The sequence below is a fragment of the Homo sapiens genome, chromosome 3 (assembly GCF_000001405.40).
Source record: "Homo sapiens chromosome 3, GRCh38.p14 Primary Assembly".
NCBI lineage: Eukaryota > Metazoa > Chordata > Mammalia > Primates > Hominidae > Homo > Homo sapiens.
The window spans coordinates 186024770-186146890 of record NC_000003.12 but is presented as its reverse complement, the minus strand read 5'-3'; the positions used below and the strand labels follow the sequence as shown (position 1 = coordinate 186146890).

The window sequence follows — 122121 nt, the reverse complement described above, 5'->3', positions numbered from 1 at the left end:
TATATATTATGTAAATTACATATTTGTGAGTAATCATGATAAATATAGAGACCCACTAATCACTTTTTTACACATACTCAGTGACAGATTAGGAAGTTACTTTGCCAGAGAGTCTTAAAACTTACTCTCTTCTGCTGCTTTGGTTCCAACTCCTGCCAAAAATAATTGCATCAACTTTTCCCATCTCTAGCCCCCTCTTCTCTTGGCCAAAACTCTCAGTTACCTCCTGTCCCAGCTAGTCTGTGCCTTCCGTGCAACACTACCACAATTGGGATCCATAAAAATAGAATCATGGGGATGGGAAGGATCTAGATGCTCAGATCCCCTATATGTCAGGCCTACACCTCAACACTCCCAGGCAGGTGCATGTCTAATGCTAATATTAAAAGAGCGGGAGTTGGGGGAAGGAGGAAGAGTCTACCAACCTTCCAAGGAAGGAAACTTCACAGTCTTCCTTGGCCGCCAGCTCCGGGCTCTAACAGTAATCAATCAGGAAATTATTTCAAATGTCCAGTCTGAGTCCCCACAGCATATCTGAAACCATAATTTCCTAAAATGTGTCTCCCAAAACACTAGCATCCATCAAATGTTCCGTGAAAAAAGAGTTCTGTGGTCAAGTGCTAAATCTCTTCTGGGAAGTACATAGAGAGTCTCTGAGAACTCCTAGTAAAGAACCATAGAGTCCTTTATTTGTCAACATCTATAGATTAGAAAACACTGCCTTAAGACCACCATTTATTTTGTTGTTCTCAGTGGAGGTGGAAACACACAAGTGACCATCCTCCACAATAATATCTCAAAAAGTGCTTTTTCTAAGACAAGAAGTCTCCATTCTTTTTTTTTTTTTTTTTTTTTTTTTTTTTTTTGGCCAGGGGCTGGGGACAGAGTTTTGCTGTTGTTGTCCAGGCTGGAGTGCAATGGCACAGTCTCGGTTAACTGCAAGCTCTGCCTCCTAGGTTCAAGCGATTCTCCTGCCTCTCCTGAGTAGCTTGGATTACAGGCATGCGCCACTGTGCCCAGCTAATTTTTGTATTTTTAGTAGAGACGGGGTTTCACCACCTTGGCCAGGCTGGTCTCGAATTCCTGACCTCAGGTGACCCACCTGCCTCAGCTTCCCAAAGTGCTGGGATTACAGGCATGAGCCACCACGCCCGGCCAAGTCTCCATTCTTAAGACCCTTTTTCTTGTTTCTTTATGAGATTGTTTGCCTATTTTTATTGTTCCCCTCTACACATCTTCAAGCAAGAATCAATGATCTAGGCCCTTTGTTTCCTGAGTTGGGAAGGGACTGGAAAGGGGATTAAAGAGAAGAAAAAATGAAAGGGTAGGCATGATAGCAGGTAGAGATCAGACTTCATCTGTGTAACTCCAGAGACCAGAATCAGGTCTGAAAAACACAGTTGTAGACAGGTTAACTTCTATTCAATTTAATAACTACTCCTGGAGCTGCTCTAATATGGAAAGGGCTGCCATGTATGGGAATGAACATGCACCTGCTCTTATAGGAAAAAGCTTTGACCTGGTTGGATGGGAAACAAACAGTAACTAATCTACCTTGCCCCAAAAGCTATTTAAACTGTTTTCATAGGCATTAACGTTAAATCAGTAAATCTATTAATTCCCTTTGAACAGCATTTCTTGGTGTGTCCCTTATTTTCTGAAAGAATGAAAAATGACTCCAAGAGCAATTTCTGGATTGGGAGTACTGACCATTTAGACCAGTCTTGGACATGGCAGGATTGACCTGACTCACTGGCACCCTCAAGGGTCGCTGATGGTGGTTGTGATTGCTCCTTGGTAGCCCTGAGAACTTAAAAAATGGATTGTAGTATTAAAGTCAAACAGATTTTGCCTTTCTACCGAGATCCATATTAACAGTTTGGAACTTCTAATCATAAATATCAGACCTGTATCAGACTTGCAATAGCAAGGAAAAAGAAACTATCCTACATCTCAAATTCCAACAAGTTTTAAATATAACAGGAGAGCAGAATTGTACAAACTTTCATATGGAGCCATTGATTTTAGCTCAACTTGATGTTCTACCATATTAGAGTGCATGTTTCAACTTTCTGCTATAAAGAGAGAACAGGAAAGGGAGATAAGAAAGGAAACTCCCAGCTGGGCACGGTGGCTCACGCTTGTAATCCCAGCACTTTGGGAGGCCGAGGCAGGCAGGTCACGAGGTCAGGAGTTCGAGACCAGCCTGACCAACATGGTGAAACCCCGTCTCTACTAAAAATACAAAAATTAGCTGGGCTTGGTGGTGCATGCCTGTAATCTCAGCTACTCAGGAGGCTGAGGCAGGAGAATCGCCTGGACTCGGGAGTGAGAGATTGCAGTGAGCCGAGATCATGCCACTGCACTCCAACCTGGGTGTCAGAGCGAGACTCTGTCTCAAAAAAAAAAAAAAGAAAGGAAATTCCCATTCATTGCTTACTAGTGCCAGGCACAGTGTCAAGGTCTTTTCATGTGCTTTCCCTTTTGATCTTCAGAACAGCCTAAGATATTGGCATTGTACTTTTTACAGATATAGAAATTCATACATAGAAAGGTGAAGTACTTTGTCCAACAGACAGCAAGTGATAGAACTAGGACTTGACACGGGTCTGTCTCATATGAAAATCTATGCTCAGCCAGGCGCGGTGGTTCACGCCTTCAATCCCAGCACTTTGGGAGGTCGAGGTGGGTGGATCACCTCAGTTCAGGAGTTCAAGACCAGCCTGGCCAACATGGTGAAACCCCGTCTCTACCAAAAATACAAAATTTGCCAGGTGTGGTGGTGCACGCCTGTAATCCCAGCTACTTGGGAGGCTGAGGCAGGAAAATCACTTGAACCTGGGAGGCAGAGGTTTGCAGTGAGCCAAGATCATGCCACTACACTCCAGCCTGGGTGACAGAATGAAACTCTCATCTCAAAAAAAAAAAAGAAAAGAGAAAGAAAATCTATGCTTTTTCCACTACATTTTAGTGCCTTTAACATTCTATTCTAATAGTTTCCAACCATACTAGTATGCTACTTGAAATAATATGGCATTGACAAATTGATATCCCATCTGTTCAACCTCTGTATAGCCATCTAATCATGTTCCTACTGAAGAACTTCCAGTGCTTGTTCATATTTAAACTCAACAGCCTCCACGGACAGCTGGATCCCAAAACCCTGGCAATCGAATCAGTAGCCATCCCTTCCTTAATCCTCAATGTCTTCATGTTCTAGCTGAATGCAACTCATTTCCCAGGACCTACACCTAATAGGTTTTTTTGTTCAGCTCTGTGAGTGGGAGAGCAGCAAACAGCCTTCTCAGATTTAAATGCCATGGTCAACAGTGACTGGCCAGCAAAGGGAAGGAGCACTGGGGTTGCTGAAGGGAGCCTCCAGCAAGGAGGCTCTGTATGCAATCCTCATTAGTGATAGGCGTGGGCTGGGCCATCTGTGTTCCACAGGAGAACAGAATGGCAAGCTGCCTTTCAGATGCCAAGAGATGCTATCTAATGGGAAGATCCAGAGAGCTCAAAAAGCAGAGAAGCATCTTTCCTCATAGGCATCTCTGTGGGAAACCAGGGACACAGAAAACCAAGGGGTTTTGGAAATTAGCTACTTAACTTGCTAGGTGTTCTACCCTTGCTGCCACTTCATTCTTCATGTCCAAGGTGCAGGACGACAAGCAGAGCCTTGCAACCTCATCTGCGAACTAAACTCCCCTAGATAGAGCTGTGGTGAACCTTTGTAAGTCTGAAATCTGTGCATGGAATAGCAGGTACATTATAGCAAGACATCAGAGTTTACGATTAAGCCTCCAAGTCTCCCAGGGGTCAGGAAACCCTGCAGGTAGAAGAGACGGTTTAATTGGATGCTCAATGCTGATTCCAGAGAAATCATCAGAAAACCTGGAGGACTACTCTAAATGGGTCAGATTAAGAAAATGCAATTTGGAACAAAGAGGGTAACATCTAACCCAGTATCAAGCATGCAGTAGGTAATGAGTAAACATTTGTCAAGTGAATAAATGAATGAATAGCTAAAGTGGGTATCTGTACTTCTACTCTGGAATGGGTGGGGGGCAGGGGGATGAAAGCTTTTTAACTAACAACTCAGGAACTTGAAACCACAGGATGTAGAGGGAGCTCATGGGGGCCTTTAACTACCCAGACATCTGTTGAGTGATGGATACAGCTAAATATGGATCATCAAAGGGCTTTCTAGGTCACATGGAGGGCAGCTACATGATTCAGAAAATATGAAATTCAACTTGGACAGAAAGACAGAAATATTTGCAATTCACTTCTTAGAGATAAGGTCAGAATTGACAAAGAATAAAAGGGCAGCACAGAAGTAGAGTTACAACACAGTAAGAGATCAGCATAATAAGATACAGATTCACAAGATGAAAAGAGATAGAGAACTGGATTTTTTGGCAGATTGATTTGGGCAAGGGAGGTGGGCATGAACACTACAGTCCAAAAATAGAAGGAAGAACTGAGAAATCCTCAAAAAATATTTTTTAAGCCTAAAGTCGAGTAAATGATAAAATAGAAATCCCCAGGTATTAATGACGTTGTTATTAAATAAAAGCTATCATTTATTATCTAGTCCAAAGCTTACTATTTTTATGACCACTTTTGAACTTCACAAAAACCTGTATGGTTCTCTCTTTGACAAGTGAGGAAAACTGAGAAACAGAGCAAATCTCACAGTGACAGATCCAGGATTCAGATCTGTCAGTATCTGCCTTCAAAGTCCAAGTTTCTGCCTGCAGGGCCATTAACAATTCCTCTGAGCCTCAGGAATGGACAGGGATTTACTACCCCGAAACTAATCCCCTATGTGGGACTTACTCCCTTCTCAAACTGGAAACCCAAGTCCCTCTCCTCCCTTTTCAACAGAGCTGGAGTGGAAATAGCATTCACATGTCTAGAAGTGGGGGCACACTGAGGTGGGGCAGCAGCCCTGAGCAGCAGGAGGTCCATGTCAACCTCCTCCTACCTTCCCAGGTCCTTGTTCCCAGGCACCAGCTGGGATATATCCTAAGGCACTACTTGAGCAGGATGGACAACGGTGGATACCTAGTGAAGAACTCAGCCAGATCACAGTATTCACATAGTATTAAAGATCATACTAAAAGATATGCAGAGACCATAGTAAAGATCAGGGGCAAAAGAAATAAGGTCAGGTAGTCAAATATCAGAATTTAGTAACATCTCTAAAGGTGGAGTGGAGATTTGGAGTGGCCTTTTAAAAACATTTCGGGTGAATCATAATTTGGGATAAAAATTACTGCCTAGAGTAATGCAAAAAAATTGAGCATTTTAAGACTCAAAAAGCAAAATTCTTTTAAAAATGAAATCTTAAGAGGAATTACAAGGTGAGGAATAATAAAAATAATAGGCCGGGCGCGGTGGCTCATGCCTGTAATCCCAGCACTTTGGGAGGCCGAGATGGGCGGATCATGAGGTCAGGAGATCGAGACCATCCTGGCTAACATGGTGAAACCCCATTTCCACTAAAAATACAAAAAATTAGCCGGGTGTGGTGGTGGGCGCCTGTAGTCCCAGCTACTTGGGAGGCTGAGGCCAGAGAATGGCGTGAATCCAGGAGGCAGAGCTTGCAGTGAGCCAAGATTGTGCCACTGCACTCCAGCCTGGGCAACACGGCAAGACTCTGTCTCAAAATAATAATAATAATAATAATAATAATAATAATAATGTATTTGTACCCTAGAATATAGAAAATGAAATGAATTTTAAAACCCCACAATATACCTGGCAATCCGGAAGAAGATTCCAGAAAGTTTGCATTTTCTGTTGAGGGACTAAACAACAGTACTTTCAAAGTAATTAATGAACTTCTTTTGTCTTTTTTATTTTTTTAAGAAAACTGGTACCAATTGGTTACCAGAAAATGGCATGATCTTCAAGAAAAAAAAGTTTTCCTGGTGAACATTTCCTCTCTCCCCAACATCCTTGAGGTAAAGGGATTGAGAACTAGATCTTTTAACTCAGAGAACCATACTTGCATGGAAGGTGTTAATAACAGAGGGTGTCACGGAATCGCTGTTTGGGGTTTGCTATTGTTGTACTCTGCTACTACCAGACATTAAGGTAATGATAATAGACCTAGGAGAACTAAGCAATTCCTGCCTCCCGTCTGCTCCCTGTCAGCCTCCTGAAGCCCCCACAGGTTAAATATGCCTCCTGAAATTAGAACATCTGGGAATAAATTCTTTTTAGGATGAAAATGCTCAAACATACAAAAAAGTGCAGCCATGAGTATAGTGAGCAACCGTGTACCCATCACTTCGATTTAACAGTTGTTAACATTTTGCCCTGTTTCATCTTTTTCTGACTGAATTTTTTTTCTTTTTTTTTTTTTTTTTTTGAGATGGAGTGTTGCTCTGTCGCCCAGGCTGGAGTGCAGTAGAGCGATCTGGGAATCACTGCAAGCTCCGCCTCCCAGGTTTACGCCATTCTCCTGCCTCAGCCTCCCGAGTAGCTGGGACTACAGGCACCCACCACCACGCCCAGCTAATTTTTTGTATTTTTAGTAGAGACGGGGTTTCACCGTGTAAGCCAGGATGATCTCGATCTCCTGACCTCGTGATCTGCCCGCCTCAGCCTCCCAAAGTGCTGGGATTACAGGCATGAGCCACTGTGCCTGGCCTGAATTTTTAATAAGTAAGTTATAGGTATCATGACATCTCACACCAAAATACTTGAGCATACATCATCACGGAGGATTCTCTCTGAAGTGTTGAAGGTTGTGTGTATCGTCCGCATTGCTGAAGGAAGGCTTCAAGGTGTTGTGCATATGAGCTCTGTCATTTCTCAACTGACTGAGTCCAGTTGTTTCCAAGCAGAAATTCATCAGGACATTACCATCACTCATGAGGAGAAAGTGTTGGGTGGAACCAAAGACGGTCTTAGCTGTATTTGAAACATTTCTGATTCTTCTGGAAACAGGAAAGCAAACAGCCCATGAACTAAATTCTCAAAAGACACTAAATCGGAAAGTGTTATAAGCACTAATGATGCCAGACAGAAAAATGCAAAACAGTTGGAGGAGTCAGAAATTCACCTGAAAGTCCGGGAGCGGTGGCTCACGCCTGTAATCCCAGCACTTTGGGAGGCCAAGGCAGGCAGATCACTTGAGGTCAGGAGTTCGAGACCAACCTGGCCCAATATGGTGAAACCCCATCTCTACTGAAAAAACACAAAAAAATTAGCCGGGCGTGGTGGTGCGTGCCTGTAATCCCAGCTACTCAGGAGGCTGAGGCCGGAGAATCCCTTGAACCCGGGAGGCGGAGGTTGCAGTGAGCCGAGATCGTGCCACTGCACTCCAGCCTGAGAGTAAAACTCCGTCTCAAAAAAAAAAAAGAAAGAAAGAAGAAGAAATTCACCTGAAAAATGCAAGTTCTTAATTCTGAAATAAAAAGCTGTTTAAAGCATTAGTAGTTACAGAGTGGTTGGGCACAATATTATTTTGAACAGGTAAAACAATAGAACACCATGTCTGCAGATTTATTTATTCAGCTAAAAAACAGTTTTAGTTATTGTGCCATCACGTGAAGAATAGGAAGCTAGACTCAGGGAGTGGATAGGCTGCTGTGATGTACAGATACTCCCCTCCACTAGGGCAGGACTGATCTGGAAGTGTGTCAACCCCCGAGAGAACATCTGGGAAGCCTGGTTGAAAAGCTTTGGCTCATTTATGCAGGGTAAGAGAGAATTTTTCAATAGGCAAAATGTATGGAAAGCAGGTATCATTCCACTTGCTCTGTGCGTAGCTGCTGGGATCAGGATGGGCTGACTGCACATGTTCCGGACAAGATGGTGGGCAAGGTGGGTGGTGCAAAGGTCTACCAGCTCAGTGATTCCGCCAAACCAAAGAAAAGCAGGCAAAAATGAGTGATAGCAGGTGCCAGAATATTCAGCCTGTCTCAGTCAATGAACGAAACGTGTTTCCCATTTTAAGCACAGCCTAAGGGAGAAGTAACAACTAGAAACCAAGGCCTGATAGATTCCCAGCCTGTGCACGGTGGAGCTACACGGGCACCTACCTGACTTCCTACACATCGAGAGGAAAGCTTTCTTATCCATACCCCAAGTGCGCATCTGCCCGCCTTTGAATCATTAAACACCACCCCTCCCTTCGCCACCCCTTTCCTCACACCATGGAGTTCATAACACCAAGCATCACCTTCTCTTCTCCTGACACTGACACCAGAAGAAAAGGAAGTCTATGTTGACGGCACAGAGATGAAAATTGCCTCCATCATTCTGAGTGTAGGAACATGTTTTCTTCCCAGATCGCCCCCTCTTTGGAAGAACACAATCTCTTCTAAGCTCCCTCCTCCAGCCTAACCCCTGGCCCTGAAGCCCAGGATCTGCTGATCAAACACATGAGCTCACTGCAGCTTATATAAGAGCTCTTGGCAGGCCTTCCCAGAGATGGATGCTGGGCTAGGTCTCTGCACACTTGTGCTTGCCTCGCCTAGGCAACATGACTTTTTGTTTCTCTATCTCCTCAGAACAGAGAGGCCTATTTGTACTACTGTTCATCAGTCGTTTTGTAGTAGGAAAGAGGAAGCACAAAGTTTCTTCCTATTTCCCAGTGATTAAAAGTGGCCCAACTTCCTAAGGGGGAAAATAAGAATTCCAAAGACAAAGCTCACTTGAATGTGCTGAGCCCCCTTCACTCGGCTGTTTTCTGTGATGGGGCCACACCGCTGTGGGTTACCACAGGGGAGCAAGGATAGAAACAGAGTGGGAGCTGGGGGCCACGCCTGTGTGACATTTCGGAGGACTCCAGCTCGAAGGTCCTTTCTGAGATGTTTGTGAGCAGGGACTAGGGCAGAGGGAAAGACAAAATATTAGGTTGGAGCAAAAGTAATTGCTGTTTTGCTTATACTCTTAATGGCAAAAACTGTAATTACCTTTGCACCAACCTAATCGATGAGAATTCCCATCTTCCCCCAAAGGGGAAATAAAAGGACATTTAGGGAAATCTGTCAGATAGTCTCAAAGGTAGGTCATCTGCAAGAAATCCATCCTGCCTCCGACTGACTTGGTGAGAAGTCCCATCCATTCCCAGACTCCATTTTCTTAAAGGAGAAGAGAAACTTTTGGAAACCACACTCAGGAACTCAGAGAAACGAGGAAAGAGAAAAAGCAAGGAAAAGCCATTCATGAACCCAACTTTCAAATTCAGTGGATATTTTGCATGGCTCCCAAGAGGAGAAGGGACGGTTGTATGACAGGATTTGTTTCTCCTACTGCCACTGACGAAAGGAAAGGAAACGCATGAGGCCCTTTGCCGTGCCCGGCTCCCTTCTGCCGCGTCAGTCACTCCAGGCCTGGGGCTCTGAGGCAGGGCCAGGGAAGGAAGACGCAGGCCTTAGCTGTGGCCATTCTCATTCTCTTTCCTGAGCTTCGAAGCCACATCCTGAGGGCACTTCCTACCCACACATCCTCGTCCAGGGAAATGTGCTCATCTCCCTCCACTCAGCACTGGACTTCTCTCGCAAGGCCAATTCTGGTGCTCCCTTCATACCAACTGGCAATAGGGATGTGGGCAAGTCATATTACGGCTCACTTTCCCTACATGTAAAATGGGGCTGGATAGGGTGATTCACACACTTACTAATGGATTCATCAGTGAATATTTTGTTTTTAAAGAATGTCTGTCTGGGCTGGGCATGGTGGCTCATGCCTGTAATCTTAGCACTTTGGGAGGCCGAGGCGAGAGGATCACCTGAGGTCAAGTGTTCAAGACCAGCCTGGCCAATGTGGTGAAACCCTATCTCTACTAAAAATGCAAAAATTAGGTGGGTGTGGTGACGCGCGCCTGTAGCCTGTAATCTCAGCTACTGGGGAGGCTGAGGCAAGGAGAATGGCGTGAACCTGGGAGGTGGAGCTTGCAGTGAGCCGAGATTGCACCGCTGCACTCCAGCCTGGGCAACAAAGCGAGACTCCGTCTCAAGAAAAAAAAAAAAAAAAAAAAAAAAAGAATGTCTATCTGGGCTGGGCACAGTGGCTCACACCTGTAATCCTAGCACTTTGGGAGGCCGAGGCGGGAGGATTACCTGAGGTCAGGAGTTCAAGACCAGCCTGGCCAACATAGTGAAACACCATCTCTACTAAAAATAAAAAAATTAGCTGGGCGTAGTGACTCACACCTGTAATCCCAGCTACTCAGGAGGCTGAGGCAGGAGAATCGTCTGAGCCCAAGAGGCAGAGGTTGCAGTGAGCTGAGATCTCGCCACTACACTCAAGCCTGGGCAACAGAAAGAGACTCTGTCTCAAAAAAAAAAAAAAAAAAAAAGAATGTCAATCTGTCAGGCACTGCACCCTAATCTCTTAATATGTCGCAATGCAGTTCTATTACTTTTTCTCCATCTTTTCCCATCACATTCTGCTTTTCTCAACCTCTACCCACACCCAGAGTCTGCTTCTTCAGCTTTTTTCTTTTATTTTCATATTTTTCTTCACTCTCTGCACCCTCCCCCACCCCAGCATGGTTCTATTTTTAGAATGTTCATACATAAAATCAGAGGATTAGAAAAGGGTTTTAAGGGGCCATCTGCCCACTTTGTTACCTCCAGGCAAACCTGTGCTTAAAAGGCCCAGGAAAGATCAGAGGGCATACTCCAAGCCCAATTTCAGGATGCACTCCAGCATCTCACAACTTCTTCCATTAAAAAATGGCCTCAACGTCTAACTTAAACCCCTCTGTTCAATACTACTCTCCTTTTTCTCTTTACCTCTTGAGTCACATCACAGACATAAAGCACCTTTGTGAGAGAGAACTGTGGGGAAGTTTAACCCATAGTGACATAGTGGAACATCCCAGGCCATAACAACCACAGTTTCAATGTAAAACCAGATCCAGGAACACAGAATGGACTAGAGGCTATGGCAGTTAGCTGGATTGGGCTTCTGTAAAATTAACAAAGACAGAACAAATAGCAAAAAACCAACAAGCACGACCCTACTGGACTCACAGTTTCTAACAAACTATCTCAATTAACATGAACAGTCCACGAGCAAGGAGTTCTAAAATCATAGCCCCCTTAGGTTGGAAAGGCCCTTCCTTAGATGTTATCAAGTCCAACCTTTTATGCAGAGTTGGCAGCCAGCATAGCACAAAGTCTGTCTCTGCTGATTACAGCTGAATAACAGATGGCGGTCATTCAGTACTGGTTCTTCCATCAGCATATAAAAAATTCCTTCAAAGCAACTCTCCCAGGACCCTGGATAGGAGGCAAGGCAGGTGTTCACCTGGACAGGGCCTGATGCCCTTTTTGGTCTGTGCTAACCTGCTGAGGTAGTCTACGGTCTTAATAGAGACAGTGTGGTCTAGTGTGTGGGTCGCTTGACAAGGAGGCAGATTTCAAAACGTGCCACATTTTCTTTCTGCCTTCTTCAGATGGCAAGAGGCAGACAACTCAACTAAAGAGAAGAGGATTTACAGCAAGTTGCTGACCCAGCTTACAGCACAGCTGTCCTCTTCCATAGAATGGGAAGAAGTTTTATGCCTTTATGCTTCTCTGTACCATCAACCTCAAAGTTCGGTGGGTATCTCAGAGAAAGTGTTATTATTAGCAAACAGTCATAATTCCAAGAAACCACTTGCTAAGGGGTTCCTGATGGATGATTTTCTCTCTCTGTAGAAAACAAGTAAGAACCTTCTATCTTGGGGAAGTCTGGCAAATGCTCCATAGAGGCTGCTGTGGAAGGGAATCATTCCACATCCCATGTTAGGATAAGGCCCGAAACCCTGCCTGGGAAAACAAGAGCAGCACACGGAGTGGGCTTCAGTCCTGTCTCATTTACAGGGTCTTGAACACGCCCTATAGGCTTCTGGGACCTGTTTTTCTGTATCTGTCAAACAAGGGGGTGCTCTAACGACCTTCCTGCTGTAGCGATCTTGCTTCACTTTGGGTAAATGCCACAGCCATAGGAGAGGAGGTAGGGTCTTTGTCCTCATGGGTCTCCCACCAGGCCCAAGGTTTCTCCAAGCCCTGCTGACCCAGGAGGGCCACTCCTAGCCCCTCTGCCAAGAATCTACTTTCCTTCCCTCATTGACTGATCATGCTCAGAAATCAGCTAATTTGGGGGTGGGGGGCATCCAACATGAAAGAAACACTACAAAGAAACTCTTAGGTAAGCTCTCTACCTCTACACACACCCATACACATACACTGACACAGACACATACAGGAACCCTGAAATATAAGTATTTTCCCTTCCATGTATCAAACCTCTTTTGCCCTCTTGAATTGCCAGTGTGCTGGGAGAGAATTCAGTCCCACAGTGGAGAAGCACTGCTTCCACTTACGGAACTCAGCTAAACCTCAGTGTTTAGGGATGACCCTGGGCACAGGTTGAAGCTAAAGGTCCTAACACACCTCCATTGCAGTGCAGAAATGCAGACTTTACCAGCCATGATTGGGGCAGTAGCTAACTAAAAGCACAGGACCAGGATCCAGATCCTTCCTTTCTTGCTCTTCCACTTCCACTGCCTCCCCCACCCTAGATGTGTTATTCTGTAACAGTGGTCGCCTGCTCGAGACTGCTCATCTGCCTGCATAGAGTGCCGTGGACTTGCTCTGTAATGCACTGTATATGTGTATGTCCTGACTCTGTGGTTTACTGCAAATAAAAATGACAGCAGGTGGCTGACCTCTGACCTCCTGGTCATTTCATGCCATTGCTTGTGAAATCAGGATTGGCCATTCATGCTCTGGGGATGTACGTGCTCCTCCAGACACTTCTGTGACCATTCCACAGGTGCACGCTGCTAGAGAGGCACCACTGATGTGTCAGGTTTAGGAGGGGTTGAAATTCTCTGTTGCCAATTTCCTGGTGTTGAAGGAGGGGGAGAGAGAGCCAAAAGCCCTATTTAATAAGCTCCAGAGAGTTGAACAATGAGAACACGTGGACACAGGGAGGGGAATATCACACATTGGGGCCTGTTGAGTGGTGGGGGGCAAGGAGAGGGAGAGCATTAGGAAAAATACCCCTGCCTGTGGGGCTTAAAACCTAGATGACGGGTTGATAGGTGCAGCTAACCATCATGACACATGTATACCTATGTAACAAACCCGCACATTCTGCACATGTATCCCAGAACTTAAAGTAAAATAAAATTTTTTAAAAGCCCCAGCTAAACACTTTATATACATCTTCACACCGACGTCTCCCCTGAGACGTGGTCAGCATTTTATAGATAATGAAACAGGAGGCTCAAAAATGGTGATTAACTTGCTCAACACATAACACAATAAGTAACCCAGTTCTGTCTCTCTCAGACCCCAAAATTCATGTTCTTTCCTCTAATGTTTCTCTAAGTGTGGGACTGCTTGCATCAGAAACACCTGGGCTCCAGATTTCCAGGGCCCACCCAGCTCTCCCTCATCATGATGTCTGAGAATGGGCCTCTGACATCTGGTATTTTAAAAGCTGGGGCTGTCTCATGCCCACAGAAGTTTGAGAACCATTGCATCACTCCATGCAGGGACAGCAGGACTACTTTGGAAGGACAGAGACAAGTCAGCATTTTAAAATGACTCGGTAAGAAGTCCCTTCCATTCCCAGACTCCATTTTCCCAGACTTCTATAAGCTCAGAAACCAGAGCTTATAGAAGAGAACCCCTAGACATAAGAGACTGGTGAGGAAGCAGGTCTGGAATAAAAGAATGAGTGGGGGCTGGGCAAGGTGGCTCGCGCCTATAATCCCAGCATTTTGGGAGGCCGAGGCGGGTGGATCGCCTGAGGTCAGGAGCTTGACACCAGCCTGGCAAACGTGATGAAACTCTATCTCTACTAAAAACACAAAAAATAGCCAGGCATGGTGGTGGGTGCCTGTAATCCCAGCTACTCAGGAGGCTGAGGCAAGAGAATCACTTGAACCCTGGAGGCGGAGGTTGCAGTGAGCCGAGATCGTGCCACTGCACTCCAGCCTGGGCAACAGAGCAAGACTCTGTCTCAAAAAAAAAAAGAATGAGTGGGGAGTAAGGCTGTGGGCTGGGCTTCAATCAGAGTTGGCTGGTCCCTCTCTCCAGAATGTAGATCCAAGAGCAAATCCACCTGCTGGTCTCCAGGCTGAAGCTGTCCTGAGCCCAGGGTTCAAGGGCACACCAAGGTGGAGCTAAGGCAACAGGATGTGGGTTCAACACAGCAGCCTCAGAGACTGGGTCTGCAATAGGGCAGCAGTCTCACAGGATGACTATGGACGCTGCAGCTCCTACAGATTGCTGCTGCCTCTTCAGCACCCCACCACCCTGCCCAGCCTGGCCCAACTGGCCAGTCCCCCAGATCTGAAGAACCATTACTGTTGTCTCTCTAGGCTCTTCCTGCCACAGTGGACCAACAAGGCTCCCAAAGCATTGGAACTCACGCCCTGATCCACAGTTTTCTCCATGTCTCTGCTGTCATCCTCGGGACTGGGCGAGGACTCTGACCTCAGGGAATCTGACCAAAATGTTACTCATTCCTACCCATTCCCTCCTCCTTCCACCTGGATCTGCTGAGTTCTATTTTGTGCCTTCGAGTCTAGGTGGAGGTTTCTGAAATAATGGTTGGGATGTCTGAGGTGGAGCACTGTGAGACAGATGCATAATTGCTACTTGGGGGCAGAACAAAATCCTGGAAATAGCTCAGCTGCCCACTCAACTGCAGAGATTCAGCTAGCCTCTTACTCTCCCAGCTGCAACACTAACTATGCGTGAAAAATATTTTCCTCAAGAAAATGGCTTTTCTGAAGTCGAGAAATCATGAAAACACCTCCTGTACAGAATTTGATATAACCAAATCAGCAAAGCACTTACATTATGAGTCTGGAAAGCAGTTTATGATCTAGAATTCTTATAGTGAGAATTTTCTTGAATCTCTGTAGCTAACAAAAGAATTGTATAAACAAGGAAAATGCTGGTCCATTCAAGAACAAAGGTCTTTAGCAGTTGTGTTTGCATTTTAAACAATAGCTAAGAATAAGAGATGCCTATTCGTTTGCTGTAGTATTTACAAGACTCCCTAACACACACCACCATGTTTCTGCTTCTACCCCCACTTAACAGGTTACTGTGTGTCCATCAAAGTAACAACACTGCCTTTGTTCTTAAATGTTCCTCCTTCCTACTTTCCGTTACACTGGACTATCAATGATTACAGAAATATTTCTGAATCTAAAACCTTAAAGCATTCTCAGAAGGAGCAGACAGTCAACAAAGGCATCAAAAACGGTGAAGGAAGCAGATCAGCAAGAAAGATCAGAGAGAGCAGAAGCAGACAATCGTGGTCTCAGAATTGGCGGGATTACAGAGAACACTTGGTTCAACCTCTCAGCCAGAGCAGGACTTCTCTTCACAGCACCCTGTCCCCAGAAACAGCCCCCTTTGCTTGAAGACTTCCACTTATGGACAGTTCACCACTTTCCCAGGAAGTCCATCTGGGAACAACTGTCTGAGTTTTAGATAGGCTCCAATGGCATCCAAATCTGCCTCCTATTAACTCCCATCATTGGGCCCTGGCTTGGCCACTAGCAACACAGAATGAATCTTTCCTCTCTTCTGCAGGACAACTTGCAGATATTTGGAAAGAGCTACCTCATTCTAGCTAAGTCTTTATTTTTTTTTTCCTCCAGACTAAACATCCTCCAAATCCTTAAATCATCCCTTATATGTCATAACTCTCAAACCCTAAGCTATTCTTGCGATTTTCTCTGGAACAACAACAGTTTGCCAAAGTTCCTTTTAAAAGGCAATTCCCGGAACTGAACACAGCATAATGCCCCAGAAATGGATGGTCAAGTGGAGAGTCGCATCCCTTGCTGTCGATACCACATTAGCTTTCTTTGGCAACCATATCACTCTGCTATTTCATCCTGCTCTCATAGCCAACAACATCTCCAAGCCTCGTAGGAATGATAATAACCACCACTGGTATGACGTCTCAGAGATGACAAAACCATTTCAGAAACATGCTCCTATTTGCCGCTCGCAACAACCCGGTGAAGTTGACTGAAGAGGAGGAAACTATGGTTTTCCAAGGCCTCATGGCCAGCCCTCAAGCCCTGAGCCTGTGATTCCAAATCCATGCTCCTCCAAACACACCCAGGCTGCCTTTTCACCTGAACCATGGTCATTTATGTATTTATTGAGACTTTTGCTCTTGTTGCCCAGGCTGGAGTGCAATGACATGCTCTCAGCTCACTGAAACGTCCACCTCGCGGGTTCAAGCGATTCTCCTGCTTCAGCCTCCCTAGTAGCTTGTATTACAGGCACAGGCCTCCACGCCCGGCTAATTTTTTGTATTTTTAGTAGAGATGGGGTTTCTCCGTGTTGGCCAGGCTGGTCTCGAACTCCTGACTCCAGGTTATCCACCCACCTCAGCCTCCCAAAGTGCTGGGATTACAGGCGTGAGCCACCACGCCCAGCCCTGAACCATTATTAAGGCCCACGAAAATCTCCCTGGCTTCATTTGTTCATGTCTATTCAAAATCAGAGTCTTTTTTCTGTTCCATTTTGTCATGTTAACTTCTGCCTATCCTTTAACTTGCCTATGTCTTTTTTTTTTTTTTTTGAGATGGAGTCTTGCTCTGTCGCCAGGCTGGAGTGCAGTGGTGCGATTTTGGCTCACTGCAACCTCCAACTCCCTGGTTCAAGCTATTCTCTTGCCTTAGCCTCCCAAGTAGCTGGGACTACAGGCACATGCCACCATGCCCAGCTAATTTTTGTTTTTTTAGTAGAGACGGGTTTCACCATGGCCAGGATGGTCTTGATCTCCTGACCTCATGATTCGCCTGCCTCGGCCTCCCAAAGTGCTGGATTACAGTCGTGAGCCACTGTGCCCGGCGCCTATCTCTTTTTGACACCTGTTTCTGTTGTCTGTTGTATTAAAGAAAAGACACCGGGTCAGAGAGAGAGAAGGCAGCAGAAGAGGATGGGGCACAAAACAGGAGGAGACTTTGGGCGAGAGGAGCAGAAAAGGGAGCATCTTAGAAAAGAATGGGCAGGGCGGAATGACGGCTGCATGTGGAAGTGGGGGATGGAAAGACTGGGTTCCAGTCGCTGAGAACCTTGGTTGGCTCTGTTACCCTAGGCAAGCCCCTTAGCCTCTGTGAGCTTCACTTTCTGAGAAGGAGGGTCAGAAGTGGGACTAGTCAATTCCCAAGACCCTTCCCAGTTCTATGAATCTAATGGGCAGATAAGGCCTTATCATTAACCCAATGTGCCTTGTCTTTTTCAATCCAATGAAGATACTGAAAATCAGACTCTCCTGAAATATTTAACATGACTTCCTTTTGCTAAAATAAAGAAAAGCAAAGATACCTAGGGGCCATGGCAACAAGCAACATTTATTTCATCTGTCAGCCATGGGTTTTTCGGGGGGCATGGGGAGATGGGTTACGACAGCTACTTCTCAAGATATAGGACCCAAAGGAATCCTCGAGGGGGCTGAACAAGCTCTGCAGCCATGTCACCTGATACCTTCTCCACAGTACCAGAGGACTGAGGGTTCCACAATAAACAACAGCCTCTTAAACCATGTGTGGAGGGAAAGAAGCTCCTACTTGCTAAGCATCTCTTGTGTGCCTTCCTGGGGAGGTCACAGGATAAATGTTCTTTGGTTGTTGCATTAAGATAGGAAATGTCTGCATGCTTTTATTCTTCCACAGCAGCGCTGTCCCTTAGAAATACAATGTGAGCCACATATGTAAGTTTAAATTTGTTTTTTTGTTGTGTTTTTTTTTTTGTTTTTTTTTTGTTTTTTTTTTTTTTTTGAGATGGTGTCTCGCTCTGTTGCTCAGGCTGGAGGGCAGTGGTGTGATCTCGGCTCATTGCAACCTCCACCTCCCATGTTCAAGCGATTCTCCTGCCTCAGCCTCCTCAGTATCTGGGACTACAGGCATGCGCTACCACGCCTGGCTAATTTGTTTGTATTTTTAGTAGAGACAGAGTTTTTCCATGTTGGTCAGGCTGGTCTCAAACTCCAGACCTCAAATGATCCACCCGCCTTAGCCTCCCAAAGTGCTGAGATTATAGGCATGAGCCACCGTGCCTGGCCTAAGTTTAAATTTTCTAATAACCACATACAAGGAATAAAAAGGAACAGGTGAAATTAATTTGAATGAAGTAGTTTTAAACTCAACATATCCCATAAATAATCATTTCAACATGTAATCAATATAAGACATTATTAATGAAGAGCTTAACATTATTTTTTTGCACTAAGTCTTCAAAATCCTGCAGGCATTTTACACTGATAGCACTGGGCTGTGGTTAGTAGCATTTTATTGGACAGAGAGCACCTGAGGCTTCCCATCATAGCACTTCTCAAACTACATTGTACTTGCCTATTTCATTGTCTGAATTATTCATCCGGCTGGAAGCCTTGGATGGGCAAGGACTGTGAAGTTACCTGGTATGTTCCCAGACCCCAGCAGAGTGCTTGACACGGATATAATAGGCCTCAATTAACACTTCACAAGGGAGCAAGGAAGGAAAGAATGCAAGGTCACGCACCTAACCAGCACGGAGGAGAACTTGGGTTTAAACCTATTCCTATGCAACGATAAAACCCACCATCAGCCGGGCACAGTGGCTCACACCTGTAATCCCAGCACTTTGGGAGGACAAGGCGGGTGGACTGCCTGAGGGCGAGAGTTTGAGACCAGCCTGACCAACAGGGAGAAACCCTGTGTCTACTAAAAATACAAAATTAGCTGGGTGTGGTGGCCCATGCCTGTTAATTATAGCTATTCAGGAGGCTGAGGCACGAGAATTGCTTGAACCTGGGAGGCGGAGATTGCAGTGAGCTGAGATGGTGCCATTGCACTCCAGCCTGGGCAACAAGAGCAAAACTCCGTCTCAAAAAAAAAAAAAAAAAAGAAAAAAGAAGAAAACCACCATCATTTAGCCAAACCATGCTGCCTCATAAACTTCAGGAAGCATTATGAAAAAAACATGGTCTTTGGTGCCAAAAAGACTTGGGTTCAAATTTCAGTTAGACAATCAGTGATGAGGAACTCACGGAAAAGCTTGAGTGGTTTTGTGCTAGTGACTTTACCTCTCTCAGCCCTAATTTCCCCATTTGTCAAATGGGGACGATACCAGAAAACCTTTACCTCACAGGTAACCACGAAAATGACCTGAGACAACATGACTAGTATCTTGCAATCTTTAGACTTTCTGTGTTTCCAGTCCCTGTCTAGTAAAATGGAAATAAATCATTCTTATCTGGCCAACACTTAATCATGAGGCAGCTTTGACCCTATCCAGTAAGGGGAGAGTAACAAAAAGCAAACCAAAATTTGGGGAAGAAAGCCAACCCCTGACATCTGCCTCCTTATTCGTTTGTTGCTGTTGTTGTTTTCTTTTTTGAGACGGAGTCTCGCTGTTATCGCCCAGGCTGGGGTGCAGTGGCATGATCTTGGCTCACTGCAACCTCCGCCTCCCGGGTTCAAGCAATTCCCCTGCCTCCGCCTTCCGAGTAGCTGGGATTACAGGTATGCGCCACCACGCCCAGCTAATTTTTGTATTTTTAGTAGAGACGGGGTTTTACCACATAGGCCAGACTGGTCTCAAACTCCTGAACTCGGGTGATCCATCCCGCCTTGGCCTCCCAAAGTGCTGGGATTACAGGCGTGAGCCACCGTGCCTGGCCCCTTGTTCGTTGTTTAAACAGCTCCACACAGCCCAGATCTAGCCAGGGCAGCCATGCATTGTGAGAGAGCTGGAGATCCCCTGCCCGGCCGCACTGCCCTTTCTTCTAACATTTGCCTCAGGGATTCTCACATTTAGACCTCCTCTGCCCCAAGTCCAGTAGAACCCACCTTTGCTATTCCGCGAGCTCAGGAGGCTGGAAACTCTAAGAACTGTTCTGGGTGCGGCAGCCCAGGTAGAGAAGGAGCCCAGTAAACGCTCAGAGATTCACCCACAGGGCCCTTCCCAGAGTGGAGGCCCCAGCGCTAGGGAGCTTCGGCCTGCGGAGAAGAACACAGTGATTCTAACCCAAAATCCTCACATGAGCTTAGGAAGAGGAACAGCTGCAAAACTGTCATTGTCTTGATTAGAGAGTATGGGTCAACATTAAAAATGCCTTCCTAGCTCACCTCCCACCACTCACCTCCCCTTACATACCCTCTGGAGTTGTCTCATCTCCATGCCTTCTCTGGCTCAGCCCTCAGCCTGCCCCATCACTACCACACACACATTCACCACCACCACTCACCACACACACACACCCCACACCACACACACACACACACCCCCCACACCACACAAACACCACCATCACCACTACACACACACACCCCGCACCACACAAACACCATCACCACTATACACACATTCACCACCACCACTCACCACGCACACACACCCCACACCACACAAACACCCCCCACACCACACAAACACCACCATCACCACTACACACACACACCCCACACCACACAAACACCCCCCACACCACACAAACACCACCATCACCACTACACACATTCACCACCACCCCACCACTCACCACACACACACACCCCACACCACACACACACCACACAAACATACCACCATCACCACTACACACACATATTCACCACCACCACTCACCACACACACACCCCCCACACCACACATACCATCACCACTACACACACACATTCACCACCACTCCACACACACACACACCACACCACACAAACATACCATCACCACTACACACACATTCACCACCACCCCACCACTCACCACACACACACACCCCACACCACACACACACCACACAAACATACCACCATCACCACTACACACACATATTCACCACCACCACTCACCACACACACACACACCCCCACACCACACATACCATCACCACTACACACACACATTCACCACCACTCCACACACACACACACCACACCACACAAACATACCATCACCACTACACACACATTTACCACCACCTCACCACACACACACACACACACACCACACAACCATCACCACTCACCCCACACCACACATACCGTCACCACTACACACACACATTCACCACCACTCACCACACACACACACACACACCACACAACCACCATCACCACTCACCCCACACCACACATACCGTCACCACTACACACACACATTCACCACCACTCACCACACACACACACCACACACACCAAACATACACCACCACCACTCACCCCCCACACACACCCCCCACACCACACATACCATCACCACTACACACACATTCACCACCACTCACCACACACACACACCCCCCACACCACACAAACACCACCATCACCACTACACACACACACCCCACACCACACAAACACCACCATCACCACTACACACATTCACCACCATCACTCACTACATACACACTCTCATACACACACTCTCTCCACCACACACACCCCCCCACACCACACACCACCATCACCACTATACACACACATCCCTATACCTACACACAATTCTCACAGGACATGCACTAAACACCACCTAGTACCATCACTACCATACCCACACACATATTCACCACTGTCACCACAGACACATACACACTCCCATACACAAACACACTCCCCACACCACACACACCACATACACATAACCTACACACACAGAGGCCCATGCACACCATATCCACACCACCCCACACGCCTCACCCTTGCCCACACACCCCGCAACACACAGACAGAATAATGACCTACCTCAAACACTTTGTCTCCTGGGTTCTGAAGCCTTATCTTTGTCACCTTGATTTGATTCATTAATATACAGACATTGCTTCTCTCCCCTACTTGATTAGGAGCCCCTTGAGGACAGAATGTGTTTCTCTCTTTATTTCTGTAACCAGCATAGTGTTTGGTACATTGTTGAGGCTCGACAAATATTCCTGAATCAATAAATGACTCAACTAATCAGCCCATATGTGTCTATAGGGCCTAAATGAGGTGAGTGTGGAGAAGCAATTATGTGGAACCAATTGTGCAGGCGCTGAGCAGGCCCAGCATGGGGCCTGGGGGGCCGTCTTTGGTGGCTGGTCCTGCCTGGTCCTGCTCCACTGCCTCGGTCTCATTCCAAGGGAAATATTTGTTCTGTGAGCAAATAAAATGTGAATATGTTCTAATCTGTTGCAAGGATACACAGAGCTGCCTTCAGCCTGGTGCTTAGATCTCTGAGGGCACTTCAAAGAACTGCAAAAATAAAATGTCCTCTGTGGAGCGGGAAAAATGGAGCTCTTTCCTGCCCAGAGAGAAGGGCAAATGAAGACTGGATGACAAGTTTCCCGCTTGAAGATAACGTAAATCAAATCTGCTCTGGGCCCATCAGGACCCCAGACATGAGAGGTGATTACAGACTTCTCTTCCTATCATGCTATGTACTTAGAAGTGCTGAACCTGCCGTTTGAAAACACACAGACACACACACCAGAAATCTTTACTTCATGCCCATGTTTAACTAATGAAGGAGAAGTCCCAGCTCCCAGCAATGCGTGTGTTGAACCACGTCTTGTCTGCCTCGCTGGCCAGCTGAACTAGCCTTTTGCCCACTCAAGTACCACACACCGTGGACCCTGTGTGCCTACATTTTAACAAACATGCAGAATGGATGGGAGAAGTGAGGAAGAGAAAAACAAAAATTCCCAGTCGCAGAAAATTAGGAGGATATCTTTGTATTTTGTTTGTCTCCTACTAAGGAATTCTTAGAAGTTCAGAACCTTCCATAATAAGCTGTCATCGGATACACTTGTTTCCGCATAGGGCCTCGGGTTTGATTGCAGGGTTTTTAAGCTTCTGGCAGAGGAATGCAATGTTTCAACGTTGCCTTAGCCCAACCCCGTCCCTTTTCACAGGCTGGGGCAAAAAAAAAAAAAAAAAAAAAATAGTGTTGAACTGTCCAGTGTGCAAATTAAATCATTTATTAAAGGCTGAAGAGAGAGGGTTTAAGATCCCCACAGTGGATTCTGAAACTATAACCCAGGATTCCCTCTTTACATCCATGTTCTGTACGTGCAAGTCTCTTGTGTTGCGCTGTCCTGAGGTCAGGCAGGCCTATTTTGAATTCTGGGTTAAGAACAAGCCTCAGCCATCCCTTAGGGCACAGCCTTAGCTGCCATTTACTGATCCTCCCTTGGTGTTTAAATCCTCTCAACAACAAACTGCAGGTGAGAAATATTAGTGTCATTATCAGCCTCATTTTGTTAGTGGGGAATCTGAGGCTCAGAGACATCAAGCAACCTGCCCAATATGGCCCAGCTGGTATTAGAATTCTGCTTTGCCAACTCCAACACTCGTCCTGTCACCCCGGTGAACTCACCAAGGAAGTCAGCCTGCCTGGAACTTCACGAATACTATTCCTACTAGTTTATCATTCAAAGTAACCTCTATTCTCTATTTCATTAGATCGCCCATTTTTAACATGTGTAATTTAATTTAAAAATCACACAATACTAGCCCAGTCCATTCAAAAGGCTTTTTGAAAACCTCTGTTTCCTTTGAAAATGGATTGTTATCTATGGCCATACCACCCTGAACAAACCCGACCTCATGTGAAAATGGATTGTAGTTTAGGTTCCTCCATTTCAAAGTGGAATTGCAAGACCTCCCTAACGTGTTTACAACATTCCTGTGCTGAGTGTTATCCCTTCTCCCAGGAGCCAGATTGACAGTCTCTAGCGCAGCCCTCTCTTTGGCTGACAGCTGTCATTCATAATGGCAAGGGGGCAGTCCTATCCCCATCTAAAATAGGCAACAGAATGTAGCCAGATCGCCTACTGTCATACCTATACTAAAACACACACAAACACACACACACACACACACACACACACACAAAGATATTCACGGTAGTGTTTTTTTTAACCTCAAAAAATTGGAAACAGCCTAATACTCAATCAACATTAGGGAAACAAGCAAATCATATTATAGCTATAAGAAGACATACTAAGCAAACTTTAAAAATTGAGTTTTTGAAGAATGTTTAATAACCTAGAGCCACTCCTATGACATAATACTAGGAAAAAATACAAAGCTTTTTATCTTTTAAAATCTCCATTATGTAAAACAGCAAGAAAAAAAGACAGGGAGGAAATATGCTTAAATGTTAACAGTATTCATTTCTAGAATGATGGATGTTTAGTTTATTTGTAATTATTTTTTATATTTCCCTAACTGTATACAATGGATATAGAATGATTTTACAATTTAAAATGTCTTTGTAACTCCCAATTAGGGTGAATGGAGAAGATTGATTTTAAAACTTAACAAAAACAAATGCTTTTGGAGAAACTGTAACAAATGAGATTATTAAATATCTGAAACCTCTCTGATTGGAATTAGGCCATAAGTTTAATTTTTTTTAAGTATCATGACAGATAGGCATGCCTGCCAGCTGAAAGAACTATTTTACTTCCCACGGCACTCCCTTACAAATAATGTACCAAGTCTTTTTAAAACAACAAATGTAACAGCCTACAGGATTCTGTTACTTGTTTACCCTGGACCTGGGCTCAAAATGGCTTGAATCTATCTCCACCATTCAAGATCAGCCCTGATGAACAAATCCCTGGTGTGCCTAGAAGGAGGGAGGGTGGGGAAGAAGTCAGGGGAGGAGCAAATATGAGCCTCCCCACCCCCCCACTCACACCTGGTGTGGAGCTTTGTCAATTACTCACTGAAGGAATGTAAAACTCTGTTCTTCCTACCGGATCCAAGCTAGCAGAGGCAGAAAGCAGCAGCAGCAGGACATGCTGGGTTGATTCCAAGACACTGAAGAGTGTTGATAGCCCAGACAGCTTCCCTGTTCTTCCTTGTGAACCCAGTCCTGTTCCTCTGAGCTTTGGGGTGTTCTGAGCCGGGACAAGAAGGCATCTGAAGAATGCTTTTTCTGATCCCCCATCTCTTCAGCCAGGTCTGTGCTCTCTTTCTCTCACCTCTCTGCTATGATGCACTTCAACCTACCCTTCACCCTCATCAGGTTTGTCGTTCCCAAATTTCCCCCTTCCATTTGTCACTCCTTTACTCTACAACTTACCATGGCTTGAAGAATCAGACCCAAATTCCTCAGATCCCCAATACACAGCCCCTACCCAACTTCCTCCAAACTCACCTCCCTCACCCCCACCCCATCCCACCTACTCCCACCCTAACCCCAGCACCCAACCCAGCTCTCCCTGCAGACTGAACTTCAGTGGCACTCCGAAGTTGGAAAGAAATGTTCCTTCACTAAAATAGAATAGTGGAAGCTTGTCCAAATTATGCTCAAAGATACAATTTTCTCAATGTTAAGTTTTTCCCATCAATTTTTGTTAAACCTTTGGCACTCACAGCTCTGCCTATCTCTAGTGAGAGCCCACAGATGGCAAGGCGAAGGAACAAGTCCCGTGTGAATAATCATGGAAAAGCCTCAGGAGCAGCCCATCACGTGTCCTTCAACAGCTTGTTTATTTCACAGACACGTGCTCATGGTTGTGATTTTATATGCACACATAAAATAAATTCCCATTTTCTACTAATAAAATTGTTTTGGTTCATACGATAGAAGTATATACCACATGCTTTTCTGGTAGTCTTTTTTATTTTTTTTTAGAAAAAAAAACTCAGGCTGGGCGAGGTGGCTCACACATGTAATCCCAGCACTTTGGGAGGCCAAGGCGGGTGGATCACGAGGTCAGGAGATCGAGACCATCCTGGCTAACACGGTGAAACCCCGTCTCTACTTAAAAAAAAAAAAATACAAAAAAATTAGCCGGGCGTGGTGGCAGGCACCTGTAGTCCCAGCTACTCGAGAGGCTGAGGCAGGAGAATGGCGTGAACCTGGGAGGCGGAGCTTGCAGTGAGCCAAGATTGCGCCACTGCACTCCAGCCTGGGCAACAGTGCGAGACTGAGGCTCAAAAAAAAAAAAAAAAAAAAAAGTCATAATGTTCTACTAAGAAAATTGTGGTTGCTAAGAGCCGGGACATCTCAGTGACTTTACAAAGTATTGCCTCAGACACACTCTTCTTCTTCCAACATATCAGACTCATACACACTTATGCCTTCATCATACCGTTCTTCTTATGATCTCCATGACCCCTTTTCTGCCAAAGAATACTTGGGCATTCTGCAAGGTCCCATCCTCCATGAAGGCTTTCTGAACTCTGTCCTGAGATCCAACAGAATCCCTTTCGTTTCTTTGGAAATCAGTGAGGAAGAGAGAAACACTAGACATCAGAGAAAAGTAGTAAAGAAGAAAACACTAAGTGAAATCTACAAAGGAGGAAATATCACATTGAGAAGGAAGATGTGGGAACTATTGCATTTACCCCAGAGAACAGCTTTGTGGATCTTACTGAAAAGGTCACTGATGGTCATGAAAGGTGAGCTCCTAGCGACAAGATTCATACAGAAAAATTGGGAGAGAGCACAATGTATTACATTTCTACTCTATTCCAGATACTCTGCTAGATGCTTTTCAAAATATTCTATTTATTCCTTTTGGAAACTTTAAGGTTTGCATTATTATCCCTGTTTTACAAATGATAAAACTGAGGCTCAGAGAGATGAAATTATTGGCTCAAATTCATCCACTTTGCAAGATGGAAACCCATTTCCACTGCCCACATCTACCTGGCACTGGACATCCTCACATACTTTATCTCATTGAACAGTCAAACAGCCCTATAAGACAGGAGTTATTATTCCCATTTTTCAGATAGGAGACTGATATGCGGAGAAATGAAACAGCCTGAGCCAACAGTCCCCTAGTCAGTGATGACAGAGTTGAGATAGGATGTGGGGCTTTGGCTCCAAGTTCATGCTCTTTTCACCATATCCCAGCTGCCACAAGGAAGCACAGGTATAATTTAGTAGCTTTGAGAGAAAACATTACATCTGGGAAGCAGGGGGAGGTGGTTTAAGCCACTGAAGATCTTTGGATAAATAAAGAGCCTCTTTCAGACAAGAGTCTATAGAGCCATTACCATATTACCATATGGATTACCTAGTTACCATTTACATTTACAAGGTGTACACATAGTTGTAAATGAATGCTACTCGCATTCCAGTCAGGAATGTGTGGGCTGGAATGGGTAAAACATGGATCCTGTAATGAAAAATTGCATCTTGTCATCGAAAGCAGTTTAACTAATAGGGAGGAAGGGGAAGTCCATATTTAGCTGGTACATTCCCCTGTGATGGAGACAGACCCTGTTGGAGCAGGCCCTAAGGTCAGCTCACAGGTTCGAGACGAACATTCCTAGGTGGGAAGATCTAGATGAAACCCAGATAAATATACAAAGCAATTAGGTTATGGAGCAAGGGGCAAGAAGAGTGAGGAAAGATTTCAAAGGCAGTTCAAGTCAAAGGTATACAAAATTCTCCCAACCAGGATGCTACTTGATGAAGAAAATTCCTTGATGGTCAGGCAGAAAGGAAAGCCTTGGAATGTTGATTTTTCTTGGCTGCCTAAAGACCCTCCAGATGCATGGGATTGTATCCCAGGGAAACTGGCAACAATGGTGAGGACCAGGAACACCAGGGGTAAGTGAGACACTGTTTTTTAGGGGGGACCCTGAAGCCTCCCAATCTTCCCAGACCAGAGGAGAAGTGGAAAGTGGTTCTTCCAACCTGATCACTATTGCCCAGCCCCAGGGACACCTGTCGGGAAGGGAAAGGGACCTAGGTGGAATGAGTCAATGAGGAGGTAGAAGTCCTCCTTCTGAACAAGACTTAAATAAGGACATGCAAATGGGAGACTTGGGAATTTGGGTGCAATATGAACTCCTTCTGGGTTGCTAAATGCTAAGATGAGGCCCTAGGGTCCCACTGAGCTTCATGCCATTCCTAATCTGACCAAAATGAAATTCGGTGTCCCAGGGTCCAGGTACTGCTGCTAAGGAAATGCGGTGCTTCCCTCCACACACACTGAGCTATTGCAGAGGCCAGGTTACCAGTTCCTCATTCTTCTCCCACCATGTGAGCAAGGCAGAAGCTGCGCACCTGTAAAACTTAAGTCCACAAAGAGAAGGTAACCCAGCCGCCCCTTTCTCAGGCACAGTGTTTTGCTGTGCGGTAGAAATCACATGTTCATTCACATTTTCAGTCATCCTTTAGTGACCACCTCCTAAGTGCCAGGTGCTGTGGTTGGGGCTGAAGGATTCAGACAAGAGTCTGAGAGGTTCCCTGTAAGAGGAATTTGTGTCACAGGAAATACAGATGCATAAATAATGTGATCTGTGCTTTAATTGAAGACATCACAAACGCTGTGACGTTTGAAGAGGTTTTTATCTTTTGGTTGATTGAGTTTTTGTTTGTTTGGTTGGTTGGGTATTTGTTTGTTTGTTTTTTGAGTCAGGGTCTTGCTCTGTCGTCCAGGGTGGAGTGCAGTGGTGCACAATCTCAGCTCACTGCAGCCACCACTTCCTTAGATCAAGTGATCCTCCCACCTCAGCCCCGCTAAGTAGCTGGGACTACAGGCACGCACCACCATACCTAGCTAATTTTTGCATTCTTTTTTTGTAGAGATGAGGTGTCGCCATGTTGCTCAGGCTGGTCTTGAACTCCTGGGCTCAAGGTCTTCCAGAGTGCTGGGATTACAGGTGTGAGCCACCACGCTCAGCCTGGTTGATTGTTTTTAAGTACCTAAGAGATGTATTCAATGATTCCAAAATGTGAAGTGTCACCCCTCTAATGATTTTCTAAGACCCTTGATGTCCTGTCCCTAAAATACCCATTCTAGCCCTTTCCCAGTCATATCTCCCCCAGACCTAACATTCTACAGTTTAGACACACATGAGGAATCAACAGTCCCTAGATGTGCCAGCTATTGCCAAGCCCCCATATGTTTGTGTGTGCTGTTCCCTCTGCCTGGAAAGCTACTTGCTCTGCAAAGCAAAGTTGAGTAATTAATCATTCAAGGGCTGTCCCAAATGTCAACCCTCTCTAAAGCCTTCCTTGACCCTCACAGGAAGTACTCACTGCTCCTTCATTTGTACTCTCAGAACCCATTTACAGGGCTCTATTAAGACACCTGTAAATATTGTACAATAGCTATTTGTTCCTGTGCCCTTCTTCCACCTCCCACTAGACTGTGACCTTTTCTCAGACAAGTCCTAAGCTGAGGACACCAGCAACTCAACAAATGCTTCTAGAAGTGAAAATGAAATTTACTGCTGTGCAAACTCCTATGTGTCTTACCTTAAGAACCCATTAAAGGTGATTGCCCAGGCCAGGCACGGTGGCTCATGCCTGTAATCCTAGCACTTTGGGAGGCCAAGGCAGGTGGATCACCTTAGGTCAGGAGTTCAAGACCAGCCTGGCCAACATTGTGAAACCCTGTCTCCACTAAAGATACAAAAACGAGCACGGTGTGGTGGCGGGCACCTGTAATCCCAGCTACTCGGGAGGCTGAGGCAGGAGAATTGCTTGAATCCCGGAGACAGAGGTTGCAGTGAGCCATGATCGCACCATTGCACCCCAGCCCAGATGACAATGTGAGACTCCATCTCAAAAAAAAAAAAAAGTGATTGCCCAGCCTTATCTGATAGAAGGAAGGACCAGTCACTTTCCATGGTCAGATACGCTCACCCACTTATTGCTGGGACTCTATAGTGTTACGGGCTGGGGTGGAGGGGACCTAAGGTTAGAAATACAGTATAATAAAATTTATATTTTTAAAAGGCTGTAACACATAGATATAGTTGTTTGGGCAATAGAAAACAGAATGATACGCAAGAAACTGTTAATCATGCATGAAAATGGATACAGGCTAGGAGGTTATATACAGGCTTTGATTTTTCATTCTACACCTTTCTGTGCTGTTGAAATTTTTGTCATAGATCTCTGTCACTTTTCGAAGAAATAAGAGATTAAAACAATTCCTATGACTGCATCTTAAGTGAACCAACTAAAATTAGGTTGATGTTTACCAAAAGATGTGCTAGAGTCTCACTACAATGTTCATAGCAGCATCATTAAAAATAGCTAAAACTGGAAACTGCCCAAATGTTCACTAACAGTAACATGGGTAAATGAGTTGTAATATACTCATACAGTGGAATACTATACAGCAATGAGAATGAATGAAATATAACTACATACTACAAATGAATGAATATCCCAAACAAATGTTGAAGAAAAGAAGCCAGATACCACATTATACATGGTATGATTCCATGTATATTAAGTACAAAAACAGGCAAAACTGAACAGTGATGTCAGAAGCCAAGATGGTGGCTACCCTCGTGGGGAAGGGGATTTAACAACTGGTAAGGGCTATGAAGGCGGCTTTTGGTGGGATGAGGAAGGGAGCCGGGAGTGTTCTGTTTCTTAATATTGGTATTGAATGCACAGAGGTGCTTACTTTGTGAAAACTCATAGAGTTATATATTTATGATTTGTGTATTTTCTTGTATGTATGTTATACTTCAATTAAAAAGTAAACAAACATGCAAAACAGGCCCAAATTGAGGCGCCTGAACATTCCCTTACATCAAGCTGATAATCCCTCTTGAGAGTTGGATGCCGAACTTCCAGCCTCCTAGAAATAAATACAGGTCAACGTGGAGATGGGAGTGAAACTGTGCCCCCTGATCATTTCATGAGCGCTAGTGTCTTGTACCCAAGTAGAGCCTTAGGGCAGGAAGGAACAGACAGAGAACCTGGATGCCTTCAGGGCTCTCCTGGGATGGGATGCTGTTCTCATATTTTAAATCTTTAGGCATATAGCTTGGCCTCTTGATAGGAGAGAAGGCAGAGAAGGGAGAGGAGCGGGGATGAGAAGAGGTTTTCAGATGGGTCTGGTTTAAATTGAGGCTGCCTCCTGCCCCAGAGCCAACAGGCAGGCAAGATAGACTATTAGCAAGAAACATGATGGGGAGAGGAGGGAAGAGGATGTGTACTTCTTTTTAAACACTCACTGTGGTTATTTGGTTTGACATGGCCATGAGTGGGAAGATGCCTCAGGCTAAAAGGGCAGACTGGACCCCGCATTTGAAGCCAAGCGATCAAATCCACTGACAGGACATTTGTTCTGGGGGCTCAATTGTCAGTTGGCCATGGTTGATCTTCCCTTTGTCCAACTCAAAATAAATACAGCCCACTCCACAGGCCCAGCAGAGCCTCAGCGGAGGTGGGCGTCTACAGACCAAGCCAAGAGCTGAAAGAACCGCCCGCCTTACCACCCGCTCTCCAGCTGCCACATTGAAGCAGGCCTATGAAGAAGCCCCGCTCCAGCCCTGCCAGCCCCTTAGTCTCTTCCAGTGGAGCTGCGGGAGAGGCTGAAGCAAGGCCTTTCGTAGCTCGAGACGGGCAAGTTCTGAGTCAGCCTGCTCCTGCTGTAGGAGCTGAAGTCCAAGGAGGGCACAGAAGGGGTTAACCCCTGGTCACATAAAACTCACCACCATGGGCATAAAAGGAAGCAAAAAGAGGACTCTGAGCGGTCAAAATAGATTTTGCCAAGTCTACACATCCAAGTTTGTCCACTTCCTCATTGGAGGGGATGCTTTTGCTGCTACTCAGAACCTCTGGGCTCTTTCTCTATGCCCATTGCAAACACACTTGGTTTGCTGGTTTCCACGCCTATGGCAGATCAGAGTCAGAAAATTACAACAGATGTGAGGGGCTAGAGAAGCATGTGCTGAATGCATCGTGATGTTCTGATTAACAACCTGACATTGAAAAGGGGGCAGGAAAACTCGGAAGATCCAACACAGGATCCACCAAAAGTCCAGTAGCCCGAGGCTCTTTCATGGGAGACAGGCAGTCCCCCAGATTTCTCAGGGGTAGGGAAGGATGCAGGCGTGTGTCTGGCTCTAGGAGCTCTTCCCTGCATGGTGAGATGAAAGGACTCAGGAGGCTTGGGAGAGATTGCAGGGTCGCATGGCTGCTGTGCAGATTCTGCTGCAGAGCTGGACTCAGTTTTGAAGTCAAGGAGAAGCCATGGGAAGTTTCCTAAGATTTCCATCTTCTTTCTTTTTTTTTTTTTTTTTTGAGATGGAGTCTCGATCTGTCTCCCAGGCTGGAGTGCAGTGGTGTGATCTCGGCTCACTGCAACCTCCGCCTCCCAGGTTCAAGTGATTCTCCTGCCTCAGCCTCCTGAGTAGCTGGGATTACAGGCACACGCCATCATGTCTGGCCAATTTTTGTATTTTTAGTAGAGATGGGGTTTCACCATGTTGGCCAGGCTGGTCTCAAACTCCTGACCTCAAGTGATCGGCCTGCCTCAGCCTTCCAAAGTGCTGGGATTACAGGCGTGAGCCAACACGCCGGGCTAGTTGTTTCTTTTTAAAGTTGTGGGCTTAAGAAATAAACCTGTCAGCCATCAGAAATCTAAATAGGACATGCTCTTCCAGGTTTTCTTGATAGTGGCTGTTTCATAAGAATTGAAAGTCAGCAGGAGACAGGAGAAAGGATGTCTTCGAGCTCAGTCAAGAACCAGGAGAGGAATAAGGTCCCCCAGACTGGCTGGATCAGAGGCTCAAGAACATGCATTCTGTGTTCTGTCAGAGATCTGACTTGCTCCTTTCTAACTGAGGAAACTCAGACATGGTTTTAAACCTCTCACTTTGAAACTCAGTTTTCATATCAGCAAATTGGGTATTATTACCACTTCTAAAGAGAGATTGGGCGTATTAAATGAAACACTGTAGTATGTAAAGTGTCTAGCACAGAGCCTGGCATATTGGAGATGCTCAGTAAACATCATTTCCCTTCTTTTTCTAAAGTGGCTTTCATGAAGACAAATCCTTGCCAGCCCAGGACAATAATTCAGAAGTCTGGCTGGAGTTGCTGAAGCAGGTTCCTAAGGAAGCACAGCAGCTCTCACTGGCATGGCAAGCAAGCAGCCAAAGCCCTGAGAACAAGGTGAGGGGCAAGATGACAAAGTGAGAGACTGCAGGAACTAAGACGACAGAGCAGAGTGAATAAGAGCAAGGACTCTGTTCAAGATCTACATTAGGTGCCTGACTCCAACTCTTACTAGCTGTGTGACCTTGGGCAAGTTACCTAACCTCTCTGTCTCACTTTCCTCATCTATAAAACGGGGAGAATAATGATATCTGTATCACAGGGTTATTAGGATGATCAAGTGGGTTAATATAAGCAAAGCCCCTAAACAGAGTCTAGCACAGGGAAGTGTTCTTGCAGTGCTGGCCGCTGTCATTAAGCACACACAGCTTCCACAGGGCAGCAGAGTGGCTCCTGGGCAGATCCTAGGGGAGCAGGCTCTGTTGCTTGGGCACACTCCCTTTTTTACTATGTGCTAGCTATGTGGCCTGGAGCAATAGATTGAACCTTTCTGTACCTAAGCTTTCTCATCTATGAAAAGTGGAGATAATGATAATAGTACCTCCCTCAGAGGGCTGTTGTTGGGACTAACTGTGCCAAGTCATGTGGAGTGTTTAGCAAAGTGTCTGGCTCATATTAAGTACTCAGTAAATGTCAGCTTTTACTATTCCCCGGCTGGAAGGAACCCTAAAAACAATATGCCCCCTATTTTTTAAAGAGACATTGAAGCTAACAGATGTTCTTTTCTCCCTTAAGTTTTTAGGGCCTTTATTTCTGAATTTTAGAAAGGAAGATAGGATTCTTTATCTCTCCCTTAAATAAAAACACATTTCAGTACCTTTTTTTTTTTTTTTTGAAACGAAATCTCACTCTGTCTCCCAGGCTGGAGTGCAGTGGCATGACCTCAGCTCACTGCGACCTCCATCTCCCAAGTTCAAGCGATTCTTCTGCCTCAGTCTTCCAAGTAGCTGGGATTACAGATATGCACCACCACGCCCAGCCAATTTTTGTATTTTTAGTAGAGACGGGGGTTTCACCATGTTGGCCAGGCTGGTCTTGAAATCCTGACCTCAGGTGATCCACCTACTTGGGCCTCCCAAAGTGCTGGGATTACAGGTGTGAGTCACCACGCGTGGCCAACATTTCAGTACCTTTTTTACCCTTTCCTCAAATCCCTTCCTTCCCCCCATACAAGAATAGGAAAGGACTCCAGGAGCACTGTAGCCCACATCCCAAACCCTAGGCAGGTCTACACTCACCCCGGCATTTCTAACAGAGAAAGAGGAGGGATTTTCCCAGTATGAGAAACCAGGATCATGATGCTTCCATATTTCCCACGATCATTTTGGTGATCAGCTCAAGACAGGGTTGCCTGCCTTATACGGTAACTTGCTTTTGGCATTTTAGGGGAAAATTCTAAAAGCAGTTCTCTAAAGGGTAACAGTTCTCAGGCTTGGGGCAAGGTACTTTCTTTTCTATTCTTCTACACTGTTCCCCTCTAGACACACTGCAAATTGAGTTTAAAGAACAAGGGTCTAGTTATCGTGCTGTGATTGAGTTTTGCTACTGCCAGAGGACAAAGGCTAGATTGACATTAGATGAATGTGCCAGAGGACTGGTCTCTCTTTTTGTTTTCTTTTCCAATCCTGTTTCTCTCCTGGAGGAGAGGGAATGATAATTAGAACACATGCTTGTTCGACAAAACCTCCCATGTAAGTAATGTTCCTAGGAGGGAAGCCTCAACGTAATAGACAAAGAACTTCTAAATACTACCTTTAACTCTTATAAAGGCAAAGATAACAAAAGAAGAGGAGCCGGGGAGGTAAATCATAAAGAGAAGAAGGAAGAAGAGTGGAGAGAAGATATCAGTAAATATTTAAAAATGAGGAGCCCACCCTGGGCCCAGGAGCTGGCTCAGGTCATCGCAGGCTGTACTCTGACTTTTAATGCTGCAGCCAAGATGGCTGTGCCAAGAGCTGTACCCCTTGTCCAGCACAAACCTCCAAATTCCCAGAATCAGAGACTCTGAGAGATGGAACAATCCTCAGAGTTCTTCTATCCTGGAAAATGCATTAGTCCCTCTACCCTATCCCTAAATCTTTCTGCATAAATGCCTCCTGTGATGGAAGACTCAGGGCCAGATACAATCTTCCTTTGCTGGACCACTCCAAACATCCCAGAGTCCTTCCTAACCCTATTTGGAGCTAAAATCTGCCTCCTTTGACTTTGGCCAGCTCTGTCCTTTACCACTCTGGGTTGAAATGATGTTTCCCGGTAGTCGCTGAACAAGAGAGGCAGATGCTAGGTCTCCCATATATGGGCTCTGGGATGTGACCACCTTGGCTCCTATCCAAGTTCAGCAACTGACTTTCAAGCTCTGTGACCATTGGCAAACTACTTAATCTCTGTGTCTCAGTTTCTCAACTATATATTATAGAATGGAGACATTAATAGCCTGACCACTTTGGTACTATTATTATGAGGATTAAATGAGATAATCTGTGAAGAATTATATATGGCATGAACAAGTCATATATAAAGTGCTGAGTAAACTTCAGATACTGAAGTTACACAGCAGACTGTGGGCTCCTCCAACGCAAAGACTGGGTCTTATTCATCTCTGCAACTTTTTTGCCTAGCACGAAGTCTGGCTGAATATTTGGTACAAAATACATGTTTACTGGATAACTAAATAATCGCAATAATTAATTGGCAATTATTCTGGTGTAATCCCCTGCACATGATCGCGTGTTCAAGACAAGCATTTTTGAAAAAAAATCTATCGCCCAATCCTCCCCTGCCCCCACCTGAGCCACTATTTGTTACTACTCAACCCAGAACTATCCTACTTCTCTTTTCAAAGTGGAATGGAGAGACTTGGCTTGAGGCAAAGGTCACAAGAGCCAAACTCCAGGCATCAGGTCCAACCCTGTGAGGAAGTTGCTGTGAAGCGTGCGGCACTGTTTTCCTGTAGCCAAAGTTATAAAGTGTGATTGATGTGTTACGGTTTAGATGGTGAGGATATGTGGCTCTGTGGGCTGTAAGCCTTCCGGAGGGCTGGGGCCTGAGAGACTTAAGGGAAGAGGAGTAAGAAAGCTCCTTTGGAAAAATGAGTTTAGAGAGCAGGATGTCATGGGATGGGATGGGGAGGAGCGGGAGTGGGGGTAGACAAAATTGGGGAGGAGGAGGATCTGGGAGCTTACCTGGGCCCTTCATCTAGCTAGGGAGATAGAGCTCTCAGGAATGTCAGCAATAAGCTCAGAGCACAACTGTACTAGTGTAAGATCTCCAGCCACCAAACAGAAACGGTACCACCTGGAGAAAGAAAAAGGGCACTAAGGGAAAACTGGAGTCGGAAGCAAAATGTTCTACCAGGAAACTAGATCTCAAGGAACTGCTTGTTACATGTTCAGAGTACTTTCCATCCATCAACTCATGCCCATTTCAGTCTTCCAAAGTCAACAGCTCCAGCGTGCCTGGTCAGTGCTGAGCCCAGGACTCAACACGGGTGCTGCAGGTTGCTTAGGGGCACGCCAACATTTCAAGGGCTATAAACGACAGACCAAGTGTCCGCTCTGTTTAAGAGACACAAGTGGAGATAGGAAAGAACCTTTGACTTAAGTGTGGGGGTGGCAGGGGCAGGAACTGCCCCAGAGTTGGCCACCGTGGGACCCCCATTGCTAGGGGCTCTCTCCTGTCACTTAGCATCTTTCCTCCCCACCGCTGGCACGCGGCGTGAATGGCAGGGCACTCCAGCAGGACGAGAACAGAGCTCCGTCACAGGCCCCCAGCATCCCCGGAGAGAAGATAGAGCCGCCCCACGGCCTTCACAGGAGGGGGTAAGGGGGCGGAGAGGGGAGAGGATTGTTTGTTTATTTGTTTCCTGGAACACCCTGTTAAGAATCTCAGCAATTGCAGTTAGTGCCCTATCGTTTGGCAAGCAGAGCCGCTTCTCGTCGTTCCCAGCTGCACGGGATCTAATTCGCAAATACACCATCTTGCATTCAATACTTAAATGGAAAACAAGCAGCCCGGGGAGGGAGGCAAAAAGTCTGAGTCTGCATGCCCGTTTCGGAGGGATTTAGGTTTCCAGGTCGGTGGACTGGCTGCTGCTGTCCCCGGAGAGGATTTCTTTGAGCCCGAACCCTGTCTCACCTCGACTACAGAACCCACTCTGGCGGAGGTTACGAGCCGCAGTTAAAGAGAAAACGGGATTTGGTTGGGTCTTAGGCCTTGCCAGTACAAAATAGTAACAAAAATCTGTTTGAGAGCTGAGATTTTAAAAGGAGATGCTGCTTATTCTTCCCACTGGAAACCTGGTTAAAAGAAATTAAGGCCTCTCTTAAAGGTAACTAAGATTAGAGGGCTCGGTTTCCGTTTTCTGTGTTTCTGTGGGCTAAACGCCCAGGTCGGTCAGCGAGTTTGTGTGGAATGACGAATTCCTCTCCCCTGAATTCTAAAATGATAACTTTGCTTGGTGCTGCAGCTGCGAACGTCTGGCGCCAAGAGACCCAATTCTGGTCGGGGCTTTGCTGGATGGAGAAGTGGGGGTGAGTGGGTAAGGGGGAAGAGTCGTGCCTCGGTGAAAAGTCGGGAGAGCGGCGAGAAGGGAAGTAACGGCGGCTCCTCCTGGCCTCGGCCCCTTTAAGTGCTTCACTGACTCAGCTAAGCTTCCCCCTCAGGTCGCGTTTTTTATGAATGAAAAACGTCCTTACATTCATTATATAAACAAGCCTGTGCTGATTGGCCAATGGCCCCCGGTGCATAAATTATGTAAAACAGACCCCTGAGGGGGTGGAGAGAGATGCACCGCTGGCCAATGGGGGCCGGAGTTGATGGGGCGGCTTGGTTGGATTTGCCCGCAGACAGGGTAAACAAGAGGTGATGGACAGCCGCGGGAACGGCCTCTGGCCAATGGGAACAAGGCTGGGCTAGGGCCGCGGGCCAATGGCGGCGGGCGGAGCAGCGAGCCGCGGGGGGCCGGGCCAGCGCTCCAGCCTGGTTGGCAGCTGCGGCGCAGAGTCCAGCCGCTGGTGCGCGGAGCGGTTCACCGTCTTCGGAGCGGTTCGGCCCAGCCTTTCGCCCAGGCGCCCAGGCCCGCTGCGCGCGTGCGTGAGCGCGCCTGCGCCGCCGGGGCCGCTGCAAGGGGAGGAGAGAGGCCGCCTCAGGTGAGGGGGCTTTGCGGGGGCAGGGGGGAGATCGGAAGGGGCGTCCGGCCACTGGTCCGACAGGCCCAGCCGGCTAGAGTTCACGGGCTGATTCAGAATCTTCAAAGTCGGGGTGCAGTAGCTGGGGTGACCCCCCCCGGGTTGACCGCCCCCTCCCCCCGCGGCCCGGTCCGGTTTGGTTCCTGGGAGGCGTCGGGCGGGTGCGGCTAACGGTTCCGGAGCGCGGGGAGAGCGGCTTTCCACACGTCGTGGGGGAGGCGCCCCGGAGCGCGAGTGCGGGGGCTCCCGAGTGGATGGGGGATCGCGGAGTTGCGAGGCTTTCACAGTCTCTGGAGATTCGAGAGCCCCGAGGGGACTTGGAGGCTCGCGAGAAGAGACGCTTGGCGGAGCTCCGCAGTTGGGAGGAGGGGGCGGGAAGCAGTTTGAGGGGAATGTCTGAGAGGCGCTGCCCCCCAGAGCACCGGGAGGGGGTAAATGACACAGGCAAGTGCAGCCTGCGGGGGCGGGGGTCGACCAGGAACTTACGCAGGCCTTGCAAGTTTCAGGTGGTGGAAAGTGGACATCCAGTCGCCCTGCTCCCACCCAGCAGGCTGAGGGCGTCCGGCTGTGCGGCGACTCGAGAAAATCGGGGCGCACCGGAACAGCGGCCTGGGGATGGTGGGGATAACACGGGTGTGGAGGGGACAGCACCGAAAGATGCTGCAGCCTCGCAGCGGATTAGGGTTCCGGCCGCATTTTCAGAGGGTGGAGAAAACTCGGGGGGGAACCGAACTCCTGGTCGACGAGGGGGTGCCAGGGAGAGATGTTGGGGGTGGGGGGATTGGAAGCGGTTGGTAGCGCCGGGCGCCGCACCTCGTTTTTATGAATGTGGGTGACTTTATGAATGAAGCGGGTTTCTTTCGTTGGCTCGCTGCTCCCTGCGGCTTTTTTTTTTTTCTTCCCTTTTTGTGAATGAAGCATTGAGCTTTCTTCCTAAAACGCTGGGGTGAGGGGCCTGCGTCGGAGGCTGGGCGTGCGTTGGAAATGGGGGCGGGGGCGCAGCTGAAGGAGTTTTCATGAATGGGGAAGGCTGAGAATTGGGTGGAAGTGTGTCTTGTTTTGTGAATGGGGCCCAGCGCTAGAGATCCAGTTACAGCCTCTACCTGATGTGGCGGCCGCGGCTCGCTCTCCCATTCATAAAACCGGGCCCGCTGCGCGCCACAGGGGAGGGGCCTGGATCGCGCCGCTGCGCTGTGCTAAAGTTTTCCTGGGGGCGCCCGGGGCGCGGGTGGTGGGGGGGCAAAGGAAGTGGTTTAAACTCCTGGATGAACTCGAGCCTTTCCTTCAGGCTTTTAAAAAAATTATACTTGGAATACAATTTTTCTAACCCTGGAATGCCTCTTTTCCGTTCGTTTATGGCAGTTTATTTCTTTTAATTTTTTAGAATTTTTTTTGCTCTTCCGGGTGAAGTATTTCATCATGAGACTGAAAAATATCTCCCCCTCCCGTCTTCTACTGGTTGTCCCCTTCCTCCTAACACATTCACAAAATGTCTTAGGCCATGATTTAATCTGACAGATTTTCCTAAGCGACAGAGCACTCTCTCTTTCATGCCCCTCAACTCACTGCTGAGGTTTCTCAGATTTTGTATACGGTTTGGTGGCATTTGAGAGAGGCGTTATTCTGAACATTTCTTGTGGTGTTTGGACGGGGCACGCAGGCAGGCTGGCGCGAGTGTTTTTCTAGGAAGTTATGAACTGTGTGCTATTTTGCTCCTCTCTTTCCTTTGACTTTGAAAATATCTGATTCCTTGGGCCAAAGTGCTGCGGAGGATGCTGGCTGTGAAGGGTGTCCTTGTATCCTGCCCACTTATGAAAAATTTGATATGCTACACACAGTGTGAAAAACAAATTGGATGGAATTGCTCACCGGGGGAAAAGTTTCCTGTTTAAAATTGTGTATATGTCAAACAAAAGAAGTTGACCTTTAAGCATTTTGAATTGCTTAGAGCTGGAGTGAGTGAAATTAATGTTTTTCCACCTTTTGTTGACTTAACGGTGTTTTTATTTGAAGAATAAAAGTGTTTAGGAAGATGGTACCTCCCTGAAATTGTTACTTTATTCCACTCACGTTAGGAGAAGTTTTCTCCCTTCTAACCCCACCCTTTTTCCCCAGACTCACACACTTACCCGTCCTGAAATGAGTTTCATTTGGGGGTGGGGGGGTATGTCTAGAAAAAAATGATTCCGCTATATGAAACAGCCTAAGTTTTAAAAGACCTTTGGTAGAGATGCATTGTACCACATGCAATGGAATTAGTTTTTTTAATCCATTACTTTTCATAGACATTTTACTCTTTTAGAAGTTGGAGATGTCACAAATATCTCTGTAAGTAACCAGGGAGATATTTGTGACATTACAGATGCTATATCTGTTTAGTCCTCTTTTAAATAAAGAGTTGTGTGTGAAGATAAGTATACCTCTGATCAATTTATTCCAGGAACTATATATAGTGTTTTAACAGTGACCTACAAAATGCTTTTGGAAACACCATGTATGTCAGATCTTTAATTGCCAATAATTTGGAATACTTAAACCCAGTTTCTCTGCTTCCTGACACTGTACTGTCAAAAATTAAATTATCTCTTTTTTAAAAACCCTACTACAAATGCCCTGGAGTATATGAGAGAATCTTGAAATCACCCTTTTATTTTATTTTATTTATTTATTTTTGTTTTGGTAGAGAACAGACAGTAGCAAATCTGTAATTTTAATGATTTAAATAAGAAAGAAAAAATGATGACTGGGTAAATGGATTTGGCACGGAGTACATCCTGTACCTCTGATACCATTAATCAAGCCCGGCATTGGTGTGTAAAGCTTGCACCTTGAGTAGGTTTTAAGTACTTCACAGAAGGGTAATAATTTTGCACAGGCCCTAAAAAAAAGGCAGTCTAAAATTGTTTCATTTCTTTTTTTCCCCCCTCTTAGTTAAAATCTCCCAAATTCATATTACAGGAGGATCCCTTTTCCCCCAGAAATTACTCAATGCTGAAACCTCTCAAAGTGGTATTAGAGACGCTGAAAGCACCATGGACGGGTTTTATGATCAGCAAGTCCCTTTTATGGTCCCAGGGGTAAGTTTATGTGGCTTTTGGTTTGTTTTGTCCTCCCTCTCCAATATGAGTCTTCCCCCTGTGGACCTCTTTACTACACTTGAGCCTTCACTTTCTGTTGGCCTCTTTCAGAAATCTCGATCTGAGGAATGCAGAGGGCGGCCTGTGATTGACAGAAAGAGGAAGTTTTTGGACACAGATCTGGCTCACGATTCTGAAGGTAGTAAAGCTTTCCCTGATTATGTTGTGGCTTCCCTGCTCCCAGTGACAGTAGCGTGTAGATTCTTCCCTGTCTTCTCCCTAGCGAAAGAAATATCCTCATTCTGGGGTCTTCTTTTTCAATTTCAGAGCTATTTCAGGATCTCAGTCAACTTCAAGAGGCTTGGTTAGCTGAAGGCAAGTTTCATGGATGTCCTATTTTCCATATAAAACATTTTACTGTGCTTTTTAATAAAACTTAAAGGTCTAAAATAAAAATCTATTTTCCAGCACAAGTTCCTGATGATGAACAGTTTGTCCCAGATTTTCAGTCTGATAACCGTAAGTACCTTTCTGGTGATGGCACATTTGTTCTGAAATTGTTTGGTCTTAGATCATCCATGTCTAGAATATGCTTTTTTCAGCTATGGCCAGATTTAGACAGTAGTATGCATTTAGTTTCTTCTAATAATTCAGAATTAACCCTGAAAACTTTTATTTCATAATAAAATTATTTCTAAAGTATTTCTACTGTATTGCAGGTAAGATTTACTGAACATAATTTTATCCTAAATTTCTTTTTACCTTAAGAATATTGTAAAGCTGACTGGGCACAGTGGCTCACACCTATAATCCCAGGGCTTTGGGAGGCTGAGGCAGGTGGATCACTTGAGGTCAGGCATTCAAGACCAGCCTGGCCAATATGGTGAAACCCCGTCTCTACTAAAAATACAAAAATTAGCCAGGTGTGGTGGTGGGCGCCTGTAATCCAAGCTACTCAGGAGGCTGAGGCAGGAGAATCACTTAAATCCAGAAGGCGGAGGTTGCAGTGAGCTGAGATCGCATCACTGCACTCCAGCCTGGGCAACAGAGCAAGACTCCATCTCAAAAAAAAAAAAAAAAAGAATATTGCAAAGCTTTAAGCTCAAAATTATAAATTAACTGACAAAATATATTTGGTGTTAGGCCAAGCATCTATTAATCACACATTGTTTTATGGCTTTTTTGGGGTTTGTTTTATAAATTAAGTCCTTGATGTGAATCATGAACCTGATATTTCTCTTTTTCTTAAAGGTGCAGAAAATAGTTAATGGAAAACTCCAGTTAACTTTGGCTTCATCCAACATGTTGTCAATTTTGTCTCTACCCCTAAGCTGACAAGGGGTGGTCACAGAGTGGCCTGATTTACTCTTACTTTTCGTGTAGTTGCTGTGGCTTTTCTCTTCAGAGAAGAGAAACTTTTTCTTAAAATGGCCACTAAGTGCTCATTACTAGAGAGAAAATGCAGTGGGAAGCTCAAAAGATGGCTTTCAACACTGGCAGGGGCATGGTTACTTTGCACTGATCTTTTGGGGCTGTCCTCAACAGGTTTGGGAGCTTTTATGGTCTAGGCAGAGTTATGAAGGACAAAGCCGGCTGATGAAATTTGAGCAGCACAGGGCTGCTCTAGAGAGCATTAGTCACTGGCGAATGAGCAGGTTTAAGAGAGGCCTGGAGAAAATGCTGCCTCTCTTGAGAGTTGCATCATAGAGAAATTCATGTCTCTTAGTCATAGTTTATAATAGCAAGCACCTGAGCCATGCAAGGACTCAATTTCTCATTTTGGACCAACAGATTCTTCCCAGCTTTGTTTTATCTCTGGGTAGGTGGGTGTATGTGTGTAAAAATGCCACTGGAGAGAGAGTATCTTAGGTCTCTCTCTAAGTAAAAAGTTGGGTATTCCAAATCTTTTAAATGTAAGAGCAGAGGTAACAGCTAAACATTCCTTAATGATAGGCCTCATGTCCAAGGCACAATGCCATGAAACTGTAAAAGGGAATAAACTGGAACACACACATGCATGGTTACCTTAGCTTTGTCACAGCTTGCTGTGGATGTGTTCTATGGGAGAGTAAATGCATGTTAATTATTGCCCTTTGATTGCTTTCGAGTGATTGGGAAGCTTGCCACTGAAAGACTAAATAAAGATAATCCAAGTGTGTGTGTGTGTGTGTGTGTGTGTGTGTGTGTGTGTGTGTGTGTGTGTTTGCAAGATGAAAGACAGGGTTTGTAATCCAACTTTGTTCTGTGTTGACAATTTGGCCCAGCCTTTCCAGTTCTTGCTCAGAGCAGCATAAACTGCAGTCTGTTTGGGAGGTGGCTTTCTTGGCAGAGGTTCTTTGAAATGCTTTTATGACACTTTTGTTTGTTTCTCTGTAACCCAAAAGAGTTAAAAGGGAGATGAGATGGCTGCATTCAAATTGATTGCATGTGCTGAAGCAAGGGTATGTTCTTTGTCAGCAAGCAGGATTTATATTTGGAGAGATATTTATCTGTGGGAATAGGCTAAAGTGAAGAAATCAATAAATGTGTTTTGGCTCTTTAGAAATAATTTCTGCTCAGCAAATAGAATGTGCTAAGTTCTTTAATTAAAATTCCATACCTCAAGTGGAGGTAATTTGGGAGATGTTTCTGCTTACCAAGTATGATGTTTTTTTTACTTTGCTTACTTTTTGTTTTAACTGCCTAAGGTTGAGCCTTTCTGTCTTTTAAGGATAAAAGAGATGGTTGACTAGCCTAGAAAAGGTCTTCTAATGATTCTTTCCCTCTGACTTTATTTCTTGAGGTAGAGCTTCAAGAAGGGATAGATTCAAATAGAATAACTTGCTTAAGAAGCAAGGCAAGAACACAAATGTGGGTGGTGCATCTTTGAGCCATTCATTCTTGCAAAAGCAAGTTTGTTTGCCTGCAGTTCAGACCAACAGCCAGAAGCATGAGGAGGAGCTGGCAGAGCCCACAGCCGGCTGCATGCACTTACTTTTCCATGAGCGCTTTCCACAGCCTCGAGTTCAGGACCAGCTTCACTCCAGTCATTTTCTGGAAGAGCTCGTGATTTTTTTCAGGGGAGGGAAGAAAACTCATTCAAATTTAATGAAACCTTATGAGTTGGTTTGACTCACTTAACCAATGAATATAAGCCAAACTTAGATTTGCCAGGGGAAAGCAAACCTTTTTTTTTTTTTTTTTTTTTGGAGAGAGAGTTTTGCTCGTCACCCAGGCCAGAGTGCAATGGCGCAATCTCGGCCCACTTACTGGGATGTCCACGTCCCAGGTTCGAGCAATTCTCCTGCCTAAGCCTCCCGAGTAGCTGGGATTACAGGCACCTGCCACCATGCCTGGCTAATTTTTGTATTTTTAGTAGAGACGGGGCTTCACCATGTTTGCCAGGCTGGTCTTGAACTCCTGACCTCAGGTGATCCGCCCACCTTAGCCTCCCAGAGTGCTGGAATTACAGGCGTGAGCCACTGTGCCCGGCCTGTAACAAATATTCTTACCAGTGGCCACTGGTAATACACTTTCCTATTAATAATGATTTGATAATTTTCCATTGTATATGTGTAAATTTATTGTATACATGAAAGAAAGAGAAATACTAAGAAATGTAGGTAATATTTTTATTTTGGAATGTCAGTTTTAAAGATTATGGCTTTTTTTTTTCTCTAAACACTAAAAGTTCAACTTCTAAAGAGATTATATTTTGTAAGTTTCTTAGAATTGGGTTTCCTGCCCATAGGGATACATCCTTAAGTCTGATTTGAGTGAATGAAACCATTGCTTTTATATCTTATAGAAATGCCCAGCTTACTTCTAGCTGTACAGATTTCACCTCTACCTCACACATATAGATATCAGTAAAGCATGGAGACTCTGAAAGGTCAAATTCAAGGGAATAGAAATCTATAGATCATAGGGATTCTACCAGTGGACCTCATTGTCCCTTGGTCCTAAGAAGTAACTCTGAAGATCTCAGATTGCTTGAGTTGGATGTCCTTTGTAGAGACAAGCTTGCCCAGCCCCCTCCTTTCACAGCTATTCCCAAATAGCTGAAGAGACTGACCAGTAGTGGGGGCAGATGGGAAGGTTTAGGTGAAGTAAGAGGAAGATGTATAAAATAATATTCTTAAAGAAGCTCTCACAAAGCTGCAGAGCCAGGGAGTAGTGGCATATTCAAGTGTATTCAGGGTCTCCATTATTTCAGATACCTGGAGATGGTGTTCAGGAAAGCATCTGGGAGGCCTCTGGCTGTCCAATTCAGCACTCACTTCTCTTCCTTCTATGATCCTGAGAAAGTTACTCAATACCTTCATGCTTTGAGTTTTTCCATCTAGGATTTGGAAGACAGAGAGTAATTATAAAAGAAAAAAATTATAAAAAACTGACATATTTAGGCTCACACCTGTAACCTCAGTGCTTTAGGAGGCCAAGTCGGGAGGATCTCTTGAGCCTAGGAGTTCGAGGTTACAGTTGAAGCGAGTAGTGATCACACCACTGTACCCCAGCCTAGGTACCAGAGCAAGACCCTATCTCTAAAAAACGAAAACAAAAGAAAACTGCCATGTTTCCTAGAAGACACCTTTCGTGTGTATACAGATAAAACTGTGTACATATTTCCTATATATGAAAAAGTGTTTGTGCATGTGTATATATCTATGTAACTGTGTATGTAGCTAAATGTGTACCTTAACACATAGAGCGGCTAAACCAGGGAATCTGGGTCAGTGCATAGATGTATGTACATATTTACTACACATTTTCATAGAACTAACTATGCCATGGATAAGATTGGAACTCAAGAGTGTTTCAAAGTCGGGGTAAGGTGATGTGTTCCATTCATTTTTCTGAACTGACTGGGTACTTAAAGAGTGTGTTACTAGATTTTAGCATATATAAATAGCAGTTTTTTAAATATACATTTTGGGTCTGATTTTTAATCTCACTTATTAATTTCAGTTATGATATTATAAATATATACCTGTTAGCATCTTGAATAACTAAGATATTTTATGCTGAGTAGAGAGCATGATAAAAATCTTATTTCAAAGTCATGGCCTCCATACCAAATACAGCCTAGAGAATTGTTTTAAGATCCAAATGACCCCATTTTCCCCTTGAAGTGTTCTTTTTAGATCTGTGTTTCAAAGAGAATGGAACAACTGGAGGAAGTACAAGTAATTTCCTAAGGACCAGCTAATTAACTGATAAAATCGACTTTTCATAAATACATTGCAATAGACGGCTGGGGAAATAGGATTAACTGTTATGACAGCCCTTGAGCCTAAAACACATTGATCTTAATCCTGTTTCACGATGAGATTATTCAGCTGGATTTCTTTATTAATGTGTGAGTTTAGTACAGTAGAGGCAGTGCCTTTCCTTTGGAGAGGGTACATCATTTTGGTCTTTGGTCCTAGGTGTGGTGTAGCAAAACACCACGTTTTCTTGCTTGGGCCACCTCTATTCAAAAGGATCATCCTAAAGTCTTTTTGTTTGGCAAGGTAAGAAAGAAAACAGTGGGCACTTTAAAAATAAGAGGTTTGAGGGAAAACAAGGCCATTGGTTTATACTTTTCAGGAATCAGTAGTTCTGAAGGTAGAAAAGAATGCTGATGAAAGCGTGAGGAAAACATGGAGGAGAGATTCTTTGACTCCAGGTTTTACAGTGTTACTTTCAAAGTGTTTGTTAGTTAGCCCAGTACCTTACTGCTGGGAGGGTGCTAAATGATTTGAAATCCTTCCTGTTTTGATAGCCTCAAAGATTCTTAGACTCAGTATTCTGAAGGACCCAAGACCTACAGTACGCATTTACTTAAAGGAGCCATCTGTTTTACAAAATCTGCTTTCGTCTACCTTTAATTCAGTTAGGCTTATTTAAAACTGAATTTTTCTCTTACCCTTCTGTGTCTCTGCGCTGTTAGTCATCTAACAAAACCCAGTAGGCTTACCAGTCCTTTGTATTTGGTGAGAAAGATTTGGGACGGGGAGTTACATCTGTGTCAAGATCACTTGTGTAGGTGCCAGAAGTAACAAAATCCTGGCATCCATGAAGAAATTACCATTTATCCCCTCCTCTTTCAGCATTCTTCAGTTTTACAGGAGTAAGGCATGGGTAGCATAATGAAGCCGAAAATGTGTACTGTCTCCCATTTCTACCATCTAGTAGTATCATTGTTTTAATTTCAGCCCTAGAAAAAAATGTTTCTTGGTGGTGGGGTGGGGTGTGTGATTCTCTGCCGAGAAACTGTTCCCTCCACACATTTCTTGGGTTTTAGTGGTGGTAAAGTACATCCAGCCTCAGAGGCTGACAGCCCCCTCTCGGGCATACGGCTGCCCTTGAGGCAGCTTGGGCCCCATCTGTGCCCTGGCACACAGTGCTTCTCCACTTGGAATCCAAGGAGCTCAGAGGCTTGTCATGTTGCAGCTCCCAGCTCTTGGACAAGTGCCAGGCATGCTGATGCCATTACCGGATTAGGTTGCTTTTTTAAAAATTCATTTTGTGAACTCATCAAGCTCATTTAACAGAGGCTTTGGTCGTCAGTTTCTATCATTGTCCTATCCCTCTAGGCTTGGCTTAAAGGAGTGGCAAGATACCAGGCCCCTAGTATGTGCCGGCACTAGTTAGAGTGTGTATGTATAAATTATAACCATAATGTAAGTACACCTTTGGGCCTGGCAGGCAAATGACAGTGGGTTAGCAACTCAGATGTTAAAGGGAAAAGAATTCCCCGTAAGAGGACTCTGCATAGAAAATAAAGGGGGCTCCCTTGTTTAAAAAGAAAGAAGCATCTAGGGGAAAATTGAAGCAGAGAGTGCAAGATTCCAGGGAGCAGGATAAGATCTAGTTATTAAAAGGCCAGGAGTTTGAGGCTGATCTGAACAGCCGAGGCATGGAATGGGGATTCTGTGGTCAGAAGGACTTCAGAGAAATGCTTCCAGTGGCACTGAGTTCGCTGGAGGGGACATGAGGGCAGGCAGTGAGAAGAAGCATACATAAGACATTTGAAAATAGCCAAATATGTGATGAAAAAAAGGAAACAACCATGAGCTAAAATTTATCTCCTGGATTTGCTTTTCATAAAGAAGTATGCTTTTCCTTGAAATAAAGTCTGGTTGTCAGACGGGCTCCATCCGCTTTCCCTCAGGGTGATTATTGAAGGTTTGGAAAAAATATCTAAGAAGCAAAGCCAGTTTTTTTTGCCTTGTACTTTGCAAAGTCTCGGCGTAGATTTCACCCTCCAACCTTAGATCTCCACATTCTTCCCTTTTGATGTCTCATGAGCATTCAGGAGGGTATTCTGAACTCTTCAGGCTGGATCCAAAGCCAAAAAAGGAACTGTGAAATTGTCTTAATAGGTAGCTTGTCCCCTCCTCTGCAGCCAGAAAATCTGGTAGTGTCTCCAGAGCCCTCCTCCCCTGGGGAGGAAGCCAGGTGGCTCCCGATGTAGCTACCAGCAGTGAATGGGAAGGAAGGTCTGGAGAGGCAGGCTTCCAGAGAGAGTTGTGCCCTAATGCAAACCAGCTCACCCTGGGGCAGGAGAAATACCACTGAAGTCTGTTTCTCTCCGCTGGTAGCTACAGCCAGATTCTGAACCGAGGGGCACATGATAGTTTTTCTTTTGCCTTTCCCGTTTTGCCAGAGGGCACTTTCTGACCTTACTTCTAGCGGACTTTTGCACAGCCTTGCAGATTTCCACAAGGGTCTTGGCCATTTGAATCCTAGGAAGGGTGCACAGCAGGCAAGATCCCCTGCCGTGTCTGAATTTCTTACGTAAACACAGCGTACTGAGCGAGCAAGCGTCCCTGCGGCGACAGCTGGGCGCTGAGCACTATTAGGTCTGCCCCAGCTAGCAGAGCTGCAGATTCCCCCTCTTGCCTGAATGGAGCATTCCAAATTGGTTGTGAATGGAGGGCGGGGCTCACTTGCAGACTTTTTCAATGAATAACCAGACCCCATTGTGCAGCCCGTGGAAAAACAACCAACTCAAACAACACTGGGACTGTTAGAAATATGCTTGTGATTGGCAGCTTGGAGAGCCTCCAAAATTAGTTTCCTTTGGCTTCCCTGCTGCTCCCTGTTCTCCAAGCCTGGGCTTAATGGGGTTTGAGTTTTCTTTTAAGTGCTCACTTTAACCCTTAAACTGCCGGGCTGATGGCCTGGGATTCTGGGGAAGAGCTGCCGCTGACCCACAAAGCCAGTGAAGCCCATTCCCCTTTCTTTGTCTCTCATTTTAGACTGTAGCTGTCTAAAGGGCGTGATAATAAGAGGAGAGGGTGGTTTAGCTTCCCCTGGAGAGGGAGGTGTTGAGACTTGATCTGAGGCTGTTAAACCCTTTTATCTCCTTCCCGTGGGGTTGTGGCTTTAGCTCCCCATTGAGGATTCCTGCCTGCTCTTCTCTGACCTCCCCTCTACTCCAGGCCTGAATAGCCCAGGTGTTTACCTGCCACGACACAGACACTTCTTGCTTAGGCTTACAATTTTAACACAGGGGGAGACAAAGTTGTAGTTTTTCTACTCCTTTGCCTTCACTCCTGTTTAATTTTCCACTGTGGTCAGATAAGTATTTTTTAAACGACCGTACTCAAACTTCTGGTACTGAGCAATGGGGGAACCTCACTATGGCTGTAAACCCTTCCACTGGACACTAATCAAATGCATTGCCTCCCAAAATGAACATCCTTGGAAGTACCAGAAAAACCCAGCCTCTGAGCAACCCCCAAACCAAAGTAGCCTCATCATGCCAAAACTAGGCCAGGTTTTAAGGGTGCACGTGCCTCAAAATAGCATCCAGCCTTGATTGATTGATTGATTAATTGGCCAAGCGGGTGTGCTGGGGGTGGTCTTGCTGTGTTGCCCAGGCTGGTCTGAAACTCATGGCCTCAAGCAGTCCTCCCACATAGCTGGCATTACAGGTTCGAGCCACCACACCTAGCTGCTTCCACACTTAAACATCCTCCAACATCTTACCTGGTAGCTCACCGGCAGCTCACAGACACACGTCCAGTGTTCTCTGTGGGATAGCCCAGGGATGTATGATGAGCATAAAAAGGACAATCAGTTAAAAGGCAAAACAAAACTTAATAGTAATGATCCAGAGCAACTTCCTCAGGATTTTAAAGAGCTCTTCTTAGTTCCTACTCTTCATCCTCACAAACTTAATAAGGCAGTTTGCACTTGTGTTTTGCCTCAAGGATTTTTTTTTCCCTTGCTGTAAGTTGGCCTTGCAAGCATGCCTTCCCTTCCCTATTAAAAAAAGAACAGGCCTGGGCAGATTGTCCTTTTGTGAGAGAGTTTGAAACCTCTCAGGAGGTAACCCTAGATATCAGCTGTGTAGGAGGTTGCTGATATCTGTGTTTCTCCAGAGGGGCTGAAAAGGACTTCGCTTACATAAACACTTTCAGCTGAGTGCCTGGAAATGCTTTGTAATGGCCTGCAAGAGCACTTAATGAGGGTCTTTTATACTTTTCCCATAGAAAAGGTAGAATAGAAGAGGGGGGGATGTCTCTTTCACATGGTCACCCACAGTAAAGGCCGGATCCTGGAGCCTACCCCTAGTTTCCTCATCTGAATTTTAATAGAGAATAATTGAGGGGGGATAACTTTGCTGTGCTGAGGGATATCTCGACTCAGAAAATTTCTGCTTCTCCTCAACTCCCTCTTCATTTTTTTTCTTCCCCAGCAGCCATGGAATTTTATTTCTTGCGGAAGAAGGTGGAAACAGCATAGGGTTTTGGGAGGTATTTAGTATTTTGACAACTAATAATCATAGTCCCTGCTTCCCCATTTTTATGCCTATTGAAACAGGAAACAAATCACATTTCTTAGGCTCCAAGTGTCTGCAGAAGCAGAGGAGCCCTGTCACGTGTTTATGTCCCGCCTCGGCCACAGCGCCTGCTCTGCGCACTGTGGACACCTGGTGCATACAGCCCGCACACCACCGCATTCCCTACCACATGCCCTTCCCATCCCAGCTGCCCCAGCCTCCAGCTGGTGGGGAAGTAACACTGTAAAGGGTCTCAAACCCAGAGTTCTGAGTCCTTGGGATGACCTTCTAGATAAAGAGAACAAAAGCTAGTTAGGGCTATTTCTCATTTTCTGTTTCCTCTTTTAAACACATACACTAGCCAAGTGTTGCTAGGCTGCATTTAGACTTTGAGCAGCTAATGCTATGTTTCCCAGTAAGACTGCATGTGCTAGAGAGCAAGTCACAGTTTAGGCACCCTTGACGTACTTGCTGAGTTTCTGCTTTTAGGAGAAGTGGGGCTATAGATAGAAGGGAATGGTTCTGGGGGAAGAAACTCATTTCCCTAGGGTTTGGATTTTCTCCTGTCAGATTTTAAGGATGAATTTTCAATCTGAAATTAAAGATAAGATTTTCCACAGTGCTTAAATCCTATTTCAAGTACTGTTAACATTTCACTTTAGTGCCAGTGTGGATGAGAATTATGTAAGTTGGGAGTAAATTATAGAAGGGTTGTTAAAGCTTAAGGTTTAGTTTTGCAATTTTTTTTCCTTTCAGGAAAAATGTCCTGTTTCCCCTTATCCTGATTGCGTGATCCAGTGTGAGCAGCCCTTCATGATAAAATCCACTGTGGTTGATGTAAGGTCACAGTAGAGGAAGCCGCCCTGTCATCTCTAATGAGTTGGGAGAACAAGGGTTTCCTTAGACCTCTTTCTCAATCTTGAAAATAAAACCAATAGTTGTCTATCATATTTCTACAGGTTGAGTATTAAAATTCTTTGAAGAGCTAAGCTGCCCAAGGAAAGTAGTAAAACACTGATTCAAATAATGCTCAGAATCCTCCTTTGGTGTAATCCTGCCAGTCCCTCACATTTGTATGCTGCTGGTCTCTTAAGCATGAAAGTAACCAACATGCCAGCTCTGTGGCTGTAGGTCTAAAAGAAGCCTATGGTAGTCGAAAGGGGGCGGTGCATTAGAAGTCAGAAGAACCTCTTGTTTTTATCTTGACTCTCCTGGAGTCAGTTCCGTACTCACAAGCATGTTACTTGACTGTTAAATGCTTTGGTTTCTCCACATCCCACAAGTTCTGAGATGCGACACTCTTATGCAATTAGAAATATTCATCCTGTATAAAATATTTTTAATGGAAGAGCCCCGTATGTGCTAATACTTGAGCCCTACTTCAATCGAAGTTGGTCTAATTCTTTTCTCGTCTCCTGACCTTTAATTTCTAACGCTGAAATTCAAGGCATCTAGGTTTCCATTTTTGGCGTTCTAAAGTAACAATCCTAAATTGTTAGGCTAAATGAGTCCTTTGAAGAAAGGGAACTGTACAAATCCAAGCTGTTTCAAGAAAAATGCTGAAGTGTAGAAAGAATATGAACTTAAAGGAAGTAAATCTGAAACTAGTTCATCTGGGTCAAAAAAAATCACTCTACTACCATTGGCATTCAGTTTTCTTCCTTATTTGATAACAGAGGTTTTCTGTTTGGAAATTACTGTCTGCAAGAGGCAATTTTGTCCCGAGAATAAGATGCAGCTATTCAGTGATAGATAATCGTTCTTACCCACAGGTCACCATCTATGAATCAGGACATTGCTGATTTAGTACTTTACACCCGTGGACGGAAGGCTCTCCTCCCATCCGTGACCACTTCTTTTGGGAGGAGGAGCAGTGACGAAGCATTAATACAAAGAATTTCTTTCCTTGTATTTTAGCCAGAGTTAGAATAGAAATCTTTACAAATCACCCATATCATTCGCTGATAGAAGTGAAGAAAGGACAAGACCAGTATCCCAAAAGCCAGCCCTCCTAGTTGATGACCAAAGGCATGCCTTGCCAACTTCTCTACCCTTGCAAACTTGCTAGTGCCCCATAGGTCACCTTTGATGACTCTTTTACTCCAAAGGCCCGCAACAGGTCCATTGCCTTGAGCTCTTCCCTGGGCCTTCTCAGCCTTTGGAGAGTGGGAGCAGCTTTCAGCCTCATGCAGCAGAAAAGGTAGACAGTGTTCAGGACCACATTTGCTCTTCCTAGCCAAAGCTATTGCCCCACCCCATCTTTCCCCCTGTCTGTCCTTGAGGACCTGGGTATCATCTTAGACTTGATCACATTTCTTCTCTCTGGAAGGAGTAAAGAGGTAGGGCAAGTCTTGAGCTCCCCCCGGAGTTTGGAGTGCCCCCCACACTTGGGCCGGTCAACCTGAGTTGTACTGTCCAACCTGTGGGTTACAATTACATGTTAGACAGTAACCTCCCAAGCCGACTTCCATGGGCAGAATTTAGTTTTTGTCTTCTAACCAATTGTATTTCATCTGGGTATTTGATTGCCAGATACCCTGTGCTGGTTCTGCTCTCTGGCTGCTACCATTGCTGTAAGCGGCCATGTGAAATGGGGGATGGGAAGGAGGCAATTGTTTGCTGAATGTTGCAATCCTTGAGCCATGCTTAGCAGAAGGAAACCTTTAAACCACCTCCCCTTCCCCAGGTTATATGAAGCCACTAGATAATATAAACCTTATAGTTCAAATAATGAGATTTTTAACAGTGTGAGAATGCTCCCAACTAAGGCCCTTTTCTGTAAAGTGTAACCTCCTTGTCTAGTCATTCCCCCTTCCCACAAAGAAATTAAAATTCCTTTGTAAGTATAAAATCACCATTTTCATCTTTCCCTGCTTTTACCCCTAGCCAGACGGGCTTTGTTCTGGGGTCTGCTAGAAGCTACAACCTGGGGGTCCCCTAAGCTGGAATTGCTGATATGCTGGATTTCTCCATTGTTGAATCTATCCTGTATCTCATATAGCCCACATTCCAGGGAGCAGTAAGGGCATAAAATATCATAACACTGGTCTTATACAAACACTTGACTCTCCAGAACTCTGCAAGGTCTTGTCTTCAAAGCACCAGTTCTATATACAGCCAGCATTTCCCCCAGAGAAAGCAATGTTCTACAAGCCCAGTACATGATATGTGTCACAACCTAGACCCATGTTGCTATCGTCAGCTCGAGTGCATAGCAGAGACTTAGGGTTATCTGAGGTAAACAAGCAATGGAGGAGAGACTTACAGAGAATGGCCTCATGGTCTTAACTGCTTCTCGGTACCAGTTCCGTCATCTATTTTAAAACCCAGGTTTGAGGCTGGGTGCAGCGGCTCAAGCCTGTAATCCCAACACTTTGGGGGGCTGAGACTAGAGGATCATATGATGCCAGGAGATTGAGACCAGCCTGGGCAACATAGTGAGACCCCGTCTCTTTAAAAAAAAAAAAAATGTAGCTGCGTGTGGTGGCAGGCACCGGTGGTCCCACCTACTCTGGAGGCTGAGGCAAGAAGCTCGCTTGAGTCCAGAAGTTGAGACTACAGTGAGCTATGATTGCGCCATTGCTCTCTAGCCTGGGTCACAGAGCAAGACCCTATCTCTAAAAAAACAAACAAAAAGAGGTAAAATGAAACCCAGGTGGGGAAAATTTTATCAATAACTCTTAATTCCTGTATTCTGGGAGAAATTCCACTGTCTTTGCAGGCAACCTCTTAGAGATGTTTCAGATACCATTGTCTACTAATGCTATTTATACATTTTCAAAGTTGGTTCAGTTCTTTTCTAAGCTCCTTTTCTTCCCTTTAGTTTCTAACTTTTATATTCAAGGCCTTTGGATTTCCATTTTCAGAATTCTAGAGTAATCTTCCAGTGTCCTTAATAATTGTGTTTCTGCCACCACACTTAGGAACTGAGAGTGGGCTTTCTGGAGATAGTCTCTATGCTGCCTTTCAAGCAAGGTGCCTAGCATTTTTTAACATGGCACTCACCAACAAAATTCCTCAGCTTGCATTTCAAAAATCTTCCCCAAAAGGTCTTGGCTCTTGAATTTCCAGACACTTGATACAACCTCATCTACTCTCATGAGCAAGAAAGGTGTCTCCTTCCCTCACTTCCTTTCCCACTGTGGCAAGACTTGGCTCTAATTTCATTGGCTGCTATTACATCCTGGTATTTCTAGCCATTTTCATGCAAGGCCATCAAAACTTCAAAAACTTGAATCTGGATCTTAGGTTGGTCTTATTCCTATACCAATGTAACCCTAACCCTATTTTTTGGATATGTCTTTCCCATAGTCCATGTCATGATAATACATTCAAAGCCTTTTATTTTGAGCTGATTGTATTACCCCAAGTTTCTAGGTCTAAATCAGCAAGAATTGAGTGTTTTGTTTGTTTGTTTTGTCCACACACCAGTTCCTGAAGCCTCTCTTCTGCTGACTGTAGTTTTTTTTCCCACTGCATGGGAGAAATCTGATTCCTGAAGCCAAGTGTTCCAGGAACTAGCTTTACCACTCCCTAATTTGGCTCTTGCGTTATTTATTGTACAGAAGATGATAATTGGCCTTATAGGAAGGGATTCTATTCTGTAACTGTTCACTGATGAATTCTGCTATCTCATGGTTGATCTGAGACCCTGGAGCCCTGAAATATACCACCAAGGTGACAGTCAGTCCTTTGGTTCTTGCCGAGACATATGACAAATAGCAAAAATACCCCAGAGTCATCAACATCATAACTCCCTTCCACCACCATGATTAATTGCTAATCTAAAGTCCTGAATACTATACAGCTGTGCCAGTTCTGAAGCTTCTTTCCCTGTACCTGCTAATAGCAAACCCTATCCCAAAGCACAAGCACAAAGCACAAGCCTTACTTTCTTCATGTGGGACTTTGCCCAGGACAAATGCAGCTGTTCTTGCAGAATGAGCCTGCCCTGAAATCTCAGCCCCTGCATGTGGTATGGCCAGCCAGTTGTTGGCTTACCAGGTGTTTGTCATGTCCCCTATGAGTCGTATGGAGGGCCTTGATTCCACACTAAGGTCCAGCTGCCATTCTTGGTTCCTAAGACATAAAGGCACAGGGGATTTTCCAAGCCAGTGTACTTACTTCAACACAGTTTAGGTCTTCAGCCCCGTGTTCCTTTTTATTAGCCTGGTAAACTAGGCTGAACAGTTGGAGCCCCCAGGCTCAGAGCAGCGAAAGCATAGGCCACCTATTTCCAGCTTCCTCTCGTCCTGATCCCAGCCCTGCTCAGCATTTAGGGGTAAAAAGGGCTAACCCAAGCTGCTTATGAGGGAAGAAAATGAAGGAGAACCATAAGAAAGAGAACTTCAATTCTGCCAACCTTCCCAGGTTGGTGATAGCTGCCTTGCACTCTCTGGAGGACCCTGGGGATGAAATCGAATGAGTTGTCCAGCTGTTCTGGACAACCTATTTGTCCTAAACGTGTTTTACATATAAATTCACAAGGAGTGGAAATTCTCCATTTTTTCTCAAGAATCGTTTGTGGTTGACTTGGGCATATATTTTAGTTCCTGTTATAGATGCATTAATATGAATATAGTTACTGATAGGTGTTATTTTTGTTGATCATTTTGCATTTGTGTAACTGCTATCTTTTTACCCAGGCAGGTTGATGGAAGTATTAGCAGGCAGTAGTCACAGTGACAGCAGTGGCTGTTTTTATTTTGCCATCTCTGGAGTGTTCCCTTGTCCTTTCTAAGTGGGCCAAAGCCAACAAAATGTGTTTGAGAACCACTGGCGTAGACATTAGGTATGACCAGCATATATCCTTGTGTAAGGCTAGATTCCCAGGGCTGTATTATCCTTCCAATTCAGTAACAGGCCAAGGGTGGCTTTCTTCATTTGTCGACGTATGGTTTTGAGGTTCTAAGCATTTCTACTTTTGACATGTTAGTCAACTATAAGATAAAGGATTTTTTTTCCTCCAAATATCTCAGAGGAAATGGGACATAATAGCTGTTTTATTGATTTATTTTTAAAACGTATTGCTACATTTGCTTCATCTCTGTGTATATATGGTTTTTTCTTAACCATTTGAAAGCAAGTTTCAGGCATTATAACATTTCACCCCAAATACCCTGGTGTGCGTCTCCACAGATTGACATTCTCCTACATAGCCTGAGAAAATTAACTTTTATTCAGTAATGTTTGGAATTCCCCAGTTGTCTCCAGATATCTCTTTAGCAATGTTGATAATGGTTTTGATCTAGGATTCAATTTAAAATCACACATTGCATTTATGTTTATGCTTCATTTGTCTTCTTTAATATGCAACAGTCTCCCTAGCTTTTTTATTTTCCCTGTAACAGTGACTTTTTTGAAGTCTTGGCCAGTCGCTGACTTTTTTAGGGTCCATTTTTAAAGAATATATAGAAATGCAAACAGCATCCAGAAATGCTGCCCTTAGGCTTAGAAATCTCTAATATTGTTGATTCTCTCACTTCTCACATTTATGTATTTGTGTTGACCTTAAAACAGTGGTGAAAGAACAGAGTGACACAGATGGAGATAATTGGGTCAGAGATCATTTGTGCATGTTTGAGGAGAGGGCTTTTGGGGGGCTCATTAAACGGTTTTTAGCACAGCTTGCTCAATAGTTGATTTTACCATTTGTGGATGATTTTTCACCTATTAAATTTGAGAATTTATCCTTACACAGGTTAGCTGTGTGAGATATTAAAGAAAAACGGCACATTCTTCCATACCTACACCAATTCTGCTTTTAGAACTTGTGTCCCCTAACTAAATTTGATAACATTGTCAATTTTTGTTTTTGGAAACTGTTGCCAGGCAGGATCAATGTTAAACAAGTTTGAGCATGCCTCTTATTTGGTTTGGAAATCCAGACATCTCCTTTTCCAGATATTCTTTTTTAAGTGCCAGAACCTGTCCACTTAACCTTATCTCCTTGTGAACCTTCTTGTTTCCCAGAACAGAGTATTATCTACTATTAGAGTCATTCACTAGTGCTGTTAGAGCAGTTACAAAGAATATTGAGGTATAATAGATTTTATGTGTAAAATGAGTTTTTAATCTGCTCAGTCCTAAAATAAATATTTCTGACCCTCTCTGGTAATACTGTAGAACTTAAAAAATAAGTCTTACCCTATCTACATCTTTTTTCCTGCTAACTAGGTATTTGAGCTTTGTCTCAAAATTCGTCAAAAAAGGCAAGAGCTAAGAGTAGGCAGCACTATGTTGGAAGCACAAGGTACACTCCCTCCTGTGACTTAAAGCCCTCTGGTCTTTGCCAGTGGAGTACTCAGACAAGTTAAGGGCAAATCAGGGAAAAAGAGGTCATACCTGCTCTTCCCTGGTGGATTTTTCGGTTCTGTTTTGCCAGTGTCCTTGTTATTTTTCCATGTCCCTCTTCTTGATCATCTTTTCCTCTACCTTCTTTCCCTGTGTTCTACTCACTCCCACAACCACAGAATATTAATAGTATGGGCAGGTGTCTCGGACTTCTCTCCCCTCCCACCCCCATTCTTGGACTATGCAGTATGTAATTCTTCCTCTAGAGGGAAAGGAAGTGAGATGGCAGTGGTCACAGAGAGGAGCAGTGACCCAAAGCTGGTGGCCAGGAGACTTAGGAGAAGGCCTTCATTTCAGGATGATGGCTCTGGAACCCTGAGCAGTGTATGGCCATTACTATTTGTGTACATTCCACATCATATTTGTTCAAGTGTAATGGGAGGCTCTGGAGACCTAGGCCAGCCCCCTGAGCTGCAGCCTCATGGACACGCCATTCAGAAGCACGTGTCAGTGCTCTGGTCAGCTTCTGTCATGAGACACAACTTTCCATGTGAACTAAGAGGATAATGACAGTTGAGTGTGACCTGGAGGTCAGGCCTGCACAGCTGATTTGGGAAAGATGAGTCTGGGCCAGATGAAGGTAAATGAAACTGAAGAAGGGACAAGGAAAACCCCAAAACAGAACGTGAAGGATGGCAACTGCTGGAAGGCGGTCAAAGCCTGTGTGTGAAGTAGGAGAAATCTGGATGGGCTTAGTCCTTCTTCCCTTCAGACCGCAGGGTAACTAATTGGCAATTTCTTTAACACTCAGCAGCTACATAAATGTTTTATGTATTCACAACAAAGTCTGTGGCAAATTGAAACTTTGATGATTATGAAACACCAAAGAAAGCCTTATTAGACAAGATGGGTTTCGTCTTTCTTAAAAAAAAAAAAAATGCTTTTGAATGGAACTGTTGCTCATCATAACATTCAACAAAAGTGTTTTCCTACGTCTTGATCCTTGGGGCTGTAATAGTGAAGTTTACCATTAGCACGGGCATGGGGTGGCCGCCTTGAACAGTCCACAGGCCTGTACTTGTGGGCAGTAAACAGCTTTTGTCAGCAGAGGGAATTATTATTTCTCTTGAATGGACCAGTTTATTTTTTCTATTTTAAAACAACTGAGTTGTTTCTTTGGAAGACTGTTTCTAGACCATCACAGAAGAAAGATTTTCTAAAATTTGATATATTTTAGTATTAACTCTGTGGTGCTATTTGATGAGGACCAGGCTGCTTTTTTAAAAAGTAGAAATTTAATTGAAGTAACATACAGAAATCACAAGAGTACAGCTGCATGATGAATTCTTACAAACGGTATAAGCATTTAGATCAGAAAACGGAACTTATCAGACTATAAGAAGACTCCTGTGCCCCCTTAACAGGCACCACCCCGTCGAGAGTAACCTCCCTCCTGACTTTCAAACACCATAGATTAGTTTTGTCTTTTTTTGAACTTTATATAAATGGACTTACATGGCATGTACCCTTTTGTGTCTGGCTTCTTTTAGCTCAGCATATTTGTGAGATTCATCCATGTTGTTAAGCATAATTGCAATTTCTTCATTCTCCCTTCTGTGTAATGCTAAGATTTTGTTGGGGGTTACACTGAACCTATAGATAAATTTGGGAAGAATCGATATCTTTATAATGTTAAGCTTTCCAATCCACGAGCATGATCTATCCTTCCATTTATTGAGAGTTCTTTAATTTTTCTTAGTGTTTTGTGGTTTTCAGTGTAGGCATCTTTTTTCTTTGTTTTTTCTTGAGACAGGGTCTCACTCTGTTGCCCAGTCTGGAGTGCAGTGGCATGATCACAGCTCACAGTAGCCTCAGCCTCCCGGGCTCAAGTGACCCGCCCACCTCACCCTACCTCATAGCTGGGACCCCAGGTGCACACCACAGTCCTGGCTGAATTTTTTTTTTTTTTTTTCGTATCTTTTTGTAGAGACAGGAATTTGTTATGTTGCCCAGGCTGGGCTCAAACTCCTGGGCTCAAGCGATCTGCCCTACCTTAGCCTCCCAAAGTGCTGGGATTACAGGCATGAGCCACCATGCCTGGCCCAGTGTAGACATCTTATATGTCTTTTATTGACACTTTCCTAGCTATTTGATGATTTTGTTGATATTGTGTATGCTTTTAATTTCACATTGTTTTAGTTACTGTATACTAAAAGTTTTTTTACATGTTGACCTCATAGCCAATGACCTTGCTTACTGATTCTTATACTTTGTGGATATTTTTATATTTTCTATGTACCTAACCAGGCCATCTGTTAATAATGACAGCTTTCTTTCCTTCTTTCTAATTTGCCTTATGTTTATTCTTGCCTTATTGCATTGGCTAGGACCAGGCTTGGATTTTGATCCCTGTGTCAGATAGAAAAATCTAAGGAGTTCCGTAGTCTAATAAGAAAAGCAACTATGAAATTGGTTGACTTGTGAGCATCACATCTAAATTTAAAATGGTGTTATGGTTGTCTGCAAGGCAATACATGTACTTGATTGTGCATACCCACAGATATGGACTTAATTACATCTTATCAGCTAACTGCCCTTCTTTTTTCTACCCCTGACGAGCTAAGACTGTCATATATATTTGTGCATAGATCCTTAGCAGAGTTCTTATAGTCAAATAGGGGTCCAGACAGCTCACGCAAGATCTTCCTGCCTCAGTGGTGGTAGTAAGACAATTGTCCAGAAGCAATTGCAGGGCAGGGCAGGGCTTCTGGGGAGAGAGATGGCATCCATGGCTGCAGTGCGGAGTCTGGGTGGTAGTGACTGGCTATAGAAGATGCCAGGTCTTCTGAAGTGCTGGTAGCTGTCTGAATGAGCAGAATGTTTTGATCAGCTCGACTATAGAAGGGAGAGTGAGATCTTTTAGATGGAATGCTAGAATGGGAGGCAAGGATTACAAAAAGTGAAGGCTGCCGGGTACGGTGGCTCACGCCTGTAATCCCAGCACTTTGGGAGGCCGAGGCAGGCGGATCACCTGAGGTCAGGAGTTTGAGACCAGCCTGACCAACATGGTGAAACCCCATCTCTACTAAAAATACAAAAAATTAGCCGGGAGTGGTGGTGCATGCCTGTAATCCCAGCTGCTTGGGAGGCTGAGATAGGAGAATCACTTGAACCCGGGAGGCAGAGGTTGCAGTGAGCCGAGATTGCACCATTGCACTCCAGCCTGGGCAACAAGGGCGAAACTCTATCTCAAAAAAAAAAAAAAAAAACGAAGGCTACTGGAGTCAGAGATGGCATTGCTTGTGACAATGGAGGTGAAATAGAGATCCTGGTTAATTTTGGTATCCCAGAGCCAGACAAAGGTGTAAGTCCTTGAGTGGATTTAGGGGTATGACGTGTGGCTCGCACTGGGGAGTGTAGGGTAAACATGAGGATACAGCCCTGAGAGCTGGAAAAAAGTATCCTTCTGTTGTCTTCTCCCGTATTGTCTTCCTTCTCTCTTTCCCTTTATCTTTTATTCTCTCTTTGATTGGTCTTTTTTCTCTCAGATTCCTTCTGGGAGCCAATATAATGAAAAGACTAAGAACTGCATAGGTAGGAATCCTGGCCACTGACCAGCTGTGAGACGTGGCAAGTGACTTTGAGCCTTTACGTGGCAAGTGACTTTGAGCCTTGTTTTCGTGTTCGTAAAATGAAGACAATGGAAGCATTAATAGCTTTCTCATTGAATTGGGAAGATTGAGTGAAATGATGTATGTAAGAGCAACTGGGCATAAAGGAAATGGTAAGGGGTCTGGCTGGCTGCCTCTTTCTTGGTCTGCCTTCTTTGTTCTTTTCCAGAGGTATTAGTTCTTCTCATCCATTTTTCCTTTGTTCTAGAGCATATTCTGTTAAACAGGTGTAAGTGGTATTTTTGTTTAGTTGAAAAAAAGGTTTATGCCTTCTATTTTTAATGTACAAAGTGAGCGAGTAGAGTATCTCCCATTTCTGTCAGTGTGGTAGAAGATGACTAAAATGACAGTGCGGAGGCCCTTGCCTCTTCTCCCCTCGAATAGCAGCACCCCTAAGCCCTTTAGTTCCATTGGGCCTCAGGATCCTTATCTATAAATGTGAGGGCTTGAATTCAGCATACTGAGGCCCTAATCTATCTCTGATTGCATCGTTGAGAAGATGCTAAAAGTCAGATGCCTCACTAAGTTATGCGGGCCAGCCATGTCTGTTTTGCTTAGCATCATAGGCCCCCGACATCCAGAATACCTGGCCCATCGAAGATACTCTGTGAATGAATGAATGAATGAATGAATGAATGAATGAAGACAGAAAGAAAGATCTTCATGACAAAGAAGGTAGTCCACATTCAGCAGGAATTATTTTCAGGGCACCACTGACTTTGTGGGCCCCTCTTCTACAATTCTGAGTTTAAACTCAAAGTTTCTAATTGCAGAAGATGTTTATTAGCTCAAATGTCAACTTTTTTTTTTTTTTTTTTTTTTTAGCATTTCTTTTCAAACTTCCTCAAGAGTTCATGATCCCTTTTCAATTCCAATTTGTTGCCATCCTTTATAGTCCTGGGTCTCTGTCATCATTTAGCAAGTCAGCTGTGCAAAGGTAAATACTATTTTTGAAAGCACAGGGTATAATTACACAACATCATAGCACCATCTGCAAGGTGCTGTGCCCTTTTCTTTATTTCTCAAGGCTGCATCACATACCTCATTTTACAAATGAAGAAACAGACTGAAAGCAAGGAGCATTCCTTGGCTTCTGAGTTCCTGCTTTAAATACACCACTATCTCTGACTAACACATGCCAGAATTAGGCTCCTTCACACATCCTCTAGTCCCACAGACCTTTGAGGAGCTGAGCCTTGTTCCTCACCACTCACAGGGCCCCTCATGGCTTTCCTGTCAGTGTAGATCTGTGAAACTTTCCATTCTTGTTCCTGCCATGTTTTGTCCTGCGGGGAAAGTATATGTAACTAACATTGTACCCAGCCTTGTAGGGTAGATGTGGTCCCTGCCTTCACGGTTAAGAACAAATTGGAAATATAATCCATTTGTTCACAAAAATACTTTTTGAACTCCCCCTTTGTATAAAGAATATACTATTCCACATATAAGACGTTTTGGGGTAGAAGGTACTATATAATTTAGAGCCAAAATGATGTGGTACACACTAAGTACTGTCTGGATTTGAAGAAATCAAGACATCAGAATTCGCTGGCAGCTTAGATCCTTTTAGATACGTGCAGTTCCTGAAACAAATACAAAGTGTTTCTGGGCAACTTTGGCATACCCTCTGGTGTTAGACTTGTCAGCAAAATTGGTAACTGTTATAATAATATTGTGACAATGTCAAGACACTTCTAAAACCTGAAATCAGACCATTCAATAATACCCTAATTGTTTTCTTTCCAAACTTAGGTAAAGTGGTGATTGCAAATGATTATCTTTAGATAAAGCAAGAAAAGTAGACGTTTCAAGGACATGTAGCTTTTGTTTAAATTGGGTCATCATTACCTTTCCTCATTATTTTGCCAAAACTTTTATAGCAGAAGACTGGTGAGAGGAAGGGCAGTGACCACGGGGCAGTGCTGAGAACTGCCAGACTATCTACTGTGTTGGAGGAAGGGATTTCTGTGTCAAATTCTCATTTACTAGCAACATTCAAACAAGCTTCGCTATTTTCTGTGTCTGAATATCTGAAACAGTTGATAACAATTGAGTGTTGGCTGCCATGATGTCACCATCAAAAAATCACGAGAGAAACTCTAATGACTTCTAAATATAATCTGCTAGTTCTCAACTTATTTTATGTATTCAGGAAAAGCAGTTGGCATTATATAAGAAAAGAATTATGAAAACCTGTCCTTTCCAGTCAGTCACTGGCAAGACTTTGCAGCAACATTGCTTTATAACCTTGTCATCTGTGATAGAGTCATCTGTCTCGTATTCAATCCTGAATTCAGAATTTGGGATTATAGAGGCACCTGAGAGGCCAGTTGGCTGGAAGATAGTTCAGCCTTATCAGATATTAATAGAAAAGAGATGATTGTTTAGGCCGAGTGCGGTGGCTCACGCCTGTAATCCCAGCACTTTGGGAGGCCAAGGTGGGTGGATCACAAAGTCATTAGTTCGAGACCAGCCTGGCCAACATGGTGAAACCCTGTCTTTACTAAAAATACAAAAATTAGCTGGGCATGGTGGCGGGCACCTGTAATCCCAGCTACTCGGCAGGCTGAGGCAGGAGAATCGTTTGAACCCAGGAGGCAGAGGTTGCAGTGATCACGCCATTGCACGCCAGCCTGGGCGACAGAGTAAGACTCCGTCTCAAAAAAAAAAAAAAAAAGAGAAAAGTGATGATTTGTTTAGCTAGTTCTACCTCGTATAATTACTAAGAAGTAACTCCTAAAGATGTTTTAGGAGTAAACATTGAGTCAAAATGAAAATGTTACTGGGTCACCAGACCACTGACTGTAGTTAGCTATTTAATGAGACCTTTGATACAGTGGCCAGTGGCCAGCATAGAAGCTTAACTTGCTCTCCTTCCCCACCTTCCAAGGTAGCTAGACAAGGAGTAACCATTCTAACTCAACTAGAAGGCAGCCCTTATAGCGCAAAATGCATCTTTCCACTTTGGATAAAATGCTGTCTCTGCAACAATTTAGCTCCTAGAGAAGACAGAAAAGGCAAACTCGGTTTTTTGTTCTTTGGGTTTATTTTGGCCACTACATGTAAATCACCTTGATTTGAAAAATTCTTGTTACTCTGCCCTCTCAGAATCCTATGTGGTATATGTAGTTGGCTTCCAAGCCAAAAGCAGTAGCTCCATGTATTTATTCCATGAATTCAGCAAAATTCACTGCACCATCTATGAAAGGACTGGTTACGCAAACCTACCCTTGCTGGTCGGTCACTGAGACAGGCCTGGAGCAGATGTTGTAAGCACAAAGGTAGCCAGGCTTTCTGCTTTCTGTATTCATTAGCCTTTCCTAGGTGGTGGATTGGTCTGTTGTTTTATTCCTTTGCTTTTAAAATTTTTGGAATGCCTCTAAAGTTGAGTATTTCTTGCTGAGAGCTGATATTTAAAGTTACTTGAGAAAGGACTTTTTAAAAATTCTATATTTAATTTGTAAATATGCATCTGAATAAGAAATATATTTGCCACAGCAATTTTAAGCCTTTGATAAGCTTAAATGTGTTGGTAATGTCTACCAACACATTTTTGGTCGTTTTGTCCTTTTTGGAAACAAAATTCTTCATGTCTGCAGCCACTTGCATTTTTGGTGGAGACCCATTACCTGCAAGGTTTTTAAGGATTTTGCAGCTTCTGGAAAGCAAGACCCATGACCAAAGAAATTTGGGAAAAAAGACTTGGCTAATTAAAAGTATCAGATGATGATACTTTTTCTGACTTTGAAGAATTTAATTGGCTTTGGATGGGAGGTTGTGTGTTTAAGCGTTTTGCTTTTTCTGACATGTGACTTGACATGAGTTCCAAGAACAATCAGCTAGTTAGAAGGTTTGCAGAAGGAAGCATTGTGCTCCCTGTTAATCAGCTGTTCTCTCTCTATTCCCCTCTCATCCCTCTTCTGATTTCAGTGGTGCTTCATGCCCCACCTCCAACCAAGATCAAACGGGAGCTGCACAGCCCCTCCTCTGAGCTGTCGTCTTGTAGCCATGAGCAGGCTCTTGGTGCTAACTATGGAGAAAAGTGCCTCTACAACTATTGGTGAGTGGGCAAGAGGAGTCGAAGAAAGGCTGCCCAGAAAGGCTCTGGAAGTAGCCATCAAGCTGAATGTTCCTTCCCAGTGTTACTTACCCAGCAGACCCTGTGGTAAAACATATCCTTCTTTCATGGCAGTGTCATCCTCCGGGTGTAGTCCAGTCCCCTTGGGATCATTGTACTGCACACAAAAGAAAACCATTAAAAACCTTGTGGCTCTACAGAGCACTAAGTTCATAGGGTACCCAGTCCTTCTAGGGAAAGAGTCTCAATCCTGGGATACTTGATCTGTGGCTTTGAGGCAGGTAATATATACTTCTTCATGTCTATCATATGTTAATGTGAACTTTAAGCACCAGAGAAGTAATCTCCAAATCAGAATATATGAAAAAGTCTTGAAGCTTGTGCCCTTTACTTAAGAATATCCAGGCCCCAGGAATGAAGCTTTAATTTTAAATCATTCTTTGCTCTAGAAGATAAACATAGATTTGCCTGAAAGGGGGAGGAGAAGAGTTGTTAATTCAAATGATGTCACAGCACAAACAGACCTTCAACACATATTCTGACTAATTCCTGGGAACCCTGGAAATAGTTGGGAGAGGGGACCAGAGAACACCTGGCAAACATACATTCTCCCCTCACCCACCCACCCTACACAGGCATACACGGAGAATTCTTTTAGAAGGAGGGAAAAAGGAAACCGGAAGCAGAGGCTAAAATTATCCTTGAGAAAAATCACTAGAAGTGTTAAACAAGTCCCTGTGACGCAGTGTGTTTGTCACTTTTCAGAGGTACAAATATCCCCTCGGGGCTACGAGCGATTTAACTATGTTAATGCTGTTATTTCCTGGCAACAATGGGCTGCAAACTAGCTTTCTGCTGGACCTGGTAACCATGCTAATGGCTTCATTTCAGCTTAATGGTTCCTTCTCTTTTTCTGTTTACAGTGCCTATGATAGGAAGCCTCCCTCTGGGTTCAAGCCATTAACCCCTCCTACAACCCCCCTCTCACCCACCCATCAGAATCCCCTATTTCCCCCACCTCAGGCAACTCTGCCCACCTCAGGGCATGCCCCTGCAGCTGGCCCAGTTCAAGGTGTGGGCCCCGCCCCCGCCCCCCATTCGCTTCCAGAGCCTGGACCACAGCAGCAAACATTTGCGGTCCCCCGACCACCACATCAGCCCCTGCAGATGCCAAAGATGATGCCTGAAAACCAGTATCCATCAGAACAGAGGTGGGTGTTGATCTGGGCTTCTTCCTTAATTGTCTCCCTCACTCCTATCCTTTCTCACTGGGAGAGGGGAAGCAGTTTGTCTTATTTACCAGGTTCCTAAAAAGTTATCATTACATTGAGGCAGCTTGTGAGGCAAGACTAATGATAATACGAATATGACTGTTTATATACCACCCTGTTCCCAAGGTACTCCAGATGGTTGATGGACTACGACATCCTTATAAAGTAGGTAAGGGAGAGGTAACTGGTATTCTCCCGTCTCACAGAACTAGAGGAAGAATGACTTGCCAGGATAGTCTTGTCCCTCACTGAGGGCAGGTTCCTGACTCCTCATTGGATGCTGCCTACTATTAATAGAATTGAACTTCAGTTATTACCATTTCACTTACATATAAGGGACAATTGCTGATTTATACAAGGTAATATTACTTATCTGATTTTAACATGTTTTAACAGTAGGAGATTAGCTAAGGACCTTATTTGTACATCTGCTTTTGAAATAGAAATCTCCTGGTTACACTGCAGGTGGTTTTTACATTTCTACAGGCATTGAGGCATCAGGAGTAACTTGTCCAGAGTCATTCATTTGTCAAAAAAGTGTGTGAAGGGAACCTTCTCTGCACACTCCAAACCTGACCTCTTTATCTGTGGTATTCTAGAATCTCGGATGCTTGTGGCCTTCTTTTATAGAAGATGTGCTGGGGGCCTGTCTTTATTTCAAGTTTCTCTGGGATAGGGGGGTAGTTGTCAACAATATTACCAAAGGATGCAAGATGGTGGCCATGGTATTTCATATCTATCTATCTTGTGTTAGGTGGATCGGTGTGGGGGCCACAATGGGGCGGGAGTGGGAAGAATATATGAGTATACCTTTCCCAGGCCTGGTCCATTCCAGATGCCTACCAGTATTTACTTGGAGGTCATTTTATTTCTAGATGAAATGCAGGGGAAAAAATAAGGTCCCTTTGTCTGGTTCTGATCCCCTTCCCGTTTTGCTCTGAAAGTCACCATTAAGAACGGCAAAATATGGCTGGTTGCTGTTTATTCCTTGGTTAGGCCAAGGAACACGAACGCCTGTGTTACACAGGGCTCAAGGGGTGAGCACTGACGGGGTTGTGGGGGGCTGGCTCTGGAGTGGGCCTCTATTGCCACCGGGGACTCATCTGGAGGACACAGCTGCCGCTGAGCTTTTGGCAATTGTTACCTTGTACTAACAACCTGTACTTGTGCAGAAGAATTTGGTTACTTGGTTTTTTATGTAAAAATTGTAGACTTTTTTTTTTAAGTTGGCAACTAATTCAAATTAAAAACAACACCTCTGCAGACTAAACAAAACTTCTCTGGGCAAAATCACCCTGCAGGCCTGCCAATTTGTGAACTCTGGCCTAGATATCATTTTTATTTCAATGGTTTTTTGGTGTTTTTAAACAGCATCTTGCTGATTTTCTGCAAGGGTTATGGGGAAATTGGGGAGGAAGTGTGGGGTCGAGTATATATTCAGTATTTGAAACTCTTAGCAAACTTCTATTTGTTATACCATGAACTGTAAAAGAAAATTCCTTTATCTAATATTTCCCCCTCAATCCTTGTTTTTTATCCAAGGGGCTTATGTAACATACTGTATTAACAGTTAACTGAGTTGGGAGACAAATATCCTAGTTCTCCTGGAGAATTGGGAGATGGGTAGCCCCAGTCTCAGCTGTGAAATAAGCCTGTCTCCAGTCCACCCAGCCCCCTGAGAAGGAAGGAGTTTTGGATTCCTGGGATTGATGAGTTATTTGCCCGTGGGTGTTGAAAGGAAGAGAGGAGGGAACCAGAATGCAGGTATTTCTTTTCTTGGGTGATTCCTCCTTGAAGTCTGCCTGTGCATTTTGGACTTACTTCTTGTTATACTCTGCCTTTGAGACTGATGGGTCTAAAATTCAAAGCTCTCACACACACACTGGGGTGATACAGAGATCCTTGAGGTAATTGAGGTGAAGGGGGAGGAATTCTGTAGGTGACCAAATCGATTACAAACAACACTGGGCACTTGGATTTCCACTCAAGAGTGCTGTCCTCTCAAAGTTGAAAGTGCACAGGAGTCCCCATGGGAGTGTGGAGCGGGGATTTTCAATGCAGAGTCCTTGTTAACATTCAGAGATAGAGTGTGTGGGCCTGGGGCGGGGCCTGGATATAGTCTTGTCACACTTTGAGAAATTGTGATCCAGCTCTCTCTACCCTCATCCTTATTCCACCCTACCTTTATTTAAAGCATGTATTACCAAATTCTATTCCTACTGCCTTTGTCTATTAATATGGTCATCCACGTGATATCTATGTGACATAAAACGCATCAAAAACGTGACAGTGATTTTTCTTCTAGATACTGGATAGTACACAGAAAATGAGACAGACCAAAATCCCTGGTTTGATATTTGTAAAAGTAATAGAAATTACAGTCATGGATAATATCAAGCTTCATAATCACATATTTAATAACTTTTATGCCTGCCCAAAAGTGGGGCAGATTACTTTTATTGGTGACTATAGGTTGTCTCTTGGCTTAGAACTTTTTATTAAGATTAGAGGGACTATTACTTCAAAACGAAATCCCTAATACAAATATATGGTATTTTGCATGATAGAAGTAAAGAGAGTCTCATTTGAAACTTTTAACCGCCCTGTGACATAGGCAGAGTGAAAAAACCCATTTTATAGGTTAGAAATCAAGCCTCAGCACAGTTAAAGGACTTTCTAAAGCTCACATAGCCAAATACAGGGTCCTACATTCAGCAACCAAAAACTTCCATGACGTGTAATTACGCCATTTGTTTCAGTTATGATTTTATTTGGGCTGCTAACATCCACTAATGTCTACTATAAAAACTGAGTAATTGACCTTGATAAATTTGTTTTGACCTTGAACATTATCTGTTTTTTTATTATACTTTTAAGTTCTATCTATCTCTTCAACTACAAAATCTTAATAAATTCCTACATCATTTAATCCAAACCCATGTGCTTAACATGTGTCTTTTTTGTTTTGCTGGGTGTGCCGTATCTGTTCAGTTGAATAGAGTAAGCTCTTTGAGGATAAAAACCTGTGATTTAGACTCCTTTCTTTAGGCCACATTTAGCCTTGTACCTTATTTGTCCTCAGTATATGTTTATTGATAGTGATAAAAGTTTGCTAAAATTATACCGTAAATAGCTAAAATGTAATCTAGTCAAAAGTACACCCTTGCCACACATGGCGGCACACACCTGTAGTCCCAGTTACTTGAGAGGCTGAGGTGGGAGGATCACTTGCCCTCGGGAGTCCTGGGCTCTGTAGTACACTATGCCGATCTATCAGGTGTCCACACTAAGTTTAGCATCAATATGGTGACCTCCTGGGAGTGGGGACCACCAAATTGTCTAAGCAGAGGTGAGCTGGCCCAGGGGTCAGAAACAGAGCAGGTCAAAACTCCCATGATCTCATTGTGCCACTGCTCTCCAGCCTGGACAACACAGTGAGACCCCCATCTCTAAGAAAATAATGAAGAAAGAAAAAAGTACATTCTTAATGTTTTATATAGTCTTAGCATGTAATTCTTCACAACTCAATTTATTTTTAGAAGATAAATACTGTGTTTGAAAGCCATGATTTATACCAGTGATTTCCTCCCCACAAGGAGAGGGGAAAAGACATGTAATTTGACATGTTCAGACATGTGCCACTTATCCTGAAAGACCAGCTGAAAAAATGTTTTTTCCTTCAGCCTTCCCAATCTTGTGAGTTTTCTCATTGTGTTATTTATGATGTTTACATGTGCTGGGTGGAGGAACTTAGAAAAATATTCCTATAGTACTGGCCGTATATATTTTTGGCTTTTATTAAACCGTATCTCATTATATCTTGAGTTGAGGAAAGCCCTGCAATTCAACTGAAGAAGCTCCACTAAGAAAAATGTATCTCTAAGAATTTTGGAATACACTGCTTTCTCACTTACTTGACATCAACCAAAGAGGTTAAAACCCAAGAAGCAGCAACATTTAAGAAAATGCTCCTGTACCTGAAGAATCCTCTGCTTCTGGATAGCCCCTAAGGGCATCAGTATTGTGGTAGGCTAGCATGCTGTAATTGACAGAACAAAATGTGTAGTGCTGGAGTCATCAGGAAAAGGTCAACTGGGTAGTGTCTTCTGAAGGAGGAAACAGCCTAAGCTGTTTGAGAATGTCAAGAACGTCTGCTTCGGTGGTTATTATTGAGGATTCAGAGCTTAAAGGGATGGGCTAAGTTTTCTGGAATTTTGATTTAACAAAAACTACCAATTCCTTAAGGATGCTAGATAAATTAAGAGATTTTATATACTCGTTTTTCCTCTTGTTTTTTCTTCCTCTCTTAAAGTTCATTACCCTTAAAGTAAATTGCTATTCATTTTTTGTCCTTCAGATTTTGTAGTACAATAATTTTTAGAGAGGAATGAACTTGACTGTAAGTCACATTTGTAGCCTGGCCTGGAATAAAGTGAATGTGCCTGATGCATCTCTTCTCCAAGTGCCTGTTAATAACATGTTGTGTATGGCAGCACAGATTCACTTTGGGATCTGAAACTGAGTTTCATGGATGCTTAATGGATCCTTCTTTGACAGACTGAATGATGTTCTTGTAATGGTTAGAGTGCGTAGGTTTTTTTAGTTCTGAGTCTTAAGAGGGTTTGTTTTTAGCATTTCATCATGTTTACTGTAGGCTTCTTGTTACCTTTTAACAAGCTAAAGGACATTTCCTTTTATCCCCAGTTTACTGAAAGTTTTTTAACATGAACAGAGGTTGAAATTCATTAAACATTTATACTGCCTCTTTTGGGGTGATCAAATAATTTTCTCCTTTAATTTCTTAATATGGTGAGTTACACTGATTTATATGAAACCAACCTTGCATTCTTGTGACAAACCTAACTTGTTTATTCTTTTTTTTTTTTTTTTTTTTTTTGGAGACAGAGTCTAACTGTCGCCCAGGCTGGAGTGCAGTGGCGCCATCTGGGTGCATAGCTGGAATTATAGGCGGGCACCACCACGCCCAGCTAATTTTTATATTTTTAGTAGAGACAAGGTTTCACCATGTTGGCCAGGCTGCTGTCAAACTCCTGACCTCAGGTGATCCACCCATCTCGTCCTCCCAAAGTGCTGGGATTACAGGCATGAGCCACCATGCCCAGCCCTAACTTGTTTATTCTGTATTATATTTTGTACATTGGTGAGTTTGGGTTTTCTAATATAAATATATAAGACTTCCACATCTGTCTTCATGATTGAGAAAGTACATAATTTTTCTTTCTTATATTGTCCTTGCTAGGTTTTAGCATTAAGGTTATACTCATCAAATGAGTAGAGGGTGTCTTCCGTTTTCTATATTTTAGAACATCTCATGTGAAATTGGAAGTCTTTATTCCTTGAACTTTTTGAAGAATTTACTGCTAACAACCATTTGGGCCTGGCATTTTCTTTGTAGGAAGATTTTTAATTACTGGCTCAGTGTCTTCACATTTTACAGTTTTGCCCTGGATTTCTATTTAGTTGAATAAATTTAATAAATAAATTTTTCTAAGAAGTTGTCCATTTTGTGTGAGTTTTAAAATTAATTGACATAAAGTTATTCATGGTGCCCTTTCTAAAATCTCTATAGCATCTGTAGTTGTCTTTTTCATTTTTGATATTATTTATATAGACCTTTTTTTTTCCTTAGTCTTGGCAGACAATATTGTCTTCAACAAATCTACTTTTGGCCTTACTTATTCTCTCTCGGGTGTTTTCTGTTTCATTGATTTCTGCTCTCACTAAAATACTTTATTCTTTGTTTTCTTTGGGTTTATTCTGTTTTTCCAACTTATTTGTTGTATGATTAGCTCACTAATTTTTAGCCCTTTTTCTTTATAATATGTAAGCACAAAACCATATAAAATTTCTCTTAAGGCTGGGGTGACTGTACATGGAAGTTTGCCAGGTCACTTATGGTCTGTCTATGCCTTGTTTAGAAGTGATTGCTAATAGCTTCTTGCACTCTCCAAAGGATCCTGGTTTGGACAATCAGTTATTTGATCTCCCTACCCAAGTTCTGCTTTAGATACATTGCACAGGTTCTGATTTGCAGTACTTTAAAAATTCAGCTCCAAGTATTTTCTATTATTTCTTTCAACCTTGGAGTTCTTTATAGATATGTTTCTTAATTTCTAAACGTATGAGATTTTTCTGGTTGCCTGGACTATATGATTTTTATTATCTCTCATCCAGAGAGTATTTTTAAATGATTGTAGAAACAGTATAGGCCAGTGGCTCTGGAGTTGGACAGACTGACAGATCTGGGGTTGAATCGCCGCTCTGCTGCTGTGTGACCTCAGGCAGGCACTCAACTTCTCCAAACTTTCGTTTCTTCGTCTGAAAATAGGATAATAGATACCACACAGAAGCGTTGGGTAGATTAAATAAAATCACGCTTGGACAGAGGTGTTCAGTAAATGTTAGCTTCTATGACAATTTTACTTTTTGAAAATCACTTTTATTTTACATAAACTATACTAAAGGACACTTCCTTAAATGATGTAGGTATCGCAAACTGAGAAACTTCATTGTTTAATGTTAAGTTTTTAAAATGTAATGCTGCCTTTCTCCCTGATCTTTTCATCATCACACTAATATTTTTTGTTTTGTTTTGTTTTGTTTTGAGACGGAGTCTCACTCCATCGCACAGGCTGGAGTGCAGTGGTGCAGTCTCGGCTTACTAAAACCTCCCCCTCCCGAGTTCAAACGATTCTCCTGCCTTAGCCTCCCTAGTAGCTAAGATTACAGGAGTACACCACCACACCCGGCTAATTTTTGTATTTTCAGTAGAGGTGGGATATTACCATGTTGGCCAGGCTGGTCTTGAACTCCTGACAGGTTATCTGCCTGCCTTGGCCTCCCAAAGTGCTGGGATTACAGGTGTGCACCACCACGCCCAGCCAAAGTTATTAATGTTATATCTACAACTAATACTTTCACCATCTGATATCCTGGGGACATGTCTTAGTTTCATCACCATCCCTCTCCCATATTTGATCTTGAGAAGTCAGACAAACAGGTAGGCCTACAAAGGACATGCTTTTTGTTCCTTATCTCTCAATGTCTTCTCACAGTTTAAATGGGCCCATTTGAGTCTCAGCAATGTTGGCAGGCCTTATGGAGTTGTTTCAGAGTTCTTTGGTGTACGTTTAGGGACAGTGTCTGGCTCTTCGTTATATCGCAGGAAAATAAACATCATTGTGAAGTTGGCACATTGCCACCTCCAATAAAAATCAGCATTCTCTTTCTGAAAAAGGAGAATGGATATTGAAAAGGCAACCAGTGGGCTCCTTTGATTTGTGCATGGTTTGTGTGTGTCATAGTCTTCCAGTTCCTTAAGATCTTCTCTTTTATTTGCATATCTTTTTTTTCTTTTTTTTTTTGAGATAGAGTCTCACTCTGTCACCCAGGCTGGAGTGCAGTGGTGTGATCTTGGCCTCCACCTCTCGGGTTCAAGCAGTTCTCCTGCCTCAGCCTCCCGAGTACCTGGGTTTACAGGCATTCGACACTGCACCTGGCTAATTTTTTTGTGTTTTTAATAGAGACAGGTTTCACCGTGTTGGCCAGGCTGGTCTCAAACTCCTGACCTCATTTAGGGAACTCACATGGTGATCTGCCCACCTTGGCCTCCCAAAGTGCTGGGATTACAGGCCTGAGCCACTGCTACAGGCTGACGCCTGTAATCCTAGCACTTTGGGAGGCTGAGGTGTGTGGATCACTTGAGGTCAGGAGTTTGAAACCAGCCTGGCCAACGTGGTGAAACCCTGTCTCTACTAACAATACAAAAAAATTAGCCATGTGTGGTGGCAGGCACCTGTAATCCCAGCTACTTGGGAGGCTGAGTCAGTAGAATTGCTTGAACCCGAGAGGCGGAGGTTGCGGTGAGCCGAGATCGCGCCACTGAACTCCAGCCTGGACGACAGAGCGACACTCCATGTCAACGGTGAAACGGTTACAGGTTTCACCGTGTTGGTCAGGCTGGTCTCAAACTCCCGACCTCATGTAAGGAACTCACAAGGTGATCTGCCCGCCTCGAGCTCCCAAAGTGTGGGGATTACAGGCCTGAGCCACCATGCCTGGCCATATTTGCATATCTTCTGATTTTAGCTTGGGAGTTGTGGGGAGAAGGTGGGGCAGTTGAAGATAATGTTTATTGAGAACTTACCAGTGTTATAACAGGGCCGGGCCTTATAACATACATTATCTTACATCATCTTTACAAGGTATCCTGGCTGTCCTTATTTTTTTGGAGAGGAAACTGAGGCTTCAGAGCGGTTAGATAACTCATCCAAGGTCACACAGCTACTGAGTGGTAAAGGTTGGACTTCAGCCTAGGATGTTCTGACTTCACAGCCACAGCCTCTTACCCAGCTGTGCTGCTTCTCGATTTTCCGTCTTCTTCCCTGAGCCTTAACGGAAGTACTAAGTGCATGATGTTGATTTCTTGGCAGATTTTATGTATCATCTCTCAGCTGGCCTTTAAACGGCCACTGCTTCACCTGGCACCCATAATCACTATATAACCTCTGTCAGATCCTTTTCTCCTTTTTTTTTTTCCTGTGAGCATTGTGTTTACTCTGTGTGCTGGCAGCAGAAACCAGAAAGGAAATGCAGAAAAAGCATCTAACGGTTTTCATAACGTAAACCAAATGTTGGGAGTGTGGGTGAGCTCGTGGGAGGAAAGGCGCTATATAAATCTGACAAATAAATAAATAACTAGTTCTTTAAATAAACTGGCACCGAAAAAGCCTTAAACTGTGACCTATTGAATTTAGGCTTATTCGGAGTCAGAAGTCCCTTTGCTCACCAAATGTGAGTTCCTTACACGTGCACTCTGTTGGGCTAATGGTGGGAGTGGATGGAAGGGAGGAGGTTAAGGGGAGGAAGAGGAGGTTTGGTAGGAACCAGGCTGTGCCTTCACTGAAAGTGATTGCCTGCCTTGGTAAATTAGAGGCATCTTTGTTGTAGCTGTATTATGTATACAACACATTCTTAGATACTTCAAAAGGACTGGAGAAGGGAGGGTGGTTCAAGTGAAGGTCAGTGAGTAAAGTTCACAGGATGTATTTTGAGGACAAGGACTGAATGACTTCACTAATCTCTGCACATAAAAGACATTATCAGCAGCAAGCTCTGAGAATCTTTCTTCCAAATATGTTGGCTTTGTGACCTACCCCTGAGATCCCCCTTGGCCACTCCTGCTGTCTCAAGACAAACCAGTACGGAACAATCCCAATTATAGAATCTGTTCTGCAGATCACAGGCCTCTAAGCTTTGCGCATCCTTAAAGTTATGCCGCGGGGAGGGGATGAGGTTGCTGGCTAGTGCCCATGTGGAAGTACCTTTTCCTGAGGAGGCCATACCAGGCCAACTCTAGAGTTTCATTCTGGAAGGTGAGAAAAGATGAGCACTAAGCGGAAGTGAGGCCACCAGCCTGCCAGCTGCAGAGGCTCTGGTTACAGAACTGAGCGGCACATGCCATCTCGGAGCTATCAAAGGAACTGATTTCTGGAGGTCACCTTCGAAGGTGCTGGGATGGTGGCAGAGGGGAAAGGGAGAGAAAATGGAAGGCGTTACTACCATTCCTTTCAAGTAGCACAAGATGTGGGCACTTTACAAAAATAAGGCCTTAAGAATATCTTCGGCCGGGCGCCGTGGCTCACACCTGTAATCCTAGCACTTTGGGAGGCCGAGGCGAGCAGATCACTTGAGGTCAGGAGTTCGAAACCAGCCTGGCCAATGTGGTGAAACCCTATCTCTACTAAAAATACAAAAAAAAAATTAGCCAGGCATGATGGCAGGCACCTGTAATCCTAGCTACTTGAGAGGCTGAAACAGGAGAATTGCTTGAACCCAAGAGATGGAGGTTGCAGTGAGCCGAGATTGTGCCACTGCACTCCAATCTGGACAAGAGCGAGACGCCGTCTCAACAAAAAATAAAAAGAATACCTTCATCAGCTGGGTACCGTGGCTTTTGCCTGTAATCCCAGCAAACTTTTGAGAGGCTGAAACAGGCAGATCACTGAGTCCTGGAGTTCAAGACCAGCCTGGCCAACATGGTGAAACCCCGTTTCTACTAAAAATCGCAGCTACTTGGGAGGCTGCGGCAGGAGAACCACTTGATCCCGGGAGGCGGAGGTTGCGGTGAGCTGAGATCGAGTCACTCGAGTCACTGCACTCCAGCCTGGGTGACAGAGCAAGACTTTTTTTTAAGTCTTTTTTTAGACTTTTTTTAAAAAAAAAAAAAAAAAAACAACTTCGTCTCTCTTTTCTGAAAGAATTCCCTTTAGGTTTGCGGCATGCTGCCGGTGCCCATGTTCTAAACGTCAAGTGTAAACCTGAGACGGGAATTTACACTTCTTCAAAGACCATTGAAAGGTTTCTTGAAGAAGTTGTGCCGTAAGGCATTCAGCGCCCCATGAAAGGCTATCAGCCCACTGAACCTTCAGTAGTTGGTAAAACTTGTTTAAGACATTGGCCAGGTGGATTCTGAGGCTTTTGATGTCTGGGATAAAAGGATAAGTACATGTAAATTGCCCAGTAGTTTTCATATTATAAAATGATCTTACCGTGCTGCTTTAGGTAGAGTAGTAAAGGCAGTATATTGTGCTGTGCTATACCCTGATGTAAACAGTGTTCTATCTGTACACAGATCTCTTCAGTTTAAGATTGTAAATCTTGATGTTCTAGAAATCTGCTGACCACCTGTTCCCACACATTGATTCAAATCAAATTCAAACTATTTTATTAAAGCTATTCAAGAATTCTTTGAATTAATAGAATTCAAGCTAAAAGTAGAGAATAAGACCTTAATATTACAGGATTGTATTATTTTTCCTTGAAGCTTGGCTCCTACTTTCTAACTGAGGGTATATATTCACAAATGCTTTTCTTTATACACATAGATTAGTGCTTCCTGTCTGTTTCATGGACTGAGAGTTCACACATCTCCAGCCTTCCACAACCACCTTCCTAAACTCTATAGTCTGTCAATTATGGCTGTGGCAGAAACCATACTTTACAGACATGATTGTATTTCACCATTTCAGGAGCATTTGGAGGATAATACATCCCCATGTCACAGATAAGCAAACAAAGCCAAGAAACTTTGCCTTTGGTCACTTCCCTACTAAGGCACGGCAGGCTTTCCCTTCTACACTGCACACCCAACAGGGAAAGGGCAGCTGGCACACATCTGGATTTATCTGACAGCTGAAGAGTGTTAAGGAAACTCGACTAGTAGCAACAGGTTTTTATTCTATCTTGTTAAAAAACAGTGCATATTTATTATCAAACTATAGATGAGCAAAAAAAGAAAATCACCTAAAATTATAACCACCCCACAGATAGGCAGTGTTAATATCTAAATGTCAGTCTTTCTGTGGTTTTATATGACACCATACTACTACTTTTATTTTTGCTAAGCTTTGATACTCTACGTACTGTTTAGCAACCTTCCTTAATATGTCAAAAATACCTTTCCAAGACCTTATATATTTACATATTATGTAATTTCTAATGGTTGCTTTCAACCAAATGACTGTATCATAATATATATAGCCAGTTTCCTTGTTAGACAGCTGCATTGGTGACCATCTTTGTAGTTATACCTGATCATCTGTGACTGAATTGCTGTTCAGGTACCTGGCACAGAATTAGTAACTGCCTGCTCATCTTCCAAGCTAAAAGGAAAAACACTTCTCTTCTGACTTTGTTACTTTTTTAATTACTAATGAGTTAAACTTTTTGTTTATGACCATTCCTATTCTGTAAGGATATTCCTGTTTATGTCCTTTGCCCATTTTTTTCCTCTTGAGATATTCATCTTTTGTTAATTTCTAAAAGCTCTTTTTGCCAACAGTGAGATTCCTGTATCTGTGGAGATTTTTCCTCAGTTTTACTTTTGGTTTTGTTTCTGGTGTTTTCTGACTACTGCAGATTCTTTCCCCCTGGTTTGATGTGTTTCTTTTGGTTTTGTTTCCGATGTCTTTTTAAGTTATAGAAATTTATACAGTGAGGTATATCCAGGTTTATCTTGATGATTTCTGCTGTTGGTATGATACTTAGGTTTTCCCTCACTCCCAAGTTTTGTAAGTTTTCATATATATTTACTTTCATATGATGGTTTCACTTTTTTTTTTTTTTGAGACAGTCTTGCTCTGTTGCCCAGGCTAGAGTACAGTGGCGCAATCTCGGCTCACTGCAACCTTCACCTCCTGGGTTCAAGTGATTCTGATGCCGCAGCCTCCTGAGTAGCTGGGATTACAGGTGCACAAAACCACGCCTGGCTAATTTTTTTAGGTTTTTTTGTTGTTGTTTATTTTGAGACGGAGTCTCGCTCTGTCACAAGGCTGGTGTGCAGTGGCGCTATCTCAGCTTACAGCAAACTCCGCCTCCCAGGTTCAAGCGATTCTTCTGCCTCAGCCTCCAGAGTAGCTGGGACTACAGGCGCGCACAACCACATCCAGCTAATTTTTGTATTTTTAGTAGAGACGGGTTTCACCATGTTGGCCAGGATGGTCTCAATCTCTTGACCTCGTGATCCCCCCGCATTGGCCTCCCAAAGTGCTGGGATTACAGGCATGAGCCACCACCGTGCTGGGCCAATTTTTTTGTATTTTTAGTAGAGATGGGGTTTTGGCACGTTGGCCAGGTTGGTCTTGAACTCCTGACCTCAAGCGATCTGCCCGCCTCAGCCTCCCAAAGTGCTGGGATTACTGGCATGAGCCACAATGCCTGGCCTGGTTTCACTTTTTATATTGGAACCTTTAATCCATATGAAATTTATTTTGGTATCTGTATAAAATGGGGTCTAACTTTTTTCCCCAACTAATTTGAAATGCTAACCTTAACAAGTAGTAAATTTTGGAATATACTTGACAGTTTTTGGCTTGCCATTAAATTCCTTTGACCTGCCAATCTCTCAATTTGTTGTATTATTGTTTTAATTATTGAAGTTTTATGACATATGTCAGTAGCTAGTGGGTCCTTATGCCTTTTCAAAATAAAGTTTAGAATCATTTTGTCAAGTTAGTTGGGAAGGCATTTGCTTTTATAGATTAATTTTCAGTGAATCAATAGCTTCAAAGTCCTAAATATATTCTCTTAAATCTTTTTTCTTTCTTTTCCTCTGAAAACAATTTTGAGATTTTATTCTTATATGGCCTATAGGTTTCCTGATTATTCCTAGGAATGTTATGTTTTTTATTGCTACTATGAATGGGATTCTCTCTCTTTTTTCTTTTTAACTACATTTTCTAACTGGTTAATTTGTATTCAGTCTTTAAAAATTCCTTCTATCTATAGGTGAGAGAATGGATGAACTAGTGAACAAACATTTATGTATATGTTAGTGCTATTTGCAGATAATTGGTCTCATATATTCAGATACATAATCTGGCCCATCTATACAGATAGACTGTGCATAAAATATACATACATGGAAGATAAGAGGCTACCACATCATTGCTTTGATTTTTTTTTTTTTTTTTTGCCACTTCCTGACTCAAGAGCTTCGAAATACACAATGTAATTTTGGGAAGAGGGTAAAATGCCCAGAAATAAGCATTATTAAGTACTTTGCAAATAATTTCATTAATTGGAACTTCTAGTCCCCAGTGCTCAATCATAGTAGGAATTCATCAAGTCTTTGTTCAACATGAAAACCTCTTTCTTCTTACAGATTTCAGAGACAACTGTCTGAACCCTGCCACCCCTTCCCTCCTCAGCCAGGAGTTCCTGGAGATAATCGCCCCAGTTACCATCGGCAAATGTCAGAACCTATTGTCCCTGCAGCTCCCCCGCCCCCTCAGGGATTCAAACAAGAATACCATGACCCACTCTATGAACATGGGGTCCCGGGCATGCCAGGGCCCCCAGCACACGGGTTCCAGTCACCAATGGGAATCAAGCAGGAGCCTCGGGATTACTGCGTCGATTCAGGTCAGCATCAAATTGTGCTATTCTTTGCTTCATTCTTGCATTCTTCTGTCTCGTTATTCAGTGTCTTATACATGCAGGGCCTTGGGGACAGGAATTTTTATAAGAATTTTTTATAATTTTTATAAGAATTGCCCTCAAATAACTTAGGAGCTAGTAGAGCTGACATGTTTATGCGCAATGGAATACAAAACAAAACAGAAAAGCTATGTAAGTGGTAGGAAGTGCGGTAGGCATTCAGAAGTGGTATGAAGTACATCTCTGAGTCCAAGCCTGGAGAGTGTTGGGGTTCAGTTTTGGATGGAATTTGCTCGACCTTCTCTGAGATAATACATAGATTGATCTATTCAGGCACCAGTTGGTTATGGGAAATGCTGAGGAAATAGGCAGAAGGGAGAGACCTGTTGCTTTATGACAGAAAAATTACCAAGTGTGAGGTAGTGATCGTGTGTAAACATTTCCATCAGCATTCCTCTGGAAAGCTTTGATGTATTTTTCTCAGGAGTAGCATGAACAGCAACATTTTTTCCTTTAAGACTGACATTTTGATCTGTCCTGATGGGTTTTGCACCCCACTCCACTCCCTTAAAGCAAGACACTCAACAGAGGTTACCATATCTGTAATTCTTTGATCTGAGTTGTATTGCCAGGGTGATGGCTCATCCCACATGGACACAACTCAAATTACTGTCTTTCGTCTCGATGGACACTGATAACATGATGGCTGAAGAAGAGATCACTTGAGTGTGGTTTGGTTTCAGTATGACAGCCCCAGCATGGCAAAAATGGACCAAACTGCAATCCTCTACCCCTTCCAATGCTGGTCCTGGCTTCCTAACTTCAGGTCCCCTAATCCCTTTGGCCTAAAAATACTCCCACCTGTTGGAGCAAAATTAGATGTGACCACCAGCAGTAAAGGGGAGCAAATTAGAAAAGATCTAAAGCAGTCCTCTTCCCGTTCCCACCCTAACACCCAGGAGTCAGCATGGGCAAGAGGCCAGGCTTGGCCTTTTGAAAGCCAGTATTTTTTCCCCTGCCATTGGCTCTTTCACCAGATTTAGTGTTAACACATTTCTAAAATAAGTGAACAATGAGAGTGAAACATCTTTTTTTTCCTCCCGTGACTCTTGATTAGGAGAGCCTGCCTTTCAGCTGGTGGGTTATGGTGTTTGCCATCTTGCTTATTGGTGTGGCACCTCTTTCCCAGGACAAAGCCAGAAAGACATGACCCCAGAGCAGGAAGTTTAGGGGCTTTACCACAGAGCTGCAGTTGACCGATGTGCTGTTTCTGCTGCAGAAACTATTGACAGGATTGTGTCCACCTTTGCTTTCCTTTCAGAAGTGCCTAACTGCCAGTCATCCTACATGAGAGGGGGTTATTTCTCCAGCAGCCATGAAGGTAAGGAACCTGCTTTTCTTTCCTCTTCTCTCCTCTCTCCTCTCCTTTCTTCCTTTCTTTCTCTCGGCTTTTCTTTCTCCTACCTTCCTTCCTTCCTCTTTCTTTGCTTGACTAATACCCAAGCTTAAAATTGCTCAGTTTCCAGGCTAAGATTTGAGATCATAGTTTAAACCTTGCTTAGCTCATGAATATGAGAGCTGATTGATTGTAATCTTCAATTATTTTGCACGCAGGGTTTCAAGCATGCCCCTAAGCCCTGTGAGGGCTGCCATTTTCATTAGCAATGACCCCAACTTTTTAACAGTATAGGACAATTTGGAGAAAAAACAAACCCACCTTATTTCCACATTTCCAGAAATGGAGGTTATGTTTATATAACACTATCAGCTGAAACTGGAATTTAGGAGTTATGTCAGTGAGGGTGGTTTTTATATGTTTTACAGTTATGTCAGTGAGGGTCCAAGGATGTCTTAGAGTTTTAAAAATGTGTCTCTAGGTTTTTTACTTAGTTTGAGTGCTTGGGTGGGTAACTCTTCATTGTAATTATTATTATATGATAAATGGTTGCCATTTTTAACATGGGAGGGAAATTGAAGGTATTCTTCACCAACCTTGAGGGGGCTGGTGGGGAAGTGAGCTAGCAGGGGGTAGGGAGTACTGGGGATGGGAGTGGAGAGGTATGTTATGTACAAAATGCATTATTGAAGGACACAAATGTTTTCTCATTGGATTTTTAAAAAATACCTCAAAGGAGAAACATGAGAACAGATATAAAGCAGTTTACCCACAAGCCTGGATTATCACATATCCTAACATTTATTTTTATGTGAAGATGATCGTTTTATATCAAGGGTGTATGCTGTCTGCTCAAGTTCTTGTGCCCTATCCCTTTGGGACCAACTTAATTCAGTAAGTCTCTGAGATCATCTCACTCTAATTAGGAGCAGGAGCAGTAGGCAAGGTTGAGCCTGTGACTTTGCCTTCATTAGTGCTGACCTACTAATTAGGGTGAAAGTAATTGGGAACAAATAAGATGCATAAGTGTTCCATAGCATATGGCTTCAAGGAAGTGGTCAGAATGGAGCTAGAATGTCAGTTTCTTGGAGGAGCTTGCTTTTTTTCATCTTTTTTTGTTGTTGTTGTTGTTGAGACGGAGTCTCGCTCTGTTGCCCAGGCTGGAGTGCAGTGGCATGATCTCCGCTCACTGCAAGCTCTGCCTCCCAGGTTCACGCCATTCTCCTGCCTCAGCCTCCCAAGTAGCTGGGACTACAGGCGCCCGCCACCACGCCCGGCTAATTTTTTGTATTTTTAGTAGAGACGGGTTTCACTGTGTTAGCCAGGATGGTCTCAATCTCCTGACCTCGTGATCCACCTGCCTCGGCCTCCCAAAGTGCTGGGATTACAGGCGTGAACTACCGCGCCCAGCCTAGTTTTCTTTCAAATATAAACTTTTGTAGCTTATTTTTAGCACAAGCAATAAATACTGATTACATAAAATTCAGAAAATACAAACAGACAAAAAGATGAAAATTAAATCTCACTGCCCAGAGATAACCATTAACTTGCTACATAGTCTTTCAATCTTTGCTGTGCATATGTAAATATAGGATTATACAGATCGTATAGGACTCATTGTTTTATAGTCTTTTTTTAAACAATAGTCATTAACTCAAATTGAACATTTACTATGTTTCAGACACTGTTATGTGTTCTTTAGATGCATAAATTCAGTTGTTTAATTCTCATAGCAGCCCTATAGGATAGATATTTCTGGGTTTGGTTTTGTTTTGTCTTTTTGAGACGGAGTCTTGCTCTGTCGCCAGGCTGGAGTGCAGTGGCGGATCTCAGCTCATTGCAACGTCTGCCTCCCGGGTTCAAGTGATTCTCCTGCCTCAGCCTCCCAAGTAGATGGAATTACAGGCGCGCGCCACCACGCCCAGCTAATTTTTTGTATTTTTAGTAGAGACGGGGTTTCACCATGTTGGCCAGGTTGGTCTCAGTCTCTTGACCTCGTGATCTGCCCGCCTCGGCCTCCCAAGGGATAGATGTTTCTATTTGCCCCATAGGGTAATGAAACCGAGACTCAGAAAGGAGAAAAGATGTGCCCAAGGGCACGTGGCTGTAAGAGTAGAGCCAGAACTCTAAGCCAAGCCCTGTGGCTCCAGAGCCCATACTCTTCATCTCCTTCCATATTTCACAGCCAATGTCATCTCTATAGCACCCAACATTACACTATGATTTCCTCATTAATGGCTGCACAGTACTCATTGCATGGGGATGCTTTTAGCTAATCACCTATTGCTGAAAAGTGGGTACTTCCAGGTTATTCTCAAATTCCATGAACATTCATCTAGCTAAGTGTTTTCTTGTTCTCTTGATTCTTGAAGCTAAGTTTCTGAAATTTCTGGGTAAAGGAGGGTATGACATTTTTTAAGGCATCTGCTGCCGGTTTTTGTGAGGGTCTGTTTTGTTGTTGTTTTTAGTACATTGTCACAGATTTTTAAATTTTACGATTTATCTAAAGAAGTAATTAGATGTGAATCAAAAGGAAGAAGGGATCCTTTTGTTGGGGGAGGATAATCGGGCTTTTAAGCTCCTGCATAAATGAATGACAGTAGCAAATCAGTGGGCTCATTTGATGGAAAGGAGCCCTGGTAGGGACTGAGATCATGCTTGAGGGATATGAAAGGCCTGGAGAGGTGGGCTCAGAGCTTAAAGTTACCCTTCTGGGCAAAGGCTAACTTGGTATGGTGGATTGAGGAGTTCCCTTCTAAACATTGAAATAGGGAAGTTTTTTTAGAACACCTTCCCCAGATGTATGTCTTCTTTTTCTCAAGTGTATTTCTCCCTGAAGATTTAAAGCAGTGTGATTCCCAAAATCTGTGGCAACAGCTTCACCTGGGACTTTTTAGAAATGCACATTCTCAGGACCCATCCCAGGCCTACTGAATCAGAACCCCCAGCGGTGGGGCCCAGCAGTCTGTGTTTTAACAAGTCCTGCAGGAGATTCTGATGCACCTTCAAGTTTGAAATCTACTGAGTAGTAACGGTTCTCAAGTTTGGTCAAACATTGGAATTACCTGAGGAGCTTCTAAAAATGTAGATTTCCAGGTTTCCTCCAGAGCAATTAAATCAGAAATTCTGGGGTGGGACCCAGGCTTTAGTAGTTTCTAAAGCTCCCCAGGTGATTCCAGTGTGCATCCAAGGTTGAGAACCACTGGTCTCTGTCATTTTAAATGAAAGTCAAAAGAGCTGATACTCATGAAGCATTGGGTGGCTTTTATAAGTGATTAGTTCATAAGAGCCGTGTTTATGGGTAGCTGCTTCGCACTCACTTGGTTAGATGGGAGACCGAGTGTTGTTTCACTGGGTACCCTGTGATGTTCTGAGTAAGTGTCCAGCCCTGGAAAGGCAGGGCTGTCTCCCGGACACTGGCTGTGATGGGCACAGCTGCATGGGGCTCTTTGAGGTTCCTGAATGTTTCTACAGAAGCAGTTGATGTCTGCAGCAGGCAAACTAGGAGGGAGTGGGGGAAGAGAGGGAGGAAAACATTTTGCATAATTACAACATTTAGGAAAGAGCATGCTCTTAAGGGAAATATTTTTAGCAAGGCATTGGGTTGCTTACTACACACAGACTATCTGGTGCATTTGTGTGTGTTTTCCCTCCACCCTTTCCCATTCCTTTCCCTGACTTCACACACATCAAAGAAGTTAGTTTCAAAGAATCCAGCATTTTTAATTGTTCTAAATTACCCTGACATGCTTTTCCTATCCTTATACAGGCTTGACCACAGATGCCTGTGAAACAGTTAAGGAAACAAGTGTTTCTGATTGGCATCTGTGATTGCTAAGATAGCCATCCTGCCTTAAGTGTTCACCTGGAGTCCTTGCATAATGTTTTGAGTCTTTCGTTTCTAGTTTGCCCCTCAAACAGGTCTTCCTTCCTGCCACCTTCATTTGAGTGATTAGATGATTGTGGCCACAACTGATATAACTGCTGGCTCAAATTCAACTGACTTAAATTTCACTTAAACCAATAGTATCTTCCAGATGGTGTAGAGGACCACATGTGGCGATGACTAGAAACCACAAGATACACCGCAGTGATACTTCTTATAGGCAGACCTTCATCTGATTAGCTTTGAAAACCAAACTGAGAATTTCTTCTAGATGTAGGTGGTTGTGTTTTTTTCTACATACTGTGAATGTATTTTTCTTACCTTAGAGGAGAAGAACTCTGAAAATAACATGGCAAGTTTGACAGATACGTAAACTTGAAGTAGTTCGCTTGTAATGACTTTATAATAAGACCATTAAAACATCACCGGAATATCAAAATACATATGGAAGATCGGGAAATATGTAGCTTCCTGGCAGGCAAGGCAAAATGTTTGAAGCATAGTGGATTATGAAAGTCTTGTTGGTAATACAGAGTATACCAGTTGGTCATAAAAGTCAGTTTAGTGCCAAATTGGAAAATAAATTTATCAGGAGTCATTGAATCCCTGACTTAAAAGTTAGCATTATATTCTTAAATATTTTTTAATGAAGACTATAAAACTTCTCATTTATTCAAATATTTATTTAGTACTTATGTGTAAGGTGCCATGAGGACACTAAGATACCAAGATACGATCCTTATCCTCAAGGAATTTAGAATCTTTGGTGGAGGATATAAGATCAAGCTCTGACATTATTCAGTTAATTTCTTAATAGCACTTACCACAATGTTGTACAATGACTATGTTTATTTTTTTAACTACCATTTATTACACACTTATGTACCAGGAGCTACTCTTGGCACTCTGGTATGAAGATAGAGAAATAGATCAGTTGAATGATACTAAATTAAACTCTTATAACAACACCATAAGGTAGGAATTTTTATCTGCTGCAATGAGGACACTGGAGCACAGAGATTAATTTATTCAAGATCGCACAGCTGACTGGAGTCCATCAGTACTATGCCACCTCTCGTTTCTTTTTCTCCTTTATTGTCTGTCGCCCCCAGTTGAGATGCAGGCTCCATGAGAACAAGGACCAAGTCTACATTCGCCTGGCTACCTACTCCCTTCTAGCACAACGCCTGGCATAAATACTTAGTGGATTAAATAATATATAAATGACAATAAAATAGACTTTGATGTCGTTAAGCAACAGAGAACTAATGCTTAGGGCTGAGAAAACAAAAATGAATAATATAAACCTCAAAGCAGTCTCAGTTGTGCAGAGTTTCTTCAGTCCCAGGCCTCTTAAAAATGGTGCTGCTCCTGCCAAGAAGCTACTTGATCTGGGTTGACTGAAGAAACAAAGAATGGTGAAATTATACCTTGGCACCTTTACTCACGGATTTTTCCTTTCTTTTTTTTTATTTTTTATTTTTATTTTATTTTTTTTTTTTTGAGACAGAGCCTCTCTCTGTTGCACAGGCAGGAGTACAATAGCGTGATCTCCACCCACTGTAACCTCCGCCTCCTGGATTCAAGCAATTCTCCTGCCTCAGCCTCCCAGGTAGCTGGGATTACAGGCGCCCACCACTATGCCCGGCTAATTTTTTGTATTTTTAGTAGAGATGGTTTCACCATGTTGGCCAGGCTGGTCTCGAACTCCTGACCTCAGATGATCCACCCATCTTGGCCTCCCAAAGCGCTGAGATTACAGGCTATTTGTCTTCAACAAACCAATCTAAAATCACTTATTTCCTACTCCTCCATAAGCCACATAGCACTTGTTATTATGGCTATCCTCATTCAGAACCCTTAAACCTTATAATTGCTCATGGAATTATAATTGCTCACCACCGTGCCCAGCCTCGTGGATTTTTTAAGTCGCAGTGAATCCTTCTCAGATCTAATGGAAGTCCTTCATTGCAGAGCCTTTTCACCTGCCTGCCCCCACTGCATTATCCAACACACACAGACCTGTAGTATGAGCCAGGTGAACTAACAGGAAAACGGAGCACAGGGAAGCACTGCTTATCAGACAGGAGCCCTGGGGCATTCTCCTAAGACGTGTGCTGGTAAAGGAGTATGCACTGGAGACCTTACACCTTGAGACAGGCTGAACTACAAGGAGGGATGTGACCCCATCCAAGTTATCTGTTACCTGGCTTTGATTTGAACCACCAATCTTGACAAGGTGCCTAGCGACATGGTGGTTAGCACTGAGTGTATATTAGGGGTTTGTGGATGAAGACTGTCAGGCCATCCTTCCTTCTTGAGCCCTTTAACTTTTTGCCTTGCCTTCTTTTATTTCGTTTGCATGTGTTGTTGGGCCAGTTCCTCCTTGACCTCTGTTTTGTCATCTATACAGTGAATTTGTTTCATTGCTAGAAAGTCTTTTCAGATCCTCTCCACTGTTTGGTAATAATACCCCCAATACTGCTTTCGAAATCCTCTACAGGCCCAAGTCTTTATTCATTTTGGCAACATTCTTTACCCTTCAAGCTCTTTCGTAATTGAACGAGGTATGTGAGTAGCTTGGATGAGTTAGTAGGAAAGGTTGAAATTAATTTTAGCTAAAAGGAAAATGGCAGGTCTGTGTACAGATCAACCAAATCCATCCAGCTAGGCCAACTGAAATAGAGATGTGTTTCCAGCTGTAAAGGCTTAGTCAGAGCAACATTGATCCATGCAGACCTCAGAAGCAAAATGCAAAGGAACGTACTGGTGACTCAGCACTTCCCTGCAGTCTTAGCTGTAAAAGCAGGAATTGATGCTGCTCTGACTGAGGCGCAGGTGATTACATCAGAATTGGAATGCCTAAGCCCTCTTGAAGTCCCTGAAAATTCAGTCTGCCATAGATACAGCAGTAGGACTTAGGATCTGAAATGATAGGATTGCACTCTAGTCCTTAAATCCATAGTTTTAGTACAACACAGAATTTGTTAAGCAACGTAGTCTTTCTTTTAAATTCTCTTTCAGGTTTTTCATATGAAAAAGATCCCCGATTATACTTTGACGACACTTGTGTTGTGCCTGAGAGACTGGAAGGTAAGTAGCCCCATCCAAGGTTTGTTGCCAGGTAGAGGTTTGGAGGTGTCAGAACACCTCAGCCATGACTCTCTTCCCAAGTCCAGTGATTAAATCAGCATGAACAACTCCTTTTTGTCCCAACCACCTGAGAAACTTAGGACTAAGCTATTGTGTGATGTGTCCTTGTCCCAAACAGGCAAAGTCAAACAGGAGCCTACCATGTATCGAGAGGGGCCCCCTTACCAGAGGCGAGGTTCCCTTCAGCTGTGGCAGTTCCTGGTCACCCTTCTTGATGACCCAGCCAATGCCCACTTCATTGCCTGGACAGGTCGAGGCATGGAGTTCAAGCTGATAGAACCGGAAGAGGTATGCACTGGATGCTGGACTCAGACGGGTTTTGATTTGTTGTTGTTGATGATGTTTTTTGTTTAGATTTCCATTGAGGCTTTTTGTGTCAAGTCTGCTCTTGCTTCTCATTCATATTCTGGCCTGGCCAGTGGGCTTGGCTGTATCCCTCCTATTAATGGGACAGTTTCTAATACATGGACAGGCAGAGTTCTCCAGTGTAGAATACATGAAAAGTATTTGTAACACTTCTGCAAAATTTAGGGGGCAAGATCATGAAGACTTATATTCAAATAGGATATGCTCTCCCTCTTGGAAAGTCTTTTTCAGGTGCTGTTTCAATGATACAGACTTGTTTTGGTCTTAGCCCCTGTGGGCCATAGTCTATCTCTGAGTCTACGTGAACATACTGTATGACATTTTGACAATATATTACAGGATACAACTACCCACTGTGTATTTCAAATGGCTGTAGCCTGGAGAAATAAAATTATCAGAGGTGGCTCAATCTTAATGAGCTTAGATTTTTTTTTTCAAAGGTGTGTTATGGCCGGGTGCAGTGGCTCACACCTGTAATCCCAACATTTTGGGAGGCTGAAGCAGGTGTATTGCTTGACCCCAGGATTTTGAGACCAGCCTGGGTAACATGGCAAAACCTTATCTCTACAAAAAATAAAAGAAAATAAAAATAATAAAAAATTAGCTAGGCATGGTGGTGTGTGTCTATAGTCCCAAATACTTGGGAGACTGAGGCAGGGAGGATCGATTGAGCCTGGGTGACAGAGCGAGACCCTGTGTCCAAAAAAATAAAATGAAAGTGTGTTATGTGACATCACAATAGAGTAGTTGAGAGATGATACAAACCTCAGTTATTTTAATAGGAAAAAAACACTGTTACTGTTTTTGTGCCCAGAACAGAAATACACTGTTGACAGAACCAGTGCCGTTTCTTCAGTGGAGAAGACACACCCTAGAATCCCTTTCCTGAATATCACATAACAAAGTAAATTAAATCAGGCTCTCAGTATAGCATATTCTAAAGGGGTTGATTTTTAATTTCTGTTTGATTTAGAATCTAGAGAGATTATAAATGGAACAGAAATAACTGCCCAAAAAAACTGACATACGCTTCTTTTAGTAGCATGTTCTTAGGCATATAAATTAAACCAGCAGATCAAAAGGCATCTTTGGGTTGGGTATAATTAAATTGGGAACAACACTCTTAGACACTCTTAGAAAGCATTTGAACGAGAATTGCTGTTTTCAGTGTTCAGTTAACTCTAGGGCTCGCTTTAGCACACCAGAGAAATACGCTGGCATGGGGTTAACAGGAGGAGGTAGCAACCGGGGACTTGGTTTGGAACAAGAAAGTGGTCTAAAGATTCAAATGGGAAAAGGAGGAGAATGTGTGGATTAGAAATTTATGAAGAATCCTGATTGATAGGAGAAGAAGGCAGACTTCATTCAAGGCAATTAGAAAACAAGATGTGCCTATGTGTTCCCTGTTTTATATTCACTCACGAGAATGGAAATGTGTCAGCATCTCTAGATGGACTAATTAAACAGCTTCTATTCGGTTCAGTCTACCTTCAGAGCTGGAGTTGAGTGCCACTGTGTTAGTTTAGTGCCTACGTGTTTTTTTCTGGCCATGTAGAAATAGAGCCATGTTTTAGGCTTCTAGCATCCCTGCAGAGCCATCCACCCCACGCCGACCCATGCCTCTCCTCACTGCTTTCTGAATAACGTGGCCTGGTTTATGTGAAGTTTGAGAAAAGCATGTCACCTAGGTTCACTGAGGCTTTCTGAAAGTAGTTCTGTCATGTGGGCAGCCCTTATTGATTTATCTTGTTTCACAAACAGGAGCTTTTATTATTTTATTGCCACTGCCTCGGGCCTAAGCACAGGCCGTCCAGCTGCAGGTAAACCTGGTTATGATCCTTCGTAAAGCTGTTATTGAATCTTCTGCACTCCTACCAGTGGCATAGAGAATGATGAACAGATGGCAAAGGGCCCCTGCTTTCTTACTTAATAAAGAAACTAATATTAATACAGAATGCTCGTAAATGCCAGGCAGCCAAGTCATATGAGAAGCCTGTGGTGTCCTTGAGCCTCCCTCGGTTGACCGGGCAGCTTTGTTTCTTCAGGAAATGGTGCTTTCCACCCCACCTTGAAGTCCCCAAGCTTTCCCTAAGCTCCAAATGTTCCTTTCTCTTCACCCAGGATCAGTTGGGTGCCACATGTGCACGTTAGCCTCAGGACAGGTGACATTTGCTGAGCTCCCCCCACCCCTCCTTGTATACCTGTGAGGGCCCTGTTCTTGTTAATGTCAGGAAGATACCAGCTTCTGGAAAAAGCTGTAAGAAGTCGTCATGGGGGAGCTTGAAGGGTGAAGCGGAGGAGGAAGCTGTTGGGACGTAATTGTAGGCAGCTGTGTGGCTGAGTAGTGCACTCTGGGTAATTATCCATAATATCCATTACACTGTGCATGGAAATTGTGGTTTTAGAACTGCGTTTTGGCAGGCCCCCTAATCAAATGTCTTTTGATAGTCATCCAGCTTAGCACCCTCTCAATTATGACTGACTCGGCTTTAATCTGGAGCCATTTTAACTGTGAATCTGCATTAATGAATATTTTGGGGGGTAGGGTTGTTTGTTGAACATGTGGCAGATAACTGCTGCTGGGAGGTTTGAAGGGATGGGCTGCTAGAAAGAGCCACTCCCTGGGCTGTGGCTGCTCTCTCTTTAAAGGGGAGAAGGAATAGGTAGATCCGTTAACTCCTTCAGCCTCAGTCCTCAAGATACGTGCTACCAAAGTAACTAATGAGAGAGAAGAAAGATCTGATGACAAGCTATTGCCTGCCTCCCCAGTCCCAGAAGAGGGGCAGCCCTAATTCCCAGCTGCTCTGGAGCTGAGCCGCCTCATGCATTACTGTAGAAGGAACAGCCGTGGTGAGGGCTACAGAATCACAGGGCTCTGGCCCGGGAGGATGAGTCAGTAACTATGGCTACCAGAGCTGCTTTGAAATCTGTGCGTATACCAAACCTTTCTCCAGTAAGCAATTGCATATGCAAGTGACAGCTGAGAGGTGGCCGCTGAAGTTGAAGAATATTCAAGGATTGTTTTCCACCCCTTAACATAGTAAAATGATGAGGCTGGGCTTCTCTGAAATTTCCCTGTGTCACTTGTGGCAGACAGCAATTAAAGATTAGTTTTATAAGGCATCATTGCTTTGAACAGGGTACAATGATGTATATTATTAGGTTAGCAGATGTCTCTTCTTACCATTATTTCTATTGGTTTTAAATGTTTATCTTCTCTAACCAGGATGTAATTTTTGGTTAATTTTGCCTTTTGGGCTGTTTCAAAGGTAGAGTAGAGTGGGTACCATATGGAGAAAAGAGGAGACCCAGGACATCGTGTCTGCTGTGGGGACATGAAGCAACTGAACGGAAATTGGACTTTCACAGGGTTTCTTGCAAGGCAGAGCAGAATCATTGCTATTATTGTAATTAAGAGAGATGCATTCTTATCAGATCATTTTTGGCTTTTATGAAAGGTCATTTTAGAATCCTGAATTTAGAAGATGTTGCTTTCATTCTGCCTAGATATTTTAAGGAAAAGGTTTATGTGAAATGCTGTTTTCTCTCTGATTCCTACTCCATGTTTAACATTTGGCTTTTAAAATATCGAAGGGGCCGGGTGCAGTGGCTCATGCCTATAATCCCAGCACTTCGGGAGGCTGAGGCAGGTGGGTCACTTGAGGTCAGGAGTTTGTGACCAGCCTGGCCAACATGGTGAAACCCTATCTCTACTAAAAATACAAAAATTAGTTGGGCATGACAATGGACACCTGTAATCCCAGCTGCTCAGGAGACTGAGGCAGGAGAATCGCTTGAGCCTGGGAGGCAGAGGTTGCAGTGAGCCATGATCGTGCCACTGCACTCCAGCCTGGGCAACAGAGTGAGACTCCATCTCAGAAAATAAAAATAAAATAATCGAAGGAATATAGTTTGTTTTTTTTTTTTAAGTTTCCAAAACTGACCTAAAATGCTCCAAACGTGACCCCTGACCCCTGGTTTGCATACATTTGAAAACCTCTGAGTAAAACTCACATTTCCAGGGTTATTCTACTACCTTGACAGTCATTCTCATAAGTAGGATTTTGGAAGCTGATATACTTGAGAACAGAAATTGCTTGGCTGCCGTGATAATTGGGTAAACTCTACTAGGAAGTTTTCCTGCTAGAAGGCTGCTTTGCCCAGAGCTCCAATTATATTGCCCTATCAGTGTGCCTCAGGTGGACTGGGTTGGATATAATGCATTTCAGAACTGTTTGGAAAGCCCTGTTAATTTTTCATTAAGTGGATAATGGTGCTACATGCTTTCATGTCCATTCTGCAAGTCTGCTGGGAGCATGGGATTGGATGGCAGCAGGCTGAAATGATCTGATTCCCCCTTAGTCCATGAGCTGCAATAAGTAAACATCTCCCAGCCCCCCTCCAATCTTATTAGAATTGAACTTTTGCTCTGCTGGCCCATTAGCAACTCACTAGTGTGTTTCTAATGTTTCAGGAATGACCATTCTAATTATTCCTTATTGACTGCTACAGAAACCATAGCACTTAATGGCAACACGTTAATGGTCTATGGGTATTGGTCAATAATTCATACGTGGAGAAATAGTAGAGGGCCTGCATCCTCTGGGATGTTAGCCAAGCCCTCTGCAATCTTAAAGTGCTAGGATTCTTCCATCTCTAGGTCTCACCTCCTAGTAGTTGTCACTGAATCATCGCCTTTGTTGAATGTTTGGTCTTGAGGGAGTTAAATGCCTTCCCTTCCAGGTCAGAGTAGCAGATCATTGACCAAAGCAGTCAGGTTACAGAACTGGCTCTGCTGGGATTGGGAGAGAACATGGGGCCCAGGGAATGCGTTTCCATTGCTCTTCACTTTCCTGTCTCTTCAGGTTGCTCGGCGCTGGGGCATCCAGAAGAACCGGCCAGCCATGAACTATGACAAGCTGAGCCGCTCTCTCCGCTATTACTATGAAAAGGGCATCATGCAGAAGGTGAGCCATTATACAAGACCCTTAGCCCACTCTGGTCTCTTTTAAGGAAAAAGTCCAGGGCTTCTGTAGTGAGACTGGTGATCGTCGCTACGAGGAAATTTTAGCCCCCTAAGTGATTCTGTGGTAGGAAACAATCTTGAGAAGACAAACTTGAGACAAGAATCAAATGAGATATAGAGTACATTTGATGCTGTTGGTTATGTGGAAACTAGAAGTTGCATGCAGAACACACAATAGAAAATTAGGCTTCTCTGCTTTCCCAAAACTGCTTCTATATATAGAAATTTCCAGAAACTTAGGCCAACTGTTGTATCCAAAAAGGACTACAGGGAATCAACTTGAAGGTCTCTACTTCAACAGCTTGATTGAAGTCTTTAGTTATTAAAACACCTAGACCTCCAAATCTGTTAGTTTGATATGCTCAGAAGTGTTAGAGGAATAAGAGCATCTGATTTTTCTTTCAGACTTACAGAAACTGGAACTCAAGTTAAAAACCCAACGTTTGTAGAATGGCAGCAGAGTCACCTGGTAGCAGGTTGCTCTTTGTGGAATAGAGGATGAAGCATATTTTGAAGAAATCAGTACAAAATTCTTCGTGGGATAGGTAGCAAGGGGCCACAGTCTTAACATCCCATGGATAAGTAGAAGATGGGAATGGCAAGTCTTTCTTAGCTACCAAATTCGTAATGTACTGTTGCCCAGATACTAGCATTTACACATTGAGCCAGTCTACCTGGCAGTAGCCAATAAGATGAACGTGGCAGAAGCATATGGGCAAAACTGCTGAGAACTTGTCTACAAGAAGCCAGATTCATCTTTCTCATAGGCGGGTGGTAATGTGACCCCATATTCTCCTCGCCACCTTAAAAAATACTCAACAGCTCATTGTGATTTTCTGGATAAACTCTAGACTTGCTAGTGCGTCATACAGGCTCTGAGGCTGTTCCCAGTCTGGTCACCACCTAACTCTCGTTTCTTCACTCAAACTTGACGGCTTTCACTAGCATAGCCACCTTTTAATGTAATGTAGTATTTGTTTGCCAAAGAATACATGTTACATGCATGTACATTATCAAGCATACCATAAAATGGAAGACACCTATTAAACTGTCATCCTACTTAAGACCTAGAACATTCCTAATGCTCTCAGTACCTGGCCAGCCCCTCCTTGTTTTCTGTCACCTTTCCATTTCAGATTGGGTTAGGTGGTCCCCTTTGCTGCTTCTGATGGCACCAGTACTTGTTCCTACCACTGCTCTTCTCGCTGTGTCTTAACTCCTTTCTTGTTACTACCCCCCACTGGAGTGTAAGCTCCTTTGGGTTAGGAATTGAGGTTTAACTTCAGTGCTTGATACAGAGTTAAATGCTGTAGGATAGGTGGTCCCCTACCTTACCTCTCCTTTTTTTAAAGTATACGGTCCAGTGGTTTCACAGAGCTGTACAACCATTACCACAATTAATTTCAGAACATTTTATCACCCCAAAAAGAAACGCCATACCCATCAGCAGCCACTCCCCATTGTCCTCTATCCTCCTTAGAGTTGATATCATCAGGCCAAATCCTAAGTTCAGGTGGGAGAGCCATTATTCCTTTGCTGTTCCCAACTCCACATCCAGCATGGGGAGATGCAACCCAGGACACAGTAACTTGAACCAATGGAAATGAGCTGTCCTTATGACTAGCTTCTGTGTTTTCTAAGGGAGTAGAAGAGAACTTTATTTCTGAGAATAAGTAGGCAAAGAGTACAGGAAGGCCCAGGAATGAGGCTTCGTGGGCTCAGATCCTAACACTTCAATTTGTTAGCTGTATGATTTGAGGAAAGTCACCTAATCTCCCAAAGCCTCTATTTCTAATAAAAATATAGATAATAATTCTTGCTTTAATCCCACAGGGTAATATATTTGAAAATATTTCAGAAATAATAATGTGCCATCCAGTGTAAGGAAGGGGTTATTATTTTATTTGTTACATGACTCACGAGTACATGAGAGCTCATTAAAAGGTGAATGATAGCCCGTCGGTGTGTAGAGAGACTTAGAAAAGCTGTAGTCCCATGCCCTCCATTTTTGAAGGGAAAATTGAGGTTCACAGAGGTTAAGACTCATTAGTGACTAAACCAGGACTGGAAGCCGTGCAACTCCCAGCTTCTGATCTAGGATTATTTCCACTGTGCTCTCCTGCCTCACTCTCCCACACAAACTAATTTTTGGGGTTGGGCTTTAAGGTAAAACCAGCGTACAACACTAACTAGAGGTGGTTGATTGGTAGAGATGTGGAAGCAGAGCCATACTTGTTCAATTAAAAAAAGATTTTAGAATCACAGCAGAATGACTGAAGGGCAGGATTAAACTCAACAGTTTGCATTTTTAAATCTAAAATGTTTATCTTATCAGTAAATTTGGCTGCCTTCCCTTCCCCCTCTGCGTCTCCAGACAGAAGCCGATTATTGGGTTTGATTTTCGGTATTAGGTGCCTCTTGTACTATTGCTGAACAACCAGCAGAGAGAAGGTGATCCCATTGACGCAGATGTCTCATCAGCCACATACCATGAGGTCCTTGAACAACCAAGACCTTCTGGTTCTAATATTATAATGCAGAAAACCCATAGAAAGGTAGTTAGCGGTTCCCTCAGTGTAGCAGAGCCATGCGGTGAGTCATTTAAAGCTGCAGGTAAGCCAAAAGCAATTCTTTTCAGCTTTGGAACATACTTAAGGCTTCTGCGCAGGCTCGCTCTCATCAGATTTCTAACCTTTCTAAATAACAAGGCCATACTGTGAAGACTGTAAACTCTGGAAGTGACTAAAAATGTGGTCAGGCTTCTGCCTTGCACCTGTCAGTCCTTAAACCTTTTTGGAACACCAGACTCCAGGCTCAGCATAACCATGCTTTCAAAGCTGTCACTGGAAGACAGAAAGTGAAGATTTTCTTTTAAGAGTCCATCTAGTGTGAATTCGAAATTCAGATATCTTCTTTTTTAACTGCTGTAGTGTCAGTAAAACACTTGGCAGATAATAGGTTCCCAGGAGTTCTCAAAATAAGTCTGAGTGATTGGGGTAATCGGCTGCTCCTTTGGTCCCTGGCTTTGTGACTTAGGAATACCTCGTTCTCTTCCCCTGATCCCATGCCCTGTTCCAACTGGGCCCTGTAAGGTGTGTGTTCTCCCGCAGGTGGCTGGAGAGCGATACGTCTACAAATTTGTCTGTGACCCAGATGCCCTCTTCTCCATGGCTTTCCCGGATAACCAGCGTCCGTTCCTGAAGGCAGAGTCCGAGTGCCACCTCAGCGAGGAGGACACCCTGCCGCTGACCCACTTTGAAGACAGCCCCGCTTACCTCCTGGACATGGACCGCTGCAGCAGCCTCCCCTATGCCGAAGGCTTTGCTTACTAAGTTTCTGAGTGGCGGAGTGGCCAAACCCTAGAGCTAGCAGTTCCCATTCAGGCAAACAAGGGCAGTGGTTTTGTTTGTGTTTTTGGTTGTTCCTAAAGCTTGCCCTTTGAGTATTATCTGGAGAACCCAAGCTGTCTCTGGATTGGCACCCTTAAAGACAGATACATTGGCTGGGGAGTGGGAACAGGGAGGGGCAGAAAACCACCAAAAGGCCAGTGCCTCAACTCTTGATTCTGATGAGGTTTCTGGGAAGAGATCAAAATGGAGTCTCCTTACCATGGACAATACATGCAAAGCAATATCTTGTTCAGGTTAGTACCCGCAAAACGGGACATAGTATGTGACAATCTGCATCGATCATGGACTACTAAATGCCTTTACATAGAAGGGCTCTGATTTGCACAATTTGTTGAAAAATCACAAACCCATAGAAAAGTAAGTAGGCTAAGTTGGGGAGGCTCAAACCATTAAGGGTTAAAAATACATCTTAAACATTGGAAAGCTCTTCTAGCTGAATCTGAAATATTACCCCTTGTCTAGAAAAAGGGGGGCAGTCAGAACAGCTGTTCCCCACTCCGTGGTTCTCAAAATCATAAACCATGGCTACTCTTGGGAACCACCCGGCCATGTGGTCGCCAAGTAGAGCAAGCCCCCTTTCTCTTCCCAATCACGTGGCTGAGTGTGGATGACTTTTATTTTAGGAGAAGGGCGATTAACACTTTTGACAGTATTTTGTTTTGCCCTGATTTGGGGGATTGTTTTGTTTTGGTGGTTGTTTTGGAAAAACAGTTTATAAACTGATTTTTGTAGTTTTGGTATTTAAAGCAAAAAAACGAAAAACAAAAAACAAAAACAAACCTTTTGGTAACTGTGCACTGTGTCCTTTAGCCAGGGCCGTGCCAACTTATGAAGACACTGCAGCTTGAGAGGGGCTTTGCTGAGGCTTCCCCTTGGCCATGTGAAAGCCCGCCTTGTTGCCTGCTTTGTGCTTTCTGCACCAGACAACCTGATGGAACATTTGCACCTGAGTTGTACATTTTTGAAGTGTGCAGGGCAGCCTGGACACAAGCTTAGATTCTCTATGTATAGTTCCCCGTGTTCACTAACATGCCCTCTCTGGAAAGCATATGTATATAACATGTGTCATGTCCTTTGGAAACCTGGTCACCTGGTGAAAACCCTTGGGATTCTTCCCTGGGCATGACTGATGACAATTTCCATTTCATCAGTTTGTTTTGTTTTCCTTTTTCTTTAAATCTTGGACTTTAAACCCTACCTGTGTGATTCAGTAGGGTTTGAGACTTACGTGTGATACTGACAGGTAAGCAACAGTGCTAGCATTCTAGATTCCTGCCTTTTTTTAAAAAGAAATTATTCTCATTGCTGTATTATATTGGAAAAGTTTTAAACAACCAAGCTAAAGCTATGTGAAAGTTGAGCTCAAAGTAGAGGAAAAGTTACTGGTGGTACCTTGCTGCCTGCTCTGCTGGTAGAATTCTGTGCTCCCCGTGACACTTAGTACATTAAGAATGACTACACTGTTCCTCGTATGTGAAGGAGGCAGTGCTGACTCCGTGAGTGTGAGACACGTGCTTTGAACTGCTTTTCTATTCATGGAGCACTCCATAGTCTCAAACTGTCCCCCTTATGACCAACAGCACATTTGTGAAGAGGTTCGCAGGGATAAGGGGTGCACTTTATAGCTATGGAAACATGAGATTCTCCTCTATTGGAAGCTAATTAGCCCACAAAGGTGGTAAACCTGTAGATTGGGCCTTAATTAGCATTGTACTCTAATCAAAGGACTCTTTCTAAACCATATTTATAGCTTTCTTAACCTACACATAGTCTATACATAGATGCATATTTTACCCCCAGCTGGCTAGAGATTTATTTGTTGTAAATGCTGTATAGATTTGGTTTTCCTTTCTTTACTTACCCTGGTTTGGATTTTTTTTTTTTTTCTTTTGAATGGATTTATGCTGTCTTAGCAATATGACAATAATCCTCTGTAGCTTGAGCTACCCCTCCCCTGCTGTAACTTACGTGACCTGTGCTGTCACTGGGCATAGGACAGCGGCATCACGGTTGCATTCCCATTGGACTCATGCACCTCCCGGATGGTTTTTGTTTTTTTCGGGGGTTCTTTGGGGTTTGTTTGTTTGCTTCTTTTCCAGAGTGTGGAAAGTCTACAGTGCAGAAAGGCTTGAACCTGCCAGCTGATTTGAAATACTTTCCCCTGCGCAGGGCCGTATGCATCCTGCCAAGCTGCGTTATATTCTGTACTGTGTACAATAAAGAAGTTTGCTTTTCGTTTACCAAGCACCCGAACCTGCCTCTTTCTTGCCCTCATTGGTCTAATTTTAAAGCAGGCAAAAGCCCCCTGGCTTTCTCTCCGCCCCCGCCCTAGCCCTCTCAACAATTTAGCCTTACCAATGGACAGTGGCATCGAGGGTAGTTAGGGAACTCTGTTACCTGGAAATAGATGTGCACAGCTCCTCTTAAACTCCAGCTAAAAATTTAATCCAAAGAGGTGGAAAGTCGAGAGATCCTCTTCCCAGCCAATGGTGAGCTGAGATCACCTCATCCCCTTGAGCCCACCAAGCCACCAATTCTTAGTAACTCTTTTTTTAAGTGTAGCCCATGTTTCGCTTTGGGTTGTGTGAAAAGATTACAAAGCAGTCTAGGACTTTCGAGTCCCAGAATTATCCTCAGCCCCTTATGTGGATACTTTGAAAACCAGTAAGAACTTAAGACCATTCATTTTCTAATTTTTCCCCAATAAGTTTTGCTCTTGACAAGTGAAAAATCAATTAATGGTTGATAAATAACGAAAAAAGCTCAGGAAGGTTTTGCCCACTATGTTTTTTTCTGGCCGTGCAGCAGTAAAAACCTCCTCCTCCAAGTTTGTCTCTTTCTCGTGAATATGTATCACTCGGGAAATACGTGGAAGGAAATAAAGTTCGCCGGGTTGTATTGCGGTGTTATTACGGTTATTACGGTTTCTAGTGCTCTTATTTCACCCTTTTTCTGCACCTCTAATTTGGCCTTCTCAAGACTCCTATTACAGTGGAGAAATAAAGTAGAGCCTTTTTTCAAGCCTAGAACAGAAGGCTTTCTGTCAGTTTATCTGCTATCTTTCTTTACTGTTTTACAAGCCTCTAAGTGTAGAAACATCGAGACTGAATGAGTGCACCGCCTCTTGAATTGGAGCTTGTGAGGAATGAATGTCTGCCACATAAACCCCATTAGCTTCGACAGATTAAGAAAAGATGCTTGGGGAGAAGGGGCAAGGGTGCGCAGGAAAAAGCCGTCTCTGCCTCTCAGCTTCACCATGATAAGGCTTTAACAATCCGCTCCCCATTATTCACGGGCTCGTTATCCAGCCTGGGCCCGGACCCAGATCGTTAACCTAACGCAGGAGGTCACCAAACACTGCCGCCCTTCTAGTGTTGGGCGCTAGGATAAGGAAGCTCAGAGAATGGGAAGTTTACTCTGCATCAGGGTCCCCTTTCATGAGCCAAGCCAGGGAAACAATGCGTATTCAGTTGTTAGATGACAAAGAGGTAGTGTGAGCGCAGAAGAATGTGGTTTTGAGAGCCAGAGTATGTGCAGAATCTAAATTCTAATGCAGCTGGGACAAATGTAAACTAATGTGGAAGAAAAACACTAATGTACCCAGACGGTTGGAAACTTTGGAGAGACCGTTCATTGCCCAGCGGTGCAGGTGGCTGCTACTCAATGTGTGGCCTCTGAAATACAAGAGAAAGGAAAAAAGTCCAGAAGATCATCAGTTTAATACAAATGCATAGTGTAAGTATTGTTTAGTACAAATACATAGTGTAAGTATTCTATTCAACATAAGTGTATTGTACTTAAAATAGGGGGAGGGTGTGAGGGTGGTACCAGGCGAGCGGCTATGTCCTTTTGATCCCGGCAAGTACACTGGTGTCCCATTCAGAAGGGGCCCTTTGAATGACCAGCCTTAGCTCCTCCAACTTTAAGAGCTGGCTCTACACCCAAGCCTGGGTTTGTTGACCTTGGCAGTGAACCTCAGGTAACCTTTGGGTAGCACTTTACACAGCACTTTTTCATCTCCATTATCTTTTTGGCAGGCTTTCTGAAATGGTAATACTGTTGAAATTGAGTCTGAAAATACCATGGCTGTTAGCCTCCAAAATTAATTTCTTTTTTGGAATTTTCACAGTGGCTACTGTGGAAAGAGGACTAGTCCCTTGGAGCCTAGACATTTGGGTTCTGGCCCCAGGTCAGTGGTTGATTGGGTTTAACTAAATGGTCTCAGGGGACCATCTGGCCTAACCTCCTAGGTTCATTGAGGGCACTGATGAAGTACTACTCCCCGATCTCATAGGCAGTAAGGGAGAAAGAAAGGAGTTTCCTAGGGGAGTCAAGGAATGTGTGTGCGTGTGTAGGAGAGTTAACAGTTAAGAACATCATTCTCAAGTCACCATTTTTAAGCAAGCTCTGAAGATGGCTCAGTTCCACCATTAATGGCACATTTCTTCTTTTTCAATCATCCACTGAGCACCTGCTAGGTGCCAGGCACTGCTGGATGCTAAACATAAATGATTTAGGTGGCATTTTCAAGCTAAAGCCCTGTTTGTGGTATAGTAATTGTGTGACAACCTCTTACATGTTTAAGTGCTATACTTTCCAGGTAATACTTAAACACCACTGACACCATCTTATCCAGACTATGTTGACCAGAAGCTGGGGAGGCTGGGGCATTTATCCTCCAACTCCTGCCCTTATTGGTTGAAGGTTATCCCCAGAGATGTTAACTCTTCAATATATATCCTATCAGGAAGAGAAGAGTGTAGATGCAGATAATCAGTGTGCTAGGAACTGTTTTCAGATGCAGTTAGCTTAGGGGGTTGAGGGCACATGGAGCTGGCATCAGTGATGTCTGTGACACCTACCTTTAACAATTAGCCGGACTCTCCTGGATGACCTGTTTCCTAGAGTGAAACAAGGGTGAGTCTGTGCTTTCATCATTGAGTTATCATGTACCAATCATCGATGATGTGTAAGACACTATAATAGACACTTTGCAGGTGAAGATAAGGGAGTCACAAGCCCACCCTCTCCTTCAGCACCCAACAATCTAGTGGGGGAAACATTTCTCCAGGTGAAACTAGAATGCAAGGTATAATATACTGAGTATTACTCATCCAATAAATAGTGCCTAGTCTATGCCAGGTACTGCTGTAGGATTCGTGGAGGGAAATAAATCTCTGCTCTCAAGGATCTTACATCTGGGCAAGGGAGGAAAAAAACAAATGATAGAATTTGTTAGGTGTTAAGTACTATGGGATCAGGGAAGGGAAATGGTGAGTAGTGGGAGTGGAGGGTTGCAATTTTAAGTAGGGAGGTCAGGGAAGGTCTCAGTTGAGCAAAGACCCAAAAAAGTAGCTGCCAGATGGATATCGGAAGGAAAAGCCTTCCCTGCAGGGGGAAGAGCAAGTGTAAGACCCTGAAGCTTTGAACATGCTTGGAATATTTATGGAACAACAAGGACTGTGAAACTGGATCCAGGAGTCAGATGGAACATTGTTAAAGTAACGGGTTGTATCATCTGGGGCCGTGTAGGCTTTTTAAGGACTCTGGCGTTTACTCTGTTTATGTTTAGCTGTTAGAGTTTTTTGAGCTAAGAAGTGACATCATCTGATGTGTATTTTGAAAGATCACTCTGACTGCTAAGTTGAATATAGACTGTAGGGAACAGGGAAGGAAGGAAGAAGATCAAGTTGTAGGAGGCTGCGGTAGTCCAGGCGGGGTGAGATGGTGGCATGAGCCAGGGCATAAGGAAAGCATATATGAATATATTTGTAAGATAGAGCCAACAGGCTTTGGACTTGCAAGGTGAGAAATGAAAGAGAAGTCAATTATGTCTCCAAGGTTTGTGGCCTGAGCCCAAGGAAGGTTGATGTTGCCATTTACCAAGAGGGAGAAGACTGAGGAGGAACAACGTGGGGACAGGTGGGGGAAGAACAGGCATTCTTTAGGGGGCATATTAACTTTCAGATGCCTTTGAGAAATCCAGTTGGGAACACATTGGGTTATACAAGTCTGGAGTTCAGGGGAGAGATCCAGGCTGGAGATAGCAATTAGGAGTTGTCGGCATGCAAGAGAGTATCTAAAGCTAAAACTGGATGAAATCACTAAGGGAGTAAGTATAAATAGAAGAAAATTTCCAAGGACTGAGCCCTTGGACACTCCAAGATTAAGAGGCTGGAGAGACAAAGAAGAACCTGAAAAGGAGGTTGAAAAAGAGTGGCCAGTGAAATAGGGGAAAACCGGGAGGGTGTCTCCAGGAGGAAGGAGAGAGGGACAATGGCCGATGCTTCTGATGTGTCCAGTACGGTGAGGACTGTGGCTGGATTAGCAATGTGGAGGCCATGTATGACTTGCAGATGCCATTTCCAGAGTGGCAGAGGCAATAGAACTGATCAATACTACTAGAATCCAAAGGAGGTTTGAATGTACCCTCAGTTGGGGACAGGGATCAGAGAAGTTTCCATGGATTTCAAAATCCTGGATTTGAGTTCAGCTCAGCCTCTCTCACTAGCCCTTCTACTCTCAGACCTTCAAAGGCTGAAAAAGGCCTAGGAACCCTGCCAGGTAGCTGGACTGGAAGATACAAGGTGGGAAAGAGTATCTGAGGATAAAGGAAGAAGGATCAAGATCCTGTTATCACTACCTTTCCCATCCCCTTGGGGTTCTATTTATTCTCATGTTGTGCTCTTAAAATAAATTTCTATTTTTGAAATGTTAAGTGTTTTTAAATAACTTTTTTCATATTACACAATTAGCATATGTTCTTTGTAGAAAACCAGAAAAAAATCATAGCCCAAATTAAAAACTATTCTGAAAACTCAACCTAGAGATCACAGTTAACACTTTACATCTTCCCAGATGGCTTTTCTCTATACTGTATTTTAAATATTAAAAATGGTCATGCTATACACTTTACAAAGTCTTTAAACTTGTTTTAAGCATTGTATTTTGAACATCTTTCCATATCAAGAAAAACTCTTTTACACCATTTTTAATGACAGGATGCCATTCCATAGTACGTATGTAACATCATATATTTAAGCAGTCCCCTTTGCTGGAGATAAAGGGACCACAAATATGATATACCCATGCCCACCAAACCAAGTAATCTACACTCCCCCCAGCCCAAAATCAAACAAATGACAAATAATAATTTGGGTCTTTTCTATTGTTTTAATTAGTAACCAACTCCTATTAATTCTACCTTCTAAATATCTCTAAAATCCATCTCCATCATCAGTACCGTAAACCTCCCAATATCTCTCACCTGGACTGTTGCAGTCACCACCTAACAGGTCTCACCACATCTTGCCCCACCCCCGCCCCTTCTGCATGATGTAATCAGAGTGATTTGTTTTTAAGCGCGAGTTACTCCCCTACTTGAGACTTTTCAGTGATACCCACTGGAGTGGCTAAAGTAAAAAAGACCAGCAACACCACATGTTGGCAAGTATACAATGCAGGCAGGAGTGTTAAATGGTACAACCAACTTTGGAAAACTATTTGGCAGTTTATTACAAAGGTAAACATACATCTACTCTATGATCCAGCAATTCCAATTCTAAGTATTTGCCAAAAAGAGATATAAACATGTATTACAAAAAGACGTATGCAAGAACATTTATAGAAGCTTTATTTACAACAGCCACTCAAAACAACCCAAATGCCCGTCAACCAGAGAACAAATAAACAAGTCATGGTATCCATACAACAGAATACTACTCAGCAATAAAAGAAAATGAACTACAGATACACATAGCAGTATGGATGAATCTCAAAAACATTATGTTAAACTAAATAATAACACAAAAGAATACATACTGTGTTATTCTATAATATATGAAATTCTAGAATAGCCAAAACTAACCTATGGTGATAGAAAGCGGTAGCAAGGGATGGGTGGACAGGTATTGGCGGGAAAGGGGTAGAGGGAACATGCTGGGGTGATTGACAGAAATTGTCTATATCTTGGTTTGGGTGACTGTTATATGTATATGTTTGTTAACATTCATTGAACTGAACACCTGAAGTCTGTGCATTTTATTTTATGTTAATTATTCCTCTGAAAATATAGTCATTGTTTGAGATAAAACCAAAATCCTGAACTTGGCCTTTGGCAATACCTCTTCAGCCTCACCATGCACCATCCTCTCCCCTGTAATATATGTTCCACAGCCCCTCGCCTTCTTCCAGTGTCTCAACCATACCTTGATCCCTCCTGTTCCATCCTTGACACGAGCTATTCCCTGGAGCTGAAATGTTATCCCGCCCCTGAATCCATCTCTGGCCTCCAAGCAGCTTACCCTCCACCCATTCTTTACTCTCATTTCTAAGAGCACCCCAGGGAAAACAATCAGTTTATCTTTCAAATAAATGAATAATTGCATTTTCCAAGCCTTCCAAGATTTGCTCTCATTCCCCTCCAACACCATTTTAATACTCTTTCAGTGCTTGCTATCTATTTTTTATAGAACTTCTCACAATTTTTAACCTTTCATTTGCAACATTAGTTACTTGGCCTCCCCCAATAAACGGTACATTTTATGAAGGCAGGACCGTACCTAACTGCTTTATCTACGATAAAGAGTAGGTGATTAAGAAATATGTATTGACTGACTGAGTGCAGTTATGAGCATCTTTGTTCACTTACGACTTCCAGGATAAATTCCTAGAAGATATATGATTTGGTCAAAAGGGGGGCAAATTTTAAAGCCATTTATATAGACTGCAAAAAGCCTTCCAGAAAGATTGTGAGGATTTGTACCTTTACTAGTATCCTGCAACTTCTTTCGCCTAGGTTCTTACAACCTTTGTCTACATTGGGCATTATTTGTATGTACCCCTCTGTTTACCATTCATTCTTTCTTATCTTTATTCAAATAATATTTATTGAGCACTTATTATGTACTGCGTTCTGAGCCAGATGTTGAGGATGAAATGATGAATTCGATCAGTAGTTTTCACATTTTTTCCTTACCTTCTCTCTAAAAGAATTTTGAAAATCTAGGTATCCTTTAGCACTGTTTTAAGTCGACCCTTAATAATTTCCACCGTATTGTAAAAATAATTTCCCATTTATTATAAATTCTGACATTTAAAAATATTATCACAATTTAGTTATTAAAAATGCAAAATTAGCTGGGCATGGTGGCAGGCACCTGTAATCCCAGCTACTCAGGAGGCAAGGCTGGAGAATTGCTTAAACCTGGGATGTGGAGGTTGCAGTGAGCTGAGATTGTGCCATTGCATTCCAGCCTGGGCGACAAGAAAGAAACTCCATCCCAAAAGAAAAATTTTTTTTTTACTCTATTATACCTGTATACAACAAATTATTTTAGATAATTTCCTTTGACAATAAAGCTATATATCTTAAAAATTATTCTGTATTTAGTGATTACAAGTATTAGTTCACAATTGATCAAAAAACATAAATATATCACCAAATCTGATATACACTTATTAAACATAAAAAGTAAAAATCTGTCTGAATTGAATCTCTGAATGAGCTAGATGGGAGTGTTATTGGTTTTGTCCACTAGTTCACTGCAAGAATGAGATGGGTTTAGCATCAATTCTATTCCTATTTTTCCATTTTAAGTCTAAGAAATATCATGTGGCAGAGAGTGCTACCTGTCCACCAAAATCATTTTTCTTCTCTTTCAGTAATAAGATTGTTAGGTAAATATGCGGGTGGGCTATATTTCCCAGCATTCCTTGCAGTGTGGCTGTGCCCATTATCTATATATTGCCTCTCAGCTCAAATTCACCCTTGTCTGTTTCCTCTGTAAAGTTGATCTGGGCCCTTTAAACATTTTTCCTTTGGTGGCTGGCGCTGAAGCTTTGGGGTGCTAGAGTGATACTGAAAGAGAAAAGCATTTTACTTCCTAGTTCCCATGTGCAGCCTCCTCCAAGGATCACAGCTTCTCCAGTGCCCAGCTACTGCAGTGCACAGTAGTCAGCAGCACCCAGCAGCCGGCAGCTTCCCTTGGCCCCCACCCTTCCAGTCAGTTTTGTAGCAGGGTGGGTTGAGCAACTTTCCCTGGCAGCCAATAGGGTAGATTTCCAGCAAGTGCAACCAGCAAGGCACTTCTCTGCCCTTCAGCGAACAACAGCCATGCCCTGCTGTGCAGTAAAGGATTAACTCAGTTCACATTGTCCAAGCCCCATACCTTCAAAAAAAAAAGGAAAAAAGAAACGTATTGGAACATCCTGCCTGATAAGAGTGTCTTTGTTTATCTAGGACCTTAGGCCACGCCAGGTAGTCTATGCTAACGGTGTGATTTATAGTGGGGGTCTTGGTATCAACTGGCCTCTGGAGGAGCTGAAGACTTGAATAACTAAGGTCAGCTGTGAGCACAATCAGCCATGCCTATGTGATCAACCCCCAGTACAAACCCCGGACACCAAGGCTTGGGTGAGCTTCCCTAGCTGGCAATACTTTATGAGTGTTTTCACACATCATTGCTGAAAGAATTAAGTACTGTCCATGTGACTCCACTGAGAAAAGACAACTGGAAGCTTGCATCTGGTCTGTCCCAGCCTCTGCCCTATGTGCCTTTTCTTTTTGCTGATTTTAACTCTCTTTTCATTATGACAAACCATAACCCTAAGTATAAAAGCTTTTTTGAATTCTGAGTCCTCACTTATCACTGAACCTAAGGATAATATTGGGGCCCTCAAATACACCTCTTCAATGAAATATGAATCTCAGCCCTGATGAAAGAGAAGGAGGTGGGAGTGCTCTTTCTCAGCTTTAGGGATAGTATCCACTTTTTATAAATGTTATCCCTTTGCTTCTGAACTGCCAATCCCTTGTGACTCCAATCCCCTCTTACAGTTAATAATTCTTCCTATTAAACTTCCCCTATTTAAATTACTATATGGTTTCTCTCTGCTGATTGGACCCAGATGGATATAATCTAATTAAAGGTAAGCAGAAATAAAACATGCTCTTTCTGGGCTAGGACTATTAAGAGAGCAAGTGCTCCTCTGTGCATTCTTCTAGTTGGGTGTAGATGATGGCAAGACCCTTGGGGGATGGTGGAGCCACACATGGAAGAAACCTGGGTGTCTTATTCACCACATGCAGGAGAACACTTACCAATTAGGAAATAAACTTCACGTTTGAACCATGTTTGGGTCTATTTGTAACAGCAATTTAACCTACTCTAATACACCTTGTTCACTTAAATAAGCACTTAGGAATAAAAGGAGTTGTGTGTGAGAGTTTTGAATGGAAATGCCACTCCATTCTTGAAAGTCTTTCCAACTTTCAAGAAGTTTACTTGTTAAAATTCACATATTCTTTCATCAAAAATTATTTGTAATGATTTATCAATTGACAACTCTGTTAGGTCCCCCTTTACTTTTATTGAAAATAAAAGATTGAAAACAATTTAACTTGTAAAAGGATTTGTTACCAGTTATTACAATCTAATCATTTTCTCAATGACTTAGTACACCAGAAAGCCTTTACTAAAACTTAGCTACCAGATGACTCCACACAGTGGCTCTCAAAGTGTGAATTCCAGACAAGCAGCATCGGCATCCCCTGGCAGATTGTTAGAAATGCAAATTCTTGGCTTGGCATGGTGGCTTATGCATGTAATCCCAACACTTTGGGAGGCCAAGGCAGGTGGATCACGAGTTCAGGAGATCGAGACCCCGTGATCTCTTTTAGTGGAGACGGGGTTTCACCCGCCTCTACTAAAAATGCAAAAATTAGCTGGGTGTGGTGGCGTGTGCCTGTAATCCCAGCTACTCAGAAGGCTGACGCAGGAAAATCTCTTGAGCCCGGGAGGAGGAGGTTGTAGTAAGCCGAGATCACGCCATTGCACTCCAGCCTGGGCAACGGAGCGAGACTCCCGTCTCAAAAAAAAAAAAAAAAAATGCAGATTCTCAGAACCCACCCCAGACCTACTGAATCAGAAACTCTGGGGGTGGGACCCGGCAATCGGTGTTTTGCCAGCACGCCTTGTAGGTGATTCCGGTGCCTGCTCGTCTGTGAACCACTGCTGTATGTTACACCTGCAATTCTTCCACCTGGACTCCCGTTTAACAGGGCTAGGTTCCAAAGAGGTTCAAATATTGAAATATTAATTTCAGCCTACCTTTGCCATTTTGTATTAGTCATCCATTAGTTCACAATATTATTAATTAGTATCCATTAGTGCTAATATTACTAGTGGCTTAAAACAGCATACATTTCTGTAGGTCAGGAGTCCAGGCATGACTTGGCTGAGTCCTCTCCTTCAGGGTCTCACGAGGCTGCAGTCAAGGTGTTGGCTGGGACAGCAGTCTCCTCTGAGGCATGGCTGGGAGTGGATTCATCTAAGTTCACATGGCTGTTGGCAGTATTCAGTTCTTTGCTGGCTGTCAGCTGAAGGGCATCCTCGGCTCCTTGCCACGTGGGTCTTCACAGCATGGCCACGCTTTTTCGAGGCCAGCAAGGGAGTCTCTCCTAACAAAACTGGCATTGCAATCTTATATCACATTATCACATTCATTCCATCATTCTTGCTGTGTTCCCTTGGTTAGAAGCAAGTCCAGGGTCCCATCCACACTCAAAGGGAGGGGATTACACAAAGGCAAGGATACCAGGAAGCAAGGATTATGGGAGCCAGTTTAGAATCCTTCTGCCATATCACCCAATATTTTTTATTTAAATGCTTTTGTTTTATTGCATCCTTTATTTTATCAAAACTTCAGAGATTCCATTTAGATCGTTCAGTAATAAGCATTCTGAAACATGTTTACTAGAACATTTTTGGCAAAGCTGGGCCTCATTATCAAACCAATCAGCCAAATCGGACTCTGACTTAATTTCTGTCAGAAAGAGTCTGATGTCATTTTTCAATTCAAATAAATGTGTTGGCTGGGTGCGGGGGCTCATGCCTGTAATTCTAACACTTTGGGAGGCCAAGGCAGAGGGATCTCTTGAGCCCAGGAGTTCAAGACCAGCCTGGGCAACATGGCAAAACCCTCTTCTACAAAAAATGCAAATTATCCGGGTGTGGTGGGAGGCACCCATAGTCCCAGCTACTTTGAGGGCTGAGGTGGGAGGATCGCTTGAGCCTAGGAGGTGTAGGCTGCAGTGAGTCATGATTGCGCCACTGCACTCCAGCCTGGGAGACAGAGTAAGACGTGTCTCAAAAAAAAAATGTGTTAAACACAAATTTTAAGGAATAATATTTTTAAAACTTGAAAAGATGCATTTTGGAGTGTATATTGTAAGAAATATTACTAAAGCAGCCAGGTCAAGATTAAATTGATGCAGATCTAATGTAAGTAGTCATATCCAAGTTACTTAAACAAGAAGATAACATAAGTTCTGATTATTTTATAATTATCTAGTGTGATGTGTGGCTAAAATTATTAATTATTATTAATGTGATGAGTATTACAGAAGGCAAGGTACTCCTTTAGTAAATGTGTATTCATGTAGGTATTGAATTCTGGTAGACAGCTTTTGGGGATAATGTAATTAAGTAATGCATTGAAAAGGCCAAAACAGCTCCATTAATTTCATTAGACCTTAAAATTAAATTTTCCATGTATTTAATGAAAAAGAAACCAATTGGTCCAGCAGCTAGCATATAATTTTATTTTTTGTTAATAGGAGGTATGAAACCTTATTATAAGCTGAAATAAGAGGAGTATTGACTATAATTGTAATGCACATTTCATAATATGATTTGATAAAATAGGTTTTAACTGAATGACACACACCAAATCTGAAAGCACATGAGAGTTTTATATAGCATATATTTTGTGTGCCTTTATAAAGAATATTTTGTTTGTAAATTTGTTTTTGAAAAATTTCAAAATTATGAAAAGTAGAAAGAATAGTATGATGAACACATGTAAACACTTTACTTAAACTCATCTATCCTGTCTATTTATGCACTTTTTTTTTTGTTTTGTTTTGAGACACAGTCTCGCTCTGTCACCCGGGCTGGAGTGCAGTGGCGCCATCTTGGCTCACTGCAACCTCCACCTCCGAGGTTCAAGCAATTCTCTGCCTCAGCCTCCTGAGTAGCTGGGATTACAGGCACGCGCCACCATGCCCGGCTAATTTTTTTTTTTGTATTTTTAGTAGAGAGGGTGTTTCACCATCTTGGCTAGACTGGTCTTGAGCTCCTGACCTTGTGATCCATACGCCTCGGCCTCCCAAAGTGCTGGGATTACAGGCGTGAGCCATCACACCCGGCCTTATTTATACACTTTTTAATGAACTTCAGCTGCCAAACACAAGGACATTCTCTAGGCCCATTGTCTAGTAGAATGTCTCACAAGCTGAATTTGTTTGATATTTTCTAATGATTGGATTCAGGTTAAATATTTCTGGCAAGAATGCTACTTAAGTGTTATTGTTTATTTCCTATCATCCCTCTGAGAGGCATGTAATGTTGGCTTGCTCCAATATCACTGATGCTGAGTTTGATCACTTTGTTAAGGTGGTAATGCCAATTCTTTTAATTATAAAAGCGTATTTTTCCCTATGTGATTAATAATAACCTATTTCCCAACTAAATTTCACCCAATGGTCTTAGCACCCACTGATGATCTTCTTACCCAAAGAAAGCTACACATGGATGGTTGCCCAGTGTTGATTATCTGATATATCTTGGATCCAGGAAACTAAGTAGATACATTTAAAAGAATCAACATCCTTAATCTACATTGCTTCTATTGTTAGAGGGGCTACGTCTTCCAGTTAGGGACAGTTCTTAGGGATGAGTGTTACGACCACCTGAAAAGAGTTCCTTTCTCGTTTAGGTTCCTGAGAAGCAGAACCTGAGGCTGGGATTCTTACTCAAATGGCTTATTGGGAAGTGCTCTTAGGAGACAGGGAGTAAAGGCGGTACTCCAGCTAGGAGGAAAAGTGAAGCAAGAATGCTCTGGAACACAGTTAGTCTCCCTTGAAGACAAGAGGATTGGCCTTTTTGGACCCCATGGAATTCAGTCGCTAGCAGAGTTTGGGGGTGGCTGGAGGGCACAGCCTCCCCGGTGGGAGGGCTCCTGCTTCACCAAGAGCAATTCCCTGAAGAAGGGGGATAACTGGGAACCGTTACCCACCATTACTCACAGCAACATTCAAATTCAGAATGTTTTTAAGTGAGCTAACCAAACAAAAGACATCTGAAAAACAAATTCCTCTAGTTTATGACCCTTGTAATAGATAAATGGATCAATGGGACAGATTAGAGGGACAAATTCATATCAGAATTTTATATATGATAAAAGCATTATTTCAAATCAATGGATTATTTTAAGTCAAGGGTGTTTTGCTTGCAAGAAAAAAACTCTATCAACAGTTCCCAACCTTTTTGGCATCAGGGGCTGGTATTGTGGAAGACAATTTTTCCACAGACGTGAAATTGTGGGGCCATGGATGATTTCAGGATGAAACTGTTCCACCTCAGATCATCAGGCATTAGATTCTCATAAGGAGTGTGCAACCTAGATCCCTCACATGCACAGTTCACAATAGGGTTAGAGCTTCTATGAGAATCGAATGCCACCGCTGATGTGACAGGAGGTGGAGCTCAGGCAGGAATTAGCTCACTTGCCTGAGGCTCACCTCCTGCTGTGCGGCCCAGTTCCTAACAGGCCAGTGACCAGTACCAGTCTGCAGCCCGAGGGTTGGGGACCCCTGACATTACGTAGATAGATGATTGATAGATAAATTGGCACACATTACCAATACATCCAGGGGCAGGACATAGTTGGATCCAGAGGCTCAAATAATTTTACCAGCACCTGGTCTCGTTTTATCACACAAGGCTCTGCTTTTCACTGTGTTGGCTTTATTCTTGGGATACACATGGTAGTGGCCTCTGGAAGCCCACACTTGTATTTTTACAGCTTCAAGTCCAACAGGAAAAGACTATCTCTTCTGAAATAATCCCAATAAAGGTCTTAGAACTTAGTCTCCTTGACTCTGATTGGTTTAGCTTGGGCCATGCCCTATCCCTGTGGCCAGGGAGATGATACCAAGGTTGATTTACATACCCAAGCCTGGAGCAGGAACTATTGTTAGTTCCAAACAAACCACATATAATGAGAGGTGGTTCCCCAAGGGAAATAAAGTAGCTACTATTAAAAGAAGAGGCAAGGGATGCTGGGCAGGAGGCAAAAACAACAGATGTCTCCTGTAACTAATTACTCGGTAAAGATGTTTAGACACCTGATAAGCCATTTGAAAAGACTGAGGTTGGGGAATGGGTAATGAAGGTGGGCACCTACTCATGCTTTACATCAAAATTAATTCCAGATGATTTAAAAGTTTTTAATGTAAAAAACAAAACCACGAAAGTACTGGAAGGAAGCATGACTGAATAATTTTAAAAAGCTGAGAGTAGAGAAAGTCTCTTTAAGCAAAACGCAGAAACCATAAAGGATAATATTGATAAAATTTGACCACATAAAACTTTAAAAGTTTTTTTTTTTTTTTGAGACGGAGTCTAGCACTGTTGCCCAGGCTGGAGTGCAATGGCGCCATCTTAGCTCACTGCAACCTCTGCCGCCCAGGTTCAAAAGATTCTCCTGCCTCAGCCTTCCGAGTAGCTAGGATTACAGGTGCCTGCCACCACGCTCAGCTAATTTTTGTAGCCTTAGTAGAGATGGGGTTTCGCCATGTTGGTCAGTCTGGTCTTGAACTCCTGACCTCAGGTGACCTGCCCACCTCAGAGTGCTAGGATTACAGGCGTGAGCCACCACTCCTGGCCTAAAAGCTTTTGTACATTAAAAAATACCATACCAACTTTGGGAGGCCGAGGTGGGTGGATCACAAGGTCAGGAGATTGAGACCACAGTGAAACCCAATCTCTACTAAAAAAAAAAACTCAAAAAATTAGCCGGGCGTGGTGGCGGGTGCCTGTAGTTCCAGCTACTCGGGAGGCTGAGGCAGGAGAATGGCATGAACCTGGGAGGCAGAGCTTGCAGTGAGCTGAGATCGCGCCACTGCACTCCAGCCTGGGCGACAGAGCAAGACTCCGTTCTAAAAAAAAAAAAACCATACCAAATGAGATAAGAAAGATCTATTATAAAGATACAGTAATTATAGAAATCTATACACCAAGTAATATAACAATAACCATTATATGCTATAAGTTATACAAAATACAACAAGAAATAGAAACACATTAGTAAGAGACTAATTCACCTCCTTCAGTCTATGACAGGTGAAGTGGACAAATAAGCAAGGCTAGGTAAATTATTAGCAAGGAAGTTCTGATGGATGAAATTTCAATCCTGTACTGTGAAAATATAGACTACATTCCCCACACCCCAAGGGCTCATAAAACTTTCATGAAACTTAACCAAATATTAGGTCACAGAAAAGCATTCTCAGACCAACATACAATTAAACCAGTAATAATAAGAAAATTAGAAAATAAAGAGACGCTTCTACCTTCAGAAAATAAAAAGAATATTAAAATTCTGTCTTAAACTCTTCTTGGGTTTAGGAAATAAAACAAATTGTAGTCTATCTCAAAACAATCATAATAAAGACAACGACAACAAGGAACTAAAGCAGTGTACAGAGAAAATGTTATCTTTATACTAATAAAGAAGAAGGAAGAAAAACAAATTGTCTAACTCCAGACTCAGAAAAAGAACAACAAAATTAACTAAAGTAGAAAGAAAAGCATAAATTAATGCATTAGAAAGCAGAAAAATAGTAGAAATAAGAATAAACCAAGACAATGAATAAATTAAAGTAAAAAAATGAAATTTTATTATTTCAGATAAAAATTTAGCTAAACTTAAGGCCGGGCACAGTGGTTCATGCCTGTAATCCCAGCACTTTGGGAAGCCGAGGTGGGTGGATCACCTGAGGTCAGGAGTTTGAGACCAGCCTGGCCAACATGGTGAAACCCTGTCTCTACCAAAAATACAAAAATTAGCCAGGCGTGGTGGCACACGCCTGTAATCTAAGCTACTTAGGAGGCTGAGACAGGAGAATTGCTTGAACCTGGGAGGCGGAGGTTGCAGTGAGCTGAGACCAAACCATTGCACTCCAGCCTGGGCAGGAAGAGTGAAACTCCATCTCAACAACAACAAAAAAAAATTAGCTAACTTTATCAAGAAAAAAAGGGCAGAACAGTGGCCCCTGCAAAGATGTCCACACTCTCATCCCTGGAATCTGTGAGTACACTACCTTATGTGGCCAAAGGACTCTGCAGATGTGATTAAGGTACAAGATCTTGAGATGGGGAGTGTATCCTGGATTATCCACGTGGGCTCAATCTAATCACGTGAGCCCTTAAAATTAGGGGATCTTTCCTGGCTGAGGTTAGAGAGATGTGATGTGAGAATCTGACTTGACATGGCTGGCTTGAAGATGAAAAACAGAAGGCCATAAGCCAGGGAACACAGACGGCCTTTAGAAACTAGAAAAGGCAAGGAAAGATACTGTCCTAGAGCCTCCAGAAAGGAACACAGCACCGCCAACGCTTTGACTTTACCCTGGGGACACCTGGTTAGACTTCTGACCTAAGGAAATGTGAGATAATAAATGCGTATTGTTTAAGCTACTAAGAATAAGCCACAGCAATAGAAAATTAATACAAGGATTAACCTTACAAAATAAGAAATGACAAGGAAGAAACAAACCTAGAATTAGAGAAAATAAAAAATCATTGTTACTTTACTAACTCTATGCAAGTAACTTTGAAAACCTGAATGCTAGCTGCATACCAGTTACCAGAATACAAACAAAAAAGAAAACCTGAATGAAATGGGTGAGTTTCTAGGAAAATATAATTCCCCCAAACCAATCCCAAAATAGGTAGAAAATAAAAATAGACCAATTTCTATTTAAAAAAGAAAGTTAAAAAATTTATCAGAGGCCCCCCAAAAGCAGCAGGCTCAGACAATGTCACAGGGATTTTTTTTTAACCATAATTTCGAGATGTGATAATGCCAATGCCATTTAAATTGTTCCACAGCTTAGAAAAAAAGGTAACCCTGGCCAGGCGTGGTGGCTCACGCCTGTAATCCCAGCACTATGGGAGGCCGAGGTGGGCGGATCACCTGAGGTCAGGAGATCAAGACCATCCTGGCTAACACGGTGAAACCCCGTCTCTACTAAAAATACAAAAAATTAGCTGGGCGCGGTGGCAGGCACCTGTAGTCCCAGCTACTCGGTAGGCTGAGGCAGGAGGATGGTGTGAACCCGGGTTGTGGAGCTTGTAGTGAGCCAAGACCGCGCCACTGCACTCCAGCCTGGGTGACAGAGTGAGACTCCATCTCAGTAAAAAAAAGAAAAGAAAGAAAGAATAAAAGAAAAAAGGTAACCCCGCAAATATCTTTTTATAAAGAGAATATAGCATTGATACTGATAAATAACAAAGATTTCACATACAAAAACTATAAATCAATCTAATTTATAAACATGGATTCAAAAAATTCTAATAAATCCTATTTTTTTAATCCTAATAAAAATAGACCTCAGCTGCATTAAAAGATAGTAATAATAATAATAAACCAGGCATGGCAGTACATGACTGTAGTCTCAGCCACTCAGGAGACTAAGGCTGAAGTATTGCTTGAGGCCAGGAGTTCAAGCCTGCAGCGCACTATAATTCCACCTGTGAATAGCCACTGTACTCCAACATAGAGAGACTTCATCTTAAAAAAAAAAAAAAAAAAAAGAGGCCAGGCATGGTGGTTCACACCAGTAATCCTAGCACTTTGGGAGGCTGAGGCAGGAGGATTGCTTGAGCCCAGGACAACATAGCCAGACCCCATCCCTACAAAAAGTAAAAATTTCACAAAAAGAAACAAGAAAAAAAAAGTAATGACTTTGAAGTTTAAGAATGCAGGGATGGTCCAATATTAGCAATTCTATCAGTATAATCCATATTAATAGATCTAAAAGAAAAAAATGACCATTTTTATAATACTGAAAAAGCAGTTGACAAAATAAAAAGGGCATGTATGTAAGTCATCAATAAATGTAGAAGGAATTAGTAAGTCATAATAAAATAATAATATAACTAATTTATAATTCAACCATCACAATAATATAATTCATTCAAGCTAAGCATTATTAATGGAAATTAGTAGGTGAAAAATTTGAGGACTAACAGGATATTTGCATAATCTCAGGGTACCTCCTTACAGATACTTATTAACTGCAATGGAAGCAATAGTAACTTCACAGTGGAAACACCTGGCTAACACCACAAGGTGATCACAATTAACATGACTGGTTGTCTTAGTTCAGGCTGCTACAAAAAAAAATGCCATTGACTGGGTAGCTTACAAACAACAGAAATTGATATCTTACAGTTCTGGAGGCAGGAAGTCTGAGATCAGAATGCCAGCATGATCAGGTTCTGGTGAGGACTATCTGCTGGGTTGAGATTGCCATCTTCTCCTTGTATTCTCATGTGATGGAAAGAAGATGAGAGAGCTCCCTGGGGTCTCTTTAATAAGGGCACTAATCCCATGCATGAGGGCTCTACTCTTATGAACCTAATCACCTCCTGAAGGCCCCACGCACTGGGGGTTAGGGTTTCAAGATGTGAATTGGGGGGGGACAAAAACTTTCAGTCTATAACACTAGTGGCAGAACAGATCAACATTACGTGCTCCTGATGTGACATTGACAGAAACAGCATTGCTTCTGTGGTGTTCCTGCCGAAGAAGCATAACTTTATTCTAATCATGAGGAAACATAAGAAAATTAAAATTGAGGAATTTTCTACAAAAAAAAAAAAAAAGAAAAAACAGCCTCTACTCTTTAAAAAGTGTCAATGTCGGCCGGGCGCAGTGGCTCACGCCTGTAGTCCCAGCACTTTGGGAGGCCGAGGCAGGCAGATCACAAGGTCAGGAGATCGAGACCATCGTGGTTAACACGGTGAAACCCATCTCTACTAAAAGTACAAAAAATTAGCCTGGCGCGGTGGCGAGTGCCTGTAGTCCCAGCTACTCGGGAGGCTGAGGCAGGAGAATGGCGTGAACCCGGGAGGCGGAGCTTGCAGTGAGCCAAGATTGCGCCACTGCACTCCAGCCTGGGCGACAGAGCGAGACTCCATCCCAAAAAAAAATAATAATAATAAGTCAATGTCATGAAACACAAAGAAAAAAACTGAGGAACTGTTCCAGATCAAAAATAGCTAAGGAAATGTGACAACTGAAAATAAAGCATGATCCCGAATGCTTCTTTGCTATAAAGAACATTATTGGAACAAATGACAAGTCATAAAGAAGGTCTGTAGACCGGATATTATATTAATGTTAGCTTCCTGATTCTAATCATTGTACTTATGTTTATAGGAAACACATACTGAAGTACTTAGGGATAAAGGTAAAACCTTTTTGCAACAGTCCAGGAAAATATATATATGTATATATTTATATTAAATATAATTTAATTATATTTATATTATATTAATTTATATTATAATTATATTTAATATATTTAATATACATATATTTATATTAAACTATATAGATATAGATAGGGGCCAGGCACAGTGGCTCACACCTGTAATCCCAGCACTTTGGGAGGCCAAGACGGGCAAATCACCTGAGGCCAGGAGTTCGAGACCAGCCTGGCCAACATGGTGAAACCCCGTCTCTACTAAAAATATAAAAATTAGCTGGGCAATGGTGGCAGGTGCCTGTAATCCCAGCTACTCGGGAGGCTGAGGCAGGAGAATCACTTGAATCCAGGAGGTGGAGGTTGCAGTGAGCCAACATTGTGCCACTGCACTCCAGCCTGGGTGACAGAGCGAGACTCTATCTCCACAAAAAAAAAAAAAAAAATGGGGAGAGAGATAGGGAGATAGTTAAAGCAAATATGGTAGAATGTAAATGTTGGGGAAATCTGGGTGAAAGTTATGTGGGAATTCTTTGTACTAGTCTTTCAAATTTCTGTAAGTATGAAATTATGGAAAAATAAAAAATTAAAAAGAAAAAGTAGCACATAATTTTTAAAACATCTGCAATTGTAATGAGGAAAAGAGAGATATATTGGTCAAAGGTTTTTGGTTTTGTTTCTTTAGTGAAAGAAGCTTGAATACCAATGGAACAATCCCCACGGGTAGAGGGGAGAGGGTGAGGAATGACAGGGGGCTGGGGGGAGGCTAGTCCTCAAGAGTGAGAATGAGAACTAGAGTGAGAGAATAGATAGATGAGGAAGTATTTGTGTATCAGTCCCTTTTCACACTGCTAATAAGACATACCAGAGACTGGGTAATTCATAAAGGAAAAAGGTTTAATGGACTCACAGTTCCACATGGCTGGGGAAGCCTCACAATCATGGCAAGAGGCGAAGGAGGAGCAAAGGCGTGTCTTACATGGCAGCAGGCAAAGAGAGCATGTGCAGGGGAATTGCCCTTTATAAAACCATCAGATCTCGTGAGACTGATTCACCATGACGAGAACAGCACAATAAAAACCTGCCCCCATGATTCAATTACCTCCCACCAGGTCCCTCCCACAACACATGGGAATTATGGGAGCTACAGTTCAAGATTAAATTTGGGTGGGGACACTATCAAGCCATATCAATTTGTGACTACGAAAAACAATATATATTCAATGTATAACATTTAGAAAATATAGAAAGGTGTATATAAAAGAACCCAAATCACCTATCATATCAAGACCTAACATGAAAGCTCACTGATAGAGGCATTTTGGGTGCAGGCAGGCCAGAGAGGGAGGCCTGGGGCACAGAGGCGTGGAAGAGACCTCAGAGAGCCTCTGGATGTGCTCCCTCTTTCCATAGATGAGGAAGCTAATGCTTAGAGACATGAAATCATTTTCTTTAGATCACAGAGCTGGTTAAGGGCAGACATTATTTTCTAACTCATGATCCAATATTCTTTCCACTTTACAGGATGTATCACTGAAGTTCCCAGTGGTTGTCAACCAGGGGAAGTACTGCCCCCAAAAGAAATGGCAGATGTGTGGGGGCCTTTTTAATAGCCTTAAGACAAGGGGCTGCAACTGCCATTTAGTGGATGAGGACCAGAGATGTTAAACTTGCAACAGTGATCCAGGAAGTCCTGCACAATGAAGATTATACTATCCGACATAACAACTGCACCTGTGTCAGAAACCTCACAGCAGCTGTGCCTAGAAATCAGGCTTCTAGGGTCACAGTCCAGCCCACCGTAGTGAGCCATAGGACTGGGCAAGTCGCCAACCCATCTTATTCATCTTGAAAATGAGCATTTTATTCCAGATGAGAACTCACATCCTCAGCCTCCGACTTGCCCAGATTCTGTCATCACATTGCAGTTTTCCCCTCAGAGGAGGCCACGGTGGCCACAAGCTGACTCTGCCAATGACACATAGGTACAGGCAGAGTAAATCCACAAACTCTCCACTTTGTAACCTCCTTGGGCTAAGCTAGTTCACAGATTTACCAAGCTAAGCATCTAGCATCTTAGATGATAACTATGCTCTTGTTTGCAAGACTCTTTCTAGTTACAAAGCATTTCCACCTGCATTATTTCATTCAACACTCCCATTAGTCCTATGAAGTAATTACACCTCCAATTTTATAAATAAGAGAAGCTAGACTCAGTACGAATGACCCAGATTACTGGGTCAGTAAGTGAAAGATGGAGCCGGGATGAGGTCCTGTCTTCTGAGGCCAAATGCAGAGCTCTTTCTAGGCTACCTCATTGCCTTTGGGGGAAATGCCAGTCTCAGACCTGCTCCCTTTAGTCCAGACTGGGCAATGATCTCTTCTCTTTTCCATCCTCCTTCCCTCGGGCCATTCTTTTCACTCGGATGAAAACTAACTAAAGAGCAAGCAAGG

General features: G+C 43.3%; 1 protein-coding gene and 3 long non-coding RNA genes across 4 annotated transcripts, besides 6 other annotated features; 2 read left to right on the top strand and 2 right to left on the bottom strand.

Annotated features, from left to right (window-relative positions):
- Positions 1-6665: 6665 nt before the first annotated feature.
- On the bottom strand, positions 6666-25010 carry LOC105374257 (uncharacterized). The gene is made up of 3 exons (XR_001741051.3): positions 21728-25010; positions 19835-19984; positions 6666-6950 (listed from the first exon to the last, which is right to left on the bottom strand). It is a non-coding gene; the product is annotated as an uncharacterized LOC105374257 (long non-coding RNA).
- Positions 37283-38261: an enhancer, noted in NCBI's record as "OCT4-NANOG-H3K4me1 hESC enhancer chr3:185826419-185827397 (GRCh37/hg19 assembly coordinates)". NCBI's record gives its function as "activates a minimal SCP1, AML or CMV promoter by ChIP-STARR-seq in naive H9 embryonic stem cells {active_cell/tissue: H9 hESC(naive)}" and the evidence as "EXISTENCE:reporter gene assay evidence [ECO:0000049][PMID:30033119]".
- Positions 37490-38119: a silencer, noted in NCBI's record as "silent region_14980". NCBI's record gives its function as "represses an Ori minimal core promoter by ATAC-STARR-seq in GM12878 lymphoblastoid cells {active_cell/tissue: GM12878}" and the evidence as "EXISTENCE:reporter gene assay evidence [ECO:0000049][PMID:35858748]".
- On the top strand, positions 37802-100577 carry ETV5 (ETS variant transcription factor 5). Its single transcript, NM_004454.3, has 13 exons — positions 37802-37951; positions 40949-41067; positions 41179-41266; positions 41395-41442; positions 41536-41586; positions 65716-65845; positions 66787-67074; positions 80819-81078; positions 82415-82474; positions 89400-89468; positions 89647-89816; positions 94760-94861; positions 98031-100577. The coding sequence occupies exons 2-13, from the start codon at positions 41023-41025 to the stop codon at positions 98250-98252; spliced, it is 1533 nt and encodes a 510-aa protein (NP_004445.1). The 5' UTR covers positions 37802-37951; positions 40949-41022; the 3' UTR covers positions 98253-100577.
- Positions 38150-38249: a silencer, noted in NCBI's record as "silent region_14979". NCBI's record gives its function as "represses an Ori minimal core promoter by ATAC-STARR-seq in GM12878 lymphoblastoid cells {active_cell/tissue: GM12878}" and the evidence as "EXISTENCE:reporter gene assay evidence [ECO:0000049][PMID:35858748]".
- Positions 39020-39079: an enhancer, noted in NCBI's record as "active region_20931". NCBI's record gives its function as "activates an Ori minimal core promoter by ATAC-STARR-seq in GM12878 lymphoblastoid cells {active_cell/tissue: GM12878}" and the evidence as "EXISTENCE:reporter gene assay evidence [ECO:0000049][PMID:35858748]".
- Positions 48792-49305: an enhancer, noted in NCBI's record as "NANOG-H3K27ac hESC enhancer chr3:185815375-185815888 (GRCh37/hg19 assembly coordinates)". NCBI's record gives its function as "activates a minimal SCP1, AML or CMV promoter by ChIP-STARR-seq in naive H9 embryonic stem cells {active_cell/tissue: H9 hESC(naive)}" and the evidence as "EXISTENCE:reporter gene assay evidence [ECO:0000049][PMID:30033119]".
- On the bottom strand, positions 65944-67721 carry ETV5-AS1 (ETV5 antisense RNA 1). Its single transcript, NR_046594.1, has 2 exons — positions 67550-67721; positions 65944-66331 (listed from the first exon to the last, which is right to left on the bottom strand). It is a non-coding gene; the product is annotated as an ETV5 antisense RNA 1 (long non-coding RNA).
- On the top strand, positions 67082-70069 carry LOC124909470 (uncharacterized). The gene is made up of 2 exons (XR_007096205.1): positions 67082-67859; positions 68677-70069. It is a non-coding gene; the product is annotated as an uncharacterized LOC124909470 (long non-coding RNA).
- Positions 69129-69324: a silencer, noted in NCBI's record as "fragment chr3:185795356-185795551 (GRCh37/hg19 assembly coordinates)". NCBI's record gives its function as "represses an EF-1alpha promoter that drives an FKBP-Casp9 reporter gene in an ReSE screen in K562 erythroleukemia cells {active_cell/tissue: K562}" and the evidence as "EXISTENCE:reporter gene assay evidence [ECO:0000049][PMID:32094911]".
- Positions 100578-122121: the final 21544 nt, after the last annotated feature.

Bases quoted from the DNA above. Each gene is read 5' to 3' on its own strand.
- ETV5 (NM_004454.3), top strand. From the start codon at position 41,023: ATGGACGGGTTTTATGATCAGCAAGTCCCTTTTATGGTCCCAGGG. The intron at 65,846-66,786 runs GTGAGTGGGCAA...TTCTGTTTACAG, and splicing joins AAGTGCCTCTACAACTATTG to TGCCTATGATAGGAAGCCTC. The intron at 94,862-98,030 runs GTGAGCCATTAT...GTTCTCCCGCAG, and splicing joins AAAAGGGCATCATGCAGAAG to GTGGCTGGAGAGCGATACGT.